Below are 107,101 nucleotides of genomic sequence, written 5' to 3'. Positions count from 1 at the left end.
CTTTTTTTCTCTAAATTAAATAACAATTTATCACCGCTTTTTCTTTATTTTCAAAACAACAACCGTCAAGGTAAAGTAAACAAACTGGAATTTCGACTCGCTCAGGCGATGAGTGTGAAAATGTGCAGCCATCTGTGACGAGTTACCAAAGTGACAATAAACACAAACACGTGTGTTTAAATTTGCAAACTGATAATGGGGTTTTGTGAGGGAATTAAAAATATACATTCTCTTAAAAAGCAAGACAGTCATAACGGTTTACAATTTATATAAGTTTGTAGTTGTTTTTGCGTTCGTACGAATGTTTTGTTTGATAAAAAGGACAGCCAACATGGCAGTTTTGTTAAAGTCCTTTACAGTAAGGATATTCAAAGTAGATTACAGTAAGGATATTCAAAGTAAATCATTTAAAAGTATCTAATATCTATTTAAAACACCTTTGCAGTTATTTGGCGCTCTGACGAAACGCAATGAAATCGAGCCGTTTCGAATCCCACTGGTCCGGATTTAAAAGACATGTGAGTTGAATCTGCAACCTTCGAAACACTCTGTTTCTGTGCATTTGTGGGTTTGTTAACTATTTCTTGCGCAAATTGGGTTTGTTCTTTTAACAACATGGACCCTAGCATGATGGAAGACGTTGCCCGGCAACTGAAAGACAACCCAGAGTTAGCGAGGATGCTCATGGAAGAACAAAAGAAAATGGAAGCTCAGGTCTGCATTAAAAAAAATTACAGTCTGATTTTATTCAGGGTTTGTTCATAGTTAACAATGCTTACAGTCAGGGTCTGGAAATGCCATTTTTTACTCTGCAGAACATTTTTACACCAACAACATTTATTGTCCTCTTTACTACTTTTAATACACCTGATGATATTTGTATTGCAAAGTAAACATATTCGGTCCTGCATGCCCAAAGTCACATAGGAAACTACCTTATTCTGCAGACTTGTTTCCAAGGGCGTTAGTTTTTAATTTTTATTCTTATTGTAAACAGATGCAGCTGAAAATGTCTTTTTTAAAAACAAAACAAATTGCAGCTGCCATACTCCGCAGACTATGTTTTTAATTTTCTGTTATTTTTGTAAACAGATGCAACTAAAAACCATCGTCAACAAGCTGTCAAGCGAATGCTGGGACAAATGCGTTGACAGAGTTGGAACCAGTTTAGGTCGTCAAGAGACCTGCCTTGCTAATTGTGCGGAACGTTATTTGGATGTCGATCAGTTTATCAGACAAAGGATGTCAAGTTCTAGAAAATGATGTTTTTGCCATATTTTTTAGCAATTCTTTTTTAATTTGTGGATTGATGGCCATATGGAAGACATGGCCAAACACTTATTGTAACTTAGCATCGTAAATTTGGACTTTTTACCTCAGTATTTTTGATAAACCAAGTGATTCTTAAATCGAATCCCATTAGGAAATTCAGACATATGTTTGAACTTGACCAATGTTCGTTTTTTTGCGATTTTCGACATAAAACATTTACAACTGTTTCTTACAAATTATTTTTATTCAACAAACAGTATAATCCAGTAATGCACACAGTGACAAAAGGAAAGGTAAAAAAATACATGTATCTTCTTTGTAGCTAAAACACAGGACAAGCTAAGGCACACTCTAGGAAAAAAACACAAAAAAAGAACACCAATTGGCACTAGTTCAAACATTGTATGAGGAACTTTAATCCAACTTGCACAGTAATGAAGTCCCAATAGTTTCCCATTGAGCTTTTGGGTTGTCAACCAGCATTGGGGCTTCGGTAATAATGTCGGATGTAGAAAACATATCTGGGTTGCTGTTATTGCATAGCCAGACAGGCCATTTAAACATTGCTTCTTCTGTTTTTTCAGATCTAAAAGATAGTCAGTGTTAAAAAGTTTAAGTCTTAAGATAAACAATCTTCTTGCATTAAAAGATAATTTAAAATATTAAAACAAAATCCACTAGATTTGTGATTACAAAGTCATTTTTTAATGAGATTTATCAATCTCCTGCTATATGTTACAACAATAATCTTGTTAAACAGTTTGTAAGTCAATTCAATTACAAATATGGTCTAAAAAAATCACTGATCAAGATAATTTACTTCTTAAAAGTAGACAGCTTTTGTGCTGTCAGTTGCAACAAAGGCATTTTGCACAACTTAGTTGATCTCGATTCTTGCAGCATGCCTGTTCTTCTGTCATAGGTAGCTTTGTGCAGGTAAAGTCCATCAATAAATATTTTTCCGAAAGGCAAGGGTGGTGTAGAATGATTTTCTCTGTCATCTGATGCCGATCCCATAACAAACTAGAGAAAATAGCAATAAAAAAATCTACACTCTTGTAGTACTTAATCTCACTGCAAAAAAATACGTTTAGCAATAGTTTAACCCAGTGGTTCTCAAACTTTTTTATTGTCGGGGCCAAATGGTATTTTTTTAAGTGTGTAGGGAGCCGCAATAAAACGAAACCTTAAATATTAGACTTTAAAAGCTAAAATAGCAATCTTTGGTGGGTTTTCTGAGGTCTGGTGCAAACCGCAAAATAAGTAGTTGGGAGCCGCATGCGGCCCGAAAACCGAGTTTGAGAACCACTGATTTAACCTATTAGTCCCACTTTGCAAAAAGCTGTGTAGAGGTCAAAACTGAAACCTAAACACCCAATTTCAATGCAACACACAAATATGTCGAACACAAGAACTAATATTATTATACTTTGAATGCTAAAATAGAATAAGAATTACCTGTTTGCTGAATATGTATTTGTTGGGGTCATGAAACTTTGATTTAGCCACAGTAAACAGCACAGATTGTAGAAACAGATCGGGCCGAGTGAAAACCGCCAAATTGTATGAAAGAATGGTTTGTGTGGCTGATGAACATCGACTCCGAGAATGCATCGACTAAATAATATTTAATGTGATTACGTTTGGATACAATTCAAACAATTGCAAAACTGTGAAACAAAAGCTAAAGCAATTCACTTTGCAGCATTTTAAATGCTCTTTAAAACACAAAGGTTTTTTACAGGTTGTTAACCAGCTCTGGATGTTTTTGTAAAGTTAGAATATGAACTTAGTATTATCATATGACAGATTATGTTTCTTGGTGAAGATTTTCCCCCAAAACAGTGAAAGTAGGAAGTGGGTTGAAAAAAAGTCTACAAACCTCATTTGACCCTGGGGTAGGTGTTATGTTGGGAACAGCCTGTGTTGCAATATCCATGTATCGATGCAAAGTAGTAACTCTTTGGTCTAGGTCTGTCACAAATTGACTGAGACTGTTTGTTCTGTGGAACCTGAAGAGCTGGGAGTAGTCATGTTGCCATGATGATGGAAGTTGGTCTGGAATAATTTTGTTGATCAATTCTTCATGTTTATATGTCACCTGCAAAAAATAAGTGTTTTTTTAAGGCACACACTACCAATTTAAACATCTGCAACATAACTAGTTAAAAAACAGATTTGTTCACATGTTTAATGTGGCAAAATATATAGTAGGCCTACTATTTTAACTGAAACTAGTGATAATATCTCATTCAGGCAGTTTAAGATTGTCAAATTTTTAGATTACGCATATTAGATGAGTATTACACACAAAACTATAAATTTTATTTCATAACTAACTGTTAACAAAACATATGCATAAAGCAACCAAATTTCTATTGTTAATGTTTAGAAGATGTCAAAAATAAAAAATAAAATGTAAGTAACTACATCACCACACTTTAAGAGATAAAACAAGCCTTACCTCAGTTTCTCCTTTCATGATTGACAAACAAAGAGTAAGATCTGTTGTCACAAGCTCGATCACAGCTTTAAGCTTTACAACCTCAGATGCATAGAACTCCATCATAGTTGGGGCAAAAATGTGTTTGTTCAATTCGGGTTGGCTGGTTTCTTTTAACTATTGGGAAAATCAAAATGCTAAATACTAGTGAAAAGTTTTTATTTTGCACTGGTTTGGTGCATGACATTACACACATGCAAACACAATATTTTCTGTTTTTAAATTTCCTGGAGCTATGGCTTATTTTTATGACACCAATTATCATATTTACTTGATTGTAAGCATGTTAAGGTAATAAAAAATAATGCTAGCTGCATCTTGTGGTATTAGGTGCTGTTGTTTAATAAAACTTCTTCATGATGCAACATAGTACAACCATTTGTCAACAGTTGTTAGTCATGCAAATCATTCTCTAATTCTACTTCTGTTGACGTGGAAAGCCAAAATGCAAAAGAGTTTTAAACGCCAAATCAATAAAAAAGCAGGGATGTAGAAATAATAATATCGATATGACAAAAAATGTAAGCCGCCCTCGATTATAAGCTGCTGTTTATTGTAAGTCACACAGACTGTAGGGTAAAAAACTTTATAAGCTGCAGTTTACAATCGAACAAATATGGTGTACAAAATGTTTTCAATGATATTTACAAAAAAATGAAAGAACATTTGACAAAAAAACTGTAATAAATCAATGGTACCTGCACTAGGTAACTCTCAATAGTCCTTTTGATATGAAGATTCTCAGAAGTCAAAGCATTAGAGTTTAAATAGCTGTTATCAATTGCACCAAGCTGTTCTTCTTTCGCACAGCAAATGGTATGTAAGGTGGTGGATAGGGAAACACCGGACTTTGCTGCAGTGTTTAAATTTGCTGTGTAGTGAAGTCCAATTGTACTCAAGTCAGCTTTCTGTGCTCACAAGAAATAAAACAAAATATACAGTAAGCCACAGTGGTTCCCAACCTTTGTTTTCCTGTGCACTCTTTTAGTCGATATTCAAATCTAATTCCCCCTACAGATTTAGTTTGCTAAAATATCGTTTACATTAATATTTTAATGTAATTCTTAGAACGGAAATTTAACTCTCAATTATAAGATCTATAGCCTAATATATAAGATCTATAAGTTTCTTTTTCTCAGCTCATATATGGTAGGCTAAATGCAGCAATAAGACACAGCACAGACAACCAGTAAGACATTATTATTGTGACACAAATTCCCCCCAAGTTGGGAACCACTGCTGTAAGGTTTGAAACAAGATTCACATAATTCAAATCAAAAATGGCGTTGTAAATACAATTTAATTCATAAAGCTTCTCTTCAGGGTTGAAAAGTCAATAGTCTTACATCTTAGATGCAAACATTCAAGCTTGTCTATAACAAATTTTAACCTAACAAATATATTATCATCCCTAAAACTTGCCTGATGTACTTAGAAGTAAAGCTTTTTCAGTTTTTAAGCAAAAGTAGAAACAAACCTTATGAAGAAAATCAAAGCCACTTTCTGAAGTTTGGCAATGTTCCAGGAGATTTTTAATGTCCAAGGCCAGTCCTTTGTATTTTGTACCTTTCACTGGTGGAATCAGACATTGCGATGCCAATTGCTTAGTCATTTTTAAGTCCCTGCCAGATAGAATTGATAGAATGTTGCACAAAAGCATTTAAAGGCCTGTTTTTTTTGTGTTCAGCTATTTAGGTTTTTTCAAGTTTTTATGAGGTTACTTATGGATACATGGATAAAAACAATCCACAATTCCAATATGTTTCATATTGCAACCTTTAAATTAAAGGACACGACACCCTTTCATCTAATGATTACACACAGATATGAGTGGCATCTAATTCTTATGTTCTACTGCACATCACACTTCATTACCTTTGTTCAGCAAGTTGGCTAGTCACCACTTCGCTGACAAGTTTTTTTGCAATTTCCACATCTTTTGCCATCATCACACATTCCATCATTGCCACCAGATCCGTGTCTCTCCAAGTACTTGGGCTCGCAAATGAAGATCTCCCAAAATTCATTCGCTCAAGTAGAACACCATGTAGCATTGAAACTTGCAACATCAGCTTTTTCTTGTCAACGGGGACATAAGCTGGGAATGTGACTGCTGCTCTCACATTGTAAGGAACAAAGGACTTGGTTTCCATATTCACAGCAGATTTTGTAGCCGGGTTTAAATGTGTCATGGAAAGAGAAAGCACTTTGAGTAGTCGGTGTGTCGTTCTCACTATGTCTTTGTGAGACGACGGTGACTCAACTGTATAAAGGCATGCATTCCGTGTTATCTGCAATGGGATATGCTTTTCTAAACAAGGCTTGTTGCGGGTTATTATCCAAAGTCGGAATTGAGGGTGGCATACAGCTTTGTGCTCCACCGTTATTTCTGTGTCCATTCCCAGAGCCTTGCTAAGGGATTCAATTTCCTCAGTACTGGTTGATGTATTCTTTGTAGTAGTGATATGGGCACCGAGGATTGAAAGTTGAATGTTAGGTGTAGGAATTGGTCTGTATTCATCTGACTGATCAGCTTTTTTCTTTCTCCTATTTGTCATGTATGTGAGGAGTTGTAAGAACTTCTCGGGCCACTCGGTTGCCAATTCGCAATTTTTGAGCAGCAACCATCTTCCGTGAATCATACAGTCTTCAAGGACATCACCAAGGTCATCATCAAAAACTGGAGACCTTTGTAAAAATGACATTTTAACATGTTGTTGTCTTAATTCCCACTGCCTCCAATTTTTAGCAGCTAATCTATAATTTCTAGTAGCTGATCTGTATTTTTTCTTAGTGAGAATAAAGTAAATTTATACCAAAAGTAATTGGGATTAAAGTAAATATTGTTTTACAAACTTTTTAGTGAGCTTTTGTTGGAAAATGTGATGTATAACTATCATTAGTCTTCACCAACTAATAACTATCATTAGTCTTCACCAACTTAGTTCATGTCTTTTATAGTCACAACAAAAAAAGAAATTCTTTGCAAAGTAAAAGAAATGCCTTACCTTTCAATACAGATAATATCCTTTACGTTTGCCTTTTCCAGAATGTGAATGTCTGGATAGTAGCAACATTCTAAAAAAGGATAGGATTATTAGATCCATGTGGTTATAACTGTTTCTTCTTCAAAGCTGGCCTTTATTAGTGGTATTTTTTTTTAAAAGCCTAAAAACAAAGTCTAAGAACAATGCACATACAGCACCACGTTTTATTACCTTCATCATCTTTAGGCAGCACAAAAAATCCTGGTTTGTGCTGTGACGTTTCCTCAAGGACATCATCAAAATCAAAGATGTTTTTCCTCGTTGAAACACCCCCTAACACACTTGCATTCATGTCATCAATAACATGACTTAAAACCTCTGGCCGCAGTACCTTCCACAATAGGGCTTTTTGTCCAAGTGTCAAATCTGTCACATAAAGTCATAAACTGCACCAAAATCCTTGTGGGATTGTCTTAATTTTTTTGATTTTTTGTTTTTTATTCATACACAATGCTAGCTTTACTAACCTCTACACAAATATACAACTAATAAACCAACACTTACGAAGCATTTTGTTGCATGGTACTTTACTTAACAACACAGGCGCTGAGCTTAGGTATTCCTGCCAGCGTTTCGACTTGGTGGACACAGACCATGCCAGACTGCCAAAAGTATTGGGATATTTGTGTGTCAAAGTTAATACCTCCCTCCACAAATCATCTGACATCCAGACGGGTTTGTGCAGACTTGACATTACTTCAGAAACTGCTGGTGGTACAGATTCCTACAAACATAATGTTTCCAAAATATTAGGGGTTTCAAATACTGTGAGTGAGTCATTTTTGTAAGCACATAAATACAGTCGTACCAAAGGACAAACAAATTTAGTTTTACATCATCATCCAACAACCCAATTGGATAACCATTTTGTGATAGTTACTAATGCAATTAACCAGATTGTGCGATAATCAGGACAGTTTTCTTAATACCCTTTAAACAGATTAAACAGACTATGTATTTCACCAGTATATAACAAACTGGTTTGTCTATATTAATAATTTGGTATTTTTTTGAAAAGGAAATAAGTCAGTCATACTAGGATTAATTTTTTTTTCAAACTACCGATAAACTTTGTTTGCAAAAATGTTAAACTTTATACCCACTTCATTAATGCCAATAAAATCCTTCATTTCTTCCTCAGTCATCCTGCCAGTTACCACCATTTGATTCAAAGCAACAAGTGTCATAAAAATTGTTGTGTCATGCTTGAACATCTTTTTTTCAGCCAAATCCACCATTGCTTCAGTCAGAGCTTGTTTCAACTCGATAACCCTTGACTGTAACATAAATGTACCACAACTTTCAAAAATAGTATTTGTAGAAGGTTTGTCATTTTTGGTGGGTATTCAAAAAGGATTATTAAAAGGGTAAGTATAAAAGTCCACATGATGGAAGTAAGTAATGTTACTTTAATTTTAAATTAGAAAGATATCTTCCCCATATATTTCAATTTTTCCATATTCTAGGTCTAGGACCTATTTGACCTACTATCATAATTGTTTTGCAAGCAAAAACGAATGGGTCCCCACACACATGTTTATGCGAATTGATTACAGTAAAAAGGGTGCAATTATTTTTAGATTCCTAATGAAAAACTAGTAGAAAGCATCAAATTAAACTTAAAAAGGTTTTGTCCATATTCTTTTTACATTACACTATCGTATATTTACAAAAGTAGTAAAAAAGAACAGCAAAAAACTTCCAAACCTATGGGAATTAAATCTCTGGCAAATCACATTTTAAACTGATGCTTTTTAATACATGTTTCTAGTTCGGTACAATGTAATACACTCGACGGATTCTGAAAAAAAGGTTTCAAGTTTGCTTACCCTTATCAGAGATCCACTGGTGCCACCACTGGTTGCATTTCCAGCATTGGATTTTCCTCTGATGTGGGATTTCAGTCGTTCTGTGTAGATTTGGACAAACTGAGATGCAGTAAGCTGATACAAACTTGGATTGATCATTGCTGTGGTTTCATATGCGTTGAACAGCCTTAAACCATGGGCTGCCACAAATGATAGGTCAAACTTTTTCTGAAAATAAATGTATGTAAATCAACAAAAACAGTGCCCATACCATATGAATTCTTTAAGGTCATAAAATATATGAAATAACATTAAAAGCATCAAACAATACTTTAATCAAGTCATAAATTAAATTTAATAACCATATCCCAAAGGCATTTATTTTACGACAGTTTGTTCATTTTCTTAAAAATAGACAAAATGAAAAAAACATTCTGTAGAAAATTATAAACCAACAGGTATGCTATTGTCCACTGAGTGTGTTTATCTTTTTAGTAATGTTAGGTCTAAACAAAACCCTCAACAAAAAATAAATGATCATTTTTGTTTACTACCTGCATCAGATTATTTTCCATCAATTTGGTTTCTTTAAGGCTTGAAATAGTAATAAGGGTATCTTTCTTATATGTCTGAAGAGCATTGAGGATGCCTGAATCTGCAAGTATTGCACCAGAAACACCAGCAACCTACAAGAAAGGCATGGTTATAAGTTTCTTGAAATGCATGTCAAGCCATATGTATCACACACAAAACAATGACTAAAACAAGCAATAAAAATCTCATCCACACAGCAAAACACATTCCTGATGTATTACATCTTTCCTTATTAATGAAAATCTCCTTGAAATTTCAGCAAAGGACTGTGAGGTTTCAAAATCATTAGTTTATAACTGCAGGAAATTTAAAAGTGAAAGACCAAATGAGTTGCTGTATTTTGATGTATATCATAAACAAACATAAAAACTGTTGTCCAAAAAACAGTATGGTTCTAATAACATTAAACCTTCCCTACCCTGGATAGAAGATTATCCTCCAGTTGCTCTAAATGCTCTTCAAGATGAAACACATCTGCCTCCATTAATCTTCTCTGAGCCTCAAACTCAGATCTCTCCTGGCCCAAGACAACATGCTCCAAATATTCAAGCAGCCCTTCCTCTTTAAGTGACAGGTCGCTGATGGCAAACTTGTGTAAAGGGACAGAAAAAAGACCTGGAGCACGGAGTGTTGAAAACTGTATCGGAAGCGTTGTACCCAGATAGACACAGAAATTGGGATGGACATTATTTTCTGCTACTAGATTGCGATAAATGCAGATGTCTGGTACTTCAGCTTGCTCTATGTGTGTAATGTATAGGGATGCCCCGTGGAGTTGGGCACTAGCTAGACAGACAGAAAGATGTTTGTCAGTGGATTTGCACACCCATAGCTGGTCCAAGGGAAACATCGGTGCATCAGGCTCATCTTCTGCAGGCTGTGAAAAATTTCACATTTGTTCAGTTTCAAATTTTATAATTGATATTGGTGTTTTTTTAAATGACACATTTATTCTTGTTTAATGTTAAAAATAACAGCCCAAATAGACGTAAAAATTGACATGCTTTATTGTTCAAATGCTTCGGCAAATGATTATGCCATTATCAGTGATATAATGTACCACATTAGTTTTGTGTCTATATGGGCCGTTATTTGCACCATTAAACTTATAAACAGATCGCTGTACAGTGTTCGAATTTATTCTTGTTTGACACAAATTAAGATAAATTAACAGCTTCAACAGCTTTGGGTAATTTTGGCGTACATCATCTATTGCTAAATCTTTCATCAGTTCTGCATCTGTGTCCTCTGCATCATCCGGTGTGGATTTTTCCACATCAGGCGACTCATCAGCAAACCTTACACCTTTTGTGCTCTGTGCTGAAGCTTGTTGTTTTTTCACTGATTCTGATCTTGTGGTTCCACTTGCACTTACAGAAATAGTTACCTAAAGAATAAATATTACAGAATTTAAAACATAAATGTGAAAGAAAGCTAAAACCCAAAGTTACCACAAAACATGAGGCTAATTTGTTTTTTACATTAAAATGGAATTTAACTTTTTGAGATTAAACACCCATAAGTTAAAACACACACAAAAAACACATTCAAACAAGATATGGTGGTGATGTATGCCAGGGGCGTGCAACCTACGGCCCGCGGAGCAAATGCGACCCTTGATTAAAGGTTGTGCGGACCGCAGAGACGCTTGGATTTCAAATGTACTGGCAAATCGATCCAACTATTATATATTTTTGAGCAAATTAATGTGCCCGATGCATATTTGGTAAGCAAAAAAGTAAAATCACCATGTGTTATACACAGATTCGGCATACGATCTAATTTTGGCTATTGTATTTGGCCAAACAGTAACAAAGGTTTGCACACCCCTGATGTATGCTATTTTTTCTTAGGGTACTACACATTTTTGTGTCAAGCAAAATAACAAGAAAAACAAAGTGCATATCCAGAAACAACACTTTTTCGACTAGACCTTTTTTTTAAATATGAAAGTCCCTTTTTTTCCTAATGTACCTCTGTTTCTGTTGTGCTGTCAAAATCTTCAGTGTTAGCTGGGTTCGAAAGTGATGAATCTCCTCCACGGTCTTCTATGATTCCAAGACTCTCACTCTGACTTAGTGAGCTGGTAGCTGGTATTGATTGGTTGGATGCTGGAGTTGCTAAAAACCAAGAATGTTATTTTTTCACAATTTTTAATATTGAATTTAACACACAAAAATATTTAGGCAAATGGTTCCATAAAATCACAACCACTCATCATAAAACTTGTATTGCTTAGTTAATATGTCCTGTAAAATAAGCTTCTAAAATCTATAATAACATGGTTATAAATGTGAGGAAAAAAAGCTTCTAAAATTTATAATAACATGGTTATTAATTTGAACACTGAATTAAAAAAAATGAATTGCCCCTGAACCGAAAATTCAAACATTTTCTTACCTGCTACGATATCAATATTTTCCATATCTTTCCTCACACGCTTGTGAATGGCGTTCAACCATGTTTTGGCCTCATTGTCAGGATCAAAAATCAAGGACCATGTCAAATCCTGATACAGAGAAAGTGAATGCAAGCGTAGGGCATCAAACCTTGCTGCACTGTCCCTTGATAAACCACTTCGATGCCAAACACGTTGTTCGCTTGCTGATGACAGGATGTCGATTGGATCAAGATGTGGGCGAACCTAAATATCAGTTATTTGTAAGGCTAAGGTGGGCAACCTTTTGACATGTGCAGGCCAGGGAAGTACTGATATTGTGGACACGGGCACCAACAATGCACATGCAATAACATAAGAGAGTAGCAAGCCTAACTTTAGGTATTTGTTTCATGTAAATGTGCACAATTGCAAGATGAGCTACAGCCCTTGCTTCCACAAACTTAAAACCCTGGGTTTGCTTAGGATTGTAACAATCAGGCTCAACCATGCTGTAAACTTCAACAATGTTTCAAAGCAGGAACATACTCAGACTTTCATTTTTAAATGTAACAAATCCTAGGGACAACTATTACCGTTTAATTTAAAAGTTCATTGTTAAACAAAAGAGATATAACTAGACTGTGGTCCCACGCCTTTCAGAGGGCAATAAGTTGCCCATTCTTGTTGTAAGGTAATGGATAGTTTCACTAAAACTTGTAGAAAATTTTATAGCTTTTTTCATTTTACTTGTTATATTATGGTGTTAAGCAAATTTTGTTGAAAAAAAACTAAGCAAAAAAATAAAGATGACTAACAAGTACTATTTCAATAACAAGACCAAGTCAATCTTTACATTCAACTTCAACAAAAATCCACCTTTAAAAACACAGCTGTATCATCACTTGAGTCATCTGACCCTTCAACATCTTCAATATCATTCCACAATGAATCTGTGTCGGTTTTGCTGTTGTAGGATTCTGAATCAATTGTTTTTGAAGTGGCTTGTCTTTGTGGAGCATCTAAAGAAATCCTGAAATCTCCAGTTGCTGAATCTAGATATCCCTGAAAAGTAGAAAAGATTTGTTGCAAAGTATTTTTAGCAGATACAGAGTTGTTTTAGTAATGACCTAATTTATATTGTTTTATAGCACAATCTCCAATTTAACATAATTTGGACCCATACTTTAGCGGCCAAAAACTATCCTGCAGTTTTTGTTTAGATTTTTTTAAACACAGAATATTAGTTTAGAGGCCTTGATTTCCTGGCATGTCAACCTCACTCTCACATGTTACTCTGCCACACAATGATTCATAAAAACAGTGAGTGCAACCTGTTTAACATATATTTAACAAGCTTTATAGGTCCCAATATTGCACAGCTTTTTCCAGCTTGGTGATTGTTTTTGTGCAATCATATGTATGATTTCGGGCTTTTGAAAAACTGTGCTTACATTAACAGATGCATAGGTCCATTCTTTTAATGCTAAATCCCTTTGCTTCTTGTTCAGCATTCCAAAATAAGTGACACAAGCTGCAACAATTGCGCTGTCTCCCACAGCTGCCTCCAGCCGGAATGCAGCCTGGCTCCTGAGCTCCCTCCAGTGATCAACATGCTCTTGCATGTTTTCCATCAACGTTTCAGCCTGTTGATGGCACATGTTAAAAATCAATGGAATTTTTAAAAGTGGTTTATTGATGTAGAAGAAACTGTACCTTCGAAATTTTTGTGTCCAAATTCTTTAATTCTTTCTCAAAGTGTTTCACTGCAAGGCTGGCATTTTTGTGCATTTGTATCTTTGAGTCTAATTCTTTTTTGATCTGATTGCACCTAACCAAAGTACAATAAAGTAATAGGTAAAAAGGTTACCACACTGAAAGCATGAAGAAGGGACAGTCAATAAAAATGCAAATGGCAAGTGACACGAAATTTCATATCAAAGGTTAATGCACAATCCAAAACAATATCCTGGAAAAAATGGTGTTTTCAATTTAAAATGTATGTTTTATGAAATAAATCCCATTACAAAGGTATCAGTTAGGATAAATATTCTTTAATCTCTTTGTATGTGTGAAACAATGTTGTACCTGACTCGTTTAGTACCCAAGGTAATTTGTGCAGCTTCAAGTTTAGCTTCGACATTTTTTTGAGCATCTAAGATTGGTTGCAGTAAGCGTAGAGTCTCGGCATAATGAAACACAGCATGCACCCAGTTGCAAAGGGTTGAAGCAGCTTTGCTTCCTTTTTCAATGTAGCTAGGCTGGAAAATGTAATGACCTTTCATTGTTTGGTGTAAAAAAGTGTGCAAAATATGCTGCAGTGATAAAGGAATACTTTTCAAAAATCAATGTATTTGAAGAAACAACACATACCAGAAATTCCGGAGATTGTACGTAGGTCATCATCATGTAATAAACATTTTCGGGAATGTCATCTTTGTCATAAAATTGCAGCTCTTGAAAGAACCTGTAAATTTCCAAAGAACAAACAAAAATTTAACACAATAAGTGAATAGTAAGTGAGTGATTTTTTCACCACACACTACCAAATGTGCCGATGCTTTAGGGGCCACTTAAAATGGTATATTCAGTTGAATACAATTTTAGCATTTGGTTAGGCCATTATTTTGTGTGAAGGCCTCATTGTTTCTGTTTATGTAGTTGAAAATAATAGAACAACAATGACTTATACACATAAAATTTAAATGCCAATGTAAATACATGACCATTCAAACTTACAATGGAAGTCAAAATCTAATCAGACAAGCTCATATTGCTATAGCTCTATACCTGTCTCTGCATATTAAAGCTTTTCCATTTTCCCAGTTTGCAGGTGCCACCCCAAACATGTGGCACAAGCATTGTACAACTACCACAATCGCTTGAGGGGGACTATTGTATCGCTTGATTTCATTCAAACTATTTTCATCCAGTGACTCTAATGCATGCAGGGCTACCTCAAATAAGGGACTGGTCTGTAAACGAAAAAATATTGTTGTCCTGTTTTTTTTAGAAACATTAAATGGTTAAAATAGTTTTCTGGTAAAATAAAACTATTTTTTAGTTTTTTATTACAGCTTTGCAGTGGGTAAGACTGATTTTTTTATCTCCAAATTTGAACAAATGTGTTTTAATTTGTGATGTAAAATATTAAACATTTTGTCAACACAGCCACAACTAAAACTTTTAAACAAATATGTTACCAATGTTGGAATTCCATTTTCTCACCTTACTCGTTGCCGTATTTGTATCACTTTTCAGTCTATTCAATTCCTGTTCTAGGATTTCTATGTTATCCTCCTCGATGGAGCACCGTTGTCGTGCTTCCCCATATTCTTGTCTCTCCTCCTCCACATGTTGTTTCCAGGCTCTCTCTGTCTCATGAGCATCGAATAGTTTCGGCAGAAGATTCTCACGATCTCTGTGGTACCGATGTGTCGAGTCTTCTGCTTCACGCACTTTTCTGAGTGCTTGCTCGAACCTTTGAAATGTTTTTTTAATAGGTCAATGTGCAATGGGTTACAATCTTGTTTGGATGGGTTTGACGAAGCAACAAAAGTAGAGAAAATGTTAGTTGGTTTTGAAGGAGAGTCTAGCTAAACAGAATTGGGTAATTTAAAAGTCCATTTTATTGCATACTGAATACTAAACTCTGACAATTCATTTGTCATTTAAATATTATAGGTAAATTCTTAAAAAAGATTGAATTATTAAATTTCGAAGTCTTTGGAAAATAAAAAAGTTATTTGCAGTACTTAATTACTTATTCATTATCATTATAAAAGCGGTTACAATGTCAGAGCATGTACAGTACAGGATAAATATTATGGATGGGCCGAGCCGAGCAAGAACCCGATTATGCTAGGTGCTGTTTTTTATGCTTGGTGCTCTGCCGAGCAGTTGCACCAACTGCCCCAAGCATTAATTTTGCACATTGATTCCCTGCTGCAAAACTAACATGAATTTGGGAACGTTTGTGATGCAAAAATGCACCGTGCCTGCTCGGCCGAGCATTAATGTGAGATACTCGGTGTTTGACCAAACATTTAAGTTTTTGCTTATGTCAAAAAAATATATACAATATCTATTTGACTGGTGAGTGTTTGAACTTTACAGTTTATTTACAAAGCCATATCACAGCCTCTTCACCTCTGAATCACAGAAATTTCTTTGGACCTGACCATCCTTGAAATGCCAACAAAAAGTTGGGCCATTTGTTGAAATATAAAAGGGTTTGACATCTCCTCTGCTCCACTATTAAGCACGGCTGAAAATGATAAAGATCATATTAAAAGTAGGTCCACCAAAAATAGGCAAAATGAAACCCTTTTATTTTAATAGCAGATTTGTGTAGTCAGAGATATATTTGCCGATAGTTGTAATAAGCTTTCATTGAAATTAACTCAAAACTTGACTATAATCAATAACTAGGAAATTTATTAAATACTAAAAAGGTTGCAGTGATAATCTTTGCCAACAAAATTTCAATGTTCATCATAAAAATATGGTGGGCCTCTTTTAAATGGTAAATGAAAGTTCAAATAGTAGTTAATTAAAAAGTGAAAAAGGGTGTTGGTACTGCAAGTGTTTTAACAAGAACTTCCAGTAACCAAAAACAAATGTTACCAAACTTCATCCAGTAGTCAAACAGACTTTATTCAACACAAAAGAAAATTATAACTTTGAAATGAAACCTTTAATTCTTTGAAGTGCATCTTGGTGCATGTGCGCCATCAGGTGGCTGACATGCAGAACTTGGTTAGGGATGGTGGATTGCTTGGACCATGGAATTTTAATTGAATCTGCAATGCAAATACATTTTAGCCCAAATAAATTCAAAACTAAAATGTGTAAAATCTGGTTGTGGTTTATATTTTTAATAATCATTTTTTTAGGCTTTTGCAGGCAAATCATAACTGGTGAAATTTTTGCCCACCTATCAACTTACCTATGGTGGACATGCAGCCTTCATCACACAATCCAGCATATGACTGCAAGTGATGATGTGCTACCATCTGCCATGATGCATGATCCCATGCGCGATACAAGTCAATGCATGCAAACTGTGTAAGAAGATCAGGGCATCTGTGACAATAAAAAAATAGTTTTAAAGGAGTCAAATCTTTTACTGATTCACTGATTGTAAAATTGAATGGTTTGTGCATACCTATACAGACAAATCCGATTAAACACATACCTAGTTTGCCAAACCTTTTGCTTTAAATAACGAATTATGCAATTACCTGCTATGCAATTAACCAGATTCACCTGTGTGTTTCTAAACATTAGGTATGTAGAACACAATTTAGTTACATCAGTTTATAGTTGGGATAAACAAAATTTCCAGGTAGGTGGTAGAATAATACTGAGGTTTAAAAATCCTGGTTTAATTCAAAATTTTTTAAACAAACCAAAACAAATAAGTACCTTCTTAGTGTGTTGTGGAATTGCTGCAAGCTTTTGTTGTTGCCAAAAATGATGTTTTTGGGGTCTTTGCACGAAGTTTGATCTGCAACCAAGAAACAAATTTGTCAACCAAACAGCACAATGATGGGTTGGATCTACTATCAAACCTTTTGAAAAGTTTGCCAACACAACCACATGCATCTTGGTCATAATTCTTTTAAAGTACTGGTCGAGGTATTGATCAAGTTTTTCCAGTGCTGTGAGTCGACCTCCAGTGGCAGGAAGTGATGGGTCAGATGGGGTGGATGATGGGTTAATTACAGTTGACACACCAGGGGCAATTTCAGAAGCTATCATTGCCAGCTCTTGTTGAGAATACAAAGCAGGACACTGACCTGTATATATTGAAACAAATAATGCTTTAATATTGATAAATAATGGACTTATCAATCGCCAATAAAGGCTAAGTGGTTAAGGCAGCCGCCTTGTGTTCACAAGGTAGTGGGTTCTATTTTTGTCCCGGCCATTTTCCCTAAGCAAGAAACTTAAGCAGGATTGTGAAAATAAAGAAAAAATAATAAAAAAGGTTTAGCAAACTTAAATATAAAAAATAAATAAAAATAATAAAAAAGGTTTAGCAACAAAATCAGGCGACTCATAGCGGATTTCTTGTGAGCATACCACATTTGAGCACTGCCTGCTCACAAAGGATAAAAGTGAAACAAACAAACGAGCAACAAATATGTTTCTTTACTCCATGACATGATAGTTATAGGTCTTGGTGGATAAAAATGGTTAGTATGTAAAAATATAACTTCCCTAAGTGAACATGCCATGTTAAATAAATTCATTGTGTGCACAGGCAACAGAACAGTTTGTCTTTTTCTTTACTATATACCTTCTTTTATAAGAGCACAAATATCATCCAAACACTCTTCATTACTGGAAAAAGGTTCTTCCACCATCAAGATAACCTTCTTATTTTCAACTCCAGCTTTATAACTGGCTTTCTTAATAAGACTGTAACACAATTGCAATGTCTTAGTGATAAAGAACTGTAGGAGCATTTTTTGCAAACTGTAATACAGACAAATATGGTTAATTGCATAATCAATTTGCCAAGCTTTTTAATGCGATTAACCAGATCATGCAATAATCTGGATCTTATATATACAGCACATCTTGTTAACACAGGTGCTCATTTACACCGCAACTGAAATAAAGTTACTATGTCTTTTATCTAACTTGACAGAAATGTTTACCAGATTTAATTGTAGCAAGACTTTACTAAAACATGTCAACACATATAATTATTTATAAATGTTGTTAAGTATAAGTTGTACATGTGTGGCCGATGCAATTCAAGCAAATTTACTCAAGTAACAACTAAGTGTGTAAATTTTTAAAAAAATGTTAAACTTACTCTCTCAACTTCTCCTTAATGCATATTTTATTGTCATCCATGGCAAACCCATTCTTTGCCACAGAAAACACACTGGCACCACATAAATATGCCAAAAGTCGGACAACTGAGCCTCGACCAGAGAATGCTGAGGAAGAAAGCAGCAGAGCATGACCACCTTGTTTCATCCAAAGTGCACGAGAGAGACGAGCAATGTGACGAACAGCTTGTCCGAAGAATATTAATTCCATTCGCTTCTCTGGTGTTTTTGCACCTTGAAAGAAGAAAATGTGAACATGTAGAAAAAGCATTATAACATAGGGTGATAAAATTATACTGTCTGTGACCAAAAGCAAAGCTCAAATCAAAATACAAGTTTCAAAGCAGGGATAAAAGCTATGTACACTTTAACAAAGGCTACTTACTAAAAAAATACCCAAGCAGGTTTATTGAAAATATTTTCCAATAATTTAAATGAATAAATGAATACAAGCCGATATCTGTAATGATGACAACAGTAATCGTCAAAACCTTGTGATTTTTATACACCGGTATTGGCTTGTGTATGGAAATATGCTTTGTTAGTTTCCAACAATTTAAATGTTTTAAAACTTTGTCATATACTTTGGTTGTACTGTTCAAGGCACAGCTTGAGGGCACTGCTGAGTTGCTCTTCATTGCTTTCTGTGTATGTATCCGAACGTTTCTGGCCGAGCGCAGCAGAGAGAATTCCATGTGTGAAAAGCACAGCAGTGCTCTCCTCATTCTCATCAAGAATCTAAAAAAGATTTTTTAATTCTGATATGCAAACATTTGAAGGCACATTTTAGATATGTTTCTCAGACTTGTTAAAATAAACTAGGATTTTTTAGGTTTATTGGTTGCATCAGCCCTAATGCAGGAATTAATTGGCCCTCAAACAATGAACTAGGTTATTACATGTTTTAACTATCACAAGTGGTTGATACAAATGCCGTTTGTTTACAAGGCTTTTGGTTATGATCCTGTTTTAGCGCAGGTGTATCTCTGAGCAACATATTTGAGCGGCATTGCTGCAACCCACCTGGATTGAATCAAATTAAAGTGGTTTGAACTAAACGCCAATTACCAAAGTGAAAAAATCAAACAAAAATGATTTAACACATAAAACAGGCAACTCGATGACACTCATTATGAGTACAACACATCAGGTGTTACTCATACATCAAGGATAAAAATGAAACAAACAAATAGACTTTTCAATTTAGAGTTATATCAAGCATACCTGATTAAGATTGACCAAAGGACCAGCAGCATTCACATCAACATCTGCATCATCTATAAGTCCAGGAACAAAAGTCACACCAAGCTTTGCTCCACCAGGTCTTGAAACTTTTGCCCCTCCTCCATGCTGTGGCCGAGTTGGTTTTCTGTTAGTTTCACCCACTTGGCCAGAAGGACTTGGTGCCTCCAATTCTGTGTCAAAATTGCTCATTTTGATCACAAACTAAAGTTTTTAAAGCAGAGTCAGCCTCTAGAATGAAACTTGTTGCACAATTTTCAAACATACTAGCATGATTTTAATGTAAAAGCAGTGCATAAAATAAATAAATAGCCAGGCTTATGAATACCCATGGAAGTTTAATGAACAACAATGGGAAAGGATCAGAAAGCGTTCCAATTGTATTTGCATAAGTACCTTGAAACTTTAATTGTTGAGATTGTTTTAGTTCCTGTTGAGCTGCAGCAATTTCTGTAGATGATTCTGACTCACTCGACTCGTCCAGTGAAACAACACTTCCTGTTTCTAAACACAAAAACATGCTAAAAAAACATCACACAATAATAAGCAGGACTGATATTGAACATGTTGTACATTGATATAGCAAACATAAAGATATGTGTGGTCATATTAAAAAAAATTGTGTGGTCATTTATAAAAAAAAACTTTTTGCAATTGGGACCAACTATTACAAAGCAGAAAAGCACAGACAAACACATCAACAATTAAAATTACTTACATATAAGACGTTTCACATAAGAAAGAAAGTTTGTGTTTTAATCAACCTGTTTCTATCTCTGTTGTATATCCAGTCATGGTTGATTTTACATCTTCATCCTGTGTTAATGCAGTTTCTGGTCGAGTTTCACATTCTGATGTGGTGCTGGTTTCATTTCTCATTTGTGTCGTTGTGGTTTCACTTATTTCGTCTTCGAATGATGTGTCTTGAAGCGATGATGCTGACGGTATTCTAACATGAAGCTCTGGAGAAAAAGGTTTTTACCTTTATGTTCAAGAGAAAGCAATATGTTTGTTTCCTTTAACTATAAACTTCTGAAAATATACCAGTCAACATGGAATACATAATACCCAAACATATTTTTTATAAACAGTTTTACAGTCATCACTGTTTTTATCAAAACACAATACTGAAAAATATGCCATGTTTTAAAATTGGTGGTGATCTTGCAATAATATGTGTTCCGTTAACAATGATTTGTGGGCATATTTGTTTAGAATTAGGGTTTAAGGCAAATTATAAAAATATCAAATATTTGAATCATATTGCTACCTTTTCCGGTATTGGATGATGTGCTGGTTTCCATTTTAGAAAAAGGTGAAGTTGTGTCATCAGTTTCATAGAAATCAGACTCTTTATTGACAGAAGTTGAAGTTGATTCCCCACTGGTGCTGGTTACTGCTGGTTCCGCAAACTACAAAAAACATCAAAGAGTTGATTGACATTTCATAACTGCAATTTTGTTGCAATTGAGATTCCAAGGCTAAATTATTTTGCTATAAGTTGAATAAAACATTTTGGAACCAAAAGGAGTCCACAAATAAAAACTAAAAAGCAATAAAAACAAAATTTTTAGTGCAAATATTTCATGTCAAGTTATTATGCCAACTAGAAGCAGCCATGAAACATCAAATTGAAAAAAAAACAGGAATGTCTAACTGGAATATTAGTTTATTTTTCCTCTACCTCTGTGACTTTTACAATCACTTCTGTCAGTTTTGGAGAAACAAAACTCTCAGTGTCCGTGCTTCGATCAGCCTCATACCCTTCCTGAAGGTTTCCAGTTTCAGGGCTACTCTGAAGCTGAAATGCAAAGCAAAACGCAAACTTCAGGCCAAAATCACTCACTGACAAGTTGCTCAAGAACAATTTAAAGAACAAAATTTTATACAGCATAAGGTAAAATGGTAAATTTAGATGAGAACACAGCAAGTTATTATGGTTTTGCTGCTCTTTACATGATTTAACATTTTTTAACCCATTGCTAAGTGATATACTGATCAATATTGTCCAAAGTAAAACAACGAATAGAAGCAATTAAAAAGGAAGTCTTTGATATAAAAAATAAGGTTAAAAATTTGGTCTTACAAAAGTGTCTGTGTCATCGCCACCGAGTGATGAAGATGGAATGAGATCAGTGCTTCCAGAAGAGTGGGGGGTCGATGGTAGAGGTGTCGCACCTCCAGATGGCACTGGTGTTTTTATAATTCGTACCTTTTCAATTCCAGGTGAAGGTGGGCGGTGCTCCTTGCCTAAAAGTGATGCACAATTTGTGTTTATGTTAAGATTTGTAAACCAATATTCTTCAATTTTTTTAGTTATTTGGGACTGTTTTTTTTTTTTTAAATCTTTTTTTAGGACTGTTTTTTTCAATTTTTTTTAGTTAACTACATTTCCACACTACTTTAAAATAGTTGAAATTTATCCTTTTTTATCAGTAAAATTCTATATTTAAAAACACTAATCGTTGTAACCTTTGCACACAGTCAAATATTGAATACATATTAAGTTACCAGTGCAGAAATGTTTCTTTAACTGATCATGCAAAGTTCGTGAAAACCAATGTCTGTCTTGATCTGTTGTGAGTCTATCATGGAACACTCGTGAGCATTCATGAAGCCACAACCTGACAACTGTTCTCATCATGGGAGGTATCCCGACTCCCATCTCACCTACATCAATATTTGCAAACTTTAACCTTCAGAAAGTAAAAGCTTTTTTCATTTGTAATAGTGATTCGATGCGAAAGCTGTTTGATGTTTAATACATTTAATAAAAGGTGAGCAGCGGATTTGTTCAATAACATAATACAAGGCAACTAAACTTTTTTTAAGTGTGCTGGGAAAAGAATGACAGGCATGAGCCAAATCACTTTAAGAAATAGCAAAAGCTTTCAGAAAAAAAAGCTAGTTCAGTTTCATAATGAATCCGGCCTTCGGGCCATAGTTTAGTGACTTTTGACCTTATGACACAAATTTGTTTTAAACATTTTTTAGAATTTAACTAACTAGTGTATATGTGACAGCTGGACAAACAATTTCTGGGCATGAGGCGCTACTTAAAACATTATTATGTTGCGACTTTATTAATTTTTCTGTTTTTGTTTATTAATGCATTAACAACCAACCCCAACCAACCCCAACCACGATTGCTTCTGAATCTTCCAATCTGTCTTCCACCTCCAGGCCTCCTTAATTGTTCAGCTCCTCCTGGTCGACGTCGAATCGGCATTGGTCGTCCCCGATTTCGAGGAGTGAGTAGAAACAAACCCTAAAATATACACAAGTAGGTGTATATTGCCAACAACGTTAAGCAGTTCATTTGTTGTCATAAAATCACAGACTGAAAGATAGAAGCTGCATAAGTTATGATTGTCAATTGTGTGACAGGCGGTTACCTGCATAATTTGTCCAATATCATGGAAAGAAAACACATAGTGTGGCTGATTTGGAGTTGGCTTCAGGTGGGACTTTATTGTTGAAAAGAGATCAAATGCACCAGCAATAATTGCCTGAAGGCAAATCACAAACAAAAACATTTCATGTATGATATTATATGCTATTATATAGTGTTTTCCTGATAGTTAAACATTTTGAAAATAAACAGTCAGTAAGAAAGATCTCAAAATCATCGGTTTGTGTATGTTTAGTAAGATATCCCTTCACATTTTAACTCATAATGAAACGAGGGGAATTAAGAAGCGTGTTACGTGGATGGTATTTCTTATTTTACAGTATACGGAAACATGTCACACCTGAGACAGATCATAATGTCGAACAAGGGAATAAGCAGGAAATTCCTCCAACCATGACTGAACAGAACTATGATACATGCTCAATACTGTATCCCTTCCAGGCTAAAAAAATACAAAGGTTTTAAACAGCCTTAAAATTAAAGTATGTTACTTCTGAGATCCTATTTAAATGTACACATTATGTAAGAATTCTTGTGGGTCAAACATATCTTACAGTTAATGTCATGTAAGATTTTTAATTTTTTTAAAGTTTATCTGTGTAATATGGTTAAGGTTGGTAGAACAAATTTAAATTTAGTATTGGCTGGTCAAGGTCAATGATTGTTTGAAAAAGTAAACTGAAGTTTACTAGATATAAACAAAATTGAAAACAACTAAAAAACCTTGAGGAAATTAAGAACAGTGAAATGTCTTGTTAATCGTGGAGACATTGTCTGAGAAATCTTTTCCAAACCAGATCCAGGAATGCCAGGTGTTGTCGCCGTAGCAACAAATGCAATATCAGCTTCCAAGGATTTAAAAAGAAGTCGCTCAAGTTCAAACACTCCATTTAGTGATATAATCTAAAAATAAATTTCATTGAAAGCAGACTCCTAGAATATCTGATCCCATATTTGTTTATCACATTTGATTTGCTTGTTTATGTATTTACAAACCAATATGGAAAAAGACATTGGGCATATTCAGGCTTAAGTTAAAAACAAAAATTTCCAAATCCTTAGTAGTTAACTTTCCAATACCCAGTTAGTTAACTGATTTACAGATTTGGTAAAAAATAACTTTCATCATTTTAAATTTTGTCAATGACTTTTGGCAATAAGAAAGCTAATGTGTAAAAGCAATTTGTGAATTTCTTTGAATGCTTTCAAAAGAAAATTAACATGAAAAAAATCTTACGATACTAATGGTTAAAAAGAATGCCATATTGCAACACAAAAAGCAATTCTAAAGTGTGGTAAGAATCGGCCAATCTGAGTGACTCTACCTGTCGAAGGAGTTCCAAGGTGGGCTGGACTTTTATGCTTTGGTTGTTGTTTGCTTGATTTGTCTGCCTAGCACACGAAATATCATCAAGGAAGAACAAGGCCATCTGATGTGTAAATGATCTTGATGCTATTACAGCATTGGGATGTGCCATTAAACCCAGGTTGTGTTGCTTGGATGAGGGCAATGCTTTAGATTCAATCAATCGTTGGAAGTGTGAGGCTGACAGTCCTGAAAGGGATTTAGTACAGGTTGGATTAATTAAATTGGTAAAGGTTTGTGTTGGTTAATTGGTATATATATGGCACAAGTGGAACCATAAGTAAAAGTGGTACAAGTTTTTGATTTATGTATCTAATTTAACACTAGCTGTTATGATTCAACCTCCATATTGAGGGCTATACCCCGTGTAACTCCTACATCTACAATACCTCTGTTAAAGTATAACACAATAAATTTCTAAATTGTTGCAAGTACAATATATAAGCACTACAGGCTAGCGTTTTCATGTGTTTTAAACCTTATTAGGTGAATGAAGGCACCAAAGGATAAAAAACTGTTGAACAACAATCACTAACACAAAAAAAGAATTAAACCTGGGGAAATTGATATCTTGCTAAGATCTAGTTCTGTTTGAAGCAGATTTCTGACAAGGCTTGATTTTCCACAGCCTGGTTCACCAACAAGGAGGACTGATTTCTGGTTGCTGAGCAGGATGGATGAGATATGTGCATACCTTTCCAACTGAAAAAAACATAGAGCCTGGTCAAAAAATAAAATATGTAAAAACAGTAAAAACTAATTTTAAAATCTAACTCAGTCATGGCATAAAACTACTAAATTACAAACGTATTGGCACAGAATGATATTTATCCCACACCTTATAGTACAGGACATTCCTGTGCTGTAAAAGCAATACAGGCTTTTTGCAAAAATAAAAATGCCTAAAATCTGATCTTATTTTATTGGATTTTCCAAAAAACTTCCAGGGCCCTAATATGCATCATAGAATACTGCACAGCTATATTGTATAGAAGTGATTTGGTTCTGGGTGCTTGCTGGTCTGAAATATTGTTAATAGACTGCAGCCCTGTTAATATAATTTGCAGCTAAACTCTTATTTGGCTTTGTCCCATTACTACATATTTTTGTTTTTAAGACACTGATGATGCTCAATCAAGCAAATGCATTAGTTTTGTAAAACAATAAAAAATACAGCAAGTGATTTCGTGTTTTACTTTAAAGTTTCCTGCAATCATGAATTAATGACCCTGAATCATCACAGGCTTTTACTGTACTTGCAAGGAGGTTTCATTAATAAGGAAAGATTTACTACATGGCATCCAAAATATATAAACTTTAATTAACAGGTGATTAGACATCAGTGTGTTAACCTGATGTAGAGGAACATATTGTGATCTGTCCTCCATAAGTCCTCGAGGTCGAAGGTCAATTTTATCTTCCCACAAACTAAAGCGACCAAATTCTTCATCAACAAAATAGTCAAACACTGTTTCATATGGTGGAAAGGAGACGTCATGTCTGTAAAATAGGTGAACCTTAACTTAAAGTCAGTACTAAAGCTACTAAATATGAAACAGACTATAACAGTGGTTCCCAATCTTTTTTGATGAATTCCTCCATAAAAAACTACATAATATATGCTAAACCACAAAGATCTTTTGCGATTGGGGTTTTCATCAACTTCATGAGTCGTATTCTCAGAGTTTAATTGTCTATTTACAAACCACATGTTAAAAATGAAAGCAAATTCCTCCACTCAAGTTTAAAAACTCTACTTGACTGGGAACCACCGGACTATAACATAACAGCCCAATATAGGATTAAGAACAAAGACAGAAAACTTTTTGAAACACATTGGCTTATGATCCTGAAAAAACGCAACAAAAGTACCATCTGCTTTTGTACCTTGATTTGTTGAAGGCCTTCTTGACAACATTGTCAAATCGTTCCATCTCATTTTCTTGAAGACTGCCACCAAATGCCCACACAAAGGAGAAGGCAAAGAGGTTGATTGCAATCTGGTGATGAGAATCCGGAACAGCATCATCAAGTCTTGAACGAACTCCGCTTGCACCTGTTCTGGTTGACCGAGTATCATCAACAGTTCCAGATGTGCGTTGTGACCTAATAAGAAATTTGTGGGTATTTGAATTTCATAATGAGTGTGTCCACTAGTGCTAATGCTGAATATTTCTGTCATTTAGAAATTTGAACCAACATTTATTTTATTTTAGTCAAGAGTCTTTTTTCTTGTGAGAAACATATGCTTGTCCAATTGGTCAGGAAAAGTGATACAAAATACACAGAATTTGCCATAATCTGCAATATAACACATTTGGCCGACTATACACATATCTTAAGTGTGAACAGGCCAATGTTTAATATTTAAAAAAATGGCCTTATGAGTGTTTCTTTGCACAAACATTTGTGTTTTGTTAACAGAAATGTATTTTAATAAAAATCCCTAATGTATTTATGAGCATTGAACCTTTTTCCAATTGTGACATCATCTTGTGTAACATCCTGATGCGCATTGTCACCCCTTGTTAGCGTGTGTGCAGTCAAGCATGATGATAGCATGGAAAGAAAGGAGGTTATTTCGTGAATTCCGTAAGCAGGTTCATTGATGTTCTGTAGAAATCATTCAAATGATAGAAAACACTAAAATGTACTCTGAGTTTTGTCATACTACAATTTTCATTAAATGTGTATTTTTGTTGTAACCATATTAGGCAGTTAAGTTTTTTAAGTGCATTAAAATTTTGTCATGTCAAAGCTTATCTTAAATATTACTTCACCAACAGTCTGATTGTATTGTCACTTTTGTATTCAAATCACATTGAAGCACACACCCTGTTGAAAAAGTCAAGTCCTTGGTTCAACAATGAACCACAAGTTTGTTTGAGGAATTTAAGTATGGGTGGAACCAAGTCCTCGATCAACTCTCTCCACACTTTAATTGTAGATTGGGTGACAGCATATGTGGCATAGGCACTGTCAAGCCAAGATGCTGCCACATTTTTCCATTGGTCAGGTACAGAGCAATGGACTATGGCACACCTGAAATAAAAAGTAAAATAAATTTGATAAATGTCTGCACAAAAAATAATTTCATACAAAACTCATTTTTTAACTTGAAGCCTAGATGAATATCTGATTTAATAGTCTTGTAATCACTAAAATCAATTAAATTCAATACTTATTACGATACAAAAAGAAAAAGCAAATAAACATATTTTTTAGTTTCAAGAACAAGAACACAATTAGCATGAAATGGGATTAGGCTTGAAGTGTCTATGTTGACCAGTGATCACAGAATCCTTGTGTATAAACCATAGCTTGTCTGGCTTTTTAAATGTGCCATACAGAATCAGCCAGGGTTTAGGGATAAAATCTTAACATCTGACTTAATCCCTGACAGTTACCCAACTATCTGTTAGACTCAATGGTTGTTTACAAAACAGCTTCCTTAAAGAATCATTTAACATTGAACATGTTTAGAAACAAGTATTAGGAGTAGCATATATATATTTTTTAAATCGTTTTACCTTGATGCAACTGCTGGAGATGCATTTGCAAAGTTTGCCACCTCAAATATGATGTTTGTGGATGTTGGGAGGGACATGTCATCCATATTGCTCAGATGGGCCCTCTTGTGGTCATCCAGCAAACAACTGATGCCATCCACCCACGTCGGGTTGATTTCACCGTCCATTACAATCCATTTTTTCAAACTAGAGGTGGTTAAAAAATTTTGGTTACTCGTAAATATGAATTCAGTCACTACCCAAATAACCCTGCTATTTCTTTTTAACACATTTCAGGCCGTACAGTTGCATTGTTTAAAGTTGCCATCAACTTATTGTATTTTTTAAAAGAATGTGTTGTTCATATTTGACGACATATAATGTAATAAGAAAGAGATACAAGGTAGATGCTTTAAATCCAAAAACGAGCGGAGTCCGGTTCACTTTAGGTCAAGAAGGTAACGTCAGGTCAAATGTTTAGAAATGCTTGTTTTTAACGTTATTTATGATTTTAAACCTTCACCTGAATAGCCCTAACCGCTGGCATTTCTACAAGTCTGGAAAATAAAAAAAGATAAAAATTATAAACTATTTGACATTTGACCTAAAGTGAATCGGACTCCAGTGCTGCTCGTTTTTGGCGTCAAAGTATCTACTGAGATACAAAGGTGATTAGTTTCTCATGCAACCTTACAGAAAGAATCTCCACAGTATGGCTGAATGAACAAGACATATTGAACAGTTTATTAAGGGAGAATTACCACCTAACTAGCTGTTGAAATTACATTGTATGTATTCATTTAACTATTCACACATTTTGATAATCTAAGGTTATATTTTACCATGTTTAAATATACTGTTCAAGCATTTCATTTGAACCACCAAATTTACACAAAAGGCATGAACAAAAACTCTTCTTTACCTGGGCATAGATTTCAGTAAGTCAACATTAGCACTCTTTTTTCTTCCAGCAGATGGTTGGAGGCTTTCTCTCGTTAATTCTTTTCCTTTTTGCCTCGGTCCCACTTTGTGCATTACCGTACATTCTTTCAGTAATTTCACCAGAAGACCTTAAAAAAATTGTATTTAATAACTCATAAGATCAAAGTTCAATTTTTGAATGTTCAGGGTGCTTAAAAACAGCTTCACATTAACTGCATTGGTTTTGACATAAGAAATTTCTGCTATCTGATACATTACCACTGTATTTCGGTCAACAGAATCACCTGCATTTGAGTGTTGCAAACTTGATCATAACACTTACCATTTTTCCACACTTGACTTTTTGGTTTATGAAAACCGAACAATTCTGAAGTGGAATGTGCATTAGGAAAGATTGTTGTAATGTCGACTCTTCCGTAAGAATCAGTTTCTAGTAAATCTCCATAACCTCGTGCATCTTCATCTAAACAAGAAAAATGAAATATGTGTATGATTGTGTTGTACAGACACAGTAGTGGAAAAAAACAAATAAAAAAACTAATGCAAGCAATATATTTTTATTAAAGAATATAGAAACCCAAATAGACATAAAAGACAACATGTTGTCAAAGTCTGAACAATAAAGCAAGTCACTTTGCAGGTTTATATGGTCAGTTATTTTCCTCACCAGACAGTGTTTTAACATCCTTTACTGTAACGCATTGCGGTTTAGGCTTGCATAAGGCCTGATTTATAACTGCTTGAATTTACCTGGAATGTCAAATACATCAGATTGGACAAACTCACTGGCAGATGTTGATACTCCACTTTTGAGACTCTTCTGTCGAAAGTCCTGAAAGAGGAAGCAAAATTAAAAAACGAAACAAAGATCATAGTCAGCAAAAACATACCAGTCCACTTTGTGATGTACTTTTGCCTTTCAGCATCGTAAAATCCACGAAAGTATCTGTGCCCAGGTTGTTCAATGCTTTTGATAGGATCCTATAAAAAAAACATAAATTTAGTGTACATAGTTACATTGTATGAAACACACCATTACTGATGAAGATGTAACTCTCAGTGGTGGGCTAATACGGTATGAGCTTTCAACATGACATGTGTATTATGAAATGATGGTTCAGTCACCATATTAGCACGCCCTAGTACCAAAAAATGTTTCCAGACTTGTACTATACTTAAAAAAGGTATTTCCATGATGCCATTTTTTTAAAAATGTATAGCATTTAAAGTCCTATTTTGGACCTGCTCACTTTTTTAGACAATAAAACACTGTGGATCGCTTTGAAAAGTTCAGGCCAAGTACTAAGTATGAGTAGAGTTATAGGTTATTTAGTTATGTTTCTTGTAGTTATCACTACAGGCTAACCTGCAGATAGTAGTCTTTCCTGACCCAGCAGCACCAGCAATCACAATGCTTTGGTTAAGTCGTATCAATGTATAGAGTTGACAGGCTTTGTTGATCCATTCATCAGATGGTTGAAGTCCATCTGTTACCATTTGCTGATGAACAGCCCCTACAAATTGAATGCAATTAGGAGTAAATGGTAGGAATTGTTCAATTTGTATGTGTTATATAGCTATAACTCCAATGCAATTATTACATGCAATTCACAAACTCATTACAGACACAGAAAATGGTTTACCAATGCTTTTCTTTGGGGTAAAATTTATCCGATTTTTGAACTACCTGCAAGTTTTGAGTCTTGATCTTTAGGAAGCAGTGGGTGAGTGATCATTGGGAAAATTGTTTTCAAGTTGTCCTTAAAGCGCAACAGAGCCCCAGTACTGCAGGAAAAAATGCAGACACCAGTTAATACAAAACAAGCACACAAATTAATTATATACTTTTTATGCTAAATATTTTGAAATTAAAAAGGTACATAAATAAATATTTCTACATGTAAGAAAAAAATAACAAAATAAGATCTGGAAAAAAAATCTCCTAAAAACATTTTTCAAATGTAACAAAAGGCATAAAAACTAACTAAAAAGTGATTTTTTTTCTCTTATTTCACAAGCAAAAACGAAACCACACAAGTAGCACATTTAACTGGTCTTACCTTTCCAGTTTTGGCTTGTAAGTGATTAAAAGTGCATTAAGAAGAGCCTGTTCCTCGTTGTGGCTTGCCATGACAAGTTCAGAACGCCGACTTGATCTACTAACACTTGTAGCAGAAGACGATGTTGAAGGAGGGTAACCAATCCCACCTTCTGAGTCTGTTACTGATTGTGTGCGGCTACGCTGTTGATTGTGAAGTCGTGCAAACAGGCGCGAAGCCAAAGCAATGATAGAACGAACTGTTGTGAGATCAAGTTTAGCAATCTACAAAAATAAAATGGCTTTGTATTTTGGAAAGACTGATGCAGACAAGAAAGACTGATGCATACATGCTTTTATACATTTACTGAGCTATAAAAAAATGGCTTCGTAAATAAAGAATAGATTACAATTGTGGCTACAGAAGTAAACTTATATGACTCTATAGTTTAGCATTGTCCAACTTACACTTGCTGAGTCACTGTTGATCGATCCTGCATCAGAACTGATATAATCAGCATTGGAATGAAGCAGATCAAATGCAAGATGAAGTTTTTGTGAAAGGTTGATTGCCCCACTGAAACCAGATGCTTGCAACCAAACCTGAATATTTTTTTTTCACTTCAATGTAGACAATGGAACAAGTATGGGGGGGTGATTAATTGCTCAGAAAAATGGGAGACTTTGTTTGAAGTTTAGTTCAAGAGACCATAAAATGTGCAACAGTGGTAGAGATTTAAACCAAACATTACCTCAATCAGTTTTATCACATCAGGTTTAATCAGACAAGTTGGACGATAAACTGCTCTCAAGCTGTCTGGTATTTCTGGTTGCATTCTAAAAAACAATATGACACAAATGTTAACCAGAGCATTTTCAGTGCAAAACAGACTTAGTACACAACTTTTTTGTCATCACAATATCAATATGAGGTCATTTTAAAATTGACAAACGAATTCTTGTGTAATATTCCTATTTGAAAGGCCATACTACATGTGTGGCCAGAAAACCTGAAAGTTTGTTAAGTTTTTAAAAAAATACTTCAATCAACAGACACCTTCAACGTATTTTTGAATGATAACACTAATTGTGCCTAATTGTCAGCTGTTGTTAATTTTTGGCGCCTGAGTAACACTTGCTATTTATAATTATAACCAATTGACAAAAAACATTTTCTACCAACCCAGGCTGTGTTGTAAATGCCATAAAAAGTCCAAAACCACTTTTCACAGTGAGCAGTTTGTTGTCAAAAACAAGACTTCCAACTCCAACTGCATCATCTGATGGGTTAGAGTTGATGTCGATATCTTCATATGGCATCAAGTTGAGTATATGCAGGAATGACTTTAACACCTGAGGATGCCATGCAGTACTTCCAGAGTGCAGAGTTGTTACTGAGTTGCTTCTCTGGCAAAAAAAAAGAAAGTTTAAAAAAAATATCTACTGCAGAAATCAATATCCATTGGCAAGTTTTTTTAAATTAAATAAAAAAGTTTCAAAATTAAAAAAATAAAATAACTTTTAAAATTTTAATATAACTTAGAGTTTTAAATGGTCCAAACTAAAAAAATACAAGCCAATACTTTTTTATAAACGATTGTGCTGTCTTCATAACAAATATTTGCATTTTATTGCTGAAATAGTATTGAGACATGAGGAACTATTTTTTTGTTTGCTTAATGCTTTTAAACATACAATTTGTCTTTTCTAAAACATGTAACTTTAGAACACTTTCAATACCTTCAGTGTTTTTCTGTTGCTATTTCCATGGACAGTGTACTCTGTGTCAAATGATTGTCTCAATGAAGCATATGCATCTTGTATCTGTTTGATGTACTGGGACAGTATAGAAAGAGTCGTTTGCTTTAGATGCTCAGCATGGTCAAAACACAACCAAGCTCCAGTCTGTATCATGCCACACAATGTTCTGAAAAATACAACCACATTTATTTTATGCTGCTAAGTTATCTTTACAATGACACTTTGGTCTGCAATGCTTCATGTTTTTTAATGTGTTCGTAAAAATACAAAGTTGTGCAGAAAATAATTGTGTAGATAAATTATTCTGTGAATTAAACTTATACCTCTTTATTATTGAAATGGTGAGATCATCTGAACAACTGAGGTTGATATATTGTTTGCCAAAAGCTCTTGCCAGTTCAGATATCACCACAGACTTTCCAACATTACTGGGTCCAAACAATCCACCACATCGGCCAAGTTGCTGCGTGATTGCCAGGTTGACAAGGCATCTAATAACAAATTGAAGATTAGAACACATGTTCTTCCTGGGCTTTGTGAAGGTTAATGCTCAGAAAGGACACAATAAAAAAGTTTAGTCTAAAAGGACACAATAAAAACCTTTGTATTCACAAAAATCACATAGTACCTAAATATCAAATGATTTTAATATCATAACCATGTGAAGTTGGCTAAATAGTAACATGAGAACAAAGTTATGTCAGATATCTGTTGCTGATTTCGACATAATCTTTAGTATCTCCTCAAAAACCTTTTGTACAGTTTTTTTTATGTTAAACTGTCAGGTATAAATATAAGTTGTTTACCTTTCTGTTGATGGAGTTATGATTGTCATCATGCCAACCCCACCTATTCTGTGGTCTGAGCTTTTGGGAATTCCATAATACTCGAAACCATAAGGCGTTTTGTGACTGAGTTGATCAACGTGGCAATCTCCAGCCACAAACGATTTTGTTAAGGAGGAGTGGGGATAACCTTCAATTACTTCTTCAAGTTTTAGATCCATTCCAGTGTAGTCAACAATGTCAGCAGAGTATCTGAAAATATATTTTAATTTGAAAATAGTAATATTCTGAACAGACTGAAAACCAGAACAAAAAAATGCATGGTACAGAAAGTGCTTGTTGCAATACACAGTTCCTCACTTAAGGCTACAGCACATTATAATTATTTCATCAACAAAATACTCTGCATTTAGGGTCAATTGTAGGTTTTTAAATTTGTTCCTTTACACACTTCAAATGATACTTTTAAAAGAAAAAAAAATAACCCATTGCCTAACACCACTGAAAAAAAAAACTAAATGTCAAAACTCCTTGATTTGCTTTGTAATAAACAAGCAACGGCAGAGCTGAAAATAAAATGTTTCCAGGTTCAAGTGTATATTGAAACCATAACATTGTGCAAAAAAGCCAAGTGAACCTAAATAAAAGCAATTTTAGCCACACAAAAATGATAGAAAAATCTATTTTTTCAAAGACTTACTTTAAAATACTTTGCCACTCATATTCTTTGGTTGATTTAGTTTCATTACTTTCAAGCTTCTTTAGAATATCTCGATGATAAACAGTTTGCATAATGAGGGCAGACAAAACAGACTGCAATCGTTTTTGTGCTGAAGTTTTGGTTGATGCCTCCATGCTGTCCTGCATGGCTTGTCTAAGAACAAAAAAAAAATACAAACAACTCTTAAATGTTTGTTGAATGAAATATGAAGCTTTTCAAGACTAAATTTTATTGCAAACCTGGTAAAAACATTTGAACCATTTTTTTGGGAAAGCATAAAGGTAAAGTTTTTACCAAAGAACAGGACAAAACATAGTGAAATGTTCTGTTTACCCGAGTTGTTTTAATTGGAAGACAGTCTCTTTCTTAATTCTTTCAAAATCCTCTGTGCCAGACTGATATCGTAAATACTTTTCTACTCCCCTAAACCAGAGCACTGCATCGGCAAGCAAGTTGACTTGACATGGATATCGAAGAAGCCAATGTCTGAAAAAGTAGGATTGATTACATTTTTACAACAAAAATTATGAAAAAAGGAACTCAACCTTTAAAAAATATAAAAAAGATGAATTTTAATTTTACTACCAACAACTTTTAATGCAATGTGAAAGCATTTAGGTCGATATGACATTAATTCAAAATTGTTGAATTTTTTTAGACATTTTAACTGGCAATCGCCTTACGTTGTACCCCAAAAGAGATCTTTATATAACAACAACAATTGGTAAAAAGTAAATAATAAACATTTACTGTACTCATATTCAAAAAATGATTAGAAGAAAAGTTTATACCTGTATTGTGAAGTTTGTGGGTTGACTTCATCTGCAACAGCTTCAAGATCATAAACATCATTTATTGCATCTGTAGCACTCGGGGCATCTAAGCAAAAAAGTTGCTATAATAATGTTTTTTTTAACATTTGTGCAAATCAAATTTCTTTAACTCTTATGCATGCAAGATTTAAAAAAAATAAAAACGTTTAAAGTTTGTTGTTTTAAAATTGTCTGAAATATTTTTTTTACATGTTTATTATTCCAGCATTTAATATGTTTGAGTCTGTACTTGCAGTCCTAAAAGTGTACCTTCTTGCAGTTTGTATTCAATTAAACTTTTCAATTGCTGACACAATGACTTTTTTATCCTGTCATCAAGACAACTTAACCACCAGGTGGCGTCAGTGTGTGCAGGGAGAGGTTCAATCTCAACAACTTCTTTGTAAGTGCCAACAACACTGGTCACTTCAAGCCTTAATAAAACATATTCGTTTAAAAGTTAAAAATCACAAGAGAACATAGGATTATGGAGGGTGGTGATGCAACTATTCACAAACAATTTCAGCTAAGCATTTTTAAATCAAACATTGTAATGTTGGTTGTAGTCACCAGCTGTTGAGCTATTGCCACTTCTCTACATTATGGAGTTACCATATCAGATTTATTTGATTGTTATTGCAGCTTATGAAGACCCTACTTTTTGTGCAGCTTACAATCGACAGTGGCTAAGTTTTCTCATGTCACGCAGTTTTTACCCACCTGCACTTTGACACAGGTTTAGTTTAGTATTTTTGACATTGTATACATTACTTTCATACATTTCTTAGCATCACAATATACACATTGGATTATTTTTGACACCCCGGCATGCAGCTTATAATAAATGGTTTTTAATTCAGGGTGGCTTACAACCAAACAAACCTGTTACATAGCAAATGCATATTCTAGGATAATACCCCTTATATTCACATGAGTTTTTCAATACAAATAAAACTTTTGTGTGAGACAATCACACAGTTTTGGACAACAACAAACATATGCTAATTTACCTGTGGGAGTGAAGTTCCTGGTCCAAAGACGTCATTGCAGCACAAGATTGCTTTCCATCAGTTTTGGGAAGACTGAAATCAACAGACCGAATACTGGTGAAGCATTTTCTTACATAAGGTACAAGCGCTTTTGGCTGACGAGAAATGCCAAGCAGACGGATGCAGTCTTCATCACAGAGAAAACACAACCTAAAAATCACATTTAAATTAAACAAAACTATATAGAACCACTTTATCCATTCTCATTAAACTGTGTGTGTACATGAATTAGAGATACTGATAAATCTGTTAAATGCATGCAGGGTTTGTTGCAACATTTATTTAATTGTACAGTAGTCACTTGATAAAAAATGCGTGCTTATAGCCTAATCCAGAGGTGCACAACCTTTTTGCTAAGACGGCCGCATCGCAGATCCTTATTTCACCAACGGCCGCCAATTACCTGCTTGTTTTTGTTTTTAAATTTATTATGTGAAAATAGGGCTTGACCAACATACATAAACCATCTAATGGTGTCAAAAAGCCCGGATAATTTAAAACTTGATCCACAGATTAAGCTAAACAGTCTGACGACCAGTCTGAGCTATTTATGACGTCATAATCTATATTGTGACGCAAGAGGTGACTGATTATTTGCATTGTTTGCACACAATAGGCGTATATAAAGTGTGATGCACAGGGTTACTAGGCTGGTAATATTCTTTACAGCAGTGGTTCTCAACCTTTTTTACCACGCGACCCCCTTTAGAGATTTTCTAACACCACGCGACCCCTTTACACATGCACACAAGAAGTTTAACCAGAATGTGTTGATTGTGTTCATCACACATTTGCAATCTAACGTGGCTGCAATAGTTTGGCGCTTTGCTGTACTCCAGAATACCATTAAAATTGTGTTTGTGGGTCATTTTCACTAACCATTTCTATATATCGTGTTTTTTTATGTTAAGAAAAGCCAAAAACCGCATTTGTAGATCGCAAATATTGTTGCGCCCGTTCTAAATTAAACGGTCGTGTGAGTTACTATGCTAAACAGAAGTCATAGGGAAAGTTTTTATGACAAAATCATTCCGAGTTGGGTTGCGTCTTCGCGACCCCCTCAAAAGTGCTTGGCGACCCCCTTGGGGGTCGCGACCCCCAGGTTGAGAAACACTGCTTTACAGTCTTACAAAATCTATTGGAAGCAGTTTGAAAGTCAAAATATTTAGCAAAAGAGTTTTTTTACGTCACGGCCGCCAGTGCATATATTTTAATAAACATGTGCACAGCCGCACAAAATCCTCTATTCGGCCGCAGGTTGTGCACCCCTGGCCTAATCGAACAAATGGAATAATAAAACTTGTCACATCATTTTGTGATTGCGTGGATTCATCTGTATACAGTTCTTCAGACATGGGTCCTATTAAAGGTAAAAAACCTGCAATTTTGGTTAAAATTGTTTTATTTTGGCCATGTAAAATACCAACCTGGGAAAACGAGATCTAAAATTCTCGAGAAGTGAAGATATTCCATACAGAAGTTCCTCTTCTATCCCGATGCAGTTGATGAGATGTTTCCGTAAGACTTCACCTTGCATTTCTCGCCAACCCTTCTGCCCATGCAGTCTGCAGAAGCACAAATAAAACTTAGATTTGAAAATTGTAACCACCAAGCAGTTTGCATATGATGACAACATTGTAGTGCAGAAATGTTAAATTCTTTGCACTTACGATAACAACAGCAATTGTTGAAACATCTGCAATGAAATGTGTTTATTGTACACCAAATCAAAAGCAGTTTTGTTTTGTTCATGGTAATTAATACATGTTACCAGGACTAGAATAGAAAAATGTAATTTTTTAGTGATTGGTTAAAACTAACAGATAACAAAATAAATGTAGCTTCAAGCGATATATTCACATGTTTTTGTCTTGTGTTTATGTAAAACAACCAACATGAGTAACTTTTTTTGAGGGCAAGGGAATAAAGCTGAAATCTAACCTACTTTAATCATATAATTCTTGATGTGAAATTATGAAACTGCTCTTCATGAATAGCACAAATGGCAAAGGTTGTAAGTCAGTGACATTCATGGTTGATTATTTTTAAACTACTGGCTCAATTTACGTTTGTCAATACGGAAAACAATTGCTATTGCACATAGTTGCACCTTGACATAACTGAGAGAACTTTTGGATCTTGGGCCATGGCAGAAATAAACTCTCTGTATTTTGCATCCACCACATTAAATTGTGATATAAGATGAGGAAACTTCTTGCTTAGATTCACATCCCCTTGAAAAACTTTGGTGAGGTACATCCACTTGTCTTGGCATGAAACCCAGAGATTCACAATTTCCCCAATCTAGTATGAAAACATAAGCCTGTGTGAAAGGAACAAACCTACACTGGTGCAGATGACAGTTTTGTTTCATACACATAAGCCTTAAAAAAGATCCAGTTTTCTTGATTGAGTATAAAATTAAAAAAGTTCCATTCTTTGTGCATGTTCAAAAACTATTCTGTTTCATCCCTGCCTGTTATCAACAGAAACTGAGACTAAAGTATCATGACCTTTATTGGTTCATGACCAACAAAATGTTTTACAAAAGTAAAGCACCATTTCACAAGTATGCATGTACAAGTTACATGCTTTTCCTATTTTCTTATTAAGCTTAATAGACCACATAACATATTAATGAAACACAATACAGGTTTAGGGTAAAATGGAGAACTAGATCCATATTCACCTGCTGTAGTGTGTCACTCCAAATCTCTGCTCCACCTTTGACTTCTACAGCATGACGTGATTGGAGCATTCCTTGCAAGGTCACATGACTATCCGAGATTTCTCTTAGCAAACCTTCGATGCCAACTAGAATAAATGTTTCACTGTCTTTTTCCTGAAAACGCATCAGAATCGATTTATGAAAAATAAGTGTAACTTTTGTGGAAACCTTGGTGCAAGTTTTATGTACCTGAGTAACTGGACTGCTGCCAATGGCTTGAAACATTTGTGTTCCTTGGGAATTGGTGGCTGGCATCTCAAAACCTTAAAGGTTAAAAATGTATATGATTTTATTAAGGTGATCTTCATATGTAATGCATAGTGTTTTGTGCATTCTTTGCCAAACAGAGCACTTTTATTTGGCCAAATCCTAATATAAAGATAGTGAATTAGGACATAAGAGTTTTGAAAACATATAAAAATACTCTTTAAAGTTACCAGACATATCACTGTGTTCCTGAGAAGGATCAAAAACAACATAGATGTGTTTAGCAAGTTGGAATTGTCTCTCTTCCCACTTTGTTTTAATTTTCCGAAGCAGTTGCTCCAATGAATACTCAGCTAATGCATTTCGGTAAATCTAAACCATTTGAAAAAGAAAACAAAGGGATAAAACTCTCTTTTAGATAAAAATAATAATGCTTTAATTTGAACATATTCATACAAAAAGATAAGTCTTCGAAAATGTACACTTTTATTGATTTAAAGAAAATTTTACATATTTTTGTAATTTACCCTTTTGATTGTGTTTGCATATTGTGATGGTTTGTATGCAAGAAGCTCATCTACAGTAAAGGTCCAATCTGCTTCAAATGTTTCCCCCATTCCTGTAAAAACTTCCTTCCAATGTCTTGACTTCATTGCTTCACTTGACAACTGATGCAGAAGAGGCAGTTCTTTTGCCATACTATCAAGCGACTAAAAAATACAATTATAAATCATGTAACTAAATGTTTATTGGTTAAAATTCTTCTCAGATTTGTAATAATAAGAGTTTACTACATGACATAATAAACCAAGTCTTGCATGTTTATTGACATTAATTTTCCGTAATTACCAATTTAGCCCTAACCCATACATTTAGTTTAAAAAATCTTTACATTGTCAGTATATATTTCTGTTTATAATAGTTTAAAGTAAAATTACAAAAATAAATTAAATCATAAAAAACTATTTAGAAAATGGGTCAAAATGGCAAAATTTATGTCTGTACCTGGTTCCATCCATTCAGTACAGGATCATGATCAGGAAGTTGTTCCTGAAATGTAGAAGCAACTTGTTTCCATTCCTGAATCTTTTCCAAGGCATTTTGCACATTAAATTTTCTGCAAAAAAGATTAGGGCATTGTTTAGGACACAAAGTTGTCATGCAGATGTATAATCTATTACATAAATTGCGATGTTACATAATTGTTCAATCATGTTACACTTCTAGTTGCAATTTTCGTGAGAAACAAATTAAATCTACTTTTCTATTTTGTGCAAGAACATTTTGTGCCTTTAATGGTCAATATCTCTGTTTTATTACTAATTACTATCATATTATACCACGCGATTTGCTTCGTTTTACACAAATTTTCAGACAATCATACATTTTTTTCAATCATAATGCACTGGACTTCTATGAATGTTTTCTTATACATATTACAAAAGAATTTTACAAGGCAATGTATATAATACTTGTACCTAAGCAGCAAACATGGTGACATTATGTAAAGCAGAACAGCGGAAGGGTATTGGATCAAATTGGTCTATTTAAACATTTTCACTTCTTTAATCAATTTGTATTAACTTGAATCAAGCGTACCTGAACACAGTGGTCTTCCAATCAGTAATGGTGTAGTTGGAGATACTGGTATATTTCCACAAGTTTAATCTGTTGTCCATGTTCTCAGCCAGCCCTTGAAGATCACACAGATTGTACTGTTCCCCACACACCGAGTCACGATACTGACTGAGTTCTGTAAGCCGTTTGTGAATGTCATGATATTCAGCTATCTTTCCAGTCAGCTCATTAATCACCTAAAACAAAAACATGTATTGGTTTAAAACTGTAAAATGTATGGTTACCTAAAAATAAAATATTATAAGGAAGATTGTGGTTTTGTATACCTGATAATTGCATATTTAAGGTATTTCTGTAAAAATCTTTTTTTTGCATTTCATGAGCTGGAATATAAAAGCAGACAAAAAAGAATGCAAAACGTTTTTTTATTTATTAACATACAAAACGAATGTGAAGATTTGACATAAATGTGAGAAAAAAAGAATGCAAGACTTACCAAAAATAGTTCGTAATAAACATATAAATTAGCTTTACGAAAAGGCATGAATTATTTTTACCAAAATTGAAATATTTTGCATTATATTCTACTCACATCATTTGGGTTAGCCGTAGGATCCACCGCTTTACCAGACGAAGCAGAAGCAGCCACATGTGTTGCTTTATTGTACTGGGCTTGAAACACGTTGTCAAGCTGCTTCATGATAATTGGACGCTGGTTGGCCACAAAATTGGTGGCATCTTTCAACTGAAATGCATTTTGGTTCGTTTACCTAAGCATTATTTATGTTCTGCAAAAAATTACAAACTTAAATTGTTATAAATACACAAAAATGGTCAGTATTGGTCAGAACGAGCAAATTGTATAGTACTTTTTCCAATAGTGTCAAACATGATAAAATACCTAAATAGTTTGAATAGTTTATCTTTATAAAATACTTCTGTATGAACATTAATTGTTCTGGCAAATGATACAATCTAATCATTTTTTTAGCTTTGTGCTCTGTTGCATAAAAGAATACATTTAATTGGTTGGACTCAGTTCATTGTGTACCTGATAAAGAAAAGCTTCCCAAGTTGACTTCACTCTTTCTTCCAGTTTCTCCTCATCTTGAGTAAGTTGTCGATATGTCATCCGAACTACTTCATACAAGGATCTGAAACAAATAATTTTGAAGATGCAGCATATATTAATTGCACATATCCACTCCTAAATTGCAAAGAAGTAGATAAACCAATGTTCAAATATTGCAGTTATGTAGTTGTCTGTATGTTTGGAAATGAAAATTGATGCAATAATATTTCCCACCTTATGTATGTCACTTTTTCAGTCATTTCATTTTTTCTGCATTGTGAAATTGTGACTTTCCTCGCATATTCAGCAAACGACTTCATGTCAGTGTTTTTGTTTTTCAGAACTTTCAAAGCACCTTTGGCTTCGCGAGTCACTTCAAGGGCAAAATGTGATGCCTCTGATATGGCCTAACGAAAACAAAAAATCACTTAGGTTTTTAATTTAAAAAGAATCTATCAAAAAATGCACAAAGTTGACCAAAACAGAATAGTCAAATTTTACAGAATAATTAAATTTTACAGAATAATTTGATCCAATACTTACAGCCAAAATCAGTTTTCTGAATATTGTGTTAAGTGCAGGTATGAGCAACGTGTATGGTGCTCTGCAGTCCACGTATATCAGTTTGTTTTTGGTGACCAGCGCTCTGTCCATGTTCTTCACCTAAAAAAAGCATTGGTATGTTAGCATGCTGCACTTGGAAAAAAAGCATATTTAGTCGATGATGTCAATATAGTTTGCTCCATAATTTGTTGTTGAGTTTGGAATGAACACTGGTTGTACCAGCAGTTAATTTGATATTTTAACTAGTGATGCACCGAAGCTTTGGTTTGCCGCAACTTTTTAGCTGAATACGCTCTTTTGCCCAGAAACATTTTTAGAATGCGAAATGAATGGCTAAACTTTTGATAACGTCAATCTAAATCATTATGATTAAATTAACTGTTGTATCTAAAAAACAAAAGCCTTCTGCCTAATATTAAGTGTTCAGCTTATGCATCAAAAAGTTGTGTGAAGTGTCATAAGTGAGTTCACCTGCAACAAAAGGTTCATTCAAAAACGCGGGATTTTTAGGTTCGGCCTGATTCAGGCCTAGTGCCCGAATATTCACTTTCCCCCGAACCTTTCAAGGTGGGCTTGGTATATCACTAGTTTTACCCACTTTTCCATTAAATCCCAGCACCTTATAGCGACCTGTATCTTATTTAATTATTTGGTTAGAGTGTGAGCTAATTAGCACTGACAAAGTTGAGAGATTCTATGCATTAAAGAACAGGTTGCCAGTGAGTTCTATTTTACCATGATGAGTCTTAATTATTCCCAGTTGCCTATCCTGAAGTAAAGTGCAACGCCACTACATTTTATATGGTTAGAATTATATTTAACAAAGACCGGTTTAGGAGATTAGTAAACGCATAGAGACATGAAATATAGCGAGATGATATCCAACTTAAACGAGAAACTCACAGTGGAGTTCCAACTATTACACTTCATATATACCGAAAACGAGAGAGCAGTATTTGAAAAAGGAGAGAGAAAGGCATTTACTCGAGAGAAGAAGTTCTCAGTTATACATGACTTGGCACTGATAATGTGACTAAGTCAGCAGTTCTTGCGAAACATAAAACATTGCATACAAACTAAATACTACGAAATCATGTTTTAAAAGACGTAAGATCTAAAAACAAAAGACCATTCACCTAGAGATGTTGATTGGACAAATGCGCTTTATCTACAAAACCGAATATAAAGGGATGAGGGTTACGAACGTTTGTGACGTTTGTGGCTATTTGTGTGACCAAGTTCTTGTTGCTTAATTCGAATGTTCCTTTGACTTATATACCGTGTTATGTCATAAAATTATGCAACACACATAAATTGTATTCTTTTTACACAACCTAAAACTCTCCAACCTAAACTTAAAATGATTGTAATGAAACAGAAAAAGTGAAATAATTACAATTTAAAACTAATATACAAAGTCAGTAAGTTTACCTTATCTATCCACAATTTAATGACGTTTAGTTGCTCTTCAATCACCCTTGCAGGACGACCTTTCCACTTTTCATACTCAAGGTCATTCCATGTCGAAACAAATCTATAAATTTCTGCCAGCCATGCATCCTGCTCATGACAAAATGTGGAAATCTCTCGGATAGCTGAATTTACCACTTCTTCTTTCTTTGCAATAGCAGCTGCAATCTGGAAAAAGTAGTTGTTTCTGTAGTGACATCAACAAAGTGATTTCATACATAATCCTCTGAATTTGTTTGTGTAAGAAATAATAAAATAACAATAATATACTAAAATCATGTAATATAATGTATAGCAGTATGGTCATGTACAATATTTTAATATTTCTTAATATTTGTCTTAAAAATTTTCAGATAAAAACTAAAAACTAAACACAACAAGCATGACAACATGTTTAAAATTCGTTTTTAAATAAATAACCTTTTTAATAAACTGTAATTTCTGTCTTAACAATTTTTAGATGAAACCACACACACAATAAACTAAACAGATAAAGCTTGATAATATGATTAAAATATGTATTTGAAGTTAAAATACCTCTGGGTTTTCCAACATTTTTTCTTTCAGTCTGCTTTGGTCCAATGGGTTAAGGTTCCCCATAAGCCCCCGACCCCCAACCATCATTCCCAGCATTCCATCAGGACCGGATGTCATCATCATATCAGGAGTCTTAATCCCATCAGCGTCATCAACCTTGGTGGGTAACGGACGAGGTGACACTACAGGTTCAGTTAAACCTACAGCAAAGAGAACGGTTTAAATACCCACAAAGCATTCTACCACAGGTAAAATTTGTTTATTTTGGCTGCAGAAACAAATTGTAACAGCACAGCTTTGCTAAAATATTTACCAAGTCCTAAAAATGTTGAGTTTAATAACCGGTTTAAAAATGGTTTAAATACCCACAAAGCATTCTGCCACCGGTAAAAAAAGAGTCTAGTTGAGTTTATATTGCCTGATGAAACATATCATAGCAGCACAGTTGCACTAAACTGTTCACTGTGGCCTATAAAAGTACCATGTTGAGCTGTTATAAGGCACAACACAGCAGAGTCCAATTGGCGAATAGATAATAGCCATGCTGCAGCTATTTTATAGTTGATTTTTATATTGTTTGAGGTCATTTTTTTAAACACGCAACATAGATCACTTTTTTATTACCCTTAGCTAATTTAATGAAAAATATGCATTGTTTGGAAGTTTAAAAATAACCTCACAAATTTTTTGACAATTTTTATACGTTACCTGATGCGTCCTGTATGGTTTTGTGCTTCTTGGCTTGATCAAATGACATGGTCATCTAAATTTATAAAGTTTCGTGCTAGTTTAGTGTAAATAACTTGAATATTTTTCCCAGTTGTAGTTAAATGGGATAAGATTGCCCTCTTGCTAAACCCATTATTTAAAAAAAAATTCATGGTGAGCTTGTGCAGACACCAGTTTTATACAAAAAAGGAAAGTTATAAAGTAATGTTTATGTAAAATTGTCTTGAAATTGAAATACAAAATGATAATTAAAAAGCAGATTTTGTAGTCTATCCAAAGTGAACACAAATATTAACACCAAACTTAGGCTAATTTAAGTTTATTGCAGTTGGTAAATTTTTCATATTTTAAACCAGTAATGTAAATGTTTCTTCTATTAACTATAACACATGTACTGTTGCGACTACTTTGGTAACATAATTCAACTCATCACCTCATTTTCATCTCTTCCTTCCTCTCCTTTTGCAGAATCGAAGTCGGACATGATAGAGGAAACTGAAGATCGAGCAGAATAGTCAGCTTGTGATCCACCTGATGTTCCCACAGAGGGCGGAGCTGAACCTGGTCGCTTGTTTTCACTCAGCATCGAGAAGGAGTGCATGGAGTGAGCTTGGTTGCACATCACTTCAAGAATCCCATCAACTGAAGACTGCATCACTGCTTGAAACCTAAGAAAGTTGGATAGATATTTATTGCCTATGCCTTGCCACATCTTTACAAAGGTTGTATATGACACAACACTTAAAATTCAGTAAACCTCGGTTAATCTGGACCCGTTTGCATGAAAAATTTGTCCGGATAAGGCAAAGATTCGAATAAACCAATGATGATTAGTTCAAGCCTTACCACATTACAAATTATTTGTTCCACAAGTTAATTCTGAAAAATCTAGATTAACCGAATCAGGTTTAACTGAGCTTTACTGCAGGTCTGTTGTACTCTTGATTTAGTTGTGATAAAGTATATTTTGCGAGTTTAAGTTTAGCATAAAATATATAACCTAAGTTATGATTGAAGTTTAACTTTTTTACAAGGCAAAACAGAATTGGTACAATATATTTTACAACAAAACAGTCTTGGCAATATTTTTAATTTTTCAAATGTGCACTACTCCTGAGGACAGGTTTGTTCAAAAACTTGGATAATGGAAGGCCACATTAGGGTTTGGTAAGTACTTGGCAGGTCACATTTCATTAAAGAACATAATTTTCTGTTTTTGCTATCAGATTTTTGCGTGCAATGAATGAGTGAGTAGTGTGCAATTTAAACAATACTTACTTTGTTATGGAAGGCTGCATCTCCAAACAACAAGTCTGTCGGTTGAAACCAAACTTTGCAGAAAAAACGAATGAGTGAAATTCCAACCTCTCTCTGTTGGAACTTCCAACATCTGAAACATAAAAAAGCCAATAAATAACATACAGTAACCTCAGTTAAATCAGATTTCTTCACTTAATTCAAACAAAACTTGAGGTACAAATGATTTGTAATGTGGTAAGGCTTAAACTAAATGCCATAAGTTAATCTGGATCTTCACTTAATCTGAACAACTTTTTTGGTCCAAACTGATTAATGTATGTAATTAAAATCCCACTTAACAACATTTGGTTTTAGTTACCTTTGCTGGTCATGTGACTTCCAGTGGCTGTTGACATGGTTTCCTCTTCAGTTAAGCTGTCATCCGCATCAGCAAGACTCATCAAATGTTCGACAAACCTAAACGTATGTTTATATTTATGTGTACCAAAATAGGTTGTATTATTTATCCAAACAAAATGAACTCAACTAGTCTACCACATTTTTGCCACACTGAGGTTAAACCATTTTTCAAAGTCCATATAAAAACAAGTTGTCCAATTTATTGTTACATATTAGAACCTTGTATATGTTCTATGGTGTCCAAAATAATACAGCCGGTGCCGTAAAAACACACATATTCAATTTGATTGGCCAAAATGAATAAAACTTTTGGTTTCTTACAATTTGGCCTATCAAATTCGAGGTTTATATTTTGACTTTAAGCTTACTGGACAATTGCATCTTTAGCAAGCGCCACCAAGTGTACAGATATTGCTTGATCACACAAAGTCACGAAAGGTGGAATTCTTCGTGTTATGATCTGAGCTTTCTGCAAGTTTTTGGCTCTTGCTTCTCGTTTTCGACGCTGGATGTACAACGACTCTTTGCAGAACAATGGCTTACTGTGCTTTGCCTAAACACAAACAGTTTGGATTAAAATAAAAATAATGGTTAGCTTTATTTTACAGATAGATTTAAATGTTTTTTAAGGCTTATACCGATTTTCAGTAATATTTTTAAATAATTGATCAAAATTAATTAAAACTGATCTTTCAAGCCAAAAATTTATTTACAGTAAAGGTCTCATTTTATACCTTTTTTATGCCAGTCCCCAACGTTTAAAATACAAACGTTAGGTGAATGTACGACAGAGTAACAAAAATTGGAGTGCAAAGGTTGTGCTTTGCTATAAATATACAAACGTAATCGTGCAAAAACAGAAGTAACGAAAGAAATGTCAGAGCATTAAAGCTTTCGACATCAATTTGTAGTGATACCAATCTGTGACTGGGCAATGCTTAGACTGCAACACAGTTAAGTCAAACAAAACTAACATAGTTACAAACGTGCTGACAGGAATAATATGCAAAATATTATAGCTGATGTGCAGTAATCTCTAGTTTGTTTTAAACTAAACCTCTGAATTGGAAACAGGCATTCTGAATGTTTTTTGACCATTAAACACAATTGAGTGAAATGAATGCATGGGGTTTTTTTGACTCAATCCACTTAAAACATACAACATGTGAACTTTTTTAACTTTTTGGTTAGAGATAGAGTTTTTGAAGTTTAGCTGCAGGTATAATACAATACACAAAAAAATGCCTGGCATGGGACTTACCTGATGCTCGTAGTACTTGAGTTGTTCAAAGCATGACTGTCGTGTTGTGTCAACTACTTTCTTGCAGTAGCGGAAAAACAGACCAAGCACATCCTTTGCTTCAAGCTTTAGCCTGAAACATGCAACCAATCATAAACAGTAAAATAAAATTGTTAAAATAAAGTTTATTGGTCATTTTGGATGTGAATGTTTAAGCTAGTTTCGTATGTCAAACATGCAGTGGGACTATGTCGTCATTATTAACATGCAGAGTCATAACACACCATTCACTGCTAGTAAATGATTTACTAGAACTGAATTCCTATATTTGCAAGACTGGACTTGATCTAGATCATAAAGCAAAATCCACAGAATTGTCTTTAAAACATTTTTAGTATGCTGTGTGCAACATATCATATACAACAATGAATGTATGTACATTAATTAGGATGAAAATCTTACAGTGAAAATATTTAACAAAAACAAAAACAGTCACCAAAAAATAAGATAGGTCATAAGTCAACTTCAGCCAATATGTAATGATCACAGTACGCCAGGCCCATTGAAGGCGCTATACCGAATATGTAATGATAATGACATACTTATGACTATCTGATTCAAAGTCCATGATAGTGTACAGCATGTCATTTGGCTTTTTAGGCAAAAACTGGACTTCTGAGAGCTCATGAATAAGCCGAAAAACATGGAGTAAAGAGGAACCAAAGTCTGGTACGTTGTGAAGTAGAATGTTAGAAATTTTGCTTCTCAGTCGATTGTACTTCAGTCTCTTCACATTTCTCACCCATCTAAAGAGGCAATACAACAATGTTATATTGGCATGCTTTTGTATGTAGCATAATTTTTTTTTAATCAAACAATATAAAATTGAAGTAAAAGAGCTTTACCAGCAGACTTAAAACCTTAAATTTATAATTTCAGGCGTTTTGTAATAATTTCATGTCAAATACTGGATATTGCTAAAATTTTAACAAAGTTAAAATAATTAACATAATTAATTAAAATAACACAACAAAATTGCAGAACCAATATACTGCAAGTCTTTTCTGCCTGTTATTAATTTTAATTGCATAAAGCCATATTTTTGAATAAAAACAATACAAGATGTAATAATTTTAGCGCCTTGTGGCTATTTTTTACACAGTTGCCTAAAAGTACAACCAAAATTTGCACTGCAAAGTTAACCGTTACCTGTTAAAAGTCTTGTTGATGAGAAAATTTCTAAAGAAAGCAAGTTTTTGAAGAACACCCCACAAAACAGCGTGTTTATTCCATTCTGCCAAAGTCAAAGTCTCGGAGTGGCTCTCATCAGGATAAATGTGAAGAACCCCAAAAGATGAAAAGATAAAATGCTCCTTGTCAAGTTGTTCTCTTGGAACCGAGATTAAGTCATAAGGTCTGTGAACAAATACAGTACTGATGACAAAGAATACAACAATATGCATAAAACCACCTTTTTTGTCTGACGAAAGAATAGATTAAGGTGCAATTGCACCAAAGCAGACAGTAAGTAAAAGTACCATTTGATCATTTAAAAAGAGATACCACAACTGGTGGATCACGGTTTAAAGCTATGTGCATACACCAGTGATTCTTAATCAGTGGTATGCATACAGAGTGCTTTCTGTTGTACATATTTCAAGTCAGATGAAACTGACCCAACTGATCATCCCTGGTTTGGGGTAAAGCTTATGTTTTGAACACACTTTTGGAATTTGCTATGCTAAAGCTCTTAGTGTACCCATTCAAACAGGGTATAGGTGGTACGCAACGATAGAAAAAGTCGTCAGTTGGTGTGCAATCAGTATAAGGTTGATAAACACTGGCCTACACTATCATTCAGATTCAACATTCCACAAACTGATATACCAGGCATTAAGACAAACACCTTAGATGTAGATAATGTTGGTACAGTACCAGACATAAGTTACACAGTATTTGTACATGGCAAAATGAAACCATTTTTTAATTTTGAACCACTTATTTACGTTGTGCATTTTTATAATGTGACCTAAGACTTTTAGTTATATGCAATAATATACAACAACAATGAAGTAAGTTATAAATAACATAAAAATACCTGTAATGCCTTGATTTGACCTTGTTCAGATAAATAAACTTGACTTTGTGTAAGTGTTTGTGCTTGAGGAAAAGTTCTACAGCTTGTCGACCATTCATTGAAACAAACTCATCAGCTTTTTTACGAGGCGACGTTGACTGACGTAGATGGGAAATATCAATTGACTCCTTGCTTTGAGTTCTGTCAAAAAAGTTTAGAACACAAATGAACAAATAGCAAATCATATGTGCTTACTTTATAAGCTCGCATCCACAGTAGTTATGGGTTTTCACTGCAATATATGGGTTTTCACTGCAACCCATAAATATGTCATCAAAAAGTGTGAACATGTATGGGTAAAATCTAAGACATTCTACACTGCTTTAACATATTAAGGGTATTTACATTCATAAGGTATAAGGAGCAAAAATGTTCACAAACAAGTTACTTATCTTACAGTAGAAGCAATATGCAGATTTTTTAAATAAAGACAGTTTTCATTTTTGAAACAGACAAAGATTGATAACCTGCTTTGCAGACATTTTGCAAAACAAAGTCATAAAAGGTACATATTTGTAAAATAATAGAAACAAGTATTTTATTGTAATATGATTCACAGTTATGACAAAGAAGAAACATGTTTGCTGACATGTTACATGGAAGCTGTTGTATACGAATACAAGGTCAGAAAAACAACAACAACAATATGTACCGGGTGCTGGGCTCAGAATAATGTTCAAACATCATTGGCAGGTCGACCTTGATGGCAGCCACTGTACTGCTCTGTGCCTCTTTCCACATTGACTCATTTGCAGCTGTTTCCATAGCGACATGACCAAGATTGTCACTAAAAATCAACACAAAATAAAATGTCTTCAATTATTGAGTAAATAGTTTGTGTAAGGATGTAATTAAATAAGATGTGCATTTTAGGAACACTAGACACTGATAAAAAAGCTGCCAGAGAGCTTGTAAATGAATCCATTTAATCACATAACTATTTTGCCAAGCTTCTTTGAGCGATTAACCGGGTTATGCAATTAACCAGACCATTTTCCAAACAAATGGTTACAGGAATTCCAGATCCCTGTGCAGTCAGATTTATTAGAATGTAAATAATACTTTATACAGCAGACATCTCAATATTTCCTGTTGTCATCATCAGTGCAGGTTAATATCATCTGCATTTTACCACAGGGTTCATTTAATTAACTAAATTAAAAGCAATTGTCAACATGTTTTATCAAAATTACACACTTGATTGTGCTAAAGGTCAAAGGCTTTGCTTTGAAAAACTTTTCAGGTTCCTCGCCGCGTCTTATTAAGTTATAGGGATTCCTTCCATCAGGTAAAGCAAGGGGAGGGTTTAAATCAGGAATATCTGAAAAATGAAATAACAATATCAGTTAAAAATGGAATATAGCACATTTGGTCAACTTATATTGATTTATAACCTTTTAAACTATTTAAATAAAAGGAAATGTAAAGTTGGAATAAAGTATTATTAAAATGTACCACTTTAGGGCTTTAACTGTAACATTAATGACACCTAATTTTCTTGGCTCAAATTCTTAGTAGATTACTGCTGTGTTGCCACCAAAACATTAGAATCAAACAAAGTTGTTTTGTTACCAAGCGTGTGAAATTGAATCGTAACTAGATACCCAAAACAAAAGCTAAAAGACGCAAAATCACACAAATTGAACAATGATTGTTTTTATTCAATTTGTATCAAACCCAGACTGGAAGACAAAAGGCTGATACTTTACCTCCTCCACAGTTAGCTATTTTCACATAAATAACCACAAGCTTGCACATAACAAAATATAAATTGATACTCCTTGTCAGTATATAACTTGTAATATCTCATGAAATTTATTTGTAATTTTTGTCGTGGGTGATTGTGATTGTGAATGTAACTATATTTATAATTATCAAACCCCATTAGTTTTATTGCAAGGTTAGGCAATATGGACAAAACTTTGCACCAATGCAGCAAAGAAGACAGATTGTCTACAAGGTTCTTGGTTATAATCTTGGTTAGCTATTTTCATACAAAAAGAGAAATTTGTCATACAAAAAGTGGCAGTGTTAGATCCACCATGCAAAGCAATTCTTACATAAACAATTCAAATGTGCATAATTCAGACAGAACACAATTTATTTGTATTAAATAGATTTATTTTACCTATGTCTGTTTGAAGCCATATGCAAATCCTAAAGTAGCAAAATACACATAAAAATAAACAAACATATAGGCCACTCCTTCTGTGCAGCAGTTTACCTCTTAGTGGAGGAGTTTCTTGGGTTGTTGGTTGAGTCAAGATTTTCCTTACATATCTTTCAGTTCCAATCATGCCAGAACCATAATTAGATCTTAGTCTGTCCACATCGTATGGAAACAACTAAAAAAATATATATGTCAGGTTATAAGTAAAATTTGCTGGGGCTGAATATTTTTGTGTACAACTATCTTAAACAAAAGTTAGCTCTTTGCACAAACTAGTACTCTGTAACAATTAAAAACTAAGCAAAAAAAACAAACTGTGCAATTGTATTAACATTATACTGAAATGAAGGCAAGTAAATTAAATGCGGTTTGCAGGTAATATACCTGGTAGAGACTGTCAATGATTGGGACATCGAACAACTTTTCCATGTTGGAGTTGTAGAAAAGAAACAGACGTTCAATATAGTGCGACATGGAAGGGGTGTGCAGAAAATCCTTGTACGTCAAAACCACATTCATCACATGGTTAAGATCAAGCCATATCTGTTGAGCAAGGAAACAACTATTGACCATGCTATAGCAACTTTTTAATGTTAAAATTTTAATTGAAGATCTTTTAAACTTTTCTCTTGCTCAATTGTACACAACAGGTGTTGGTTGCAATAAAAACAACTATGTTGAGTAGTGTGCAATTACCCTGATAATGACACCTAAAATGAGAGTTTAAACAAAGGATGAGTTACGTCAATTTCCGGTTGAGCTTAAATGAGAGTTTAAACATGAAATAAAAAAAGTTCATAAGATAAGCTTGGCAGCAACAGAATATTATGTAGAATATTATAATTTGTTCAGTTGTACAATAATAGCTTTGTCTAAAGATTGGTTTTGCACTGTTTCGCTTTATTTGATGACTACACGAATATAAACATAAGGTCATCATCTGCAATGTACTCAGTTAGTTGTAAACATTTGAAAAAAAAACACTACTGCAATAACTTACCTGTTTTGTGGCATTGGGTTGCAATGCTGAAATCATTATCTTGACAACTTCTCTACTTAATTCCTCCACATCTTCAGCATGGGGACTTCCACTGTAGTTAATGGAATAATCCAATCTCTGTTTGAGGGGACCAATCCATTGTGTACTTGCTGGTTTTCTGAAAAAGATTTGTTTGTTTTATTAAACATAATGTGAAACAGATTCAGTTTTTTTCATTTGCAAAAAATCAGTAAACAATTAAAGCAGTAATTAATACATACTTATGTGAATTGATACTGCACAAATGCAGTGGTAATAAACACCACAATTCAACAATTCTCAACTTTATGCCAAATATTTACTTTGGACAGCACAAAATTAGAAAAAGGTTCCACCAGTTTATGTATATCTTTTTTGTTATCGTATGGAGATTACGTTTTTTGGCATGTGTGTGTGTGCACGCCTGTACCCCGACCATGGCAGATAAAATAGTCAGTGATATATAACTAAGTACAACACTACACTTAAGTACCCGGTAATCGTACTTGGCATCGAAGGTATACACATGTGGTACTCGTACTCGGTATCGGTACTCGCTTCAAAACCCCATCACTAAGCGCTAGGCACATCGTTATAACACTTGGTGTACCTTTGTATCGCTAGGTAAAGGTGCGCCTTGCATTGTACAGGTGCACCAAGCAATGTAAAGTTGCACTGAACGATGTAAAGGTGCATGAAGCAGAATAAAGATGTATCATGTGTTTTAAAGCTGCACAAAGTGACATAAACATGCACCAAGCAAAATTAAAGTGATATTCAGGTGCACTAAGTGATCCACAAGTAATCCAAGCGATCCTGTGTATTTTAGATGCACCAATCACAAAATTATATAATTTTGAGGACTTTTAAAAGCACTGGTGATACTGATATGAGATTTTCGAGTTTGTATTTTAAATACAACTATAATCTAGTCCCAGACACCAATTTAGGGCTGATATACCAATACTTTTAAATCAAACAATAAAATGATTAAATAACCTTGATGTTCCAGTCCCAGAAGGATAACTTCCAACATTTCTGCTTGCAATGTCTGGTAGTTTAGGCGAAGCAGGAATAAAAGAGACTTTGTCCTGATAAGAAGCCATAACGTTGTGACTCAAGCTAACTACATTTTAACACTGGAAAATCGTTGGAATTCTGTCAACAATGCCGCAAGCAAATTCGTAGTAAACCACTGCGCTTAACCAGCTGATCAGTTACCATGACGCAAAATGAGGCCGCCCTGCGGATTGTATGGGATCCGGCACTATTTTTTTTATCTTGCTCGGGGAGTTTTTTTTTATTTTTTTGCAAGTTTTGAAACATGGTAAAAATCAACTACTATTTTATTACGGAAATAAAGTATTAATAGGACAACACAAGTCAATAATTAATTAAAAAACCTATATGGGATAGGAATCTTTTTTTCATAAGGATTATTTTAATTTTTAAATTATGCGCCAAACTACGAAAACCCCAATATTGTTAATAAAACAACAACCTTATTTCACCATCCAAAAACAATCAAGATTGAAACGCTATGCCTGTGATTTGAGCGTGCTTTCTGTTCAACCCTATTGCTAACTCCTCCTTAATGCTCTCTGGATGATTTTCCTTACTAACAACTAACTCAAATGACTTAAAGGCAACTTCGGGGGTTACGATATATTAGTGCACGTCGAACTTTAACCGAACGAAGCATTTGTCAGCGATTGTACAGCAAAATATAACACAAATCAACAACGCCGCACCAGCACCCATATTCGTTGGCAGTATGTGCTACATAGATATCATAAATAAAATTGAAGACAAAACAAAATGAATTTAGCATTGGAAAGACCCCGCTATCTCAAATATCCTAACATTCGAGATACTAGTAAAAGAACCAACAAAGTAAAAGAACTTAAAAAGAACGTGCTTAAATAAAAAGCAATACATGGACTGGTATTTACAATATTCATCATTTTTTGTTACATCTATAACAAAGAATATGTATGTTTTTTTGGGTTTACCGCAAATGGGTCGTTTTTGCAAAGTGTGCATGCATTAAGAATAACTCGAGGAGCAACTGCATGCGCTACAAGCAATTAAAACAAAACAACAAGCTAATAAAAATCCGTTAGCATAGAAACGCAAGCACCGTACATTGAAAATAGGTAAATAAATACGAGGCTTACTACATCTTGATCGGGGATACAAGTTTACCTTACGACTAATAGACAGTGGTTTGTACAACGGTAGCCAGCTTAATTCACAGCTGATTAAGAGATAATAGGTGTATTGTAATAGAAAAGCGTAACTTTGCACTGTTGGTCATCGTAAATTGAGATTGAATGTTTTTTTTTTTAAGTTTTGTCCGAAAGGATTTACCGCCAGTACAAAAAACAACTGTCTCTAAATTTTATATTTTACGTTGAGTTTTTGTCGTTGTCACATTGTTAAATATCACAAAAAAGATTCAAAAATAGGTTTAAAATTCAACTTATTTCGGGTAACATCAACAAAGTCCTAATAAAGAAGCACAAAACATGCGCGTTTTAAATAAAACTGCAAGAAGCAACAAGCTAATAGGCTTAAACAATGATCACAGAGAGATTAATGTACCTAGATGGCTTTCAGAGGCGTAAGTAATTATTCTAAGGTGACTTAACAAGTGCTGAAGGTTTAGGAATGTTCTATAAACATGTGTAGTGTATTGGCTTTATCTAAGTTCTAAGCTTCAAGTTTAATAGTCAATTCATTTTTCAGCACAAGAATCAGCTGTGCACAACCAAGTAATCAGTTTCTGCTTTGTCGTTGCAGCGTTGCACATGTAGGTCTTGACAAATGTTGCCTTTCCAAATTTCACCCATGATTGTGCTGACCTGCTCTTGAGCCTGTTTTCACTGGAAAGCATGCAAATACATCCAGGAAACATTCAATGCATTTGGGCTTAAGACGCGGACTTTATGTTTTGTTGCTTAGCTGGATCCGGGAACCGTCGGGGGAAGTACAGGGATGGGGCTTTTCGGGGGTGTTCGCCCCACGTTGCTATTGTGTCTAAACGATGGAGGTCGCTGTCTTGGAGTAACAATTCTTCTCGGGACGTTAGGATCCATTTTTGGCAGAGTGCTGGTCAATGGCGATGCGCCATTATCCATCCTTGCGGGGGGAGATGCTCTCAAAGAGGCGGATCGTATCACTGCTGCGCGGGACTTCGGAGGAACTGGAGGCTTGATCTTGTTGCCATGAGGAGCAGAGAAGGTCTGATGCTTTCGGATTCCTTTGGGACGCGGGGGAGCAGGTTTTGCTGGAGGAGTTCTCGGAGTTGTGGTTGTTGCTTGAGGATTTACTAATGGGGTACACGCTTCTTTGGGTGGAAGAGGATAGTTTTCTCCCGATGAGGAGTGGAGGAGCAGCTCCGGAGGAGGAGGGGGTGGAGGAGGTGGTGGTGGAGTAGGAGTATCAAGATCACGGTTATTGTTGTTGGATGTGTTTTCATCGGAAATTGAAATTTCATCAGGGAGGAAAGAGGGTGGTGGATAGTCAGGAGGACTCTGACGAAGACTTCTCTGTTTCGGAGGCAACTGAGGTGGAGGAGTTGTACTACGAGGATCTAGAAACAAATTGGCTTTGGTAAATGAGGTAAGAATTTCACAAGTGCGCGTTTTATTGTCAAGCCAAAATCGTTTTTTTTATCTTACCTTCTTTAATACTGGGTTTTCGATAACTATAACCTGCATCTGAGCTCTGAAGAGTTGTTTCCTCGGCTGAAAAAGATAAAAAGTTTTCCTTTGAGTTGAGTTGATTTTGCTTGGTGAAAGAACTTAACAAGCACAATTGCACTGGAAAATCACCAAGTCGGACATAGCTGCGCAACTTTGAAAATTAAACCAACACTTTTTTCAAACGGCAATATAAGGCTGTATTAACTAGGGGGGAGATAAGATGAAATCTGTTTAACTCATACCTTTCTGAAGTCTATTTGCCAGTTCTCCAAACATTTCTGACTCCAACGTTTGTCCGTGAAGTGGACTCGCACGTGTTTCACTGAAAAAAGGTCGACAATACTTATTTATCTGGTTCGAGTGCTACGACATTTTTATGAGTTTTTGAATGCCAAATTTTCCTTTTTTAACGGTTAGTATCATTACTTAAGCCTTACCCTTCATCTGTTTCAGTTTGGTCCAAAGGATTTTGTACAGGAGGCTCCGGTTCCGGAAAATCGTTTTCTGCAAAAGAATAGAATTGAAATAATTGGAATTGAAGGAAAAAATGAAACAAGTGAAACTATAAAAGTATTTTTACTGGCTCTCGGTTTACCTTCTATACTTGATGGAGTGAGTGGTGCATAGGATTGTCCTGTACTCTCAATGTGGTGACTTAACGTTGTTGGTCGTTCTGTAGGTGAGGCCTGCGAGTAGATAAATGTAGAATGATTAAAGTAGGTGAAATATAAACACGCACGTGTTGTGTTATGATAAGTAATATTTGATCCTATATAATAAACTTAGATTGTTGGAAATAAGAAAATTACGCATACAATTTTTTCAACATTGGGTGAAATTCCAGATACCAAACCGCTGCAAGTGCAGTTAGGCGGAGTGTTAGCCAATGCTAAACGGCGAGGGTACTGACTAGGTACCTATCTATATGTTTAATGTCAGTTTATCGAGTTTAAGGGTGTTTTTTAGTTTTGATTACATCAGACTGCACTTGAGTATGAGGTCGAATGCCTTTGTATCAACGAAAAAGACACGTCGCGTGCCAGGGGTTGCTGGTCCCTGATTTACAGTTTGTAACCCTAACTGTTTTGCGTGGGAAATGTTCGTTAATGCGTAAGTAAGCGTCTTAATCCTTACTTACCCGACTGCTGCTGTTTCTCCCAATCACCATGTAATCAATTTGACTGTTGGTTTGTTGATTTTGTCCCGTGAGTTTTGCAACTTCTTGACATTCGCTGTCGGTTCGGTACTTTCCCTTACGCGTGACGCTAAAAATGGAAAAACAATATATTATGATTTCTGTGAATACTATGCATTTTACACACCACTTTTGTAACCTCCATAAATTTCGATGTTTGGTATTGGTAGTTACAAAATAACCAAAGAGGGGTTAGAAATGTCATCTCGTTCATGCGTTAGAGTCGAAACAACAAACACACACGTAATATTTTTTATTCGTTCGTAAAAAGGAAAGCCATAATGCAAAAGAGTAAACCGATAACAGTTAACAACACAAATTTGAAACTTGGGAAGACAAGATGCGCCCTGTTCCACAGAAAGACTCTCATGCATTTCAAACCCACTTTTCGAATCCACTGTTTTAAGCGGGGCAGAAAAAAAAAACATTTTCATATTTACCATTGATAGGTCAATATATTTTCCGAATTCACTGTTTCAAATAGATTAACCGGCATAGCATTTAGATATTACAATTTTATTAAAAAGGGCAAAATTTACTATGCTGCTATATAGAACTTATTTTGTTGGTGGTGACATTGACACCTATTCTTAGAATCATAGTATTGCAGGCCTATATTGAAGACGTTGTACCGAATCAAAAACAGTGCCTTGATCGCTTATCTGCAACGGTGCTTCAGGGCTTATGCCAGTTATGAATTTATGTCATAACCGATTCTTAGATCTTAATAAACACTACAATTATGAACTGACTGAATTTGAACCACTGGTCATTGGTTAAACGTGTGTTACACGCTAAATGGTCTTTATCACTTTATCAAGTTTGAAAAGGTCCGATGACACTATAGTATAGGTCAATGGTTCTCAACCAGGGCCCACGGCCCCCCAGAGGGACCACGAGCTGTGTTCCGGGAGGCCACGGGTGTAGATTCACCAGAGACACTCACTGAAAGCCATTTTCTTTTTTTAATGCACATAATTAAGCGTGTGTTGCAAATAACTTTAGTCCCTAATTTAATTGACTATTTCACACACTATTTGTCTATTATGAGGTTTTTCACGATTGCGGATTCTTGTTCACTCTATTCGACCTGTTTAAATCCAAAATTAACACCGAATTCCAACAAGGCTTGCCCTTTTAATTTTTTAAGGGGCAACAGGACTTAGAGGGTTACCTGAAGGGGGCCACGAGGCCAAAAAGTTATTTCTAGGGGGACACGATCGAGGAGAGGTTGAGAACCACTGATATAGGTGGATGTCACTTTTTTATACAGAGAAGAAATATAATAGTCGGTGGTTGAACTTACTTGTGTGAACCTCTGTTCTTTTGCCTGCAATGCATAAACACAGCACCCAGAATGATGCCAAGGAAGAAGAGAAGAATCGCAACCACAATTATCACAGCACTACTACTATCTCCAGTCGCTAGTTCCTCATTGTAACCGTCAACTGCAGACAAAATACAACTGTTGCAGCAGAGTCAACTCTCTTATATAAAATAAAAACCCTAATTTCCGCGCATCTAATTACATAGTATTTGACACATGCAACAAGCAAATGTTGAAACTTGAGATGTAAGTCAGCGCAGAGTTGTAAGTCGGGCCAGGATTTTCAAATCAGGTTCGTGCGTCAGTTTATACCAGTGGTTCTCAAATATTGGTACGCCGGGGCTTTTAAGGTGGTGCGCGGGCTTTCTGTCATAATTAATTAAAGTCAAATCAAAAATGGCTCAACCAATCAGCACTAAAATTATGCGATGGTGTTATTTTGGATTTGCCCATCTTACTGGTTTCAGAACCATGTTGGGGTAGTATAGATCAGTGCTCTTCAGCCTTTTTTGGTTTGGTGAACCCCTAAAGTTGTTGTGACGAACTCATGCACCCTGTTTACTCAAAATCAGAACTTTTGACGTAAATTAATGTCAATCTACACTGTGCACAAAGCGTCTTTTGAAGTAGATATACGTTGACCGCACTGAAAGTGTTAGACATCAACATTTAAAAAAATACAGAGGTTCATTTATACATCAATTGAAACCTACACCCTTTTTCTAATATCCTGAAGGTCAAATATTGATGGTTCATTAAAAGTTTGTGATGCACCCTTGTATACCTTTTCGTACTGGTGCACCCCATGCATACGTGCACACTGGTTGTAGAGCACTGGTATAGATTAATGGGCCTATTTTTTGGTCTATACCCATTTAAACATAGTTTAGGTCAGGGTTCTTCAACGGGGGCAATATCGCCCCCAGGGGGCGATTTCGTCCACCCGGGGGGCGATAGTGACATTTTTGGGATTGGGGGGCGATTTTACTTCCAAGGGGGGCGATTTCAAAATTACTGATTGTTTAAAAATATACAAGAATTGTGAGACTAGGCTGACTTACGAGCAAATTTTATTTGTCTTGCAAACAAACACCAGGCACGTGGGGCGCATTAGCTTTTGCCTCCGTTTGAATAAATTGCTTTTGGCGATTTGTTTGTACTTTTTGCGATCTCGAGAGCAAAGTTGGGCTGTTTATTTGGTCACAGGGGACGCTTTGTTAAGGCTGTGTATGGTGACCGGCTATACCTTTTCAATATAACGGTAACGAGCTTTCCCTAAAACTTGTTTCACTTTTACACTTTCTATAGGTCTGCTAGCGCTTCAAAAACTGCGAAGTTTTTGTATCATCCTTAAATTTGATAAATCTAGTGTAAGTTATTAATGTGGAAAGTATAGTTTTCTCTGCTGCCGAGTAATGCCCCATTACTTTTAATCAAAATAACAAAAATAGCTATTGTTTGCGCATAATCGTATGATGTTATCTTGTCTATGACGTCACAAACTTTGCTTGGATGCGTTAGAATTGCGTGAAATTGACCCTCAGTGTTGTTGTAGCAATTAAATAGGGTTTTAACTGTTAACATAAGCATTCGTTGGTGCTGGGTAAATCTAATTGCACGCAAATGCCCAAGAGTCAAGAACTTTAAAAAAACGATATAATGGGGGGCGATATTGAGTCAGTGCCCTAGCAAGGGGGCGATTTCGCTAAATTGGTTGAAGACCACTGGTTTAGGTAGAACACAGCGCCGGTTTGCAACTCTAAGTTAGTATATGTACTGACACGTGACAGAAAATTTAAGCACTAAGTTTAATCTGTTTAAAACATAGTTGTAGAAATCATGCAAAACAGGTTTAAACAGCAAAACAAAACAAGCGATTAAACCATAACATTGCTATAATTCATGTGGTAATATGAATGAACATGGTATGGACTGTTACATATAGTGAAATAACAAGCAGATAACCCATTTTTGTTGCAGGTATATTGCACCTGCCATGCTATAACACAACAATCATATGTACATATTGTTGAATTTTTGCCACAAAACACATTTTCAGTAAAAAATTGGGTTGTAGAATCGACTTCAAATTGGTTTTAATTTTAGTTTTTTAAGCTTTATCAACACCGAAAGGACAAACACTGCGTTTGATTGCAAAAGAATGCTATTTAGGAATTAAAAATCAATTTGTTAAGTGTTTGTTTCCATAACATTCTTGCATTAGTTTTGTTAGGAAGATGTGCGAAAAGTTAATCGATTACTCGTGCTTCAAAACTGATGATTGCAGGGAAAGACCAAAAAGCGATAACTCACAGTTTTTCTGGACGGCCAGCACGGCTGTTGTCATGGTTACGCTAGTAGCTGGCGTAAATAAGATATAGGAATAGAATAAGTGAACATAGAAAGCATCATCCATTGTGTTAATTAATACGATTTTTTTGCCAGTATGATAATTTATGTGAAATATGCAACAGTGATATGTGTTAGAATTTTTGACATTTCTTTATGAAAGTGAGTTTAGTGTGGGTGACATGCAAAATTGCTTAATCCAGTGGTTCTCAACTCGTTTCAGGCCATGGACCACCGGCCCAGTAAAAATGATATCGTGGGCCATTCAATTTTTAAGTAAGATTAAAGTAAACATATGCGACATTTTGGATTGAAACATAATCCTTTAAAGCCGATTTTTAAAGTATGAGATAAAAATTTTAACAACTAACATTTTGACCCTCTTTCAATAATTAATCAATATATAATATACAATCATCTTCAGTTTGTCACCAATTCAGTTAACGTTCTGTGGACCACCCAAAAAGTCATCATGGACCACCAGTGGAGAACCACTGGCTTAAATCAGAAAGTGAAGTTATTATTTAAAACGTTGTTTGCAACTTTTACTGTGATTTGTAAGAAACAAGTGTCGCATCATTTTGAATTAATTGTACTCAAACTAGAACTCCCCAAAAGCGGTAATAATCTAGTTCGTTAATCATCAGAATCAAACAGAGCGCATTACAAATGGACTTTACAAATGCCCTTTTCGTGGCCCATTTACAAACTTTTTTGTTGCTATTTGAAAAACGAGCGGTGTTCATCTACTTTACCAGCTTTTCGATTACTACATACAACATCTCCTTCAATGAAGGATTACCAAATTAACTATAAAACCTCACTTTTTAAGGTTTTCGTTCTATTTGAAGAAATGTTGCAGGCAGAATTCAAACGTTTGTGAACTTTTCGTAAATCTGGCACAAACACAATAGGGACCAATTCTTCTTTACCATGTACGTTTATTAGAAAGACAATTGAACATTTATACTGCGTGGAGGGTAAACAAACACGAAAAAAAAATAAAAAAAAATAACAAGAGATGAGAGAAAAGTAAGGCGGCAAATGCGAATGAGCGGAACGAATACGTTCGCTACCAAAAAACACAAAAAACTCACCGCACCAGCGGCTAAGGGCAAATTATAGAAAGGTGGTAAAATATTTGACAATGTACAATGAACGAGTAACAAGGAAAACACTGAAGAAATCGGCGAGCGCTGCAAGATAAGTTCTCTGTAAGACGGACATTTCATTTTGATCAGTGTGTTGTGTAATACTGGATGTTTTTCACTGCATATTGACTGTAGAGTAGAGGTAAAAGGTTGCTTTTCTAGTTGGTGTATTAGGCTACTAAGCAGTTTGTGGGTGTGGCAATAGTGATGAACGGACAATGTCGCAACAAGGTGAAGCATTTACATTTCGTTTGTATCTAAAGTGAATAAGAAAGCGTGTGTTTTTGTTCAATGGTTTATATTTTTGTTGATACTGCGTGGTAACCATAATGGCGCAACACGGCTGTAAGCGACGGTCTATGAGGTAGTCAATTATACTATACGAGTGCGTCTCAACCGAAACCTCAAATCAAGTTTTAAGAGACTCTCTATATATCGTGGCAAGTGTTTTTTCGGAGGCTGCTTAAACAATGTTGTGTATTTGCCTGCAAAACCAAACTCAGTTGGAAATCAGACGAAAGGCACTCACGTGACTTGCGACGCGAAAAAACATCACAGTGACGTAAGCAGAACACAAACGACGACATAAAAAGTATCTCTACGTAGGATAAGTCACCCTGTTTGTGTCGCTCTGCATTGTGTGGGCTTGGAGAGTCCAACTGACGCCGTAACAGGCGGTCTGGAACTTCGTCGACAATAAATAAATATCAAAACACGTTAGGCGTCACTCAAGGGAACCCCCTTCCCTTCGCTTCGGACGCCCAAAAATGACAAACACATATCCACAGATCGACAAAACGGAAATCGCTCAGTGAATTTTCGTTCAAAAAACGCATGACGTTGATGATGTAAGTACTGATGACGTGTCCTGTAGTTCATGTATGATGTCACACGCCCGTGACGTGCCGGTGATGCTCGTGGTGACGTCTTTTCTTGATACGCGAACCAATTCGCGGCGTTGCGAACTCGACCAGCGGGTTGCCATCTCAAATCACAAACCATTATTCAGGGTTTTGCGTTGCGTGAAGAAGTGAAGCCTGATTCTGTTGGACGATCGGCCTCGCTCGATGACAAAAGGAAGAGAATCAGATGGTAAAATCCGGATTACCGAACCAGCCTTTTTCTTCCGCTTTTTCGAGACTTTTTTAAAGTTTGCCTTGTCGGGATCAGGAGGCGTCAGTGAACATTTGTTTTCAAAGAACTCGCGAAGACTGTCAAGAGATCTGAATGTGATTCGCTCTGGCATGTCCACGTACGATCCGCCTCTGTTCTCTGCTCTAGTTCTCAACTCTCCCCATAGTTCTCTTGGCACCGTCGCCGACAAACGCGCATACCGACACTCCTTGGGAATCGGCAGAGTAAGCTGGTTGCTCGCATTCCGACGCTTTCGCATTTGCTGTCCACCCTCGCCGATATTGTTTTCGTATTTGCGAAGCTGATTCTTGCAACGCCGCGTCTTCTTTGTCAGTTTAGCCCAGATTGAGTTAAACCAGGAGCTAATGCGTTCCTCGAGTCTAGGGTTGCAGTCAAATTCGCGCCCTGCGCAGGCTGCATCGTTAAGACTGCATTCCGTCACAGCTGTGTAATGAAAACTGATTTTGACTTTTTCAGGCACCGGGGAGTATTGGATTAAAAAAGGTTGATTTTCACCGACTGAAAGCTCCAAACGTCCACGGATAGCGTTCACTGGGGAAAGACTATGAGTAATTGGTTTAGTAAGTGGAAGGGCAGTTTCCAGAAACTTCTGAGAATCGTTGGCGTGTCTGAAGAAGGCATTTACATCAACAGGGTAGCCAAACTTGCACTCCTTGGGTTGACAGTGTGGTGAATTGGAATTAGGATGGTGTCGACACGACTCAACCTTGGGGATCGCAGTGCAGTTGGTGGCGGGATCTTGGACGCTAACTCCCGGTATAACATCGCATCTTGCCCCGAAGTCAGTCATCAAATTCTTCATAGGCTCCCACAGAGTCGGAGCAAGGGGCACGCTGATGGTGGCTTTGGCGCTGCATTCGTTACCTCCCCAACAATTATCGGGGAAAATATCTTTCGTCATCTTCTTTACAGCGGTTGTATGCCAAGTTTCGACTTCACGCATTAGAAGCGGGTATACATGAGTTAAACTGTTTACTGTTGTAGTGCCAAGACAGTATTCCTTTCTGTGGTTACGTAGCACAAGCTCAGTAGTCATCTGTAAAGCTTCTCGGAGTTGTTTCATCAATTGCGACCTCTGATCCCCCGGAAGAACGTTCCAAGTATCAGAAAAGGATTGCTCAACTTCCGGTAGGACCTGATCGTTAAACAGGCTGGTCAGCTCTCGACTGTCGTGGATAACACGCCGTCTGTCGCGCACAGAACTGTCGGCACATCTCTCGACGATTTCTTGGGGATTTCGCGGGGAAGGCACCACCACACGCGGGCTGATAGCTGCCGGTTTTCTGCGGGGACTGGTAGGACGGTTAACACAAGCAGGGCTATCGCGTTGGTTGTTGGGTGGAGTGGTGGTAGGGGTGCGACTAGCGCAAAGTACTCCAAGTACATCTTCGCCAAGGCATTCTTCACATGAAGGTTGCTCTGTAGAGATAAACGATGCGAGATGAAGACCACATTTGTAGGAATTTGAAAATTTACTACATTTTATTTATATCGTAAGAGGGGCCTCAATTAAGAGTAGCGGTGTTTAAGCTGGTTTACTAACGAGTTTTGTGCAGCCAGTACAAAAATAAAAAATGTATGTATAAAATTAGTAAATTGAGGTTTGAAGATCCTTTGATTTAGACATTGTTTGAACAGTTGACTGCACGAAGCTCGTTCGCTAACTTGCTTAAAGCGTCGAGGTGAACAGGGCAGATAAAACGTGGTCGGTGAGAGAATAAACAAAAAAACAATCAAAACACAAAATCAAAGATGTTAGCAGATGCTCTAAGGGTTAATCAAAGAGAAAAACCAAAAGAAAACACTGGCATAGTGCTATTAGTAAGATTGGATTAAATGGTGTGCATCGTATATAGAATTAGAAATGACTTTGTATCTCAACATGCATCTATTCAACTGTCTGCAAATTCTGTTAACTAATTTTTGCCTGTTTAAACCTGGCTGTCTATTTGCCTGACATATCTAAGCTTTAAACTATTGTAATAATCTCCAAAGAATACCTTTACTAATTACTAACTTTATTTCTCCATTTTTACTGTCTTTCTGGTTGTGGCCTTTTGTTCGTGCTATTTTAAACTGGTATCTTTACAGACTTTTCTACCATTCTTTCAAAAAAAATCAAGCTGCACCTTCACCAAACGCAGGCCTGAAAAACAATCAAAGCATGCAGTATTATAAAGCTACAATACGAGCTCTACACCACGCCTCCCATCTACCATACAAGTCTCATTTCGGGCACTGCGCTACTGTGCGTTTACCCCTCAACAAGCTCTGACCGCTACATGATTACTACCACAATCACGCGAGCGCCAAAGTCATGGACCAAAGTTAAGAGCATTAAATAATATTGCCCCTTGACCTTGAATTTAAACAAAATGATGACGTAATGAGGTGATGACGTGGCAGTTTTGTCAAATGGGGGCCATGACTTTGTCGCGGTCGCGCTTATAGGCCTATACTGTATGAGGGTTAGTAGTAGACGGTTGAGTTATGGTTATGGGCCTACCTGGTGCTGGGGTTAGAGAGCGGCGCACCGGTTTCAAGGCTCGCTCGGACACGGGCAGTGTTTGCTTCGACGCGCCGCATAAGCTCGTGTGTTGAAACCGAAAAGCTCGGAAGAAAACTGAAAAGCGCGCGGTGATTCGGGAGCCGTCAGTCGGCGGATTTTACAGCATATCTTACAAGACGCCACAGTATTTATTAACAATTAACACGGTTGTTAAGAAAATGGAGACCTAAGCTTGTTGTAGTGAGAAGCGTTAACGCAGTTTTATGCCTAAACACGACCAATAGCTCCCAAAATCACCATTTCGCGCTAATGATGTTATAACCGTCGCATTTTTGCATGTTTTACACGTTTAAAACACTTTCCGCTACTTCGTAACATCTTTTATGATTTACTCATAGATCGGCTTTTTTTGTTATTTCGTGATGTGAAATACCAACATATGCTTTAACGTGAACACATGCGACATGCAGCATTCTTCTACAACCCGGCATAGGGGTAACTTTTGGGTAAGTGTTGATTCATGCAAAAAGGCGGGAGACCCGATCCCGATGACCATGGATGAAGATAGATGAAAAATCCAGACATGCTTGCACCCTTGAAGACACCATGCACATACAAAATACCCTAGCTAATACTACTGACTATTTTTACTGTAGAAATCACAGGTGGTAAGTTAGGACTGAATAATAGGGTTCTCAATATATGACCACCATTAAAACCACGATTAGGAAATCATGCATGTAGAAGTATGTGCTGGATATCGTTTTGAAACTGATTTTGTCAAAAGTGATGCAGCAGTTACGGGTTCAAACCCCAGGTTAAACACAAAAAGGATTGTAAATTTTTACAGATTTTCTCATTTTCCGTATATCCGCATTTCACATTTCAGATTTCCATTATTTCCCTAGTCTTGCTTGTGATTTACAAAAGCAGCCTACATTGCGTGGAATTTGCCTACAATTCTGATTACGACGTAACAAGGAGTGCATAGACTTACCGGGAGGCGGAACTTCGACTTGACAGTCCGACGGAATCGTGGAAAGATCATTGACTTGAGGCAGGTCATCACTGAAACAAATAGAAACACCAATAAAACATAAAGTTCAATCAACAGAAAAACTAATTGCCAAGGTTGTACTATGTGTCTATGCTACTCGGGTTATGTAGACCAATCCGCGTAATCGAATAATCTTTTCAGTTGCATAAAATAGCCATAATCTGGTCAAGTGTTTTAACAGTATTCAGCAAGGGCTTTTGAAAAGATTGGGATTCGCAACGGTCTTAAGGAATTGATGACGTCACTTATTACGTAAACTTACTTGTTTCTCGGCGTCCTTAGCACACATTCATCACCTTTCCAGCCACATTCTGGGTCTGCATTGCAGCAACTGAATAAAGGGATATTTGTTTAATATATACAGCAAAACTGCCATGCTTTAACACATAGGCACAACGTAACAAAAATTGCTTAGCCATGGTCTCATCAGCAAAACACTTACTCAGCTTTTCCGTACGACTTGCAAGTTGTGATGATGATTTGCCTGATGCGGTCTGTGAATGCGATGTAGGCAGTGGGTCTGTATATAGACGACATGCGACTGGCCGTCACTGGAGGGCGTGCGAGGTGCATGGAGAGCACACCGCACCTAACGGAACCATCATCACATTTCGCTTTATCTTCCAGTCGGGTTTCTTCCAGTAGTACCGATTTTATGTCCTGTAGCAGAAAATGGATCCCTTAGTATTAATCAGGCAGAACTTGTTATTTAATTAATAAACATATTACTTAAATTCCATTATTTGGGGGCCTGTTGATTAACCGGCGGACCAATTGTTGTCAGTGGTTAGAAATTACAGAATACACAACTTATCAACTATATAAGTAAATTCACGAAAAGTTAACCAATTTTTCTTGACCAATATCAGAAATGAGTACAAACAGGCATCATAAAGCAAATTAAGGATTGAAAGCACATAAAAAGAGAAACCATAACTAATATGTTCTTACGTCTCCATTATCAGCAAGTCGGGGCCTCACACGCAGGATGCGAGCATCTTCAGTGCCAAGGTACATGATCAGTTTGTTAACATATCCTGCATCATTGTCCACCACGATTTGAGTAAGACGAACACTGCAAAACATAACACAATCTTAAACACAAAGTTCCCTACAACCACAAGGCACTTTTAACGGTTTTATTAATTCTTGATTCAGTGATTTGATGGCAAAAAACTTACTCTGATTCAGTGGTAAAGATTGGCTTCCTGTAGAGTGGCTGAACTGGATCAAACATCAACGGATGGTTTTTGGTGAACGAAGACACATCGTCCGGTACATCTGCGTTCTGGCAGCTGCAGAAAAAATACAAGAGTAAATCCCAAAGCTCCGTGCAATATATTTTCAGATTTACCACGTGAATACACACCTGCCCGGCCTGGGATGGGGCACCACCGAATCTGCAACCGGCACAGCTTTAACAGTTTCCGTCGGTATGGAGTAGCTTGCTCCGTACATGCTGGATCTGTATGAAGAATTGCTGATTTAACAAGGCGTATATCCCGCTAAAGCCTTTACTCCGGTATAATTACTACAGCGACAGGTTACGAACGATCGCATCTGCGCTTCGATTCACAAACGGCGGGAATTCAGTGAGGCAAAACCCGCAAGTGCGTCGGTATTGAGTTCAATGTTTATACCGTTTCCAAGTGGGAAACTCTAACAAGTGCAAGCTAACCCACACTACCGGTTTTGGTTTACACAACGTCGGTTTTGGAAAGTCAAAATAACCACCTAAATGCCCTTTTGCCACATTATACCGATGTGTTAACCAAAACGGAATAGGGAGAATTACATGAGAAGACCACATTTGAAATATTTGTCTAACACATATCATTATAACGTCAGCACAACTAGCATATATACATGACGCATGTGCAAAGTTTCTGCTTGTATGCAATATTTTTGGTTATGCGTCATTCGCAACGGGGTAGACTGCATCGTGTATTTAATGCTATTAGTTCAGTAGTGAGACAATCTGGTCTTACCCGGGTTTAGCTTGAAGCTGGGTTTCTCCGAGAAAGTTTCCAGTATTGAAAAGACCTTGGATGCTTTCGCTCATTGAGAACATACACACAGCAGACATCGATACAGCATTCCATGCCCTGTGAAAGCAGACCACTGTTATACTATAGGCTACATTCTTGTTTGAACTTAAAATGCGACATTTACACCATATTTCACTACATAATTTCAATTTTAGTGACGTATAAAACTGCACTTACCAAGGAGTGGTGAAAGTAGCAAATATTACGTCCATTCTTGTGCCGTCCGATCCCACCACTTGTGTGACGTCACTGACGGACGTCAGATTGTTGAAGGTGAATCCCTCAGTGACCTGAGTGCCGGGAATCGAACACTGGAGGCGCGCTTTCAGGAACGTACTCCACTTGTGACGTAGTACGGTGCTTCCCCCAATGTCGTCTTTGCAGACTTGGGCAACGCGTGCGTATTTCATCTGAGGTCAAAGTGTTATGGTTAGTTTCATGCTTGTTTGAGGTGCATTAGGGTTGGAACTAGATGACTTACGGGCGATCCGGTTCCAGTTTCAACTTCGCTCGCAGTTTCGACGAAGAAAAGATAAATTTTGTCGCCGTATTCGATCATTTTTACAAATGTCGGTTCTGAAAAACATAAAATACAGTATTAAAATTTTGCGATACTAATCTAATTGAAGCAATTTTTAACTTAAAACAGTAATATGCTCTTATTTTAACACCCTAAAGACGATATTTTTTCTGAATTTATTTGCAGCATTCTTCTTTGAAAGTTGTTTTGTCAGGTCAGGTTCCCCTTTAAAAGTTTGTTTTCCCGGACCTCGAGCGACCCTACGGATAATCGTATAACACCACAATAGTGCCACTTCGCGATCACGCATCGATCACCATATCAATCGATTGTGACGTCATACGGAGTGGGGGCGACAAAGCAAACACTGGCAAAAGGCGACAAGCCGTTTGAAGTGAGCACAAACACCCGACGAATGATGATGTAATGTTTGTTTTGCCAGTTGTGAAAGCTTCGTCAAATATATTTGGGTCCAAAAGGGTTTAGTTTGTTTAGCCATTTCGGTTAAGCAATAAAGTCTACATGGGTGGCACAAACAACAAAAATAGGTGTTTGCTGTCTAGGTTGACGATATATGAAACATGGTTGTTATCAGACGTTCGTTTTTGTTGGAGCGCTTGTCAATTGTGGGCCAAAGAATGAAACAACTGTCAGTAGCACTTACCATTTAGCCATTCTTCGACAGTCTGAAGATGCTGCTCGCCGCTTCTCATTAAAAGTGGTTTCTTGCCGAAGTAATCAATAAGAGCGGCTGAGAACATTCGAGAACCCGAAGCTAAAACAAAAAGATAAAGTTCAACAATCATTTAAACCACCATTTTACTAAAACCTAAAAATTACGATTTACAAACGTGGCGCTGGATTCACAAAAGTGAAAACACAGCACATTAAGATTTAATTGCGCTAATCTAGTGAGCACAACAAGATATTACAATGTAGGAGACGAAGATTTGCGCTTCTCCTCTCGTCGGATATAATACCAACGAGTTTACAAGGGATTATTACTTCTATGAAAATTCTCAAAAAAGGGCCAAAGGTATGAAACACAACCTAGCAGGCTTAATGTATTTGCAAGACATACAACTTTCCAGTTAACACATTTAGCAGCATAAAATGTTTCTAAGGCTACAAATGGATTGTTTTTCATGTCACAACCTAACTTAAATGCCAGTACATGCGGTTATGTCAAATCAGGCCATGGCAAATTAACCCGAAAATTACAGCTTTGTTATTTTTCCTGCAAATGAAGGCAATAGCGGGAAGGATGCTAAATCGGCAGCAGACAAGTTCCAACAGACGTTACTTTACTGGCAAGGAAATCGACGGTCTGGCCTTAATTAGTGGACGGTGGTGGCGGTCACAGCTGGACAATTAAGTGTGCTCTGTGGTCTAGTTTGGCCACGGGCGAAGCAAAATAAGCGCCGTTGTGGTTTTAATGGTGTAGTAGCGAACACACGGTCATCCGGTGCCATGATCAAACGTTTTAAGTCGTCCCGGTGATTTTTCAATGAACAAGCAACGACAGAATGTTTGTGCTTACAACTTTGGAGACGCCAATGGACCTCACACATTCCTAAATGCCTGTTAGGTGCCCAAACATATCTTGGATTGTTGCTCAATGTTTCAGAAAGAATATTCTTATATGATTTGCGTTCAACCTGGTTTATGTTTATCTTTACTTTGTGGTTAATGTCTTTGGTAACAAACAAAGTGGATTTTTTTACGTTCCGTTTAAACTGTTTTAATGACACCTATGAAAATCACTGGTGTTTTGGGGTTACAACAAATAAGTAGATCTTAAGTGACTTACATGTATTGGCATAGAGATGGGCGCTAGTGGATAAAGGATTAAACGGACATCCACAAGTGTTCCCGCAATTCTTCTCAGACACGAATTCAGTATCAGTGGGGGTAGAGGAACGAGATAGCTGTCTCATCTGCAAAATACAAAGTACGTTAAAACCCTATTCCATGTGTTAATTTTAACTACAAGACACAAACATTTTTTCCCTTCGTTTATCGGGCACTATACGACGCGCATTCAGTGTTATTTACACTGAAGATGGCGACCTGTATAGGACGTCGAAACGTAGGAATGAAAACACATTTGCCAGAAAAGCTCTACAAACTTAAGACACAAACATATTATCCGAAAGCATACTTTCTCTTAAGATTCATATATTATTTGGGAGACACAAAAAAATGGACAACTCTTCTTACCCTGTAATATCTGCATGTTGGTTGATACGCATTGGTTCCACAAACGTACAGTTGGCCATCAAGAACCTCCACAATCCGAATAAAGTTGTTGCATTCATACTGCAAAGAAACAAGGCAGGTATAAATAACCGAAGTGGCCACGCTACTAGCAATGCCTGTGGCGTTAATATTCTTAAACTCAAAAGCAGCAATGCAAAAGCCGGAAGCATTTGTAAATCGTGGGCAGCTAAAGCGTTTCTATGCAGTGGAGGTTTGCTAAGGAGCGCCCCAGGCTTAAACTGCATTAAAGCTCTTGAAATCAAAGCGTAGGAAGCCGTGGGAAACTAACAATGGCCTAAAAAAACTTCGATTTGGTGTTCCTGAAGTTTTAAAGCAAGTGCTTTAATCCTTTATTGGCCGCAGTCGCAAGACTACTTGAGGTCAAGCACTACAAATTGGCCTTTTATTTATGCATGTATGGTTTGCCAAAAGACAGAGATTAATACCATGTGACAAAACATTAAAAAACGTAAAAAGATTTAATGACGAATACAACGGCCTAAATTTTACGTAAAAGGACATGCTTTATTATTCAAACATTTTGCCAAATCCTCAAGTCATCATCAGTGATAGTAACGCAATTAAACTTATAAACAGATCTGTGTACAATGTTTCAACGTAAGTGTAATGTCATAACAGACTTTTATCGTTTCTTTTCTTTTTTTAGACAGAAACTGACGATGCCTTAATAGGCGAAATTAATATTTCTGTTGCAAATAAAACTTTACACTGACGCTGATCGTCTGCCACTCTTTATGAGTATATTTTGTATGTTTCAACGTAGATAGAGTTTTTACACAAACCTTAACGATTTGGCACGACAGGGCATCAACGTCTTGTGGGCATTTTTAGACAAAGTATTAATTACATTGAAACCTACCTCTCCGTTGTTCATCAACGTGCATCGAGATTTCGATTGTGCTGTTGAATTCCATTGTAGAAGTTTCATGTGCATGAGTTTCGGTTTTTCAATCCAGGGCTGGGATGCGTTAAACACGTACATGAAGTTTCTGTAAAATAAGAGAAGATGTTTTACATTTTTGCATCAGAAACGCAAACTTTGTGCTTATTTCATATGTGCTTAAAAAATATTATAACCTATGAAAAAATAATTTTCTATTTGAATAAGTTTTTTTTGATTTGCCATTCGAGTACAATGTCCAAAAATAGAGAAGATATAAGAAGTAACCGACAACAAAAGAGACCTAAAATAGCTGGGTTATTAAACTGATGAACCAGCACTGTCGAAAACTTCTTGTCTATTCAAAGAAGGAAATTAAGTGTTATATTGCTCTTTGGGTAAAATGGCACCCAAGGCGGAACCAACAATAAAAGATGCTTAAAAAAGCACAAGAAGGTCATTAAGGCGGTTTTGGGGCAGCAAAAGAAACATCACTTTGGGGGTAATTAGTGATGTATTCATGAAAAGGGCAGGGACGACGTTCCAAGCCTTGGCGATGAAATTGGGCGGTGCCAGGCGCCCGAAAAGTCCGACCTTTGAAATGAATAGTGATTTTTGTTGCGTCTGAATGTCGTTCGCGTTATGACAGCACTGAGCGAGAATGTGACATTTGGTGCTATCGGATCGGTTAACTTTCGCACGGAATGTCTATGGCCCGATCGGCTTCTTTCGCAACAAACTGACCGCGAAGAACTGATGAGTGATTATTTCCGTGGGACGACGAGAAGAGACAGCGCCCTGCCATAAGTTGTATCGACTGTGTTTTACAATCGTTAAAAAAGATTTGTTTTTACAGGGCACAAATTTTCAAGGTAGGGTATTTCAATTCGGTACGATGACCCACCCTTATAGGAATTCAAAGGCGTGGGATGTAACAAAATCGCGTGCGGGCATAAAGCAGTACCCTCGCGAAACCGTCGCCTGCCTGTCGTTCCCATACACTCGTGCGCTCAGTGTGACGTAAGCATGACGTCAGTGGCACCGGGTCCATTCAAAGCGGCGCACGACCTTAACTCGGCGGACCAAGAGTATGTGGACCTTGGGTTTAAATGGTGTTTAGCGGCAAATACTGGTCAACAATGGCCAACAGCTTGTTGTGTTAACTTTGCCATGTGGTGTCAATAGAAAAAGTCCGGATGTGGCTCTTACAAGACCACCTTACGGGAATTTGAATCCGCACACCGATTGACGGTGCTTGCCTGGGTCGGTGTCGCCAACCGTTGTGAACGGGAACGTGTTGTGTGTTTTGATACGCGCGCCGTCCAGCCAAGTTTGTTGCTTTGGATTTCAAATGTAAACAACGTCGCGGGTAACAGCGGGGGGCATTGTTACCCCGGGACAATGGACGCTTGTCAGGGGGCATTCTAGAAATAGCGACACTGCCGACTGGGAGCCTTTATGCGGCCATCTTGTCAACGTGATTGCTTGCTGTTTAAATGTTTAAGCGCCAAATCGGGCTTAAAATGGCCCTTTAGAAAGTCCACGGTCCCTTTCAAGCGCGGAAGTGGAGCGCAAGGGTTTGTAAATAAATGCTCAACCTGCCTTGTGATTGAAGGTTCACCGCTTTAAACCGGTGTGCAGTTTTCGCTAGAGTGACTCACTGCATCAACAGACCACCCTGGTCTTTTACAATAATAATAAACAAGTGCGCACTGACAGTGACGGAAACTTCAAGACTGTTTTCAATAAAAACTCAATGCTTTATTGAAAATTAAGTTCAAAACGTGAAAAGTCAAGTAAACCACCTTTTAAAAAACAAAAACATTCAAGCGTTTGTAACCACCTTTGCCTGTTAAAACGCTTTGGTTATGTAAGAAATCTCCCGTAGACAATAGAATGTAAAAAAGAATGATTCTTGCTTTGGATCAGTTGAATATTTGTTATGAATCAGTCTAAATATTCACCTTTGCCTTTCAAGCATCAACTGACGGATCAGTCTACATTTCAAAATACCGGAGACTGATAAACTTATTTCCGGCTATAGCAAAGGTGCGCGTATTGTTATCGTCCCACTTTAGGACCCGCATTAGCACGGCTATTTTTAAAGGCACTTGTCGGGCGTGAAATTACAGAAGACCAGAAAGGCAGCGCGGACTTGTCCTAAGGTCGGAAGCACTTGGAAGTGTTAAGAGATCGACCACAACTTCTTATGCATGCGGTGGGATATCATTTGCATGGTCGGCCACATGATACGATACAGGCACTTACAGAAGAGCCGCAGAAGGATATCAACGTTTCCCACCACGCAAAATGCTTGAGACGTAAGTCTGACTTGCCTTTTTGTGAACCACATATAAGGTTCCGCTGTACTAAGCCGATTTGTTTTTAGTCAATTTGCAAAAGAATGTAATGCTTTTCGTGATGAACCAAACTAATATACCTTTGAAGTATAGCTTAACAAACTGGATGTATTCCATCTTTAGGACTTAAATGCGGCTAAATATGTGCTTAGAGATCTATATCATTCCAACACGCCTCTTTTACCGTCGCTAAAACCAGGATGCTGGGAGTGGCTTTTGCCAAAACGCTTGATTGTATCAAATTATTCGGTAAAACATAAGCGACCGCGGTAGCAGAAAACTAAGGTGTAACAGCTCCTCGTTGGGGCCACACCGTTGCTTCCAAGAACAAAGTTCAGGTTGAAATCGCGATACATGTAATCACGAGTCTATAAATGAACGGAATCGTGACCACAAAGCGGTCGACCGGGTGGAAATAGCCAACACGCCTAAGGTAGGCTGGGCTACGCTGGGGAAGTGAAAATATACACACGGCTTAGCGCAGGAGTTGCCACTAGCACCGCGGCGCATCAATAAGCACATGTTTAAGGCCTTGAGCTGAGGAAAACAATGACTCCATTGATGTAGGCTACTTGCAGGTCCCGGCAGCACTACTGCGGTATTAAATATCAGGGCTGGGCTAGAGGTTTTTTGATGTTGACACGCAGGCAATTATTCCCATACCCAGGGGGTCGGGCTTGTCCCACAGTCGACGACTTAACCCGGATCTCCGATGTCGACCTGAGAGCAAATCCCCTTAATAAGGTTGAGAGTTTTGAGACCCCAGGGTGGGTGGGGCTGATTGTTTGTTTACAAGTTACCGGGGGCAATTAGAAGCATTTGCGCTAAGGGAAAACTGAAACATAATCACAGGCAAGGTTGAGGTCAAACGTTTGTAACTAAAGATGTAACGTCATGCATACGCAATGCGGTTGCTGTGTAAGTTTTCCTACGAACTTATGACTTTTGCGCTTGAAATATGCCAGTCATGGGAAAGGCATCTTAGCATGAAGCATTTTCTTCTATGCCGGGGTGTGCAATCGTTTGTAATTCCTTCAAATTTTAAACCCCGTTTTACAACCATCAGACAAAAAACATTGTGCTGAACGACACGCAATGTTTCAAGAACACCACAAACAGAAAAAAAGCAGAAGCAACTACGGTACAAGTAAGGAATTCCCACACCGAAGATTAATCGCCTTATAAGGTCAAACAACCAAGTAGGGGTCGAATCTATAAATAACGCTGGGGCCCTGCTGGGGTATGTTAAGGTTACACAAGTGGACAAACACGGGGTGATTGAAACGCTGCTTAGCCGGCTTTGTAATCTTCAAGCACTGTGATTAGAAATCGAATCCAACGCCCCCATAGCGAACCCAATACCTGCAAGCGGGTGCTGAACGGAATTTTCTGATTCTTCTCACCAGGGTGGTGGATGTGTTAACACTTTGTTTGCACGAGAGTTGATCAATCTCTTGGAACTGTGGGATTGCTAGTCAGGGTCGGTTTACGGTGAGAAGACATGTAAGCCTTGTCAATCGGAAACAACGGCTTTAAGTAAAGTTGTCCCACATAATTCCGATCTTCTAAGCCTCGAAGTAAGCTTATTATAACCACTGGCGGCGTTGTACATTTTAAAAGCGCTATTTTCAGCAAATCTCCATATTTTCATGAAACTGAATTACAACTGAAATTCTTTTTGAAACACTAATTGCCTGGACGAAATATTTCAATGGGAAACACTGTAGAGTAAATGCTGACATGCTAACTTTTAAAGTTTAGTTTTGAGGTCAACTGAAAAAAACATGGACAAAGCCAATGTTAAAAACTGACAATGTTTAGTCGCATTCAAAGCCATCAAAAGGATTGTTGTCATGTGTTGTCGTGGCAACCGTGCCGGTTATCTTCCGTCGGAATTTGCACCGTTCCGTTGCGGGAAAGTGAATGGCTTTGTGCGGTCAAAGCGGGCCCCCATTTTCAGCGACCCCGATTTTGTTTTGGTTCCGTGCTCAGGCGAGCGGGAAAAGTAAACCTTCTATAAATAGATTCGTGATAAAGAAAGTGTGCTATGATGACGTGACTGGTCCACATTCAGCCTGGTTGGTTTGCCGTTCGCTATACCAAGATGGGGGTAATTTTAAGTAATGGATGTTTACTTTCTTCACCTACTACTGAGAATAACCCAAGTGCAGCCAAAAACTCTATCCGCCATAATGCATTGTGTGTCTTTTTGGCACTTTGTTTCTGACTATCCCATAGAAAAATCCTACGCTGGAAGTAGAAGACTGAATAAATTGTTGCAGCAAAGTGATTCGATTTTAGGTCGGCTGATGCACCCGGCAAAGGGCGTTTGAACCCGTCCAAGTATTTGCGCGTCTTTCAGCGGGTCCTGCCTGCGGATTTTTGTAGCGCCGAAGGGGAACGGGCGGACAGTAAAAACAGGCTCGCAATCGGCTGTTCCGGCCTGCGAACGTGATCAAAGCTCGCTCGCCGAACCGGAACGCGGCGGCTAAATGCCTCTGTGATGTCATAATCCGATCGCTGCGTCACGTGTGCAGTGATTTGGGTTAAGCGCTGAGAATGTTGACTAGGGGGTAAAGTTTTACCCACATCCAAATCGACCATATGGCCTTTATAGGGTTTCCCTGACTGGCAAACAGCACAGTAGCGGGAATTTGCATGCAAAAAACGGGTCTTCGGGGGCATGGAAGACGTTTACCTTGAAAAGCTTGCGTCGAGGCTGAGCGGTAAACAAATCGAGCTTTGGCAGAACCAGTGGTGCTACCTCGTCTTTCACAGACTCGGTACGGACGTCGGTTGCAAGTAAGCGAAACGGCAACCGTATAAGGGCGTGTTCGCGCGTCTTGAACGATTCGAGCTTGCTTGCACACACACCGACCTTTGCGATTAAACTCGCGGCAAACATCGGATTTTGTGCGGTGTTGGAGCGAATTGCGGTCCAAGATGTGTTTTGGTAAAGAGCAGGAAAGCTTTTCACGTGTGTGGCATCGCTTTGAAGCTCCGTAACGAACATTAGCTTGCAAATTCCGAGCAGACTTACTTACGGAAGCCGGGACACACGCATTCACACCTTACTAGGACAGGATTAGATTAAAGCACCGGCGCCTTAAGGTAAGCGCCACGCAGGTAATGGCCATAGAATACGATAAGCGCGTTTTTTGATCGACCGCATGCTCCAGTTTGAACTGTTTCCTGGGAAATGAGGTGACGACCTCCCACATTCCACGACAAGATCGCGAAGCTGTTTGCAACCGCATGGGAGCCGTAAGCGTTGTGGCAGGCTTTATACTTTGTTTTCGGGCACGCTAATCCATTGCACTTCCTCATAAACAACTTAGTGTGACGCCAAGACGCCGTGTTTTCTACCCGTATGCGACACATGGAAAATATTTCTGGAATCCGCTTCACATAAGTGTTTTGTTGTCAGCTTTGACAGCACAATCTTACACTCGCTGTATAACGCCACATTCTCCCTTTAAATCAGCACAACAAATTGTTGAAACTTCCTGGCAATCGTCAATGGTGTTTCAACGGGCAAAGGCCTGAGATAAGAACTTGTTTCTCCTGGCTTTTGGGTGGGTACATGTGGGTGCGACTCCAAACAAATGGCGAATAATGGACGCTGCGCAGACGCAAGAACGAGGCGTGCTAGGGATTAGTAACCGATTGATTTTGGAGAATTATACTGTGAACAATCCTTGCGTTGACGGACAAGAGACTGCATGTTTTCGTCGCTGAATAGTTTTCTGGTTGTTGGACTGTAAACAACAACGAATAACTGACATTCAAAGGCAGTGTTGAATGTAAGGGATTAATTGCAGGCAGCAGCGGGTTAAAAAGGTTAAGATCCATGAAAGAGTGTTGAAAAAATGTTAATCTGCACCCCGCGCAAAACAAATTTCCAGATAATGAAACGGTTTAACCGACATTCCTATAGCCTGGAGTTCATCATTCAAAACTGTTTTGAGTAGACATCCTCAAAAAATACAAAACAACAATTCAAACCTAACGTGAACTGTAGGTGACCCCACTGTACTGATAAAGCCAGTTTAACCACGGCCGCTACTTAGACACAGGCTGGACAGGTCAGTTATAACATTCGGATGGTCGTCTCGAGATGTCGCGATGATGGCACATAACTAGAGCACTAAACATATTGACACAAAGCGACCGCGCCCACCGATAAACAAGTTAAGCAACCATGAAGACGGCTTGCTTTGATGCGGTCGAGCTAAACTGTTTGGCGAACCGCAGATTGTAACGCAGTCGCCCAGTTGTTGCGGCAAATCTTTAGCACTGAGCTTGGAAGAGCAAGTAATTGACGTGCGAATGTCCCTCTATCATCGTTTCGGGGGGAAATTTTAAGGCTGAAAAAGTTTGCCGTTCTTAGACGCTTCTAATTCAACATAGTGTAGATACTATGCCAGTTAAAAGACATAAGGTGTTGTAGGTTGTTCCGCAAATTGTAACTTGGTCTTTATTACCGATTTGTCTTAAACACCTCGACTGTCCACCAAGTTTAGGGTAAAAAAGTGCACAGTTTAGGTAAAAGTCCCAAAAGAAATTCCCCTGATTGACCTAGCCATTACCTTTTAAACATTGGAATTACCCCAAAAAGTCAATTTACTCTTTACCACGAGTTTTTCTGTGGAGGTTTCTCAACGACCTGCTGAGTACATTAAATGCAAATTAAACATCCTGATTCAATGTTAGGAAATCGATTTGGCAAAGATTGCTTCCCGAAGCTTCAGCGGGCCATCGAAAATCGATTGGAAGCTGAACAAGACAACGCATTGAACGTGAATCTCCAGGGCAAACCTGACGGCCCCAGCAGAGCCGTTACAAGTTAATCCGGTAACTACTTCCCGCATAAAAACACCGAGCTAGTGTTCCAGCCAATAGCGTTGAATCTCAGCTTTACTGTTAAGGGACGGCGTTTCGCTAACTGTATCTTATCGTCTTCTTCGGGGTCGGGTGACATAAAAGCAAAGGGTCTTATGAAGCAAGTGTACCACTTTGGAGCTGCTGAATACCGTCACGTTCTTCAATGTCCCCAGTGGATTTAAATTGGGCTTTTTCCAACACTGACACTAGATAGTGGGAGCAAACCGCAAGAGCCCAACCGCATATAAGTATCAATTCCACTTCACTCAGCACCGAAAGCTGTACTGTCGTGCAGGCCTTTTCCTATTCGATGTTATCCCGCTGGGGTGCAAGGCAAATCCGCCAGCAAACAGCCCATGATTCACCTGAGGGCTGAGATACGTGGTGGCGTTGGGGTAGAACCGGCGATAATCACTTTGCAGTTGCCTCAGCAGTCATGGAACCGTTACGAGTAAAAACTTCAAAGCTCCCGCGAAGCCACTCAAGCGTTCACTGCGTTTACTTTGGCTTTTCAATTGCTTCAAGTGTTTGAAGTTTGTGTTGTTGCAGAGGAGTAGTTGCAGCGTGCGGAGTTGTGAGAAGGAGGTGCAGTGGAGGAGTATATACTCTTTAGAGTTGTTTTTCTTTCGTCTGTTGCGTCTACGAGCGCCGATGAGCGTTTTTTAATCGTTTGATTGGCAGCTTTCTAGGGATAAGTTGAACGCCGCTTGGCAAGGTAGGTTTTTACGCCATAAATAGAAAACCTCAACTGCTCTAAATCAAGAACGCCCTTTGGGAACAAAATCCAGTGTCAATCTTTCACAGTGTTTCTCAACCTGGTCCCAGACTATTTTGCCACACAACAACTGAAACGCGTTTTAAGTTGAAATGTTGAAAAAACATCAAATTGAAAAAAGTAGTGAATATTCTAAGTTGGTCGCAATTCACGAAGCTGTTTGAAACCGCGGATCCGGGGTTAGGAAGTATGTAGCTGTGCTTGGGTGCAGTTGGAATCCAAACGCCCCACAAACATTTTTTAAACCAGCTGTATCTCAGTCCAACTTGATTTGACATTTCCGATTTAAACCCTGCAATCACAAAATCCCTCACACCCGCCATAAGAGGACCTTTTAGCCAAGACTCAATGCAATACTAATACCACTTGTGAAGCAAACTTTTATGTGGGGTCAAACCGCAAAAATGTCCTCTCATAATTCAAGCTATTGATACATAAATTTGACGGCGTGTTTACTAAACCTTACGCACTGTCAAGATGGCCAGGTGTTCACTGGGATCACTCGAGCGTAGCTGTAACGTCACGGGTTACGTTCGTTTCCTTAACCGTCACAATTTCATGTGCGGATTTCCCGGGTAATAAAGAAGCAAAGCAAAACAAACAATGGTCGATATTGTGTCAACTGCTGCTGATGTTTCAATGAATTTTGGCAAAGCAGGTGGAGTCGGAAAACGGTTTGCAATTCCGAGTTCGGCAGTTCCAAATCACTTGAATTGCGGAATTTTACTATTGCAGCTTGGCTTAAAGGTGACACCTGAGAAACCGGAGATGAAAATTACAGGGGCTTTCCTATAATTCACCAAGTGCGTTTACCCTTTAACATACGATACGTGTACATTGTTGTGAAGGTACGGCTGTCAAATTGCGACTGACACGCGTTTATTTTGAACCTGAAACGTTTTAAAAGTAAACACAGCTGATCTGTTTCCTATCAATGCAAACTGGAAACGCGTTAATGACAAAATAATTACATGCGAATTACACTACATTGTGTTGTGCTTTACTAAATTGGTTACAAGTTGCGAATATGATTACACCGGTGTTATCAGGAAAACAGCCCCAAATGTGGCGATTAGTTGTCAATTTACCAACGGCCACCCAATGTCAATCATTATTACTGACGTCAAACGGTTTAATACTGTCCTGGGAATTAACTAAAATCAGTTGATTGGACCGCACTGAAAATCAGCTCACAATTAACGGAAAATCGTTCAGAGGCATACGTTGCTTAATTCAAATGAACAAAACTCGCATGACAATAGCAGCACCTGTACAATGCATTATTTTTTTCAAAAGCCTTTATGTGATGTCTGTTCATTTTAAGGACTATTTGAAATCTCAACGACTGTTACTAAACCCTTGAATAGAAAGAGCGTTTAAAGTTGAATTCGAATTTCAATTAGCAATATCTTCAAATCAGAAGAATCATTAGGTGGATTTTTGTGTGCCAAAGACAAGGCCCTAAAAGTCACACTTGCGGCATTGACGCGGGAACAAAACATGCCGCTGTCTTCGTTCTGACGGATGCGGCTAAAAATAACCCGTTTTTGTCGCTTCAAAGAACAAGGCTTACGTAATTTTCGTATATCCGGCACACCGGTCATGTTGTTTTTGTGGCTTGTGACGTTGTGTGGCAAACTGCAAAATGTCAATAGCATTGGAGAAAAAGATTCGAATGCGCACTAACCGCTGCAAAAAAGACCAAAACGAAAGTGATATATCATAGAAAACCAACCGATTCACATTTGATTCCACCACACAACAAACACACATTTGTTTCTCATATCACAAAATACTATCTTTTTTGGACTCTACAAAGAACCGTCTAGTTCGGACGTGGACTTAATGTGAGCGAAACCATCAGGTTCCCGTGTACACCGGCCTTAATCTGACATTTACAGCTCACGGCGCTCGCGGCTTTGACGTTAAATCTACTTCCGCGAATAATAAACAAACGCACACGCGCCGAGCAAAGCCGCGATCGCATAAACATGCCCAAGTTGAGGCAGCGGACTGCAACAGAAAAAGGAATAAAATCGACCGAATGAAGAATGTTACCTTGCAATTCCAGCAAAATCGGCGGAGTGTAGTAATGTGATATAATATACAAGACTTTCCGTGTGCGAAGCGGGTTTTCTAACAAGCTTCGTGCAGTCAACTGTTACTAATTTCACTGATACAGTGGGTCAAATATTTTAAACGAAGTTAACAAGATTCATTGATTTTAAACGCACTTTACCACGGTTTTGAATCACAGAAAAGGCAAGAGAGCCGTAGTGCTGATCGTATATTCCTTCTTGACATTTTCTGGCATGAAACTACCTTTGCCTTGTCCAGCCACCCTAATGAAAATTCACTGAATTGTATTTGGGGTATCGGTGTTGAAAAGATTGTCCACCAATCGTTGGTGTTCCGTTTTGTAGATCCTCCGCCATGACAGCGCAGACATACGTGTGACACATGGTGTTGCTGTTCAAACATAATCAAATCCGGGTGGCATTTCCGACACTCTATCTTAAGAACTCCAATGAGAGTCGGACACGTGGCCAATAACGCGTATGATACCGCGTTGACTGATGTTTTTCGCCGAGTGCATATTGTTTTCTTGCTCAAACGGATATTACATTAGCACAGTCCTTAGTTCTTTTTACACCGCCCAATTAACGTCTTCTGCAGCAATGAACTGTTGTTTGCAAACATTTCTAACGCCTTCTCAGGGTGTCAGATGATATTGCTTCACTTTCTCACGGAATTTTGCACATCGAACTGTGTTGCAAGGATACACTGTGACAATACTGGCCTTTAACCAACGAGAATCAAATCACGTTCGTGGCTTTAGCGGTGACATCGGCTGTTTCGGGTCAAATACAAGTTGAGGACTTCAAGGTGTTCAACAAGGTGGAAAATGCCACAGGAAGCGTTCAGCTGAGTTGGGCAAAGTTTCGACAAATGAAACAATTGCAAATATTAATCTTATGAGATTTTCTAGTGGTTTTAGAATTGTCTTTATTGACAGATTGTATGTGATGTGATCTCACGCAACTGGATGATAAATATTCCGTTTTGACAGTTTTGTCGTTAGCGCGCCAATGGATGTCTTTGAACCACAAACAAATGTCTTTTAGGTTCGTCTGCGTATCCTGTTTTGGGCGAGAAACGGCCCGGAAGATGTGATTTGAAACAGATGTTTCCAAAGCCGTTTGTCATGGTGGGACAATACCGGGGTTGTCTAAGTTTGTGGTAAAAAGCAAACCCTTCCGATATGGTTAATTTGCGAACCAAAATCCTGGTGATGTACAGATGTTTGAACACGACTAACAAAGTCAACCTTCGAGACTTAGAAGATCCACTTGACTTCAGAAGAAGAAAAAATATGCGAGCGAGAAATCAAACTGATGGATATTTGCGGATTGTAAAACGTCAAAACATCACAAAAAGGAACTTTGCCCCAAATCCGCATGATAAACAGCTCAAGGGGGATGACGCATTACGTTGGGTCAGTCAGGGTTCAGGGTTTTGTTCATATGCATATCCAGGCTTTATCTGCTATTGTTTAAACTCCGAAGAGCTTTACGTGTTGGGGATGGGCAGCGTTCACGACAAATGCCTTCGTGGGTGCAGCGAAACCACAACTCAATGGATTTCAACGTTAAGCGTAATTCGAGACTGCAAAGTGGTTTGCCGGAATTTTGCAAACTGACGCAAAAAGCCGTGATAAACCCTGACGAACTCGCACAATGTCAGCACATATCGTCAACACAGCCATAAATAATCGGCCTCCGACGCTGCCCAAATTCAACCGGGAGCATTTTAACCATGATGGATGTGCGGTTTCTGCGTTCCGACAGCACAGTAACCTGACCATCTGCGCTCGACCAATGATAACTCGACGATGCTTCTTAATTAAGCGGTAATTTTTCGCCTAAATCAGAGTCCTTGATCTTAACTTTCACTCTGCTGTATAAGGTACCGCGCAAGGCGTTCAAAATTTACACATTTCTAAATTAAGTTAAAATACTATGCGAGATATGAAAAGATACATCACCTTTTAGAGAATTAATCTAAAAAATAAAACTATACCTTATCCTTTATCCATGAAAGAAACATATGATCCGATTGTGCGGCGACAACTAAGTACAAAATTTGCTTTCTTATATTTTGGACTTGAGTGATTGTTGCCTGAAAGTCGGACATTTCGGTCAGCGCACGAGGTATGCGCGGCGCTCCAGGAACGCACGATTTATTTGTAGGAGCAACAAGTAGAGCCGGAAGCACAAGTGGTCGATGGAACACAAAAACCTGAATCTCTTAGGACAAGGCCAACATACCACCTCCGCACGCCTTCTGAAGGATTAGCCTTCTCTTATCTGTGTAGCTTTGGCCGATTTGCCTGAAACCCGTGGAACGCTGATGTTGATGAATAGGCCTGAGTCTGATCTTGTGGGGCCTTTGGTAGAGCGCCCTGGTGGGTAGGGGCAAAGGCGCAGTGTAAATAAACAAACAGTGAGCCCCCATTATGGCATTTAGTGGGTTACAAATGAACGCAGAAAGGCATTTTTTGCAGCGTAAATTGACATGCTAAAGTCCCTCGAATGCGCACTTTAAAGATCAGAGACGAGTGGCGCATTTTTCATCAGAGTACGACTGGCCGCCCATATCACTGAATTAAAACCTATCAGCCACTAAGATCTTGGTTGCTATGGTGCAACGAGTTGAACCCAGGTCGAAGGTCCCCAGCGGCACAAGGCGCAACAAATCACCGCAGCGCTAAACACGAGCTTAATGTTAACAGCCGCAGTAAACTGACTTTCATCTCCGGCGTCTCTCAGTCTCAGGCACTCGAAGCAAGAGATCGTTTTCTCAAACGGCTTCGCCAATATGTTGACCAACTGCCTCTGAGTGGCCAATAGAAGTTTTGGCAATATTGACTACATTGCCGAAGAAAAGCCGTCGAATAAATGCAAAAAACGTCCAATACGTGTAGAAAATGACATGTTGCTTTCGAAACGAACAAACACAAAGATCAACTTTCAACTGACCACACAGAGATACTGTTAACCTAAAAACGTTTACTGGCAAACGATATACATTCTATTTTAAACCACCCTTATCCACGCCATCATCAATATTTCAAAACCTTGAGTTGTCCTGTTGCTAGAAGCAAGATTTTCGTGGTGGCATCATGTTCGTTCGGTCAAAACCCTAACCTATTAATATTTCACAAGTGAATTGAAATAATCCGACAGTCTTTCACGTAACCGTGCGCTGCCATTACCGCATGTTAGTCGGCCAACAGTAACGAGCTTAACCTGGCATCCCACGTCATGGGGAAACGTCAAAGCCTGTAGCCCATGTCCATATGTGGGAGTACCTGGTATCGATGTGGGAAGGCCTTAAACGTGCAACAACCCCGGCAAGATTTACCTGCCGAAAATACCGCCGAATTTTTGCGGAATTACCTCAACTTTGCCTTGTTTTTGAAACCTGGGAGACTGAGGTATTAGCGGCGTGCAAGGTGACATGTTCAAGTCTATTGTACGCGCTAAGGAGTGTTGATCACAGTTAGTGAGTGCGACAACAAGGGGCGGAATTGGTTACACATAAAATAAGGCGACATTGACAAAGACGTATCATACATAAAGCCTTGCCCATCAGGATATCCGAAATCAGTACAAGAACACAAGATATAACAACAGCACCATTGATAAAATGTTAACTAACTTGATTGGCCATTATACAATAACAAAGATCGTCGCATCTTGGGACATACGCGTGTGGTTATGAGCAATCCAAGGCGCAGCTCCCAACAATCTCTAAGGACCAACATGTTTACAAGTTCGTAGGACATCCGCTACGTGTTAGCGGATATTACGGACCGTGTTTTGCCAACATTGGTTGAGGCTTGGAGAGGCTGCAAACGCCCAAGGCGACCGAGACAACGGCAAATCGCTTACTGTTATACACTATGCCCCGGATTGGCCATCCAGATATTACAGCAAAGGCATGCGATTTCATTATGTAACGGAGCCTCCTGGCTTTAGGCTTTGTAAGTAGGTCAAATATTTTGAAAATTTGTAAGCCACATTTGCAAACAAAATACAAAGAAGATTCCAACCGTTTATCAGTGTTAGTAATTCTAGTCGAAAACTTTAACTTCGCCACAGCAATGCTAATTTTTCTTTCAACAATTAGATGCACTTTCTTGCTGTAATTTGGTAAAAGTTTGCAAAACAATAACTAACAATGGATGTAGTTTGTGGAAGATTAATAGACTATTTGCAGTACCAAAGTACCCGCAAAATAACGCCCCGTCGCTCATGGAGATACCAGCGTTAACAATCTGTTCCTAAAACTCCAGGCTCTGTGTTTAGGCCAGTCTCCAAGTCCCCAGGTTAAGACTCGGAGCACCATTGCTTTCTGTCAATATTCCCCCAAAGCATGTTAATCAGGGGCGGAGCAGGTGTCGATTTTTAGACTATGATCCAGTGCCGAGTAATTCGATATTCTTTAGGTTGAGATTTAGAATCCATGTATACACGTCACTGCATAGTTGTGGAAAGATTGAAAGTTTTAAAAGTTAATCTTTCTTACGGCAAACTTAACTTCAAAGACTATGCTATCGTGCACAAATACTTCGCGATTCGAGGCAGCACGATGCACGCCCACGGGAAAATTCAAGACATTCGACATTCGCAATTCTGTTGCGGGTCACTGACCACGAGAAATGGGGTTACTGGCGGTCATTCAAGCACGAATAAACGACGACTCGAGTATTAGGCCACACAGCCACCAATAGCGTATGTCAAACTCATAACAAAAGCGTAAGAAATTTCAACACGACAAATTTTGCTTTTAAGCAAATGTATTCCAAGGACGACATAGGTGGAAAACTAACATTCCAGAACGGAGTGAACAGACAAATGGCGTTGCTATGACTATAGTTGGTTCATTCGGTGCTACCGCAGGCACAACAATACCGTACATTCAAGTGAGTGCATTTTCCACAACTCAGACAATCCCTTGCTGTCTGTTCCTGGGCTGCACGCGCCCGGTGCACAGGAGAATAAAGCCGTTTGACCCAATAAATCAGGATAACGAAGTTAAAACCGCCTTACACTCACTGGGTGGGCCTACGTAGGAACACGACGTGTTGCGCAATGTGCAGAAGTCAAACACGGGCACGCTTGGAACCTAATTAGCCTCCTCATTCAGAACATAAAGCGATCATAACGCTTCACCATGGGTGGTTGTGTTCGCCAAGTGCCTAAAGGGCTTTGACCAGCACATGGGGCTACAACCTCCCCTAAGTCACGTCGTACGTTTTCTCCGCGATAGATAAGGGTGAATGTTACCGACAGATAGCACGGGAGGCTCAGCCAGTCGAGTGGCAAGGCTGCTGATAATAGAATTGCTTTTACGTGAACCGATACGAAAAAGGGACAATGTCATTGTAGGAACCACGCCTCCTGTCATCACTGAGGAAGAGCTCAAGATAAGGCGAAACGCAACGGTACCCATTTACTAGATGCCTTTAGTGGTGGATACAGAAAAGGCATGCAACCCCGATTGGTGGTTACCAAATATTCCCATGCAAATAAAAGTGGAATGATGCCACACGGATCGCACAGGAGAACAGACATCTCTGTCAACACACTTGTGTTTAGGGCAGCTGTGGACACACTGCGGGATCAGCTCAAGCCGAAGCCGACCACACGACACTAGCTCTAATTGGTCGTATCGAGTTACAGGACTTGTGAAAACGCGCATAACCCGTATATGGACACGCCGTGGGCCCTGTGGGATTGCTTTAGGTATAGTGATCTGACGCTATAGTACGTCCTGCCAAAACGGTAAGTTCATTGAAGACCTTGCGTAGAGATGAAACGACTGCTCTTGTACCGAGGCCAAGAGTTAAGTGAACGGCATCCTGCAACATGAGGTCGCATGCAAAGCGAATGGCAGACTTAGCGATACGGGGCTTTTGTTGGCTGAATTCCTAAAGGTTTAACTTCTAGGAACCTTTGAAAGATAGATATCCCACTTCTGGGTAGCAACATTGCGACCGTTATCAGCATCTCAAGGTGTGAAGCTAAGTTCCGCCCTGCTTTTAACCGGATTTCACTGATCGTAGCGCTTCGTAGAACGAGTGCAATTTTGACATCCAGCACTCTCACGACACAGTGACGCGACATCTACGTCACGGCGATAAGCCACAAGTCGTGAAGTTTGTTTAGGCGAAGAAAACACTCGAATGCAGGGACACTGAAGCAATTAGTTCAAGAACAACCACGTGATATCCTTCTCGAGTTTATTTAAAGAACGTGACAGGATGAAGTTGCGCTTCCAGACCAGCGGTTATTACACAAATATATATATCGACGTCAGGGGCCAAGGTACACCAAAGTCTTTGCCGTCTTTTACGCAATGAACCATAACCCTATTACGTCACACAGGGGTCAAGTGGGGTCTTTCGCTGCTCACAGCGACTAATGGCTTTCATTCATCGAGGAATGGCGTAGGGACATGGGAATGGGTGTCGACAATGCTGAAGAGAATTTGTCCCTTTGTCATGCAGCCATTAGCGCTTTCGAGAAACGACGTTGCCGACAAGAACAACACTTTCGTCCATTTCGCCTAGTCAAAGCGAAACAAGTGACTAAGCCAAAACACTACGGCCCCCTTTTGCAGGTCGGTGTTGACACAGAAATCACACGGGGAAATTTTTCATGACAACCGCATTCGTTGTGAAAATATGTCGGCCTGTGCGCACAAACAAGCTTACTGTAAAACGTCATGTGTATGAACACAAAAGTGACTCTGCATTGGCCTGATGGCGGTGAAACATATTTCAAAATTCCGTGTACGACATATCACCATGACACGGCGGTATGTAAGAGTAAGCATTGGAGCCTGAAGTAAGGAGAGGGTGATGTTTGACTGTTTACAAATTACCAAATCATAGCATTGACCCGATGCGCACCAGAAAGTACATTCGTCCGAAGGCTGTTTACACACGAGCAAAGCCGTCAAACACAACGAAGGCACACTTACACATTACCACACAAAACAATTCTTTGTTCTGCGAATACGCTTTCTGCGTACAACTCTAAGCCAGATCGATGTTCCTCACTTTCCATTACGGCAAACAGAAACACACACAAAAATAGCAAAGTCTTTCTAAGTATGTGCCATAGAGAGGAGGACCTCCTATAGAAAACGACCTGAATTAGACGCATGCCACGCGACGGCTGGGAACAACAGTGGCCTATTGAGTTACATTCGATCACACAATATCAATTCATGTGGGGTTGACTTAGTCATTAAGACCGCAATTTGAAGGCGTGAAACTGTAGAGCGCCGATATGAGCGTCAACAGGGTGCCTAGTGGGTGGCGGATAGGGGATTGATTTAAGCGGTCGGTTATGTTATGAGTGTTAAATTAAGGTTTAAAAGCTTAGCACTGTTAAGAGCGTGTTGGCGCTATTAGTGTTAAGAGGGATTAACTCAAGGGCAAACGCAGCAGTTTGCAAGAGGTTGTACACATCTCTTAATGAAAGACTTAATAACAATTGTTCACCTATCCGCATTGCCCACTACATGCATTCTTTCTGGCATTTTTTCATTATAGAAAGAAGTGTATACAGTTGCGCGATGGCGGTAATAAAATGTAGCACGCACCTGTACGTTGAAATAGACAGTGTTTCGAATTCCCCGTACAAAAACAAAATCAATCTGAATTTGACAAGTGTGACACCTATACATACAGCACAAAGCCACCCTGGTAATCACACCGCGCCACATCAATGGCATCGGAGCGAATCGTTTCCCACAGCAAAGACCCCAAACAAGCCACCCCTGGTGCAATGACCTTGCCAAGGTCGTTGCGGTGATGGCCCACGGACAATACCAAACCGACCAACGTAAACCGAGCAGACATTGCCAAGCTCCGTGCTAAAGCAAACAGTAGTGGCACTCGAATGCTTACTTATGCCATCAAAGACCGGCGAATTGGGTAAGGGCACCGGTCTATAGGCGGAAGTATGGGTACAATTTCTTTTGATAGCAATGCGACGTGAAAAAGGGCTGCGTCACGTCGGAAGCGTAACGGGAATCAAAGAAAAATCGTGACAATTCGTTAAAAGACCAGTGATGAGTAAGAACGCAAAAATTTACACAAAAAGGTTTTGTTAGTGGTCAAGCACGATTTGCAACCCTGTGTCTTTCATCAAGTGGAAAACGCATCGTGAGACAAAAATGAGCGTTTTTAAGTATTTGCTACTCCTAAAAAGTCAAGACTACATTTGAAGACACAAATTATGTACCCCACACAATTTAGTTATGTAGCTTATCAAATAAAATCAAAAATAAACACAACCTACCGTCCACTGACAAGTAGAGCATTGGTGTATTTGTCGCCCCATTCGTTTGCAACCTTCATAGTTTGGAAGTCGAGTGGCTCTAGGCTTCGGGTTTGCCTTACCACAGACCGGAGAATGCTGTGGCCGATCGGGACAGTCGTTACAGCTCCACGGAAGACATGAGTTGTCACATCTACAACAGCAAACATGTTGTATAATAGAAACTGTAGCGATGATTGCTGGCGGGTTGAATATTAACTAAATCTCAAGTGGTCGTTGGCCAGTATTACTGTACCTCTTGTAAAGTTTCGCCAAACGAGATTGCTTGTGTTGTAACTTGTGAATGTTATCGTACATTTAATCACCCTCACTTGCTGTTACATTATGTTGGTTGTGTACCCGAGGTGTGCTATTGAATTTAACGTTGGTTAAGTTTCGACTGAATAGCCGTTTGGAGTTGGAAAAAGATTACCGACCAGTGATGAAGCTTTAAATCGCGGCTACTGACATTCCTGTTTCACACCATTAAACATCAGGAAGTCAAGGAAGCGATTTCGCGTGTTACCAACACCGGTCATTCACAATCTGAGCACACCATATTTACTATAGCTCTGCTGGTGCTGAAATTGGGCCTTTGTGCGGAGTTATTCACACCCAACTGAAAACGATTGACACCTACCTGAAGACCGTACGAGCGGCACCTTGGATTTCGTGTTCGAGCCGGTAGCGACGGGCAATAAAGCGACGAGGACTGCTAGTAAGAGAACTGGCAAGTTCATAACGGGTAAAGACCGCCGTCTTCTCACCCTGCTGCTTAGCGCACGGTCGGAGTCGATGCAAGGTGACAATAATCCCGGTCGGATCAAAGGCTTTCTCGCTAATCCCGAGTCTTGGCAATTAGAAAAACATAACTGGCTGTTGATGGCCTCCTCGGCATCAGTGAGAAATGAACGCAGCTGGCCGGACGAAGGCGGCGCTACTGATGAGTTTTCCTGGTCGTAAGGAACACGCGAACAAAGCTTGGATTTGTAGGTTTTGCAACGACGGCTTGGCGTTGCATGGACGATCGAACGAACGGTCAAGCCCCGGTTTTGGCGCAGACTTGAAACCTCATCCATAGTGAGGTTGAAATGCACTTGTCACTTTAACAGGTGAAAATCCACTTGCAATTCCCTTGAGAGATATCCACAGGTTTTCGAATACAACAACTGGCGTTATTCCGTTTTCATACCAGTCAGTGTATCAACTTGTGTGGTTGTTTCATTTAAAATCAGTGTTACAAGTTTCAGACCTAATAACGTTTATACTCTGTTTCAAAAAAGCAAAATAATTAGGGCTGTAAAAAATGTCATTCATAAAACGCTGTCAAGTGGATAGCCAAAGCACTGCTATGATACAGTGATCGCTAGTCAAAAGCTAAATGACTTGTACGTCGCATTTGACGTTCATTCAATTGGGCGCAGTTACACTTGAAAGTATTCTACGGCCGTGGTGCGTAACGCGAACAAATACCTCACTTTCCATTGCTAGCAACAAAAATGTACATGCCATCACGCGATTAAGTGTAAAATTAGGTGCGCACATCGCTAAGACTTCGAATTTAAATACAAGCTAAAGTTTGGGTAATAATTATTTTCTGCTGAGTCACATCTGCAAATTCTACTAATATGCTTATGCATTAATCCAATATTGTCTATCTCGCATGTATATTGGTTACCTGTCATGCAAAAACAACAGTCACTAAACTTAAACTCTACAAATACACCTACCAAGGTCTGAGCTGTATTAGGCGAAATTAGCTAAGTGGACGTCCGTCGTTGGACACCGAGCTGTTCTACTGAACCTAGCGTCCCGTGGGAAATTAGCTCTTGGTTATGGCGTTTTTCGTCAACTTTGTGGCCTCACAAAACCTTTTTTAGAGCATTTTCTCTTTCCCTTCCTCGGTTCTGATTCCTTCTTTTTTGTTGCTAGAAGTCAATCATTAACACGAACAAGCTCATATAATCCAGAGTCCAAGTGTTATTTGCAAGGACAACAAACCGCTGTGTGATTGCCCCGGATTTGCAACAACTGTCGAATGATTTACCTAACCTCCACTAAATCTCTTAGCTGCTTTTCTGGCACCTAATGGTGCACAGGTACTGCTCTGTTGTACTTGAATATATCCAGTTTCCTACATAAAACAACCACAACAAATGTCCGGACGACCGCAGAAAAAACAAATCCGCGCGACTGACTATCAGCTTGAAAAAAGGCCGGAAAACGATGCTCGAAAGCCGGCAAGGCGCGGCATCCGAAACCTAGCTTCGCGTCTGCCGGCGCATAACTGCGTACTGACGACTGAGTGACTCGCAGACATGGCGATTTAAACTCCGCAGCGAAGGGAAAAAGGGAGAGAGAGAGCCACCTCTGACCGTGAGAGACCTCTGCCCTGTGACGCGGAGCCCAAAGCACCATGATCTGGACATGTATTGCCGTTAAATTCTCCGATTAGGATCGAGTGCGTTTGGTGACATTGGAGTGCTTATTAAACCGACTTCGGGCCAAGTTGAATCTCGTCTCGCGAACCAAAGCTGTTTATTCTCTAGAAACCAAACAGCTTGAGTTATATTTAACCACGCAGCTTGTGACATGGCGGCTGAAATCAACTTGACACAAGCCAAGTGATAACTTCCTCGGCAAGTTATGAAAAGCAGACAGCGTCACTTTAATATGCATTGACGTCACAAAATGAAGGCATTTCTAGCGACCGATCGGTATAGAAATCATATTTCTACGACCCGATGCTAAGGAGAATTGCGTTTGGCAACTAGGTAGTGACGCAGTTGTGCGCAGACCACGTGGTCTTGTAAGAGAAAACAAAAAATTAATAATTCTGTCATAAGGTCTACAAAAAACAATGAGACGCGTTGTTTTAAATTGAAGGGTGTAACCCATGCGAAAATTTGGATGAAAGGGGGAAAACACAACAGTCTAAAGGTTGATTGGACCGCAGACTTTACAAGCACGTGCGCTGACAGCAATAAACTTCTAACCACGAAATATTCACAAATAACATGCTGGCAAGGGAATATCACGTATATCACAAACCCTCAAAAACAATTCTAAAGATTCGATTTCTACCGAATATAATGGTGACCTTTCGATCAAGCAATTCTTCAACCAGGCCTAAAGTGAAGTGAATTTTAAACAAGAAAACGCGTATTGAATCCTAATGGAAATCGCATTAAGGTTTCCTAATTACCGTTTTAACCGACTAAATTAACATACCAAGGACCAAACCATAAAAATCTGCCTATAAGTTTAAACATCAACACCTACTCATGTACACAAACAAAATAAAGTCACGTTTACATGATTGATCAGAAATCTGACGTAACCAGCTTAAAAATCGAATCTTCACAAGCGGTAGCCGGCGTAAGGCGATTTTCCAGTTCCGTGACCGAAAGCAATGCAGCCTTTATGTAGTCAGAACGGTGATCGGCGCAACTTCAAAAAGTCAAGGGTGGAAAAACATCCCATAGAGCTCTGGGTGAGTCACCGCCCCTTTTAGAGGCGATCTGCTAGTGATCCAGTAACCTATGAGCGTTTGCCGACCGTATTACGTGGTAAGGGGACACCAATTGAGACAAAATCGCGCACAGCTAGGTTAAGGGGTTCTTACACATTGTAGTAGACTTGAATGCTTAGAGTGAATGACGCAATTGTCCGTTTTTATCGCGACGAGATTCGTATATGACTATGCTGTGGCTTTTGCGAGACTTACTCGGAAATTTAGCGTTGCATTGTTATGAAATCGGAAGTAGTTGCTCTATTGTCACTGTTAAAGCTGTGAAAAGAGTAAAATTTGCAATCTTAATGCAGACAAATGCACCCCACACATGCAAATCAAAACTACATATTTTTCAATTCCAATGCAACTAATGAATACAATTTGTTTCATTTTATGCATAACGTGCAAAAAGGAAACCATCATTCGTTAAACGGCTGCAACATTCACTAAATTGCATGATCCACAAATTTGAAAACAATTGCAATGCTTGTGTACCAGAAACCCTCACTGTTAATCTTTGCAGAAACAGAACAGGTAAACAACTATTCACTTTCACATGACTAATGGCTCGCCTGAAAAGGTGCTTAGCGAAACAGACGTGGACGTGACCAGAAACAGTGAGTAAAGCTAACAACATTAAAGAGTCATATGCAGCTTACACAAGCAACAAAGGGGCGTAGAATCAATTTTAAACGCCCTTTAAGGGACAGACCAACAGTAACAACTAGGTATATCAGGTCGAGTGGTTGGGATAACCGCTGGTGTCGCACATATGGACATTATGTCAGCTTATAGCGATACCCAGCATAGCGGGAAAATCGAAGAACCAGCTTGGCGTGCGGAAGTGCCAGCTCTGTAAGGAAGTAGTAATCCAATAGCCAACGTCATCGGTATTGTGCTTGGTATTAGGTTGGAAGCTTGTGCGTGCCTGCGGTTGGCCACACGCGGCTATCTAAACTCTGCCCTGGGACGGTAATCGGCTCCGATGTCTAATGATTTACACAGGCGACGATTTGGTGAGATTTTGCTGCTCGCACGCCATACTGGGAAATGTATTGCTGAGCTTCACGTTGTGTGCCTTGAAATGCAAAGCTCGTAAAAAACCTCTTTTTTAATGGTGAGATTTTTTTGGCATGATGTACGTAACGTTTAAAATCAAATATCCCATTGCAACACAAAGGTTGTTGTACAAGGGGTTCTAAAAACTCTTTGTAAACTACGTGTAAACGGTTGAAATTCATATATGTGTTGGATATTTATGTAGGTAGCAAAAACGGTTTACCCCGAAAATTACGACAAATCGAACTATATACAAAATGTACGGGTTATACGAGCACTTCTTATTAATTCACGTCAAAAATTTAGACTGGACATTCCCATTGGACGAATAGCTGGCTTGTTTTGGCAGCAGGTGTGTGTTTTCGAGATGCTCGTTTCATTCGCGCTAGGAGAGCTCGGTTTCCGGCCAACACAAAAGGGCCGTTGTTGCGAGAAAACGCAGTGGGAAAAACAACGAGCGTGATGCGTTTTTCGTTCGAAACTCGCAGGTAGCCGCGTCGTCTGGCTGCAAACGCTAAAGGGAATCATGAATTTTTGTTCTTGTCGCTATAAGGTGAAATACACCGAAATGGAAAGAACTTGAAACACCGTGCGATTTATCACTCGTTTTGAATCCAAGGAACAAAGATACAAAGTGGTTTATTCAAACCATTTCACTAAAATATTAATTTCTTTTACACAGGCTGGAACACAGTTCTCGGTTTAGCTCTATGTAACAATATGTATTGTTCGGAACTTTGCAATAGGTTGAAATTTCAACATAATTTTGCAATGAATTTAAAACACCTTGTCACAAAAAAGCTAAACATTTTGACAGAAAAACAAAATGAAATTTGAAACATAATTTTGCAATGAATTTAAAACTCGTGGTCACAAAAACGCTAACATCTTTAAACAAAAATAAATTTAAATTTAAACATAATTTTGCAGCGAATTTAAACTCCTGGTCACAAACAGCTAAACACAAAATAACATAACACCCTTACAACAGGTGTATGTATCGCGCACTGCAAAACCTTCTGTTACTCTTTGTTTGTTACAAATTTGCAGACTCAAATCTGATTCTTCGTGGTTGCTGCGATAGTGAAAATTAATCTTGCATTGCTGTAGTGCATATTTCCGATTTTAAGATAATCACCAAAGCGGCAAGTGCGATTTACATAATTGCTGCCCACCCGTATGAAAATTACATAATCTTGTGACGCAAAACCACCTACAGACCACCCGGATTCGACATACCTACATTCCAGGTGATGTAGCGCAAATCAGTTTGGGTATTTGCTCAACACTATGCAACAGTTATAGGGTTTTAACCTGTTCCGAAATACGCTTTCCTAACCCTGCAATTTCCGTCTAATTGGCATTTTACATTATACGCAAATTTTTGCCGTCCCAATTAAACCACACACAAATTAGAGGTCTGCTACAGACAGAATGTCTAATATACTAAAACAGTATGCAAAAATAGGTGCAACATCTCTCAGCAGTTTGCTTTCATAGACTCGGGAAACTCTTAGCTAAGAGTTTGTTGCTTGCAACTTATCATTATACACTTCAAATTAATAACACATCCCAAACAGCTTGATATAGCACACTTTAAAGCATTTAACTATGTTCTTACGGGTTTTACCCACCGCAAGCCTGGTCGCATGAAAAGTCCCCAAAGAGCGATCGGCGTCATTGGTGACAAAGCTCAGCATGCAACAAGATCTACGCGAAGCGATGTCAAATATTTGTGTGCGGTAACACGCAGTCGCGAAATATCACACCACGTGCGATTTACAAACGACAAGGCGCCGCCGACCACCGCAATATGTTACGTGAGGGTTCATTTGGGTTCGTGTGTGACGAAAACGACGACAGAACTCACTGCATTACGTCACGGTCAGGCACTATATGCAGACAAGTGCATCCTATAGTTTCTGGTGACTTCTGTTTATTGCTTACGTAACGCTCTTTTTTTCAAAGAGGGGGTATAGTACGAAAAAGGCCCAAAACAAATCATATTTTTAGGTTACTATACATCAGACTGAAAGGCATGAAAATATGTATATTCCGAACCATTTCTCATAAACAAATCATTTTAGAGATTAATAGAATTAGGGTACCCAATTAATGCAAGCTTGCTTTCCCAAGCCAGACAAAACAACAACTAACATTTCACAAGCATATTATAACATGGAATATATCAAAAACGTTCACTGAAAGTATTTGAACTGAACAGTATCTAACCCTTCAACAGGCAACATGGTCATCGACGAATAGAATCCATTTGAATAAGGAACTGATGATGCCATTAGGCGAAATATATATATTCCATTTAATTCATTGACGGATTTCGTAACTTGGAAAATGCTTTCCATTCTTAGTCAAAAACGTTCAAGTATACTTTCAAAACAAACATGATCAAATCGAAGTGATATCGAAATCCACCTAATTCCTTGTTCAAACCGCTGTAGCAAATCCCAGCCGGCCAATTTGAAAATAAACAAGAGCAGATTGGGCAGAAGTCATCATTATTTGATGAAGCTCTTACAATTAATCAGCGAGCAGTCAGAGATTTATTGTTGCCGATCTCGCATCGCTTTTGGTCGATCGAAGCTGATTGTGGATCGGCTCCCAAGGGAATGGGAACACCGTATGTTGATGTTAGCAAGTATTGGCTGCAGTGGGAAATCTGAGAGATTGGGCAGAGATAAAGGAAAACGGGTTGCGCTATATATAATAGTTGGGAAACACGACCTGTGTGTTTAGAGGTAAATAAATGTAAACAATGACTACTATATGTAAAACCATCCCCACATAGATTTATTAACATGGTTTTAGTACCAGCGAACACGTAAACTGCTACAACGAAACTTAACTTCAATGCTACGCATCTGTTAGTCCAGCAGGTTATGGTACATGTGCTAAATAGCAGTAAAAGATTGATTACGACAACATATCATTCCATACTCTTTCGGACTGTACGGGTTAAGACCAGGACTACAGAACATAATAACCGTCCAACCGAAATTTGAATGTAAAAGTAATCAAAATTATACAAAAGGATTTGGTCAAGTTGATGCCAAAAAAAAAAACGGATTACTAAAGACAAGAGCAAAATTGTAAGTTGTTATAAAGTCTGTTTGATAAGGTTGACAGATCATAAGACCCTAACACAGATATTTATAATTTAAAAATGTTGAAGATCTTAATTTTATAATTCTCAATCGCAATCTCGCTTATCGAACATTCACGCTTGCACATGAGAATGTGCGCTGCCTTATACGCGCCCAAAAATGTCCGCAGTCATTCCCAATTTGTTGAATTCAAGCCGTACGACTTCCGTATTGGATGCCTGCACTGGGTGGGAGCCACACATGCAAGCTGTCAAAAAGCTGGTAAAAAATCTGTACGAAGGCTCCTGTCTCCAGCTTGAAAGGTCAAATTCTGGCAGTTCTCTCGCTATGACGTCACAATATCCTGCGCGCGCAGGAGCACGTGCGTAATTAGTGAATTGGTACGGCGCTGCATCGCCTCAAAAGTCGAATTGTTCTCACGATCCGGCCGCTACTGCAGGAAGGAAACCTTTAACTTCTATGCATTGCGTTAGCTACGTCAAACGTTTGGTCGTATAGGCGCAGATTGCTCGAATGCATTTCATTGGCTGTCTTCATTTTGCTTTTTAAAAGTAATGTAAAATGCTTTGGGCAATGGACACCATAACGCCAAATATTTGGCAACAAAACGTTACAGAAAAGAATATTACAGCACAAAAATTACAACTAACTTGAAACTTGGAATCAATCGATTGAATAGTATCTAACCCCCTGACAGGCCACACTTATCGACGATCACTTGTTTTCAAGTATAACTCTAAATATGAAAAGAGGTTACCAAGGAAACAGTATTAGTCGACATTTAATCCCGTTGCAATAATTTTTGCAGAATGATTGAAAGTGTGCCAAAATAAACAGAAACGCTCACGTCACAATGTTTCCGAGGAGAAAAAAAGGGCTGTAGCTTGGGCGAAAATAGCCCTGATTGCGGAAGTGGCAAATTGAAATTCGCGAAAACGCGCATTTCCGTTTTGAACAGGTGACAAATTGCAACCATCGGCGTCCAGCGAATGGTGGCGCAGCAATGACCATTGGGGACAGGCAACTATGGTCTGAGCCTGACGTTGCAACACATCTAGACCCAAAAAGGGAAGTGCTTTGAGAGTAGATTCTCCTGACTACCATGAGAAACCGTTACTATTTCGGAACGAGTTCTGGCAGACATGTGGAAGACATGTATGGGAAAGACACTTCTGTCCCTAAAAACGTCGAGCGAGGTAGTTTCTCCCGAATTCACGGCCAAAATCGTGTGAGATTTAACGCGTTTGGACTTCCCTTCCGCACAAAGCTCCCCAGAACCAATCACCAAACAGCTACAAGAAGAAGTTGTTTGGCTACAACAAAGGCAACTGACTATTTACAGTGCATATGGCGGATCAAACGTCCAGACAAGGTTTCGAACACTAAATGGCAAACCTAACCATCAAGGAGTAACGCACCACTGTGGTCATGTCTGGGGTATCAATGAGGAATAGTGCACCCACGCCATCGAAAAGGGAAGTTTTTCTAGTTCGCTTTTTCGTTGTTTCGAGACAAAGGACGAATCTTGAAAAGCTGGGTAGTTTAGAAGCAACGGGTTGTTCGACAATAAGGTTTTGTTAGCAACATGTTTGAAAACATTTTAGTGAACTTTGAAAGCTATGCGTTTAAAAGATGCTTCATTTTTTTAACTGGCAATAGGCAATAGAATAAAACTGGTTTCGCCTTGGCAATAAAAACAATCATGCAAAACAAAGGTAGTTTATCACTTAAACATAGTCAATAAATCCAAAATTGGTCCAAACACACACAATAACAGCTTTGAACACAGTGCATTAGCAAATGACACGGTAATCTACTCAGAGATAACTAAAACGCGAAAAATACACACTTCCTTTATTTCAACTAGTGTTGTCAGTTGATTAAGCAACCTTATAGAAACGTGGGCCCTTTGCTTCGTAAACGTTCAAAACCACGTCATAAAACATTCATAGCGCAAAGGGAATTTCGACAAAGGCAACTTCCATTAGCTGATATATACACCGGTCGTTTTAAGCCTGGTTTCAGGTCGGCCTGACCTAACTAATCAATAAATCAATGGGTGTATTCTAAAATGCACTGCAGGCACTCTGCTATGACGTAATGACTGTTATAGCGAGCAGACCACAAACCTTTCAAATACACATTGTCAAATTGTTTAAAAACTGAAGGAGAAACATAAACAATATCATTGCCACTGTACGTAAAATGTGGTTGAGGCTATTGATTGGTCGTTTTTGTGGTAGTCGTAGTTAATTAGAGCAGTTTAATACTCTTTGAACATACATAATAACTTGTTGAATGGTTAATCATAAAAACACGTCTGTACTAAACAACATAATTCAGTTCATTTATTTCATTACAACAACCCTGATTAACGTTTCATACAATGGTATAACAAACATTTAAATCATTGATATACCAGTTTATAACATTCGACACAAATTTGCGCAACAATCTGATTAAAATTTCATACAATGCTATAACAAACATTTAAATCATTGACAAACCAGTTCATAATATACAGTTCATATTTGGGCATCAGCATTCAGCAGACTGAATGGAAACTTTGTTTCACACAACGGAAAAGACCCCGAGCTTATCACCAAGAACTGTGACAGCTACAAGCCGAGCAGTCACGACTCCGGGTTTGGGGTATACTGATAAAAACAAACTCCACGATATGGAATCTTAAACTTCGAACTCGCGTAGCACAACATCAGTGGAAGAAACCGTGCCATCCCATTAGCAACGTGCGTCGAGACAGATCAGATCGCGTTGGACAAAGGGGCGACTCGCGAAAGCGGATTATCATCGTTTCCGCCGTGTACACCGCCTAACTCCGCGACAAGTCAACAATCAAAATGCGTGCAATCTGGTCGTGACCTGTGGATACTTAGACATGCGGCCGAGGAGACCTGGAGCATCCACAGTCTTACCAATGCGGAAGCGTTTAGTCGAAAATTAGAGATGAATATCGTAGCCTGAAGCGTTGGACGCGCGCCTTTGCGGCGTGACATTTTCCTTCTCGCCGATTCGGAATGTAAATCCGCCCGCTAAAGGCCAAAGTAGATAGACGGGATAAAACGCCGCGATCGGTCTGAACGTTGTTTCGCTGAACAAAGTCGCGCATTGTTGCGGATCCAACGGCAACGTACAGCGCACATATTCGTACACAATGCAAAAACAGCGGTTCCGCGATTGGACAAAACAACTTGTGTTGTTGGCCCATTTTCCACCGGATGTTTCAATTTTTTGATGCAAACACTTGAAAAATCCGGCATGCGTACTTGTAACCTTTCAGATTTATGGTTTCTTAATACGTATCGTGTCAAAAAAGCTGTCTGCACAAGCGCGGCTCGCGTCAGTCCTTTACACCAGCAATATGTCAAAGTTAGCCTTTGCGCATAGACAAAGATACTGTTATTATCACGACACATGGGTCAGGTCAAATTCAGAGCTATTTTAGTTCCCCAATCGCAAAGCTTCATCTCCAAACTTTATCTTGAATCAAAACAATACCAGGGCACCACAACGAGCCTCTGCTTAATTAGTTCCGTTACAAATGTCACATACATAATGCATTATGTGCAAAGTTTGCACCATTCTGGCATCAGCAAAATTACAAGCTCGTAAAAAACAACTAGTATTTTGTTCAGAATCACATCAGTTGAACCACAAATTTTGTTAAACTTTTGCCAAAGCCGCACATAACCGTTCGTTTTGTAATAACAAGGACTGAATAGAATTTAACATATTTTATCACAACTTTTCAATACTATTTTAAAATTCCACGCAATGAATACCTGTGTTGCGACCGAAAAGGGATTTTAATGCTATGGGAAACAAGCGACAGCGTCATTGGGTTTAATTATTCACCTATCAGAAGACAAGATAATATCTCGTTCACAAGTTGTCGAACAATCTGTATTATTTCCTCGGCATTCCTTTCTGCGCAATTTTGCTGGTGTAGGGAGAAACAGACGCTGTGGTCGCCCAGTTCCTCTCAAGCGGACAAAACACGACCGACTACACAAGTGCAATGGTGAAGTACCACTTGTATTTTGATTACATCAGCGCACTTAATTGTCGAAGTAGCCGTCTGGCGACCAAGTATACGTCTCTTACGGTGATAGAGAGAAGCAAGGAATCGAAAATTGGGAAAACGAGCTAGAAATACTCTATTCCCACACATTGTTTCGTCTGAAAACGCACATCAGATTCCGATAACATTTCAATTTATTGCTATTTTACAACCTTGTATCAAACGCTATTGATATGCCAAAAGTTGAAACGCATTTATGGAAACCACCCAAAGTACTACACGTAGGATACTATACGGAATAGAAACGTCTTTTGTACCTTGCAAATCTATGATGGTTCTTCAACATTTTTAATAACTGCTGCACTTGTACGCGAAAACGTAACAATCCACACATACAATGAACAAAACAAGATAACTTATGGTCAGCATAACAGCCACAACGAGCAAAATATGGACTTCTACCAAAACATGTTAAACACTGTCGTATTCTAACTTGACATGTTATAATTTTTTCCTATTTTTGTTCCAAACGACTGTCTGTTTCGAGCCGGTGGTCTGAAAAATGTAGCCAACGTTCCTTGCTACTTATATACTCAAGCTTTATAAGCTTATCCACGTGGATAGCCCGGTTTGTTGCGCAAGGTACAATCCCACATATCTTGTTCATCTTTGAGGGTTAACATACGCGTCATTCCTTTTGCGTAAATCATATCATAATCAGCCTCCTCGGGCAGGTATTCGCCCGATAAACCACCCAACGTCAAACACATGCTAGTAAAAGAAGTCAAGAGAAGGTAACATCACCTATTGTGACTAAAATGTCATAAGCAGTACTCTCTGTATTGTGTAGTAAAGTAAGTAAGGACTTAAACAATACTAACTCATCTGTATTTACCCATATTATAACATTGCTTACACCAAGGAACTTATATTGAACAGAAATCGCTGATTTTGTTATCCTTGCAACTTTACAGCATATACAACCTCTCTAGTGATAACTTTTGAATTCACCTACTTTGTGTATCCCGGTTTTAAAGGCAGATCTAATGTTTAAATTTAGTCTTCTGCATTTCTGGCTTTCTGACAATCACTGTACTAGATGAGAGACAAAGTTAAAACTGTTTTTCTACTCCTGGCAATGGTTTGTCAGCTGCTGAAAAGGACAGTATCAAATACGACTTGATTTCAAAGCGTTCGTGCTCGAATTACAGCACTCGGTTACCCCTGGCTAAGTTATGTAAACACGTCGATTGTTATTTAGGATCGCCCAAGGCTCTAGTTAAAAACCAACTTTGTCAAAACAAAAACTAACACGGGTTGCATAAATACAATAATGGACTACGATTCTTCACAGTACATTGTACATTATGTACTGTTATAAAGGTTTACTGCCTGATATTAGATAAGCTTGGCACTTGGCCACATACACATGTACAGTGAAACCAACCCGCTTTAATTACTTGCTGTTACATCCTTTATTGCTGTGCATACTGGGCAAGTTTTAAACAACAGCCGTTCAAGCAGCAATAGAACAAAAGCTTTGAACTTTCGTGACTCTAAGTCGGCACCTTGTTAGTTGCTGGCCGCCGCTCTATAGGGCACAGGTTGTAACGCGTAAAAAAACGTAGCGCGTCACGCTTGCCTGCGTTGGGTAAACGAGGAGCAATAACATCTGGCGTGTGCTTGTGGCCAACTGATAGCGAGCAAATAAGACGACATCTGCCTCGCAGTCGATAATAACAAGATGATTTGGTACGCTGCCAATACCTCTGTGTATTTTAATTTGGGATTTATGAAAGGAAATTATTCAGTTGGATATTTCGCGTGCCATATGTCAATGAATTGTGACTGGATGTACAAATAAATTTTGGGCACAACAGAAAGTAAATTCACGGCTCCTACGATGAGTATTATTTGCCTTTAATATAAAACAATCTGTGATTAAACTTGAACAAACGGGAAGTTACATTTATGGTGATCAACTTTTACGAAACAGAAAGCCTAAAAAGGAAGCAGAATTGATAAATTGATGTTGTATATATTATTGCTGTTTTTCGCAGTTTAAAGCTTAAAAAAGAATCATTAAATCACAGTTTTTGTTTTTAACATGCAATAGTCAACGTTTTTTGCTCATTGAAGGAAATATTTTTTTTGCTGTGAATCTAGCACAAATTTACCACCTACACTTTATCAAACAACTAATTCCACTTGTAATATGTGAATCATTCTAAAATCCGCGCAAAGTTTCACACATTTATGACTGTCACTATCGCGTAGGTAAGAATAACATTACCAAACCTTATCACCGGCATTTGACGCATCACAAGCATTCACGTGATAAAAAGTCCGAGTTACTTCACCTAAATTGCAATTCTCCTTACCCGACTTCTCCTAATATGGATGTTTTGTGAATTTGCGTTTTTAGGGTTAATGTTCTAGTGTGAAACACGTGATTCATGCGATTAGGGAGATTGGCATATTTTATTTATTTTTATGAGAATTTTTTATCATTTGGTGACTAATTTGATTGCGCAAGTGTAAGTAAGTTTCCCACTTTTAATTTTCAAATCGTGTTTTGCAGTGAACAAAACAATACTTTGCTGTAAGTAAATAGGGTGACTTCATAGACACACAAGACAGCAAAAAAACTTTTTAAACCAGTTTACAATCACTTGATACATAAATTGTCATTTATTTGTTTTCAAAGAAAGTAACTTTCCGCTTGTGCATTATTCATTTTCTCTGATGATGTCAATTGTTTTTGAAACCTTTGCTCAATAAAAAGACTACTGGCAGACAACATTTCGTGATGTTACTGTTTTCAGAGTTCATTATCAACAGCAGAATATATTCATTAGGACACAGAGGCTCTTTTCAAATGTGACAAATAATCTTATCCTAGTCACAGGTAGATAATGTGTTTCTGACTCCCCAAACAGATATGATTTCCATGACGCTCCAACCACACTTGAGATAATACACATGTGAACTTTGCAAACAGAACAATGCAAGCAAAAAGTCAGTCTTTTTGCTTTTTTAAATTTGCCAACGAAAAAATACATTAATCAAAGGTAATATGATGACATCATTAAAAAAATCAAAAAAGTTTGAGAGTTATATCAGGAAAACATACCTAAGGGCCCACAGAAAATGAGACAGTTGGTCCGAAACTAACCTAACAATTACACAACAGTTACAATATAGCTCTGATGCGTCTGAAAAGATTCTGAATGAAATTCATCCATCAACAACGGCGGGAAATGACAAAACCAGACGGAAAATTACAGCCTCACTAACCGCTTTTTTGATACTCGTTAAGCCACAATGTCAACGAAAAGCTTTAATGGTTGGTTCTGCTGTTCCATGGCTCAAATTGACACCAAAAATTCTTATCCTGTATAATTGTACCCAAGCTGTAAACTGACTGCGACCTTATCCGTTATTGTGCTAAGAGTTGCGCGGTTTTGCAAATAATGTTAATTTGTATAGTCCCTCCAAAGTACATACAATTAAGTTTGCTTTACAAAAGGAGAAATATAGGTATAAATATTGCAGCTAGTGCAAAAACAAACTGT

The 107,101-nt window shown here is 37.9% G+C and overlaps 3 protein-coding genes across 5 annotated transcripts; 1 reads left to right on the top strand and 2 right to left on the bottom strand.

Moving 5' to 3' along the window:
* The first annotated feature begins 502 nt into the window (after window positions 1-502).
* On the top strand, window positions 503-1,499 carry LOC145212581 (uncharacterized). The gene is made up of 2 exons (XM_080080750.1): window positions 503-714; window positions 1,093-1,499. The coding sequence occupies exons 1-2, from the start codon at window positions 616-618 to the stop codon at window positions 1,261-1,263; spliced, it is 270 nt and encodes an 89-aa protein (XP_079936876.1). The 5' UTR covers window positions 503-615; the 3' UTR covers window positions 1,264-1,499.
* On the bottom strand, window positions 1,498-54,410 carry LOC145212580 (dynein heavy chain domain-containing protein 1-like). Its single transcript, XM_080080749.1, has 98 exons — window positions 54,195-54,410; window positions 53,178-53,334; window positions 52,562-52,720; window positions 52,232-52,352; window positions 51,205-51,328; window positions 50,660-50,794; window positions 49,969-50,148; window positions 49,080-49,286; window positions 48,473-48,676; window positions 47,892-48,003; window positions 46,999-47,183; window positions 46,590-46,687; window positions 46,250-46,361; window positions 45,405-45,639; window positions 44,951-45,005; window positions 44,243-44,442; window positions 43,667-43,873; window positions 42,215-42,334; window positions 41,906-42,078; window positions 41,651-41,753; window positions 41,192-41,344; window positions 40,621-40,835; window positions 40,027-40,138; window positions 39,549-39,731; window positions 39,252-39,393; window positions 39,004-39,077; window positions 38,776-38,928; window positions 38,197-38,390; window positions 37,514-37,651; window positions 36,048-36,236; window positions 35,308-35,471; window positions 35,017-35,104; window positions 34,559-34,711; window positions 34,205-34,378; window positions 33,526-33,756; window positions 33,043-33,210; window positions 32,699-32,885; window positions 32,142-32,365; window positions 31,711-31,795; window positions 31,427-31,561; window positions 30,981-31,243; window positions 30,608-30,705; window positions 30,287-30,434; window positions 29,811-29,901; window positions 29,671-29,752; window positions 29,243-29,383; window positions 28,901-29,048; window positions 28,000-28,185; window positions 27,304-27,511; window positions 26,940-27,082; window positions 26,357-26,575; window positions 25,822-25,969; window positions 25,024-25,171; window positions 24,429-24,658; window positions 23,827-24,006; window positions 23,444-23,545; window positions 23,087-23,200; window positions 22,827-22,959; window positions 22,203-22,361; window positions 21,778-21,941; window positions 21,376-21,492; window positions 20,962-21,103; window positions 20,456-20,653; window positions 20,088-20,195; window positions 19,674-19,864; window positions 19,034-19,187; window positions 18,431-18,683; window positions 17,906-18,027; window positions 17,175-17,402; window positions 17,029-17,110; window positions 16,550-16,686; window positions 16,296-16,403; window positions 15,751-15,868; window positions 14,830-15,082; window positions 14,392-14,576; window positions 13,975-14,068; window positions 13,690-13,862; window positions 13,318-13,432; window positions 13,056-13,247; window positions 12,481-12,666; window positions 11,625-11,868; window positions 11,199-11,344; window positions 10,429-10,611; window positions 9,643-10,101; window positions 9,185-9,316; window positions 8,652-8,858; window positions 7,926-8,099; window positions 7,327-7,546; window positions 6,994-7,188; window positions 6,784-6,853; window positions 5,651-6,463; window positions 5,253-5,397; window positions 4,474-4,683; window positions 3,737-3,892; window positions 3,155-3,373; window positions 2,731-2,889; window positions 2,093-2,295; window positions 1,498-1,858 (listed from the first exon to the last, which is right to left on the bottom strand). The coding sequence occupies exons 1-98, from the start codon at window positions 54,299-54,301 to the stop codon at window positions 1,687-1,689; spliced, it is 16,524 nt and encodes a 5,507-aa protein (XP_079936875.1). The 5' UTR covers window positions 54,302-54,410; the 3' UTR covers window positions 1,498-1,686.
* Window positions 54,411-54,845: 435 nt separating this feature from the next.
* On the bottom strand, window positions 54,846-93,078 carry LOC145212349 (semaphorin-6D-like). 3 transcript variants are annotated; one of them, XM_080080454.1, is made up of 22 exons: window positions 92,430-93,077; window positions 91,772-91,943; window positions 73,353-73,482; window positions 72,434-72,532; window positions 72,024-72,150; window positions 70,878-70,988; window positions 70,175-70,269; window positions 69,871-70,103; window positions 69,634-69,750; window positions 69,015-69,110; window positions 68,827-68,940; window positions 68,597-68,720; window positions 68,088-68,305; window positions 67,908-67,976; window positions 67,586-67,656; window positions 59,404-59,545; window positions 58,041-58,167; window positions 57,498-57,588; window positions 57,340-57,406; window positions 57,145-57,224; window positions 56,879-56,944; window positions 54,846-56,790 (listed from the first exon to the last, which is right to left on the bottom strand). In XM_080080454.1, the coding sequence occupies exons 1-22, from the start codon at window positions 92,866-92,868 to the stop codon at window positions 56,156-56,158; spliced, it is 3,423 nt and encodes a 1,140-aa protein (XP_079936580.1). In that variant the 5' UTR covers window positions 92,869-93,077; the 3' UTR covers window positions 54,846-56,155. The 3 variants fall into 3 exon arrangements, with proteins under 3 accessions (XP_079936580.1, XP_079936578.1, XP_079936579.1); XM_080080452.1 differs by lacking the exons at window positions 54,846-56,790; window positions 56,879-56,944; window positions 57,145-57,224; ... (2 more) ...; window positions 58,041-58,167; window positions 59,404-59,545 and adding exons at window positions 62,695-65,498; window positions 66,586-66,702 and having other exon boundaries at window positions 92,430-93,078; XM_080080453.1 differs by lacking the exons at window positions 54,846-56,790; window positions 56,879-56,944; window positions 57,145-57,224; ... (2 more) ...; window positions 58,041-58,167; window positions 59,404-59,545 and adding an exon at window positions 62,695-65,498.
* Between the last annotated feature and the right edge of the window lie 14,023 nt (window positions 93,079-107,101).

The sequence above is a fragment of the Phallusia mammillata genome, chromosome 2 (assembly GCF_965637545.1).
Source record: "Phallusia mammillata chromosome 2, kaPhaMamm4.hap1.1, whole genome shotgun sequence".
Classification (NCBI taxonomy): domain Eukaryota; kingdom Metazoa; phylum Chordata; class Ascidiacea; order Phlebobranchia; family Ascidiidae; genus Phallusia; species Phallusia mammillata.
Note: the sequence above shows the minus strand (reverse complement) of the source record. Positions and strands in the feature narration are given on the sequence as shown.

Bases quoted from the DNA above. Each gene is read 5' to 3' on its own strand.
- LOC145212580 (XM_080080749.1), bottom strand. From the start codon at position 54,301: ATGGCTTCTTATCAGGACAAAGTCTCTTTTATTCCTGCTTCGCCTAAA. The intron at 48,677-49,079 runs GTAACGGTTAAC...TTGCCTCTTTAG, and splicing joins ATCAACAAGACTTTTAACAG to ATGGGTGAGAAATGTGAAGA. The intron at 12,667-13,055 runs GTAAGCACAGTT...TCTACTTTTCAG, and splicing joins GGACCTATGCATCTGTTAAT to GGATATCTAGATTCAGCAAC.
- LOC145212581 (XM_080080750.1), top strand. From the start codon at position 616: ATGGACCCTAGCATGATGGAAGACGTTGCCCGGCAACTGAAAGACAAC. The intron at 715-1,092 runs GTCTGCATTAAA...TTTTGTAAACAG, and splicing joins AAAAGAAAATGGAAGCTCAG to ATGCAACTAAAAACCATCGT.
- LOC145212349 (XM_080080452.1), bottom strand. From the start codon at position 92,868: ATGGATGAGGTTTCAAGTCTGCGCCAAAACCGGGGCTTGACCGTTCGT. The intron at 70,270-70,877 runs GTAAGTGCTACT...TATGTTTTTCAG, and splicing joins TGTCGAAGAATGGCTAAATG to AACCGACATTTGTAAAAATG. The intron at 67,977-68,087 runs GTAAGTGTTTTG...CCCTTTATTCAG, and splicing joins AAGTCGTACGGAAAAGCTGA to TTGCTGCAATGCAGACCCAG.